Below are 144,179 nucleotides of genomic sequence, written 5' to 3' on the forward strand. Positions count from 1 at the left end.
ATAGATACTGCCTACAGGAAAATTAAAGAGACCTTTGGAGAAAAGAGAACAACTTGCATGAATATCAAGAGCTCAGATGGAAACCCAGTTCTAAGCAAAGAAGGGAAAGCAAAAGTTGGAAGGAGTATATAGAGGGTCTATACAGGGGCGACGTTCTTTAGGACAATATTATGGAAATGGAAGAGGAGGTAGATGGAGATGAAATGGGAGATATGATACTGCGTGAAGAGTTTGACAGAGCACTGAAATACAAACGAGGCCCCGGGAATAGACAACATTCCATTAGAACTACTGACAGCCTTGGGAGAGCCAGTCATGACAAAACTCTACCATCTGGTGAGCAAAATGTATGAGACAGGCGAAATTCCCTCAGACTTCAAGAAGAATATAATAATTCCAATCCCAAAGAACGCAGGTGTTGACAGATGTGAAAATTACCGAGCTATCAGTTTAATAAGTCACAGCTGCAAAATACTAACGAGAATTCTTTACAGACAAATGAAAAAACTGGTAGAAGCCGACCTCGGGGAAGACCAGTTTGGATTCCGTAGAAATGTTGGAACACGTGAGGCAATACTGACCCTACGACTTATCTTAGAAGAAAGATTAAGAAAAAGAAAGGCAAACCAACGTTTCTAGTATTTGTAGACTTAGAGAAAGCTTTTGACATTGTTGACTGGAATACTCTCTTTCAAATTCTGAATGTGGCAGGGGTAAAATACAGGGAGCGAAAGGCTATTTTTAATTTGTACAGAAACCAGATGGCAGTTATAAGAGTCGAGGGACATGAAAGGGAAGCAGTGGTTGGGAAGGGAGTGAGACAGGGTTGTAGCCTCTCCGCGGTGCCATTCAATCTGTATATTGAGCAAGCAGTAAAGGAAACAAAAGAAAAGTTCGGAGTAGGTATTAAAATCCATGGAGAAGAAATAAAAACATTGAGGTTCGCCAATGACATTGTAATTCTGTCAGAGACAGCATTGGACTTGGAAGAGCAGTTGAACGGAATGGACAGTGTCTTGAAAGGAGGGTATAAATTGAACATCAATAAAAGCAAAACGGGGATAATGGAATGTAGTCGAATTAAGTCGGGTGATGCTGAGCGAATTAGATTAGAAAATGAGACACTTAAAATAGTAAAGGAGTTTTGCTATTTTGGGAGCAAAATAACTGATGATTTTCGAAGTAGAGCGGATATAAAATGTATACTGTCAATGGCAAGGAAAGAGTTTCTGAAGAAGAGAAATTTGTTAACATTGAGTATTGATTTAAGTATCATGAAGTCGTTTCTGAAAGTATTTGTATGGAGTGTAGCCATGTATGAAAGTGAAACATGGACGATAAATAGTTTAGACAAGAAGAGAATAGAAGCTTTCGAAATGTGGCGCTACAGAAGAATGCTGAAGATTAGATGGGTAGATCACATAACTAATGATGAGGTACTGAATAAAATCGGGGAGGAGTTTGTGGCACAACTTGACTAGAAGAAGAGAAGAAGGGCAGCGTGGAGGGTAAAAATCGTAGAGGGAGACCAAGAGATGAATACACTAAGCAGATTCAGAAGGATGTAGTTTGCAGTAGGTACTGGGAGATGAAGAAGCTTGCACAGGATAGAGTAGCATGGAGAGCTGATCAAACCAGTCTCAGGACTGAAGACCACAACAACAACAACAAAACGATTATGCATTGGGGTTCGATTGAATGGTCCAAAGAAGTCCACCCCAACGAAATTAAAATGTTCTGGTGCTTCTGACAATCTTTGTGACAATACCCGCTTCTGACTCAACTTGGCTCTTTGTGCACAATCCACACAGTTCTCGACGTATCAGTCCACACATCCCTTGGTTCCTTTCCACCAATACTTCTTTGCCACCTTTCGTCCTGGATCCACCAAGGCCAGAGAAAATTTGATCAGTATCTCACATCATGCTTCCAGTTTTAACTTGGCTAGCTCCACCTGCCATGGTCCTCATTTTGTCTCTCTGCACAACAATCCGTCAAGCATACCAAATTGCCACTGTTTGTTATACTGCCTGCAGTCCCCTTCAGTGTTCTGTGCTGCTCGACATTCTCTAAGATTGTGACCCAGTGTTTGTATTACAGCTACCTTTCTGCTTGGCCCGTCCGCATTTCTGTGTTTCCTTCCCAGCTTGTGGGTTACTTCATACTCAAATTCACAGAGTTTCAACGCCCATCACATTAATCTACTACACGGGTCATTAAAGCCTAGTGACCACTTTAAACCTGCATGGACCTTTACTACCTTAAACTTCCTCTCATACAAATAACATTGAAAGTACATTATTCCGTATATCAGATTAAGCATTTCGCTCTCCGTTTTAAGCAATTTCTTTCCACTGTGTTCAAGCATCTTGATGCAAACGCAACAGAATGTCAAGACCATCTACCTCTGGCTGAACGCGCAGCCAAGGGTGCAGTTTGACACATCACATGGCAATATGTATTCTTTATGAAAGTTTGCAAACAACAAAATTAGATGGATGACAACACATCCTTCAATTCGTCAAATGCTGCCTGACATTCTTCCAACCACACGAACTTAACCACTTTCTTCAACCTCTTATAATAATTTGCAAAACCAAGAAAGATTATAACCCCCCAGTAGTTCGTGGTACTGGAAAATCTTGCACTGCTTGCTTCAGTCTTGGGTTACACCAGCTTTACTTATGATAGGGCCCAAATACTTAACTTTCTACAGCACGAAGCTACATTTCTCAGTCTTAAGTGTGAGACGCACTTCCCATAATCTGCTGAATACTTCTTTTAGACCTTGTCCATGTTCCTGCATATCCTCTGAATGGACGATTATGTTATCAAGATATACTAAACATTGGCGTAGTTTCAGTCATCTGAGTACTTCGTCCAGCAACCGTTAGAATATCGCCGGTGCATTTTTCAACCGAAAAGGCGCCTTCCTTTATTGGTTGTGTCCCCCACCTGCTGAAAAAGCCGTTTTTGGTCTATCTTCAGGAGCCACTTCTAACTGATGGTATCTGCTCTTTAAGTCCAACGTCGAGAAATATTTGCTTTTGCCTAGGTTATCTATGGTCTCCGTGACATTCAGAATAGGGTATTCAACTCTTCCAAAGCTGGTTTCAACGACTGTGGCATGCTATACGGTCTTCAGTATACCGGCGCTTCATTTCCTGTTGGAATCCTGTGTTGTGTTACTGGCGCGGCAGGCAACAGCCCTCTCGGAAGAAACAGATCCTGGAATTGTAGCAACAAGTCCTCCAACTGTGCTTTTTCTTCTCCTCTCTGAACTTATTCCTACTTGTAACTCCTGTCGACAGTCCTGGGGCGCCCTTCTAAGTGTAATGTATTCCTGGACTACCTCTAACATTATCCCTATAACCTTGCCAGTAACCAAAACCACCTCTACTGCCATATGTACCAAACTGTTGGAGACCCCTGTTACTCCATTTGTGCTGTGGATTCCATAATGGGTAACAGTGTCTTTGTCATGTCCCATTCGACTGCAATTAAAACACTTAATACTCGATGTAAATTCCTGTTTCCCGTCTCTTACCCCTGTCGACCTATCGATTTCTTCGTATTACAAAACTAACCTAATCCCCTCTTGAAGATCCTTAGACACACCCGTGGGCACTCTGATAGACATTTCCGGTGTTAAACCCCTTAAAATAGCATCGAGCGCTCGTTTGTCGACCTCCTGCAGCACCATTTTACTTACCTTCTCGTTTAATGAGAGCGCGTACATGTTAACGCTCATTTTCCTAATTCCATCCGCAAAGTCCTCTAGAGCCTCATTACGTCTCCTAGATACGATGTCTAAGTATTCGCGAAAAAAGTGCGCTATTATGCTTCCTGCGTCATTGTTTTAACACCTGTCTCTATTGGTTAAACGTTTCTGCATTTCGAAATGCTTCTGTGCACATGATGGGTAATTTTGCTTCTCCTAACAAACGTAAACTTGCGGTCTGCAACAACTGTATATGTGACCAACCTCCTATATCAGCTGATGACATAAGATCCTCTATACGTGCCAACATGTCCTCAGACACTCTGCCAGAGGAAGGGGAAATAAGATTCGCTACTGTCGTATCCACTCCTAGAGTCAGCGGCTTCAACACGCCTATCTCACGATACTTTCCTGCTAGTTCATTAAACATAACCACATTATCCGCTCTCAACTGAGGCACCTTATTCACTAATGACTGCACTGCTCCTTCACTGGTGACGCCTCGTGACTCTAATTATGCCTCTGTGTCCATTACTGGCGGTAAAAATTACACTATAAGGGAACAGTAGTCACAGAACAGCTAATCCCGAAGTGTTCTCTCCAGCCACCTGGTCTCTCTACGTTGCCTAGCCGTGTGCCCGAAACAGTTATGAGTAAACCAGTTCCGCTACTGACGCAGCTCAGGGTGCAGAACATTCGAGTTAATTACACTGAGTGAAACATACAGGTACTAACCATTCATCTTTACTGTGCAGGGGCTGATAAAAGCATCATAAGCGGCCCATAAATCAAACATAATCATCATCATCATCATCGAGAAACTGGAATGCAACATGTCACTCAGAATCCACTTATTCACACACACATCGACGTCTTCCCTGAAGACTGTGTGATGAACGTGGTGAGACAGTTGTCTTGTGACAGCCAGAGCGACAGCACCAGCAGCAGCGAGTACTGTTTGTATAAAGCGTTTATTTTGCATTTTGTTTACGACCTTCCACTAAGGAAGGGATTCTATTTGTGTTTATCTGCTCTGCATAGTAACTAACAGTTCTTGATAAAACTTTACGTAGTTTTCGTGTTAGATTTCTTAGTGTTTTCTTGATCGTTTAGAACAGAAAGCGCCCTAAAACCGTCTTTTGTTTGTTTCGCGGCCGTTAGCCACTAGTCACCTGAATCAGCAGTTGTCTTGTGACAGCCAGAGCGACAGCACCAGCAGCAGCGAGTACTGTTTGTATAAAGCGTTTTTGTACTTATTTGCTGCGCTTAGCTTTTAAATAGTTTTTCTGGGAAAACCTAGCGTAGTTTTCGCGTCTCGTATTTCAGTGAGTGTTTCTTGATTATCAGAGTAGCTCATCAGAAGATTATCTTGGGAATTTGTCACCTTATAGAGTAGGGTAAACATAGTCATGTGTAGGGACTGTGGTTGTTGTGAGCGGACGCAAGGAGAATTGGCCACTCTTCGGGGGCAGGTGGAGGCTTTGTCTGTTAGGCTCATCGAGCTCGAGGCGCAGGCGTCGGCTCGTAGTGGCGTTGGGGCAACTGTGGTGAGACCTATGCCTACTTCGGTGGCCTTGGAATCACATGGAACCCCTGATGTCGCTGCGTCTTCCGGCAGTGAGCATCTTACCGGTCAGCCATCACTCCAGGGTGAATGGCGGACAGTGGTGGGCTCGCGCGTGCCTGGCCGAAAGGCGAAGGTGGGATCTGGCCGCGTGGCAGTTGCCTTACCCCTTTCCAACAGGTACGGGGTGCTTCCTAGTGGTGATGACATCGTTTCCGAGCCACCACAGGGTGCCTCGCCTGTTGGGCCAGTGGCCGATTCTCCGGCAAGGTCCCGACAGTCACAGAGGGCGGGCCTATTAGTTATAGGGAGCTCCAACGTTAGGCGGGTTATGGAGCCCCTCAGGAAAATAGCGGGTAGGTCGGGGAAGAATGCCAGTGTGCACTCGGTGTGCTTGCCGGGGGGTCTCGTCCGTAATGTGGAGGAGGCCCTTCCGGCAGCTATTGAACGCACTGGGTGTGACCGGCTGCAGATAGTAGCACATGTCGGAACGAATGACGCCTGCCGCTTGGGTTCTGAGGCCATCCTTGGTTCCTTCCGGCGGCTGGCTGATTTGGTGAAGACAACCAGCATCGCACGCGGAGTGCAAGCTGAGCTTAATATCTGCAGCATAGTGCCCAGAGTCGATCGCGGTCCTCTGGTTTGGAGCCGTGTGGAGGGTCTAAACCAGAGGCTCAGACGACTCTGCGACTATAATGGTTGCAAATTCATCGACCTCCGTTATTGGGTGGAGAACTGTAGGGCCCCCCTAGACAGGTCAGGCGTGCACTACACACCGGAAGCAGCTACTAGGGTAGCAGAGTACGTGTGGCGTGCACACGGGGGTTTTTTAGGTTAGAGGGACCCCCCCTTGGGCGAAACGATAAAATACCTGACGGCTTACCAGAGAGGACATTATCATCGTTTATAAAGAATGTCCGTCCTCGGAGACCAAAAACAGGAAAAGTTAACGTAATATTGGTAAACTGCAGGAGTATCCAGGGCAAGGTTCCTGAATTAGTATCTCTTATTGAAGGAAATAGTGCGCATATAGTATTAGGAACGGAAAGTTGGTTAAAACCGGAAGTGAACAGTAACGAAATCCTAGACACAGAATGGAATATATACCGCAAGGATAGGATAAACGCCAATGGTGGAGGAGTATTTATAGCAGTAAAGAATTCAATAATATCCAGTGAAGTTATTAGCGAATGCGAATGTGAAATAATCTGGGTTAAGTTAAGTATCAAAGGTGGGTCAGATATGATAGTCGGATGCTTCTATAGACCACCTGCATCAGCAACCGTAGTAGTTGAGCGCCTCAGAGAGAACCTGCAGAACGTCGTGAAGAAGTTTCGTGATCATACTATTGTAATAGGGGGAGACTTCAATCTACCAGGTATAGAATGGGATAGTCACACAATCAGAACTGGAGCCAGGGACAGAGACTCTTGTGACATTATCCTGACTGCCTTGTCCGAGAATTACTTCGAGCAGATAGTTAGAGAACCAACTCGTGAAGCTAACGTTTTAGACCTCATAGCAACAAATAGACCGGAACTTTTCGACTCCGTGAATGTAGAAGAGGGTATCAGTGATCATAAGTCAGTGGTTGCATCAATGACTACAAGTGTAATAAGAAATGCCAAGAAAGGAAGGAAAATATATTTGCTTAACAAGAGTGATAGGGCACAAATCGCAGAATATCTGAGTGACCACCATCAAACGTTCATTTCTGAGGAAGAGGATGTGGAACATAAATGGAAAAAATTCAGAAACATCGTCCAGTACGCCTTAGATAAGTTCGTACCGACTAAGGTCCAAAGCGAGGGGAAAGATCCACCGTGGTATAACAATCATGTACGAAAGGTACTACGGAAACAAAGAAAGCTTCATCATAGGTTTAAGAGTAGTCGAATCATAGCTGATAAGGAAAAGCTGAACGAAGCGAAAAAGAGCGTAAAGAGAGCAATGAGAGAAGCATTCAACGAATTCGAACATAAAACATTGGCAAACAATCTAAACAAGAACCCTAAAAAGTTTTGGTCATATGTAAAATCGGTAAGCGGATCTAAATCCCCTATTCAGTCACTCGTTGACCACGATGGCACCGAAACAGAGGACGACCGAAGAAAGGCAGAAATACTGAATTCAGTGTTCCGAAACTGTTTCACTGCGGAAAATCGTAACACGGTCCCTGACTTCAGCCGTCGCACGGACGCCAAAATGGAAAATATTGAAATAAACGATATCGGAATTGAAAAACAACTGCTATCACTTAGTAGCGGAAAAGCATCCGGACCAGACGAGATACCCTTAAGATTCTACAGTGATTATGCTAAAGAACTTGCCCCCTTTCTATCAGCAATTTATCGTAGATCGCTGGAAGAACGTAAAGTACCTAGCGACTGGAAGAAAGCGCAGGTCGTTCCCATTTTCAAGAAGGGTCATAAATCAGATGCGAATAATTATAGGCCTATTTCGCTTACGTCAATCTGTTGTAGAATAATGGAACATGTTTTGTGTTCTCGTATTATGACGTTCTTAGATAATACAAATCTCCTTCATCACAACCAACATGGATTCCGCAAACAGAGATCATGTGAAACTCAGCTCGCCCTATTTGCCCAAGAAATTCACAGTGCCGTAGACACTGGCGAGCAGATTGATGCCGTATTCCTGGACTTCAGGAAGGCATTTGATACGGTTCCGCACTTACGTTTAGTGAAAAAAATACGAGCCTACGGAATATCGGACCAGGTTTGTGACTGGATTCAGGATTTCCTAGAAGAAAGAACACAACATGTCATTCTTAACGGTTCAAAATCTGCAGATGTAGAGGTAATTTCGGGAGTACCGCAGGGAAGCGTGATAGGACCTTTATTGTTTACAATATACATAAATGACTTAGTTGACAACATCGGTAGCTCCGTGAGGCTATTTGCAGATGACACGGTTGTCTACAAGAAAGTAGCAACATCAGAAGACTCGTACGTACTCCAGGAGGACCTGCAGAGGATTAATGCATGGTGCGACAGCTGGCAGCTTTCCCTAAACGTAGATAAATGTAATATAATGCGCATACATAGGGGCAGAAATCCATTCCAGTACGATTATGCCATAGGTGGTAAATCATTGGAAGCGGTAACGACCGTAAAATACTTAGGAGTTACTATCCGGAGCGATCTGAAGTGGAATGATCACATAAAACAAATAGTGGGAAAAGCAGGCGCCAGGTTGAGATTCATAGGAAGAATTCTAAGAAAATGTGACTCATCGACGAAAGAAGTAGCTTACAAAACGCTTGTTCGTCCGATTCTTGAGTATTGCTCATCAGTATGGGACCCTTACCAGGTTGGATTAATAGAAGAGATAGACATGATCCAGCGAAAAGCAGCGCGATTCGTCATAGGGACATTTAGTCAGCGCGAGAGCGTTACGGAGATGCTGAACAAGCTCCAGTGGCGGACACTTCAAGAAAGGCGTTACGCAATACGGAGAGGTTTATTATCGAAATTACGAGAGAGCACATTCCGGGAAGAGATGGGCAACATATTACTACCGCCCACATATATCTCGCGTAATGATCACAACGAAAAGATCCGAGAAATTAGAGCAAATACGGAGACTTACAAGCAGTCGTTCTTTCCACGCACAATTCGTGAATGGAACAGGGAAGGGGGGATCAGATAGTGGTACAATAAGTACCCTCCGCCACACACCGTAAGGTGGCTCGCGGAGTATAGATGTAGATGTAGATGTAGAGGTTTCACATAGAAATCTCCGTAATGGGACATGGATACCAAGGATGACTCAGTGTTTCAATGTTGACAGCTTTCTGCTGGACTTTGCAGGAAGAGTCACATCTTTCCTAACAGAGACAGGCGAAGAGAAAATGGTGCAGTAGGTGAGAGAGCTGTTAATAGTGTACCTTTAACTGAACTACACTGACTGTACTTAGACTAAATCACTTTGATTTACTTTTCCATGTGATTTGCGAATAGGGTAGACTTTACGATTTGGATTGCTCGTATATTTCGGTAACATAGCCTACAAAATATCCAGAAAACTAGAGCCTCTCTGACAAAAATGATGTGTTATATGGATTCAGCACACCTTAAACTGCAGAGATCAATTTAGACATTCTTGTCATTATCAACAATTTTAAGCAGAATGAGTAAAATATATGTATGAGTAGTTCAGTAAAAATATAAACTTCAGCAACCTGTATCTAAAAAACTAGAGCAATTCTAGAAAAACGGACTCCATACTTCAGATGAATGCATCAAATTAACCCCAAAATGACTGCCAAATGTTAGACTATGGCCCTTTGTAATATGTGAACAGCCTAAAAGTTTCAGTGACTTCGAAATCCGAACTATTTGTGATTCATAATTGTCATTTTCAACCTAGAACATTTAAATCCTCATAAATAAACTATTTTTGGCCTTTGTAAAAAAAAGGTAAAGTTTGCTGTCTACCGTTTATTCTGTCGATGCATATGAACCCCAGAAGACGTGACATAACTGGTGTTGGACGTTGTTTCCTGTAACGAGTTTGCCTTTAACTGTACCCACATGCTCTCCTTAAAAAATCAATGTTCCATACAACGCCACACCAGTGTCTCAGAGACGAATCTTGTTTATCAATTACACGTTTAGTAACTTTCCTAGTAAGACAATAAAGAAAGTTTCTGATACAGCTTGTGCTTCTGCTTCTACATTTTTAGTCTGTCTTTGCCGTTCCATTCGCTAATGGAGAGCGATAAACCACTGTCGGTAAGCCTCCGAATGAGCTCGAATTTCTCTGACTTTCTCGCAGTAGCGAAATATTTGTCTGACGAAGAAATATCTGTAACAACTGATCTAGGAAAGTACGCTCTGAGAAAATTAACAGTCAACTTCTCTCTGATACAAAACACACATTATGTAGTTTCCAATTTATGCACAATATTACGATACCGACTCAGCCGTCTTCTTCACGTGCTGCAACTTTTGCTGTTATGAATACTGACTGGCTGCACTCAAACCAGTCTGGTTGGATTCCAGGCAGTGAGTGCACGTAACACCTAAACACGCAGCACCTGAGAAAAGAATGACTGGGTCTTGCGTAGAATGGAAAGAACTTAGCAGAACACCCGTAAGCCTGCTATTAATCGATGTGTTGATTTCACTATACACGTAAATCACAACTCTACCGGAAAAGTATCAGAAGTTGTTTAGCTCCCTTTGAGAATGTCGGTATGCGCTAATTACAGTCTCCGGCGGTCTTTTGCAGAGTTCTTGCTTTTCGTTTGGTTTCTGGCATACTAGGCTTTGAGTCTTTATTGCACTCAAAATAGTGCACAACAGCATAAATGTCGACGGCATGCGCTTTGTGTCTCGTTCGCATTTGCTCACAATAGATAGCGTTGATAACTGTAACGCCCTTTTTAACTTGTTGCCCTTCAGATTGTATTCAATACTACTGCGTTATGCCCATGATTTTGTTTTCGGGAAGTGCTAGTTGTGCGTAAACAGCGATACAAGGCGATAATATGGGCAGGTTTGCTGCTGAAGAGTTAGTCGATGTGCACCTTGTGTGTTGGTTCACTGGATGCAATGGAAGAGCGGCACACGACGGTGTGGTCAGCTGTCCTCGCAGCGACGCACATCACAGTACAGTGTTTCGTCCCGAGTTTGCTACATTCAAATCAAATGGCTCTGAGCACTATGGGACTTAACATCTGAGGTTATCAGTCCCCTAGGCTTAGAACTACTTAAACCTAACTAACCTAAGGACATCACACACATCCATGCCCGGGGCAGGATTCGAACCTGCGACCGTAGCAGCAACACGTTTCCGGACTGAAGCGCCAGGAACCGCTCGGCCGTAGAGGTCAGCCCTTTGCTGCATTACTCTATGTGATGTGTTGAAGGTTTTTGGTACTGCGTATTATAGGCTTCTTCACTGTTTTGCAGGTGTTTTTACAGAAACAAGATTGACTGCGGCAAGAAACTGAGTAAATCATAATCACATCATTACTCTGTAAGTGGCCGTCGGAGACCATGGGTCTCTTATACAAAATATTTACAAGATATCCCTGAAACACTGAAAGTTCTCGGTGGAATTCCGGTTCACCCTGTAGATGTCTGGTTAAAGATGGTTACGTGGGAAGAACCGTTTCTCGCCATTTGATTCACTAATTACTTGTTTTTGCGACTCAGTTTTCACGTTATTACCCCATTGTCTACCTCTGCTGAATACTGTTGTACGTTATGATACAAACATAAACAACAGATAATTTACAATTATCTACGAAATCTATGTTTGTTATTATTGTTGTGGTCTCTAGTCAGAAGACCGATTTGATGCACCTCTCCATGGTACTCTACCCCGTGCAGAGTTTTTCATCTCCGAATAACTACTGCAGCATTTGAACCTGCTTGCTGTATTCAGCCCTTGGACCGCCTCTAAGACTATTACCCCCACACTTCCCTCCAATGCTAAACTGGATGATCCCTTGACGACTCAGAATATGTCCTATCAACCGATCCCTTCTTTTAGTCAAGATATACCACAAATTTATTGTGTCCTCAATTCTATTAAGTACTTTCTCATTCGTTACGTGGTCTACCCATGTAAGTTCACCATTCTTCTCTGGCACACCATTCCAGATGCTTCTATTCTCTTTTTGTCTAAACTGTTTATCGGCCAGGCTTCATTTACATACTCCCTACGCATACTTTCATAAAAGTCTTCCTGACACTTAAATCTGAATTCAGAGTACCAAATCCCCCTTCTTCAGAAACGCTTTCTATGCCATCCCCAGTCTGCATTTTACATCCTTTCTACTTCGGACTCCGTCAGCTATTTTGCTGCCCAAATAGCAAAATTCATCTACTGCTTTAGGTGTCTCGTTTCCTAATCTAATTCTGTCATCATCACCTGCTTCAATTCTACTACAGTTCATTATCCTTGTTTTGCTTCTGTGAATGTTCACCTTATATCCTCCTTGCAAGACAGTGTATAATTCCGTTCAACTTCTCTTCCAAGTCCTTTGCTGTCTCTGACAGAATGACAGTGTCATCAAGAAAACTCGAAGCCTTTACTTCTTCTCCCTGAACTTTAATCTCTACTCCAATTTTTTTTTATTTCCTTTGCTTTACTGCTTGCTCATTGTACAGATCGAATAACATCAGAAGCAGGCCACAACCTTCTCTTACTGTCTTGTCAACCACTTCTTACCACCGCCGTCTGGTTTCTGTACAAGTTGTAAATAGCCTTTCACTGCCTGCATTATACCGCTGCTACCTGTAAATAATAGTATTACTAAATTAAAACCCACTGCAGCGTTTTTCTGCTTGTATACAAGAGAAACTGATCTCAAGTGCTATCGTAGGAATTTAGATACGATTTTCAGCAATACTGACTCGCGTGAAAGGCTTGTGTATCTGATTTATTTCAGCTACGCTATCCAAGTCTTTTGGCTGTAGATATTTAGTTCTACCCGTGGGAAGTCGTGGAAGGTCGCTAGTTTATTATTAATACTAAATAGACAAAGTAATACATTCAAAATCGTAGAACACTAAAGGATAAATAAGTGGCAAATCCATTCACGGTGTTTCACAACTTAACAAAACTCGATTTGGGAAACTGATAGGTTTGGCAATATCAAGAAGCGACGGTAAATGAACTCTCTCTTTTTCTTCGAAAACGTTGCTTATTTAGGTATATAGTCTACTAACAAGAGCTAATAAACGTCATCTTTCTGCCAATCGTCTGGGTGACTGTTGGTGCATATAGTCAGTGAACCACTATGCCACAAAGACAGCAGGAAAATCATTCTTTCAGCCAAAACAGTGAACAAAATTGGAGCCTGTTAGATCAGTTGCAAAGCGTGTGGCTCATACTGCATCGTAGGAAAAGTAATAGATCGTTCTGAACAACTCTTAAAAAAAGCTAGAATCTAGATGACAGAAAGTAGACCACTGCGCACCACACTTAGAGAAAGATAGAAGATACGGTAAACAGATTCCACCTTTGTGCAGCATTGTGTGGAAACCGAGCATTTTTAAGTAATAGATGTAGAAACGCTGCACTCTGCATAGAGAGGAAAGCCAACCACCTTTAGTTACTCAGTACCTCTTGATACTACCAAGCCTGACTGACGGCCCGATACAGTTTTAAACATTTTTGGAAGGTGGCTACTACAGCCGTCAAGTAATGTTTGATTGACCATCAGCTGCTTATATATATATATATATATATATATATATATATATATATATATATATATATATATATATATATAAGCTGATGTTTCTTCCACTTGTTACGGTTTTCTATATTTGACAGTTTTCTTCTATCATACTAGTTTATATGGGAGGGTGTTGCAGTATCTGTAAACAGCTACACAAATGCTAAGCAACAACTCACACTTGCTAAGGAACAACTGCCAACTGCTACAGAACAATCTACAATTGGTACGGAACGCCTCACCAGCGTTAGTCAAAGGAATATAGAGGGTGGGGCGTGTTAACTGCAGCGAAGCCTGTACACGAACGCTCGTATGCATCCGACAGTTCATGCAGTGCGTTGTTTGAAAAAGATTGATGTGGAACCGTTTAGTGCAACGTTCCATTTAGTACAGCAACATGTCTGCAAGACATCATTTGAGTACTTATGATCGCGGGTGAGCAGTTCGACGATTAGAATTCAGTGTCTCTACTAGGGCCGCAGTAATGGGTGTGTACAAAAGTGTCATCTCACGTTCTAAAAGGCCACTGAAGATTTAAATGCTACGCGAAAGCATGCCGGACATTGTAGACGTACCACCACACGGCAAAGGGATTGATACGAAACCCTAGTGGTGGAAAGCAACAATCATCTCACTCTTTAATCACCATCGTGCGGTGGTTAAATCGGGATGGTTTGCATGCTCGGAAGTCTATTAAACGCATTCCGCTTCAACCACTCTTTCTTCGAGAAAGAGTTCGTTGGTGTAGAGAACACGTTACTTGGCGTCAGCAACGGTCGTCCGGAGTAATGTTCGCCGATGGATCCAGCTTCACTGAGGCAAATGATTCCTGCCACCAGATACTGTAAAGGGAGAGGGGAACACGTTACACACCACAGAACGTTCATGAATATCGTTGGTGGGGCATAGGCCTTATAGCGTGGTCTGGCATTGTACCCAGTTCCAGGGAGATTATTTTAGATCATGTCCGTCTGTTTGGGTACAGTAAATTTCGACTTTCTTATAATGGACGACACTGCCCGTCCACACAGGACCGCTAGGGTGTCGGACACACTAGAAAGTTAAGGATATCTAGCTTTATGCTGGCAGTCTGATCTATGTCAAACATGAACGTTATTTATATCTGCAGACAACCAACCATGTAGGTAGGGCAACCACAGACAGTGAGTAGTCATCTTGGTTATTAATAAACCGCTTCAGCCGTATTTAGTCCTCTATTATCGGATCACTACCGGTTTTTTGGCACTAAAAGCACATCTTCAGGTGGACATTAAACTTAAGTACCTAACATTCGTTGTCCGTCAGAATAAAACACCGCTCAGAGGTAGCACGTCATAGAATAAAACAGCCGGATTCCAATTCAGTGGATGGGTTACTCCGATCTACACGTAGTGGAGAAGAGGGGATGCGGCCGCGTGTTGTGTCATATTGAAAATTCACCTGAAGATGTGCTTTTAGTGTAACGAGACCGGTAGTGATCCAGTAATAAATGACTACGTACAGCTGAAGTAGATAGATGTGTGACTAGGGCCTCCCGTCTGGTAGACCGGTCGCCGGGTGCAAGTCTTTCGATTTGACGCCATTTCGGCGACTTGCGCTTCGATGGGGAGGAAATGATGATGATTAGGACAACGCAACAGCCAGTCCCTGAGCGGAGAAAATCTCCGACCCAGCCGGGAATCGAACCCGGCCCTTCGGATTGACATTCTGTCGCGCTGACCACTCCGCTACCGGAGGCGGACACAGCTGAAGTGATTTATTAACACCAAAGATGATTATTTATATCTGCTATCCTGCTTTCCCAAGTGGTGAAATCTGTACCATTTTTCGGTATAATATTCCAGCACCCCTCCTCTATTACGCATGTTACTGTGTTTGATGTCGTCCACCACTGCCTGTGATTGTGCTTGTCCATAAATGTCTCTGTTCCTTAGCAATTGGCAAGTAGTATACAGACACTGAGAAGCAAATTTCGTTGCTATTTGACTCAAAGCAAATAAAAAACACAATGAAGATGTACATTCAACGAAACATGTATGGGAAAAAATAAAAGAAAAAAAATAGTATTCGCTCAAGGTGAACCTATCCTAAAACAAATTTTGTAGATAAAATTTTCTTCCGGCAAATAACAAATCTTCCCTTCAATATATGAGCAATTCGTTACATTTATTTATGTTCAAGGGCGAACTGCAAGATTCTGCATCAATTGTGGATTCTCTGCAGGTCATCCTGTATTGTGGTAACATTTTCTTGCGTTGTAAGTTTGCTGTGTAGAATACCGTAAATTGCGAACAGTCTCAGGGAGGTTTCTGCGTCATTCACCTGGTCATTTATATAAACAGTAAGGCCTCTATAACAGTCCTCCACGGCGTTCCCGAAATCACTTTTAAATTTGACGATTCCGCGTTTTAAATACGATGTCTGTTTTGGTGTGTAGCTAGTCCAGATGAGTCACTGAAGTCCGAAAACGCACTACATAAACGCAAGTGTACTTCTCACAAATAGCGTGTGCTACACGTCTAATTAAGACAGCCATTTCGTCAAAATTAAATATTTTAATGAGTGTTCATGTGAAATTATTGCCTCGCTTTTGTATTAACAAAACAGAGAGAGGGAGGGAGAACGCCTGACGAACAGAGGGACTCTGGCGCTATTGTGTTGCGTGGTAACGAGCTTAGCTCGTAATAAAGGTCTATCCATATTATAAATTTATTCCGGGAAAATCCTATTACCGAACTGACACAATACCATATTCAGGCGGCCTTTACAGTATTCGTAATTAGCTAAAGATATTCACGACGTCATAGGTCCCGTCTTTGTGCAAGGATCCCCTAATTGCCTTAGTTAAGGAGTTGTATGTCACGGCTGGCGGCGGCACACAGCAAAGTCACGCATTTTAAGGGTAAAAAAGCCGTAAATCACAATCCAATTAAGCAACGTTGAATTGATGCGCCGTGTTTAAATAAATACGTCCTCTGCGTGCTATTGTGTGATAGGCCATTAATTCTAGGAAGCCGAGTGCCATTGCGATGACATTAGAGCTCATTAACTGTGATACAAGCCGCGCCACGTGTTGGCTCATTTGTTGCAAAATGCGATTACCTAATTATCGTTGCTCTGTACAGCGAGTCTGACTGCCTGCGGAAAGGCAGCGTCATAAAACCCGGCGAGTTCCCGCTGGAAACCATGAGGTTACAACTAGCCACTCTAATTACGTTCCTGTCTATGGCAATACTTATATTACAACTTTTTTCTTGAACATATCGTTCCCTGTAATTGACTGCTAGACAACACTGCTCCTGGGGTTCACTACAACTTACGATCGCAAACTATCTTTATAATTCTGCCGCACCTGGGGATATTTTCATGAAGCAAAGACGGTCCGAGAAGAAATCGTCTGCAAATTCTTTTCGATGTAATGGCTGTTTCTGCTACCTCTTTCCTGTATATATTTTAAAATTATTTTCAATAACTGCTGAAAATTGAACAGAAAGTAAATTGGAAAATTTGAAGTTTACAAAAAATGTGCAAAGTGAATCATTAACTAAATATACTTTTAAGAACGGCCTACTATGTAATGAAATATAAAACCACTAAAACAATATACAGAGAAACAAAATACCATCATTTTTATGTGAAATACGTGAAAGCTGTTGCTGTGTCTGCGTAAAACGTAAAATCTAAGAACTGTTATGCCGTTCGGAACTATTCTCCACGCAGTTAACATGATACGTGGTTGAAACTTCCGAAAGCTTATATTAGTATTATGCCGTAAGTTCCCGATATTTTTTCCCTTGCTATCAGAACTACTACAACTGACAATATAGAAAGCATTCACACGTATCTCAATTTTTCGTGTATGAAAGCAAGTTAATATGTACAAATCTCATACAAGCAATTCTCTCTCAGTTAAAACATTGTACGTAGAACGATCGCGTTATGAAATAGTAGCATTAGTGCGTTTGGTAAATAATATAAACAATATAAGAAATTATATGACTTTTATCTGAATAATATGAATATTTATATGTGTTTGGGGAGAGAGAGATTGATTTTCATTGAGACTTTACTTTAAGTCGTTCCTGGTACCTGAATTTTGGTTGCTGCCCCCATAAATGATCAGATTCTGCACCAGTTGCTGACGTATTATAATTTGGAGGATGTTATTGCTCTGTAAGATTTAAATCACGACTCGTTTGGTTACTTGGCCGTATTGCGGATAGCTTTGAGCCCAAGTTTTCGTAGCTTATCATACCTAAGGGACCACTGTTGTAAGTAAATAAGATTTAACAGCAATCTACTTTTCGTGAGAAAAGGAGATTGCTTAGCACACAAACTTCCTTCGAACTACGTCCTGCTACATCAATATTGGTCAGTGGAGTTCAGCACCATACTGTTGTACAAGATCATAATCCAATTACTGTAATTAAGATATTATGAGAGGTTGTTATGTATTGAATGAAAACTATAGAGAATGCATTTCCCTTCCTGTATTTTAGTGAACTTTGTACACTTACAATTCTGTCGATTGATAGCCGGTGACGACAATGAAGTTCACCTCCTTTTCCAAAACAACATACACTCCTGGAAATTGATATAAGAACACCGTGAATTCATTGTCCCAGGAAGGGGAAACTTTATTGACACATTCCTGGGGTCAGATACATCACATGATCACACTGGCAGAACCACAGGCACATAGACACAGGCAACAGAGCATGCACAATGTCGGCACTAGTACAGTGTATATCCACCTTTCGCAGCAATGCAGGCTGCTATTCTCCCATGGAGACGATCGTAGAGATGCTGGATGTAGTCCTGTGGAACGGCTTGCCATGCCATTTCCACCTGGCGCCTCAGTTGGACCAGCGTTCGTGCTGGACGTGCAGACCGCGTGAGACGACGCTTCATCCAGTCCCAAACATGCTCAATGGGGGACAGATCCGGAGCTCTTGCTGGCCAGGGTTGTTGACTTACACCTTCTAGAGCACGTTGGGTGGCACGGGATACATGCGGACGTGCATTGTCCTGTTGGAACAGCAAGTTCCCTTGCCGGTCTAGGAATGGTAGAACGATGGGTTCGATGACGGTTTGGATGTACCGTGCACTATTCAGTGTCCCCTCGACGATCACCAGTGGTGTACGGCCAGGGTAGGAGATCGCTCCCCACACCATGATGCCGGGTGTTGGCCCTGTGTGCCTCGGTCGTATGCAGTCCTGAATGTGGCGCTCACCTGCACGGCGCCAAACACGCATACGACCATCATTGGCACCAAGGCAGAAACGACTCTCATCGCTGAAGACGACACGTCTCCATTCGTCCCTCCATTCACGCCTGTCGCGACACCACTGGAGGCGGGCTGCACGATGTTGGGGCGTGAGCGGAAGACGGCCTAACGGTGTGCGGGACCGTAGCCCAGCTTCATGGAGACGGTTGCGAATGGTCCTCGCCAATACCCCAAGAGCAACAGTGTCCCTAATTTGCTGGGAAGTGGCGGTGCGGTCCCCTACGGCACTGCGTAGGATCCTACGGTCTTGGCGTGCATCCGTGCGTCGCTGCGGTCCGGTCCCAGGTCGACGGGCACGTGCACCTTCCGCCGACCACTGGCGACAACATCGATGTACTGTGGAGACCTCACGCCCCACGTGTTGAGCAATTCGGCGGTACGTCCACCCGGCCTCCCGCATGCCCACTATACGCCCTCGCTCAAAGTCTGTCAACTGCACATACGGTTCACGTCCACGCTGTCGCGGCATGCTACCAGTGTTAAAGACTGCGATGGAGCTCCGTATGCCACGGCAAACTGGCTGACACTGACGGCGGCGGTGCACAAATGCTGCGCAGCTAGCGCCATTCGACGGCCAACACCGCGGTTAATGGTGTGTCCGCTGTGCCGTTAGTGTGATCATTGCTTGTACAGCCCTCTCGCAGTGTCCGGAGCAAGTATGGTGGGTCTGACACACCGGTGTCAATGTGTTCTTTTTTCCATTTCCAGGAGTGTATTTCTATTCTTCACTCCCACAAAATATGTAAACATAATTGTTTGGCAGCTCTTACACATACTTTACTCAGTTTATCACTACAATAGCAATTTTCATTACATGTAACAACACGTTCTGAGCGACGGCCTAATAACGCGTCCCCTTTCCACAAGATATATATTAACAGTCCTCTTTTTTTTAATAAATCAATTTTTTTTAGAGCCCATACTCACAAATTCACAACTGCTATCGTTGCGAGGATTGCACGCTAAAGAGTTTCTTGCTGTCCAGCTGCGCTTCACTTCACTTCAAGTACTTTTTGAATCAAATTTACATTTACGCTATTTACATACATTACTGAGCTTCTCAGAATAAAATCAGGCACAAATTAGTTAAAAAACGGGCAGTGAGGCTCACATAACATTACAAAATGATGAGCAGAAATTTTTAGTAGCTTTATATTTTGTACGAAACTATGTTTCAGTCCCTTCACACACTATTTACTGGGAACTTTCTTGCCACGTTTGATTGCCCACTCATTACCACATATGAAACACACATGACAACAACGCACAACTGATTTTACAGAACTTATAAAAAAGTATTGCTTCCTTTTTCTGTTTTTTTAGTCGCTGACGTATTATGCCCACAACCCTTCTCATGAGCGTATTCTAAAGTCCGTCCAGCTACAATTCTTCAGGTACGTTCACCTGAGCCATGTTATTGTGTTCTTCATTCTTAAGACAGGTTTGATGCACCTGTCCACGCTACTCTACCCTATGCAATATTCTTCACCACTGTATATCCATTGTAGACTATATCTATTTGAACCTGCTAACTGTCATCGAACTTTGGTCTCCTCCCACAACTTTTACTCCACCTAATTTCCTCCGTTACCAAACTGACGATTCCTTCAATCCTCAAGATGTGTCATAACAGCCGATCCCTTCTTTCTGTCACACATGTCTTATTTGCCCACTGTCGGCCCCGTTAGCTGAATGGTGAGCTCGCGCCTACCATGTAGTGAATGCAGGTTCGATTCCTGGCCGGGCCAGAGATTCTCACCGCTCGGGGACTGGGTGTTGTCGTGTCCTCATCATCACTTGATCGTCATCGATACGCATTTCGCCCAACGTTTTGTCATCTCAAAAGACTTTCAACTCGGCGGCCGAATTTCGCCAGGTGTGGAGTCCTGGTTATCAATGCCATACGATCATCATTTTTCCCTATTTTGATCTACTGCCTCTTGATAAGTTACTCTCTCTGCCCATTTAATCATCAGCGTTCGTCTGTATCACCTCATTTCAATAGCTTTCTATTCTTATCTTTTCTGAACTACTTATAGTCCGTGATTCACTTCTGTGCAAGGCTATGTTCCGGACAAATATTTTACTGCCCAAATAGCAAAACCCGTTTACTACTTTTAGTGTCGCATTTTATTAGCTAATTGTCTCACCATGGACTGATTTCATTCGACTACGTTCCATTACCTTTCTTTTGCTTTTGTCGATGTTCTCCTCATAATCGTTTTTCAAGATAACATCCACTTCGTTGAACTGTTCTTTCAAGTCCCTTGCTGTTTCTGACAAATTAAATGTCATCAGCAAAACTCTCCAATTTTTTATATGTTCTTGAAACTAAATAATCTTTCTACACTTCTCCTTAGTTTCCTTTACTGCCTGCTTATGATGCATACTCACTTCATCCCCATCGACGCGTGAGTCGCCGAAGTGGCGTCAAATCGAAAGACTTGCACCCGGTGAACGGTCTACCCTACAGGAGGCCCTAGACACACGACATTTACATTTTATGATGCATACTGAATAACATCGGCAATAGACTACAACCGTGTCGGGTCTAGTGAAGCATGGGATACACCCCGTCGGCTTTGGCCAATCACGTCATACATTACTCATAGATAGAAAAGTCTTCACTTCGAGCCATAGATAATAAAACAGTTCTGTGTTCCGGATAAGAGCTATCATTGTACATTAAAATAATTGAATGTGGTTTTAAAAGAGATCGCTGCATATTGCTGAAAATATTCTTAGTGTGCATTTATTAAATTAATTGGTTGTTTCTAATTCATTCGGTACTTAATAACATTCCTAATGATATTGAGGTAATCTGGACTATTTATTAGTATCTTATTTTAGAACAATTTTTAGTATCTCTCTTTCGTTTGTAGGTATGGATTTATCTGTTGCGATTAATCTTGATGATTTACGAGAGGCTATGGGCGAAGACATATTGGCCACGATTTGTTTTTTGCAAATGTGTGGTCTTATTGCTGAGTATGTTCGATGTCGATGCGGCGAAGATATGCGCCTCACTAGTGTGTCTCGTCGCCGTACTCACGACTTATTCTTATGGCGTTGCAGCAGAGGTAGGTTGTGGCTATCCATTAGAAGAGGGATGTGGTTCGAAGAATCTAAGCTCGTCTTGAGAGACATTATGAAAATCACTTACTGTTGTTGTTTGAGATGTCCTGTCTGGCCGTGTGCGCATGAATGTCGTGTGAGTAAGCGTACAGTTGTGGATTGGTATTCTTTTTGTAGAGAAGTGTATGGGGAGTACACGAAATATAGGTGGCCGTTGAGGGGGGGGGGGGGGGGGTGTTATGGTCGAAATCGATGAATCACATTTTGGCAAAAGGAAGTACAACGGGGGGGGGGGGGGGGGGAACCCCCGTAGGATTATGGGTTTCGGGGGTAGTAGTTTCAGGTCAAGAGTGTGACGATGTAGTGTTCAAAGTAGTACCTAATCGAAGGAAGGAAGTTTTGGTCAGCTTAATTGAAGATCACGTTGCAGAGGTTCCATTGTAATTTCAGAGAGTTTTCTTCATACAGGGATTTAGGGGAAAGGGATCATCATCATCTCGTAGTAAATTACAAATGGTTCAAATCGCTCTGAGCACTATGAGACTTAACTTCTAAGGTCATCAGTCCCCTAGAACTTAGAACTACTGAAACCTAACTAACCTAAGAACATCACACACATCCACGCCCGAGTCAGGATTCGAGCCTGCGACCGTAGCGGTCGCACGGTTCCAGACTGTAGCGCCTAGAACAGTAAATTTCAATACTGAGTTCAGATCATTATCCACAGGCACAGGCACCAATAGCATAGAGGGTTATTGGCCAGCTGCGAAATCTCTTGTAGGGAAAGGGAAACCCCAGATTTTCACACTTCAAAGTCACCTAGGCGAATACGGTATTCATGGAGACATAGTATTCCCCAAACACACTGCCCGTTTAAATGTTTTATTAAACATGTTGGTCAAATTTACCGTCCGAAATATGTTAGCTAATTTCACATTAGGATGGCGGGTGGGGGTAAATGTGCGTTCGTGTGTGTGTGTGTGTGTATGTGTGTGTGTGTGTGTGTGTGTGTGTGGGTATGTGATTTTTGTTGATGTCTTTCTAGGCGAGCTTCGGTTCTTTTAGGAAATTCCCGTCTGGTAATTTCACTTTTCCATTTTCTTCTTTTACTGTATTTGACTACTTTGACGTATTTCATTGTTGCATTGCACCAATACGTATGTTTTCGTGTACTCCAGTACTGTACGTAATAGAAATTTCGCAGCTGTCGTTCTTCTTTCGTTTCCGATTTCAGTACGATTTTTTCAAAATGGCTCTGAGCACTATGGGACTCAACTGCTGAGGTCATTAGTCCCCTAGAACTTAGAACTGGTTAAACCTAACTAACCTAAGGACGTCACAAACATCCATGCCCGAGGCAGGATTCGAACCTGCGACCGTAGCGGTCTTGCGGTTCCAGACTGCAGCGCCTTTAACCGCACGGCCACTTCGGCCGGCGATTTTTTCAAATTGGTACTAGCAATATTGAAGGCGAAGCGGCCGACACAACTGAAATTTGTATCCCGTCCTTCAGTTGACCTTTACACCGACACTACGTATTCGAAAAGAACGGCATATGTAACATTCATGACATTTACCAATATATGGAACCTCGAGAGCAGGATACAAAATTAATGTTGTGTATAGCTATGTAGCTCAGGTACAGAATGGGATACTATTAGCATCGAAGGCGAAAAAAAAAAAAAAAAACTGTACCCCATAGTGAAGTACGGGATACAAATTGTATATGTGTCGTCTTCTTGCCTCTTCGCGTAGTTCAACTGAGGTACAGGTTGCAAATGTAACGTACGTCCATTTCCACGTTTTCGTTAGCAGTGTACAAATATAGAGGTCAGAGGAAATATGGGATACAAATATTATGTACGTTGCCCGTTCTGCCATCGTTAGTACTAATATCTACGTAAGAACAGACAGTTAGTGACAGCGGAGGCGAAATAAACAACACATGTATAATTTGTATCCCGTGCTTCATTTAGGATTTAGTGAACCAAGGGATACATAGTTCAACTGAACAACAGGCCGCTAATGCTAGTGAAAACTAGGAAATGGACGTACGCCGCTCTTGTATCCCGTACTGCACTTAAACAATACAGTTCGAATGAGGTTCGAGATACAACTCATATATATGTGACGTGATGTATTCTATGCTACCAATATTTTCCATCCATTTTCCAGAGAAATAATACGATACAAACACGCGATATCCTAAATGTGAAAATACTACTGGCCTTTATAAATGTCAACTATATTTTTCGTCCCTCGTGTTCCTTTGTTTCTGAACATTCTTGTCAGTTCCTTCATCTGTGTAATAAATGGTCTCTGGCCAATTCTCACGTCACTAGTCAAAGCCGACGGGTTGTATCCCCTGCTTCACTAGAACCACCATGTCTGACTTCCTTCTCAATTACTGCTTCTCTTTCCTGTCCTTCGACTCATAATAGCAGTTTCGTTTGTCTACAAGTTGCGAACAACTTTTTCCATCCTGTATTTTCTCCCTGATATTATCAGCATTTCCAAGATTGTAATCTTGTCAACAATGTCAATAGTTTTCTGTGATTACAAACGGAATAAACGTATGTTTGCCCTTCCTCAACTTACCTTCTAAGATAATTCATTGTTCAGTAATGTCTCGCTTGTCCCTACATTTATCCTGAATCCAAACTGATCTTCGCCGAGATCGGCTTCTACCTGAATGACAGGTTTTCTGTAAATAGCCATGACTTGTTAAATTAATTAATTAAATTAATAATTCGAAAATATCGAGAGAACCATTGAGATTGCATATTGCCAACAATATGGTCCGCTAACGTTGCCCGGTAAATGACTACTACCAGCTTCTGTTGCCCGGTAACGTTCCCGGCAATACATTTCCGAATCAGAAGTGTTCATTAGGGCTGCGATATTGCCACGACATGGACCAGAGCGAATTGTTGAACGTGGTCACATATCGCCTTCTGTTCCATTCTATACGGAAAATAAGCCTGCAAGAAAAATAGATATCACGCTGTCAGTAAGCAGTCTTTTTTATGTAAGTGAAGTGGTTCTGAAACATTAAGTAGTGAACTGACACCAGATTCTTGTTTTTAATTTGACCATAATGTCTAAATACGGTTTTGAGTATGTCAAAACAGCACCTTCTTCGAGGATTATTGAGACCAATACTGACATGATGGACTATGTACCACTAATAACTAGATCCGCGATCACCCTTCGATTCTGGATACTGGTCATTCATGAAGAAGTGTGATGTACTTGTTTAAAATTCTCTGTTCGTCGATGTGCTTTTTCGTACCAGAAGTCTGCCGGTATTGGTATCGATGTGCTCCTTGGTACCGGAAGTTTGCCAGTATTGGTAGAAGGATTCAAGGAATTCAAAAGGTAGGTTTGAAACATCAATCAAATGTTTATGTTAATATTTTATTGTGGTTTCGTAGTACATTGAGAGAATTATGAATTTCATAAATGTGATACATCTGCGAGTTATGAGGCGTAGGAAGAAGGGTGTACAAATGCAACAATCTTTCTGCGAAAGTTACAATGTTATTGTAAGCTTCATTTAGTGCGATCCTGTGCTCATCGGCAAGAACTTGTGAACTCTGCAAGTTCATATTTAGTATATTACGAATTCCAGGTTTCTCACTACTCCATTTCATTCCCGGAGACAACTAACAATATACCGCATATTAAGAATGCTGGGTTTCTCACTTGTCCATTCTATTCACGGAGACAGCTAAATCATTGAGTGCGTCTGCGCTTTTGCCACAACCTCCTCTTTAATTTTAATGGGCTTGTAGTCCGGGGTGATAAATCTGACTGAAGCGAGGTAGTTATTGTTTCACAGCAGTACTGCAACTGCGAGAAAGAGGAAGCACAGGTGAAAGAAAGGGGAAATCATTTACAGAGTAGAGGCAGATATGGTCCGTCTATACGAAATGCTCTTCATCCCAGGTCGACAACACCAGTCACATCTCAGCTACCTACAGCAGCCTCATTCATCGTCAATACTGCCGTGCTACACGCAAATATTGCCGTGTACTGCACCCTTGTTGTAGAAATACTGAAGACAACACTACTGGGGCCACACATTACAATATAGCCTACGTAAATTCTCCTTAAAAAATCAATATAGAATTTTACTGTGTTTATGTCCTCACTTGTGGCAAATACTTTATCTTGCAAAGTGAGTTTAAGCTACCAAAAGAAAAATTGAGAACTGAATAGGGTTAATTGGGTTAGATGTGACAGTTATCAGGTTGAGCTAACCTTCCGCTATTTTTGGGTCAGATAACAAGAGCTTGTAAGATGTGCCCCTTTATGTACCCTATTTTGTCCTCCAAATTTTTTCCACTTACTACGGAAACCTCAACGACACACTGCAATTTTCGTCCATCTGTCAGAAATTCCTAGTACTGGTATCTAAAACAAATCAAAGGAAAAAAGACAGTTCTTGCATTATGTACTTCTTTTGTAGAAATGTTTCGATTTTCCCTCGCTGTATTTGCTGCTAGGGTGTCCGTGACCGTACTATAAAAGTTAAATTTTAGGGGACCAGCGATGATAGATTCGGTAGTTCTATAGAGGAAACAGTGTCCTCGGAAGAGGGTAGTGCCTGAGGTGCAAGTAGGCAGTACGGGTACTAACGGAGAGCACATTGTACAGGACAAGAGCTATTTTTAAACTCCAGCACCAGTGGCAGCACCTGTCATGCCAATGGAATGTGAATTAAAGAGGAACACGACCACTCACGTGAGAGCGAACAAGAACAGCAGTGGTATTACAACACGTTATCCGTTTCTAATGAGCATATCGGTACACGAACTTAACTTTTGGAATGTTGTATATTGTTTCTTAGTAGGTAAAATTACATTTTATTGTATATTTAGATACAACGTATATTATTCTCTATATTATAGATTGAACTTACGATTTTACAAAAGTGTCGTTATTCTAGAAACATTTTCAAACAGTGGCTCACCTGAGTTAAAAAAAAAAAAACAATGATTATACTTAAAGTATCTTATTTTTGAGAATTTATTGAAATGTTACTGTTCAGTTTCTGAAAACAACCATCTTGCCCCTCACCGTTCTGTACAGCTCAGGTCTTCAATGAACTCCATGTCTTTGGAATCGTGATCTCTGCACTGATCCGCAGGGCAGATCGAAACCGCTAATCGTTAATTAAAGATACTGTGATCCAGACGGTGTTTGTTCATTCATCAATCTGTTTTAGTTTCTGACACCTCCAATATCTTTCTTTTAACGTCACATCGTGAGTTCGAATTCACTACTTCTACCATAGTTTTATTGGTAGTTAATTTTGTTTAGGGCATACAAAAACTGCATGATATTGCCATTTCACTATGTCGAAGTGTACGTGTGTATCATCTCCCTGGGATTCGCAGTCACAGAGAAATGCAATTATCACTCTAAACACCATTTACGGTAACGAACATGTTCCTGCAGAATTGTTCTCAAAATGTCACATATTTCTACAACACGGTCTCCAGTTTAAAGTAACACGCTACTAGTTCATAAGTAAAGAATACTCATCTATGACGAATTATTAAGACCATTTGGACTTTGAAGGAAATCAATCATTTCGAAATTGAGATTGTCAACAGATATGTGCATGTAAGATACTGGTATATTCATTAGCGTCATCTGTATTTTCCATAACGTTTGTAAATAAATTAAAAACGTAATCTACTCCCATTAACTCATCATACTCTACTTTCACTTTATTTGACCTCTAAATCTTGAATTCGTTTAAAAAATTAAGTTTGGTTTCGCATCTGCTGACAAATTGAGTTCATATTTGTATACATAAAATAAATAACACCCCACACCCCATTTATAACAAAGAACATCTTGAAGCAGCTGCAAAGAAGCTCCCTTCTATAACCATTATCGTACATAAAACATGCTTTAATTTACAAATACTTGCTTTTGAATTAATAAACGCAATATTTTAGTTGACATTTGTAATACCTGCGAGTGTAAGAAAACTCCGGAAACTATTGCTCCCTCTTACTTTTGTTGCTGTTTGCGGTGGTTTTCATGCTATAATCATTATATCACTACTCGAAACAAGCACTGCTAAAATTTTAGTCTGCACACATTGGATTCACAATAATATTTTCCGTGTTCTGGGCCGGTATTTCTAAACGTGTATGACAATATTGTTGACACGAGTGTGTGTGTGTGTGTGAGAGAGAGAGAGATAAATTACAGTTGTTGTTTTTTTTTTTTTTTTTTTTTTTTTTTTTTTTTGCTATGTTCTGGCAGCTTCTTTGTAGAAGAGAACAGAGTCGATTGCAGTGAGCTAAGTTGAAGCTTAGTGTTTTCTGTTATGGCTTCAATGACTCGTTTGTTCTCAGTGATTAATATGAGTGGAGGTCTTTAGCCTATTGAAGAATTTTACTTTCCCATCGAGTTTTGATGGTCTTTGGTCACTGTACATGAGGCATGCCAATGTTAATTAAGAGTTATCACATTTACAATCCTAATATATTTTGTATATGTACAGTGCCAAAAAATCCTGAGTAACAGCCAAATACATTTTGTCTTGCAGTTTTAGCGAGTAAATTAATAAACACGAGATGTATAGTGATTCTTTGGATGGTGTTTTCTAGCCTCTTTTGCATTGAGTTTGCGGGTTTGTACTTCTGTTTCAACGTTGTTTTTTGAGTATATTACTAACCCTAAGAGCTGTTCTATTGTTGTAGCTATAAGTACATATCATTTATTTTTGGTGTGACCGATTCGTGTTCAGGCGTGTTTAGTACGTTTGTATTTGCCCGTTCATGATCACGTCTTTTGTGTGCTATGCGCTCCATTCATTTTAATTTTAATTTGGTCTACATTTGATTTTTCATACTAATTTTGAGCAGCAGTTTGATTGTTTGTACCTCAATACTGTATTCATAAAATAGAGTTTTTTTCCATCTGTGTAGCATATACAGGAAACAACTTCGTTACATGTTACAAGATAGATCGAGGTTCTTGCTTTTTTCATTTTTTGCGGCTATTCGCAAGTGGTGTGCTTTTCGTAGGTAAATGACAATTTTTACTTTTTCCCTGCATAATGTGAGAACGAAGAAATTTGGCGTCTTGTCACTTCCTGCTTCCATGATGAGTTGTATCGTTAGGCGCTCCTTGTTTATGTCACTCTGCAGTTGTATGCAATATCTAGAAGACTAATACCCCTTGCTACTTAATTACAACAATTTATTCTTCCATATTGCTTTGGTTGAACTATCCGTTTATTTTCAACATAGTTTCAAAGGGAATCCACTGGTCTTTGATCTCATATGGATCCTTCCTTTTGTGAATAGAATTTGTCTTGAAATGTGAAGTCGAGTTTTTCATCAGTTTTAAGATATTTATTATTTTCTTGCATGTGTGTTTCTGGAATATCCTTCCACTCACGTAAGAGCATTTTAATAAAGTTGATACTAGGATGTTGGTTTTCAAGTATGTCATGCTGAATGATATCCGTTGCTGATGAATTGTTTCAGTTCTTTGGTATTACCCAGACTCATGACGTACGCAGTGTACAGTGTTCTCATAATATGTTTGTAACTAGAATATGGGTAGCTGCACATTTAAAACCGACAACTCGCCTGATTGATATATCAGATTATGCGCCTTGAGTTCCTGTGGATCTCTTTTTCTTCGTTAATGTGATATATTGTAAATGTTGTTTGCTATTTTCTGCACTTTCCTGAGTACTTCGCTGTCATTTTTGAGTTAAATTACGTTCACTATGTGGTTGTTCTCTAAAAACAACGAGGAAATGTGCTGATAAGGTTCTGCAGAAACTGCAATTGAAATTGATAAGCATAATTACATCTGAAAACATTTTTTGTCCGATATTATTTAGCTTTTTTGGTATGTTAAAGAAGATTGCTGTTAGCCTAACAGGACTGAAAGATGTATGGGAAATAGTGAATGATTTACCGCTCCTGCCGGACCCTCCGTACCAAAACAAGACCCTTTAGCTTTCCTTAAAAGCCCTGAACGGTAATAGTTCTCTAGGCATTGGTGGTCACTGAAATCGATTTCTATCATTTTTGGGCCCAACCACAAACACAGTCACAGAAGAACGGATCTTTTCTTCTTCCTTCGTATTTTTAAGGTTGAAAATTTTTATGATTACTAACAAGACTATCAGATTCTACAGATCTACGTAATCGAATGAAACGGAAAAAACATGAGCAAAGATGTTACTGACACGAAATTACTATCACTGACTTAGGTCCTCCCCTGGAGTAGTGATATTCAAAAAAGAAAAATGTATTTTGCTGAAGGAGATCCCTCAAAAAAATTACTGTTTAAGTAAGTACGGAAGTTAAACTGAGTTTTTTGAGAAACACTATGAGGATAAATTCGTAAATTTATATTTATCTTTGTGTTAATTCCTATTGCTACTGATATCATTGGTATTTTAGTTGTCAGTTTTACTTTCATTCTGGTCTTTCATAGTTTCGTCTTCCATTAGCCTGGTAACCTTTTATTTTATTTGGTACTGCATATACGCGATCTAGTGTGACTTACACGAAATTCCAATTAAGTACTTTAATGAAATAAGTGATAAGGTGATCTTATTTTGAATCTGGAAGACGGCAAACGGCGTAACAGGTCTAGTGGGACCACTATGAACGAAGAAATGCCATACTGAACAACACAGGCTTTTCCTTTCTGTTGTGTTTCAGTAAAATGTAATTCACGATCTAGGTTTGTCCGTCCACGTCTGCATTCACATACATATCATCGAGACAATCCAATATGCATGGAGTCACTATTTGGCACACGTCGTTCTATTCCATTCGCCAATGGAGAAAACAAAAAAACTTAAATTGCTTCAGTTTCTGACGGCATATATACTTGATAATGCCTCTTAACATTGGGGCAATACTATACACGGTGATTTTGCTAAATGGGAACAACCTGCACGAAAAGGTCCCTGAGTGGATAAGGAGTGCAGTAGGTCACATGAGCATATCGCCGGAAATGGGTTCCAAGGTAGGAGGTAAGTACACCTTAACTTAAACGAGGAGATAAAGCATCTTTAATAGTGTAGGTTTCAGTGACTGAAAGCACATGTGAGAAAACACCAGGCAAGCAGGAACGAGTGCCCTCTGCACCACACTAGTACTTGGAGACTCGTAGCTATGACACCATCAATGGCACTTAACTGTGGGAGCCACACCATTGTTGATATTGATAGCTGAACTCTGTTTCTTGCTGCATAGTTTGTAATGAGTCCTTGCACACTTGAAGAGAAACAAATTAACTAAATCTTGTGTTTGGTTTGTTGCCTTGTTTACTAATCATTTCTGCTCCTGTCCAGCTTTTCTACATGACAGATGCTGCACCTCTCTGTAGCCTACCTCTCCTTGCCATTGTGCATGATGTCGTACTCAAAATATCCTTGTCTAAAAAGAGCATAATGTTCAGATCCCAGTGAAAATACTGTCTAAACTGTGTTGTATTCCTTTAGAATCATACAGAAGCGATTTTATCCTCTAGGAAACAGCTATGGAACCGATATCAAACCATAACCATCGACACTTTATTCATGAGTAGTATTCTAAGAAGAATATATTATAAAAGTTCGAAAGAGAAATCTCGATACTCACCTTCGACAAAAATATTTAAGTAGGCATACTCTGTCAGCTGCAACTTCTCCACCTCAGTTTTCAAAATCTGTAACAGAGAGAAATAGTCGATTCTGAAAGGTTTTAAACAGAATAGCACAAACGTGAAATCAGGCAATGATTTTATTTTCATTGCAGATTACAATTTTTACAATTTGGAACTTGAAACACGAAATTACAGAATTTATTGTTAGTAAAAGAGTTGAATAGCACCCAATAGTAGCTAACTTAGATCTTAACTAAACTTCTCATACTTCTTTTGCACAGTCAGTCAGATACATTATTTTATACAGTTGTTTCATGGATATATGTTACATGACTTTAATTATGTGCTGCCTGCATTTGAAAATAAACGCTTTGGGACACTGGTGTTACTGGAATTGTCATTTACTTGTTGGCTGGCTTACATAACTACCTGAAAAAAACTTTCATGTCTTCCCATTCCTCTAAGGTATGAGAGAGCAACCCGCAGCCCGTGGGCCGCTCCCGGCTCATGGCTGGTGTCAATCCGGCCTGCGGAAGACATTACAGATGAACATAAAGTGAATGTACTCTCAAAAACACATGTTTTCATGCAGAATTTTCTGGCCTCACATGTCAGGAAAGGGATTCCATTAATAGCGGAGTGTTATCCCCTAAACTTTACGCTACGTATGCTGTGGTTTAGACTTCATAGGCTAGGAGCGTTGCTGTCGCGTAGTGGCAAGGCAGGCCGCGAGCTTAACTTAGTATGTAAATCAGGCCCGCGTGTCACCATAGGTTGTCCATGCATGTGCAGAAGGATTAGCCCACGGTGGCGACAGGTGTTACGAAATAAAGGTTTATTCCACTTTTTTGATCAGCTAAGACAATATCGCATTTTTCTTTCGTTTGTCTTGTAGATACCGCCATAGGACAAACTTTGTAATCCTTAAAAAGCTTTTTTGGAGACCTGGGACAACGAAGCTGGTTATTGTAGCCAAATGATTCTCCCCAGTTTGACCAAGTCTGTGTGCTATTCGCCAGTTTAATTAATCAAATGGTTCAAATGGTTCAAATGGCTCTGAGTACCTAGAACTACTTAAACCTAACTAACCTAAGGACATCACACACATCCGTGCCCGAGGCAGGATTTGAACCTGCGACCGTAGTGGTCGCGCGGTTCCAGACTGTAGCGCCTAGAACCGCTCGGCCATCTCGGCCGGCTTTAATTAATCCTTTAGTGTTTCTATTGTCAGTGTTTACTTAAGTCGTTTATGTGTGCTTTATAAGCAGCTGACTATTGATGCAACTTTTCTTACAGTCATAACTCTCTAACGGCATTTGCTAGTGACTTGAAAATATTAATCAACGTTCTAATGTTCTGCATTTCCAAAGGGGGGAGAGTAGGTGATGCTTTTGTGTTTAACATCAAAATTTGGTATGCAAGGCGTGTCCAGAGTACTCAGTCACTTAAAAATTTAAAAGGCAGTGTGTTTGTGAAACGTTTTCAAATTCAGAGTTCTAAAACACTATTTTTCAACATAGAAGCATCCGTCATCAACTCAATTTGTGAGCTGGGGAATGAGCTGTCTAATACCTTTGTCAGAAGTATCCCACTGCCTCTTTGGCCAATTATTTGACGGCGCTCTGGACTTCTTCGTCGGTAGGAAACCTTTTTCCATCGGTAAATGGCTTCTGAGAGCAGGAGGGGTGAAAATCTGAGGGTACCAGATCAGGGCTAAAAGTGAGGTGGTTGACAATGTCCCAACCATATGAAACAAGGAGATGCTTCGAGGTGTTGGTTAAACAAGGTATCGAAGGATTAGGTGATAGCGTTTTGAAAGCTATTGAAGAAAACAGAGAGGTTGAAAAACAAATGGTTCCATATCGTAATCATGGAGATTTTGGAGATTTATCACCAATTAGACAATTATGTGATTGGTCTGGTGATTGATATTCTGGGAAAATATGTCTATACATCAAGTGAATCAGTAATTCAAAATGCATTGAACAGTATGATGAAGAGAGAATAAATATAGTTGAATCTCAAGGTTCTGTTAAAAAAGATAATGATGCTAAAAAGACAAATGTTAGTGAAAGAATGTTACAGTTCATTGAAAATACTGAAGACAAAGTTTTTGTATTGAAACCTGTTGGAACTTTTAAATATGTTGGCAAATATGCAGTAACATTTGATGGAGATAAATTAATAATTGGTGAAATGACATATGAAGGAAATGATTGATTAATTAGTCTTTTAACTGAAAAATAGATTATTATGGATGATATGGGTGAAAAGTTTGATGGTGTAGATTTATCAGATTATGCAGATATATTATTCAGTTCAGGAGCACTGTATTCTGATAGCAACCCAAATAAAATAACATCGAGTAGAGGTAGAAAATACAAATATTTAATAAAACCAATTGTTGATGACTATTTCCAAAAATTAAGAAGGTCAACTATAGATTCTTCAGATTATTCACAAATACGTTTACCTGAGAAAGAAGTAAAGGCTTGGTAAAGAAATAGACTGATAAACCATTTCAGTATATTTGAATGAATGATAGAAATTTAATCGATAGATTAGCCTAATTCATGGGGAAGGATTACCTGGCAATAAAAACTCACACAACGAAAATGTTGGAATAACATAAATGTTAACAAATAAATTGAGTTATTTCATAATCAACAGTCGAAAAGGAATTCCTTATCTAATCAGATTTTTAAATATTCTTCCTCACACATTTTGGAAAAGTGATAAATGTGGAAAAGGATTAGTCAATTTGGCTTTAAATAATTTACCAATGACAGAGATGCGTTTACCAGGCCACTCATACTACGGACCTTTCACTAAACTTGAAGAAAGACTAGCATGTGGTGATTCACGAATTAATCCACTAGACGAGGCTTGTAAAAAACGTGATATTGCCTACTGTGATCATAAAGATTTAGAAAAGAGACATGAGGCTGATAAATAACTTCAGCTAGCTGGAGAAGAAAGAATGCATGCAACTGATGCTCCAATTGGTGAAAAAAATAGCTGTAGCTGCAGTTAGAGGAATAATATAAGGAAAGAGAAAATCAGGTATGGGATGCAGTCTGCAGCCTGGCGACTGCCAAACCTATCTTCAGACTGTGTCTGGGATTTTAATCTATATGCACGAAAAAGAAAGAAGGAGAAAGTGACAGCTAAAGCTGTCTTAGGAGAGCACACAAAAACTGGTGCTAATTTACTTACAAACTAGATATTCCTGTTGTGAAAAAGATTATTGAATATCTAACAAAAAAGAAAGAAGGAACATGACTAAACACGAAAGTGGATTTTTGCCATTACTTTTGGCTGCATTACCATATCTAGCAACTACTGGTCCACTTGCTGGTGGATCTTCAGCAATTGAAAATGCAGTAATAACCAAGAAAAAATCTGATATAGAGCTAGTAGAACAAAAAAGGCGCAGTTTGTAAATGTAAAAGATAGCTGGTTCTGCTCCAGCTGGAGCCAGCTTAGACTGGCGGTCTGGACTGAACAAAGCCGGCCAAAGTGGCAGTGCTGTTAGAGGCGCTGCAGTCTGGAACCGCAAGACCGCTACGGTCGAAGGTTCGAATCCTGCCTCGGGCATGGATGTTTGTGATGTCCTTTTAGTTAGGTTTAACTAGTTCTAAGTTCTAGGGGACTAATGACCTCAGCAGTTGAGTCCCATAGTGCTCAGAGCCATTTTAATCATTTTTGACTGAACAAAAAAAATTAAAAAATTAACAGTCCATTCTCTAATTTTGACATAGAAAAACCAGTTAATCAATTAGAAATTAATCGTTTTCGAGGCGTTTTTATGATTGATGAAATGCCAAATGAAGTGAAAAGTTTAGAAAGTGGAATACTAAATGTAGATACTTCTGATCATGTTAAAACTCACTGGATTTGCTACTATAAAAATAAGGATAAAAAATTTGTTTTTGATTCTTATGGAGGAAATATTCCCAAACAGCTCGTTAACTATTTGGAAAAAAATTATCTGTAGTACAATTGCGAGAGAATACAAAACCTTAACGAAATAATTTGTGGTCATCATGTTTGTTTTTTAATTGTTGTGTAAAACTTATAAGTTTATTGATATGTTAGATTTCTGAAGGTGGCAGGGGTAAAATACAAGGAGCAAAAGGCTATTTACAATTTTTACAGAAACCAGATGGCAGTTATAAGAGTCAAGGAGCATGAAAGGGAAGCAGTGGTTGCGAAGGGAATGAGACAGGGTTGTAGCCTCTCCCTGATGTTATTCAATCTGTATATTGAGCAATCAGTAAAGGAAACAAAAGAAAAATTCGGAGTAGGTATTAAAATCCATGGAGAAGAAATAAAAACTTTGAGGTTCGCCGATGACATTGTAATTCTGTCAGAGACAGCAAAGGACTTGGAAGAGCAGTTGAATGGAATGGATAGTGTCTTGAAGGGAGGATATAAGATGAACATCAACAAAAGCAAAACGAAGATAATGGAATGTAGTCGAAGTAAGTCGGGCAATGCTGAGGGAATTAGATTAGGAAATGAGACACTTAAAGTAGTAAAGGAGTTTTGCTACTTGGGGAGCAAAATAACTGATGATGGACCAAGTAGAGAGGATATAAAATGTAGACTGGCAATGGCAAGGAAAGCGTTTCTGAAGAAGAGAAATTTGTTAACATCGAGTATAGATTTAAGTGTCAGCAGGTCGTTTCTGAGAGTATTTGTATGGAATGTAGCCATGTATGGAAGTGAAACATGGACTATAAACAGTTTAGACAAGAAGAGAATAGAAGTTTCGAAATGTGGTGCTACAGAAGAATGCTGAAGATTAGATGGGTAGCTCACATAGCTAATGAGGAGGTGTTGAATAGGATTGGGGAGAAGAGGAGTTTGTGGCACAAGTTGACCAGAAGAAGGGATCGGTTGGCAGGACATGTTCTGAGGAATCAAGGGATCGCCAATTTAGTATTGGAGGTCAGCATGGAGGGTAAAAATCGTAGAGGGAGACCAAGAGATGAATACACCAAGCAGATTCAGAAGGATGTAGGTTGCAGTAGGTACTGGTAGATGAAGAGGCTTGCACAGGATACAGTAGCATGGAGAGCTGCATCATACCAGTCTCAGGACTGAAGGCCACAACAACAATAAATGGACATTTTTGGAAACAAAGTGCTTCAGAATATTCAGTCGTCAGAACCAAAATCTGAAGATTTTCAATCAAAAATCAAAGAATTTAAATCAGAAATAGATCCAAAAATTATAATGTAATCATACAATTTCAGAAAGAATTAAAAAACCTTTTTAAAGGAACTAAAGGTTACATTGATTTTAAAGGCAGAAGTTTTGTAGATATAATGGAACTGGTAAATGGTTATGATACAGTTACCAAACAATACAGAGAAAAAGAATATGTTACAAACCAAGAATACACAAGTATTTTAACACAGTTCAATAACTATGTCACTGCTCCACAACTTAATGAAAAAATTGATCAGATTCATCAAGGAACTATAACACTATAACAAATTACTTTACAAAGAAGGAGGTAGAAAAAACTTTTACACATTATTTTTCAAACACAAATTTAACTCCATATCTAAGTCAAATAAGTGACCTTCAGAAAAGATTGTGTGACAAACATAAACTGAAATTTCATTTTAATTCTGGTACAGAAATACTGAAATACACATTTTTATATGATGTGAAAATCAAGAGAATTATTTTATGTAGAGCCAATGTAAATCGTGACCTGTCACCTATTGATTTTAAAACAGAGATAAAAAGATTCAATGTTTATTAATTACAAATTTTATATCCAACAAAATTCAATAATCCATCACTTGAAGTGAAAAAGGAAGAAAAATATTTATATCTCTAAATGTATCTGTTAAAACTGTACTTGTTTCAGGTGAATTAATCATATTTGGTGAATTACTTTTAGAATATGATGATGGCAGAATGGAAGCCTAATAAATTATATTATTATAATTTTTTAATCTATATAAATGGAGAATCCTGCTTCACACTTGGTCCTTCAGGACACTCACAATCAATCCAAGCTCGTCCTTAAGGACAACACATCTCTTGTTTGAAGTGTTAAAAATTTACTGAGACTCATATTCCTCACAGAGTAACAACTAAAGATGGCAGACAAAGAATTGAAGGTTTTTGTTTAATTTGTAAAACTAAAAACAGTAAATTTGTTAAAAAAGTTTGTAGGCAAACATAGTTCTGATGCAGTTCTGAGAGTGCTTCAGCTGTTACTGCTTCAGCAGTTGGCAAAGATCTATATAATATTCGTGAAGAAATCACAAAAACTGATGAGAAAACATTTCAGACAAAGAAATTTTATATCTCTCAGTATTGACGACCTATGGCAAGCCAATTCAGTCGAAATGGATTCCAGCAAATTGAAAGGAATTTTGAAGAACAATTGAAGATATAAACTTTTATTAACTGTTATCGACATATTTTCTAAATTTGCTTGGACTATTCCCAGTAATGATCAAACAGTTAAGAATGCTGTTGATGCTTTTGAAACAATATTCAGGACCAGCTGGAGCAGTTTGGACCTGCAGTAAAATCAAGACTACCAAAAAATTTACACACAGATAATGGTAAAGAATTCTATAACAAAGATTTGCAAGAATTGCTGAAGAAATATAACATTAATCACTATTCAACTTTTACAGAATTCAAAGCATCTGTTGTTGAACTATTCAACAGAACACTTAAATAAAAGATGTGCACGGAATTTAGTCTTGAGAGAAATTAAAAATGAGTCGATCTAGTCTCGAAATTTGTTGATGACTACAATAACACAAAACAATCAACTATAGAAATGAAGCCAGTAGAAGATAATGAAAAGAACTATGAGATAGACATCATTGTGCCTAATGATAAACCCAATTTAAAATTGGTGATAAAGTGAGAATTAGCAAACTTAAACAACTTTTTTAGAAAGGATATACTGGCAATCAACACAAATTTTCGAAACTGAATCTGTTATTCATTCCAATCCAATAACATATAAATTAAAAGCTTTAGATGGTGAAGAAGTAAAAGAAAATTTTTATAAATATGAACTACAGAAAACGAAATATCCAGTTGCGTATGTCACTGAAAAAGTGTTGGGAAAGAAAGGAGACGAAGTGTATGTAAAATGGTTGGAATTTGATAATTCACACAACAGTTGGGTAAATAAAAATAATGTTATTTTATAAATGGTAAGCGGCGTTTAATTCAGGTCTTCCCAGGGAATAATCACATTCCTCTAGAGGGGGAATTTCCCACTCTATAATTCCATAAAAAAAGTTAAAATTTTTAGTGGTGCTGCTCTACACCTCTGAAATACCATAATTATTTAATGCTCAATTTAAATATCCATTATTCCGCTTATAAGAATATCTTCCTTCTAATTTGTATCAAACTGGTTTCCTTGAGAAATTATTGGTAGTCTTTCTTTCATTATATAGATTTATTGAGTTTGGATTCCTGATTCTCAAAAATATTTCCATTTCTGGATAATTTGCTTGTAATTCATTCAATCTATAATTTACAGAATAATTTTGAGTTATTATAACATAATATGGATATTCCCACATATGATTTTTCTTTATTAAAATGAATTCACTATGTTTATCTCAATTAATGGTTGGAGAAGTGGCATGACTGTCAATAATATCATTTTTCGCTTGAATTATATCTCCAGGAATGTTTAACATAATTCTATTATTATTTTTCATACTTTCAACTTGATTTTCTAAATCTTCAACTTTATTTTCTAAATAATTAATTTTATTTTGGAGTTTATATTCTCTATGTTTTCGAATTCCAGGTAAAACTTCTTCATAAACCCAATCTTGAAAATCTGCAAAATGCTTTGTAGATTTCATAACTAAAGAATTTTGTTTATATTTTGGTAGCGCCATTTCACCACTACCAAAATCCTCATAAATTTTACAATATTTTTGTTTAATATGGTCTTTAATTGCATCCCTATATCCTAGAGATCAGCAACATGATTGGGATACAACCAAGGATTATTCTTCTTATCAATAATCATGAACACTTGCTCATTGTTGTATGTAAGCTTGTTGCTGATGAGGTCTACAATCGACCCATTTACTAGAAATAATTTTGATAGTAGAAAATATTTAAAATTTTAGAAATACGTCTGTATAGAGCTGATTAGGCGACTGGCGGCTGGCGACTGCCAAAGCAGTCTTCAGACTGCATCTTCCAAAGCAGCCTATAGCTGCTGCTGCAGCTAATTTTTCGTTACCAGCAAAATGAAGCAAACAAATATCACAAATAAATATTGGTTGTCTGTGTTTAGTAATTTGACTCAAAACAAGTCTAGATTAAATTTTTATGCAACAATAGTGTGAAATACTTCCTTCCTTAAAGTAAAGGAGAGTTGCATGTTTCTCTCTCTTATTTTTTCGTAATTTTTAATGGATACACTTGATAGTTTTCATCAAGCGAATAAGCATAATAGATACATTAATTCTACTCTTTATTTTTGGAATATGATCAACCATTACAGGAAATTCAAAATAAAAGATATATGAAATTAAGATATAAAGGAATGAAGAAACTTAAAAATAAGTATAATGAATTTCATAATCTGGAATTCAGTATGGGAAATTCTTTCCTAATATATTTTATATTCTTTAAATGGACAGCACCAAGTCACAGCTAAGGCAGTGCAGTGAATTTGTGATTTTTAAAAAAAATTTTGAAGAATCTCATAAAGATACATATCGAAAAGATGGATATCGAAATATTTGTACAGAATTGTATGTAATTAGCGGACAATTAGAGTTACATGTGAATGTGGTAAAACTGTAAACAAACCTTATTTAAAAAGACATTTACAAACTGCTCTTCATAAAAATCTTATGGCTGCTCAAGAAGAAACAAAATAATAGCGATCACCTAGGGAAATGAGTCATTTACTTTTGTTCACCAATTCATTTTATTTATTTTCTTATAATCAACTTTCATAAAATTTATATTAAATTTATTTTCTTACTTTCACCTTTTATATGCAATAATTATTTTAGAATGAGTTAGACCCGAAAATGTGATTATAGTAGGTCAGTTCTGGGGGTATCGACTAACTTCTGGCGAAATAGCTCACGAACATAGAGAATGAGCTAGTGAGCCCAAGGTGAGTCGATACCCCCAGAATTGATCTACTTTCAGGCTATGACGCCGCATTAATTGTTTCCCCTTGGAACAAAAGTTCAATGAGCAGAATACCTTATGGTCCCAAAAGGTGGAGGCCATATTTTTTCGAACAGCAAGAACGGTTTTGAATTTTGTCGCTGATGGTGAGGTGGGATGCCCGCGCTGGCATTTCGTCTCAGGGATGCAGTCGGACACCTGCGATTCGTCGACAGGCACAACAGAGTCAAGGAAGCATATACACTACTGGCCATTAAAATTGCTACACCAAGAGGAAATGCAGATGATAAAAGGGTATTCATTTGACAAATATATTATACTAGAACTGACATGTGATTATATATCACGCTATTTCGGTGCATAGATCCGGAGAAACCAGTACCCAGAACAACCACCTCTGTCCGTAATAACGGCCTTGATACGCCTGGGCATTGAGTCAGACAGAGTTTGGATGGCGTGTACAGGTACAGCTGCTCATGCAGCTTCAACACGATACCACAGTTCAGCAAGATTAGCGACTGGCGTATTGTGACGAGCCAGTTGCTTGGTCACCATTGACCAGACGTTTTCAATTGGTGAGAGATCTGGAGAATGTGGTGGCCAGGGCAGCAGTCGTACGTTTTCTGTACCCAGAAAGGCCTGTACGGGACCTGCAACGTGGAGTCGTGCATTATCCTGCTGAAATGTAGGGTTTCGCAGGGATCGAATGAAGGGTAGAGCCACGGGTCGTAACACATCTGAAATGTAACGTCCACTGTTCAATCTGTCGTCAATGCGAACAAGAGGTGACCGAGACGTGTTACCGATGGCACCCCATACCATCACGCCGGGTGATACACCAGTATGGAGATGACGAATACACGCTTCCAATGTGCGTTCAACGCGATGTCACCAAACGCGGATGCGACCACTATGATGCTGTAAAGAGAACCTGGATTCATCCGAAAAAATGACGTTTTGCCATTCGTGCACGCAGGTTCGTCGTTGAGTACACCATCGCAGGCGCTCCTGTCTGTGATGCAGCGTCAAGGGTAACCGCAGTCGTGGTCTCCGAGCTGATAGCCAATGCCGCTGCATGCGTAGTCGAACTGTTCGTGCAGATGGTTGTTGTCTTGCAAACGTCCCCATCCTTTGACTCAGGGATCGAGACGTGGCTGCACAATCCGTTACAGCCATGCGGATAAGATGCCTGTGATCTCGACTGCTAGTGATATGAGGCCATTGGGAACCAGCACGGCGTTCCGTATTACCCTCCTGAACCCACCGATTCCATATTCTGCTAACAGTCATTGGCTCACGACCAACGCGAGCAGCAATGTTGCGATACGATTAACCGCATTCGCCATAGGCTACAATCGAACCTTTATCAAAGTCGGAAACGTGATGGTACGCATTTTTCCTCCTTACACGATTCATCACAACAACGTTTCACCAGGCAACGCCGGTCAACTGCTGTTTGTGTATGAGAAATCGGTTGGATACTTTCCTCATGTCAGCACGTTGTAGGTGTCGCCACCGGCGCCGACCTTGTGTGAATTGCTCTGAAAAGCTAATTATTTGCATATCACAGCATCTTCTTCCTGTACGTTAAATTTCGCATCTGTAGCAAGTCATCTTCGTGTTGTAGCAATTTTAATGGCGAGCAGGGTGCTTTCCAATTAGAAGTACTCGAGAAATTCAGGTGAAGATGCAATTCAGTTGACTTTGTGTTGATCTGTTAGGTGTTTCTGGTATCCACTTCGCCCGCGAAAATCAAGTTCATTTATGATTCCATAGAGAAGAGATGTTGAAATTTCTAGAAATGTTGCGTTCATCTCCTTTAACATCAATCAACGGTCATCACGAATCATTTCTTCGCTCTTAGTCACCATCTCACCAGTCATATTTGTGGGACGGCCACCCTTTTGGACATAATGAACATTCGCTCTGCTATCGTTAAATTCTCGATTGGAGTTTTACAAGTTAGAATCGTTCATTGCACCATCCCTACAAACAATTTTGATATCGTTAAAGTTCTGGAACGACAAGTTTCCCCTTGCAAGAATAAACCTAACTGGATCATGCCCCACATTTATCAGCTGGCGGGATTGGAAATAGAGAATATTGTTTCAACAAAGCACTGCAGTAAAACTTTTCAGCCGACTGAGATAAGCGAGCTCGCATTTTGCTGCCAACGCCTTCTCCTTGAATGTAGTCTTCCCAGTTTTGTCGAAAAACAATTCCTTCGAGTGTCAGAATCTCATTGTTCTTACTGTTTGGACATGTCATGTACAATACGACTCAGGTGAAGTGGCCAAATTTTGTGACATTAATAAAATTGTACTAAACCATTAAGAGAATTATTCGATCGATACGCACTATGTAAACTATTGATATGAGGAAAAATATCGGTTTCAATATATCGAGTACTAAATTATCTGTCCCGAGATGAAAGTACTCGACTTCAAAAGGTATAGTAACTTTTTCCGTGTCCCTAGCAACAGTTTCTGCAGCATAAAACTGAGGTACTTGCTGACCCCTCTAAAACGTCAGTTACTTGTATTAAGAATATTAGCGATCGCATTACGCTGCCATGCGGTCACCAGCCTCGTACCCACAAAGTAGGAAGTTGGTTGTCCGCCTATGAGCAAGCTGTAACGTCCAACCCACTTGTCCGCAAGCCCGGGGGGTCAGGAGGCTTGCGGCAATCACTGCAGCCTCCAATTACGGCTAATTAAGCGAGCTGGCCAGGGCTCGGCCGGCGGCTGCAAACATCCGCCCCCAGGCGCCTTCTGACCTTCCGGCTATCTTGTGGCCGCAGAGGACAGACACTGGCCGGCTAGCGTTTCCTGGGAGGGCCCCGTGTAGCGTACAGCAAACACCAATTACCGCCGCTTGCACGGAGAAGCCACACGGATGCGGAAACACCACGAAGCATGTACATGGATGAATCGCGGTTAATTGCAAGTTTTACTAACGTAGATTAGTAACTGTCGGAATTTCGCGTACAGTTATTTTGCAGAGATTTACTTTAAGAACCTGCTGAAGACAGGAAAGTGTCAACCGAAAACGCTTGGCTCCCGAAGCTAGAAATAGACTAAATAAATCTGTTTGTCTGCCATGAACCCATACTGAGTAGATCTTCGTAAAGCTCTACCATGTCAGAAAACCATAGTATAGCAAACTCGCCTTACTTTAGAATAATCTCCTCAGACGTAATGTTTTGTCAGATGTTTGACAACAGCGAACACAAGACTCCCTAGAAATTGCACAATTTCTGAATTTTCTATGGCAAACAACGAGTCATAAACGGACAAATGGGCTATTAAATTGACCAATTTGAGATAGATCTAGTTTTGGAAAAATAATAACTTCACTGCTCGCGAGTAGTAAATGAAGTGTCAAACAAATTCACCTCTTCAAGGCCTAGCTACTTTGCTCATAAAAAAGTACATTGGTGTAGAAATCATGTAATGCTGTCTTTTATGTTGAAAGAAAAATAAATAACAAACTACAGCAGCAACTGAATCTTCTCTGCTGTCTCTTGATCTGTACAGCCTTAATAAAAACAGAATATCGATCGATATTTAAATATATTTTATATAATATTTTGTACTTTCTGAAAAAGTCCTAAAAATAAAAAAGTCCTAAAAATAAAAAAATTTTGGAAACAGGTCAAACGTTTTGTGACATGATTTGTCTAAAAGCAAGACATAAAACAGAGAAACATTTGGAGTGCCTCATTTTCTGTACTTGATTTAGGGAAGTGGTCATCACACTATCGTCCGCTGGCCGCATGCGGTCCGAATCACGTATTGGTGCAGCCCGCGGTTCTCATCCGTATTTTATAGCTAATAAATGTATCAAGCAACTAACAGTCGAATCCTAAAACCTCAAGCGACGTTAAGAGCTTCTTAACAGTGTATTTTTATTGCTCAGTAACAAACAAAAATATTTAAAGTGGCGGTAATATTTTAAAATGTGCTTAATTTTAATTGACATTGGTAAATTACGCCATGAGCTAAGTAAATTTTGCCGCATACGTCACTGGTGGAGCAATGTGTGGCGCTGCCACTGCAGTTTTAATAGATGTGAGAGAAGAAATATTTTATTGTTTCAATCTCTGTTGGTCCGTCATGGACAGGGGACATCGACTGATTAAGTAATTGTCAATCTCAACGAAATTCCCAAACAGCCGTGTAACTTAAGATGTTATTTTATTTTATTTTATTTTGAAGGCCACCAGTTCAGCATTTTACTACGCCATCTTCTGGCCCCATATGCATCTCTCTAGTGTAACTACTGAATTCACAACATCCAGAGATTAATGGCTCTATATGATATTTTCATTTATTTCGTGAGATGCATATGGGGCCTGAAGATGGCGTAGTGAAATGCTGAACTGGTGGCCTTCAAAACAAAATAAAAAAATATCTTAAGTTACATGGATTTGGTGAATTTCATCGACATTGACAATTATTTTATTGTTCGTCTTCAAATGCTGACAACTCAAGAACGTGCGCCATTACCACCGATCAGAATCTGTGGTATAAATGTCAAGCGGAAGTAACAGGGATTCGTGAAAGTGCATCGTAGGAACGGTCGTGGTACGTATTTGCAGAAAGTTATATGCAGTCAAATTAAAGCTGTTATGATACAATGCAATGAGTAAAACAAAAAATCTCATTCCAAACATCTGAGGTATTGTCTCTTACTGCAATTACTGTTATTAATTAATACAACATACTAATTTATTGAGACTGCCAGTTAACAGTAAGGTAAATAGAGGAAGGTTTAGTAAAGTGGTTAGGATGGGAAAAGTAGCCACTACATATTTTTTGGCTTGAACAGCGCTGCTGCCTGTCTAGAACTTGCCGGACAAATTCTGTATACATCATCGTTGTCGTCAGTGACATTCTCAGAGGAAGCTGGTCCCGTTACTTTCTAGTGAACACCTTTTTGTTTTTGAGTCGTCTGCTGTCAGATAAGTCATTTACTTTTTTCTTATTACCTCACTTGTTTGGAAAGTAGTATTTTTTTTACCATACCAATGTAAGGTCCTTTGGCCTACAGATGTATTTCCTTGTTATTTACTTCAGTTTGATAATTTCGTCTGCGAATCACTAATGCCGACATGGCGTCCGATCTGGGGAAGTGGCAATACTACGCGTCGAGAAAAGTGTTCAAGGGGTGCACCACAATAAGTATTAGTTACTTCCAGAAAACAAGCATAATACACAGATAAAACTGCCTGCCAAACCATTTTTTTCTATAAAGCTAGCACCTGTCTTTCTATGCCTTTGTGGCAATTCCGAATTAACTAATTTATATTATTCAAAATCGTCTTTGTTCTACTTGGACCAATACAAAAAGCCGATAGTTAGCGGTCTGCTTCAGCCGCTTGGTATTCTTTCAAGTACTATGGAGTGAAGACGACCACAAAACGTGCCCTGAAATCAGAAAAACAAACACTGGATTCTGCTGCAATGGCACCGGACACAGTACCCGCTTAGGTACGAAAAATGGGTCGCTACATAAGCCTTATGCAAAATTTGTAAGTAGTAAGCAATCAATAACCGTGGTTTGATAAAAATTTAATTTCTCTTTGAGTCGTCACTTACCCACTCCCCTACGCCTCCTCCTTTCCAATGCTGCACGAGCTGTCGCCCTGCATCAGTACTGGCCCTTAAGCAACAAAGTTTGACCACCACTGACTTAGAGAATCATTCAAAGGCGCGTCAAATGTTTCTCTTATCTATTTCATTTGACAAAACATTCGTACATCTTTTTAAATATTATTATACTTATACTGATGCTAATTGGAAGGGTTCATGAAAGATTTTCACAAAATGAAGAATTGTTTTCATTTCCAAAGTAATACAATAACATGTACTTACGAATCACATCAATTTATTCCAGGGCAATTGTAGACGAACAATGTTAAATAAGATAAATATTAGGATGGTTACTTATGCAGTTTGTTCTCCTTCTTTCGGTTTAATCAACTGAATACCATGTTAATGCGGACAATCTTCGTTTCTTGTATTTATTCTCCTCCAATATTCTTTCATTCTCATACTTTGGGATATCTTCTGTCCACTATGTATTTGTCCTGCGTGTAATTCTGTCCTGGAAATATATGAAATCTTATTTGTTTTTATTTGAAAGCCATCTTGATGTAAACCTCTGATTCTAGTGTTCCCGTATCTTCATGACGGCACTGTACCTTCTGCATACAGTGTACTTCAGTTTTCTTGTTCATGAGATAGTATTTTATGTTATGTGCAACCTTCCCTGGTCCATTCTAAGGACGTGTCCAGAGAACATGGTTCTTCTTTACTTGACTGTATCCGCGATTCTTTCTGTCTAGAAATACAGTTCTTGTTTCGCTGGTCTTCTACCTTAACCGTTTCCTGTTCATCGAGGATCCAATACTCCCTCGTAACTCCTTCCTTCCAAAAGCTGTAGTCTCTTAACTAATTCCGACCTTACGAAGTTCAGACATCACGCTGCTCTGTTCTTGCGAGGTTCAGATTTTCTGCCTTGTATAAGACTTCATTTTGGATCGCTATCTTATAATCTCTTAATCCTACATTCATCAAAACATTCTCCTTATTGCAGATGTTCATAGTAAGTTTATATGCTAAATGGATCTTGTTTATTCGTGCTCTCATGGCTTCTTTTTCTGTCAGAACATTTTCTATTCATTCTCTTAGGTATTTAAATCTCTCAACCTTCCCAATTATCTCGCCTGTTAATGTCGTCAAACAAGCAAGCTGTTTTTATGTTCGTCATATACTGTGTCTACTCTGTCAAGCAATTTCATATCCGTGGGACGTCAAACACTAATCTTCACTCCTTCCTTTGTTTCAGACACTTTTATCCGTAGGTTTTTTTCTTTTTTTTCTGAGTCGCCTCTTTCAGTGATTCAGATAATATCACAGTAACATCTGAAATGCCAGAAAATCTTGACATATCCCAACTTTCATTTCACTTGCGTCCCATTCAGTCCTTTCATTTGTCGTTGCTGTGTACTTTACTGCACTTCGTTGAAGTGGGATCTTACAAAACACACACTGTATGATTCCTTTATATTAATAATTTATGTTTATTCACGTATTGTTTCTGCTAAGATATTCGTCGATGGAGGAGAAGATATTGACCACTAGTAAATTCTCCTACATTAGCAGCTGTATCTTCATTCTTGGTTGCTGGCAAATTATTGAAAATGCTTGTCCCTTTGTTGAAGAAACGTAAGTGTCCTGATTCATTTATATAGAGTATTCTATTTCGTAGTGTTGATTTAGGGAACTAAGCCGTTAGTTGAGAAAAACGGACATTTACAAGAAACTCCTTTAAGGGAAAGCAAGCATTAGTATATTGAATTTATTCACCAGCTCTCTGTGGCATATTCGGTTCGCAGTGCGTTTGATTCATATTGCACCTTCTTCAAGTCTGGAAACGATGTCTTGCATTGAAAAGATACGTCGAAATAAAGTATAATTGACTTTTAGAATGAAAGTAACGGAGATATCCCGTCATGTCACTTTTTATGTTACGTATGTGCCTAACAAGAACACAGAAAGAATTAGTTGTTTTAGCGTCAGAGAAGTCCATCATCCAACTGTATTTATTAAAACGTTGCAAACTCAACAATTTAAGCGGATCAACCTCTTCTGTCTGTAGTATTTGTGTACGTTGGTGGAAGGATCTCACAGGTGCCGAGTTGCACATACTCCACGCAGACCTTAAGAAGTATTGAAGCCTGTCAGAATCTCTGCCATAGCCCTAAGACATTTCTGTTTTTATGTATTCAGGATGTCTGAACCGCTAATATTGATGTCTGTACATTAGTTACAGAAGGGAAAACACTAACAAAACGGAAATCTTAGTTTCATGGTAGCCACAATGATTGCAGTACTGAGAGAATGAAAACAATGGGAAACGTAACAGTACAAGTCCATCTACTGTATATTCAATATTATGTTCTGGTCTTCCGAGCGAAGACTGGTTTGCTGCAGCTCTCAATGCTGATCTATCCTGTACAAGTTTGTTCATTTGTGCATCGCTACAATAGCGTACATCAGCCTAAAAATGTTTACCCTAGTCATGCCTTGACCTGCCTCTATAATTTTTACACCCCACACGTCGATTACCAATTTGCGTTTCCTTAATACCTCAGGATGTATTATCTCAACATATCCCTTCTTTTAGTCACGTTTAACCATAAATTTATTTTCTTCTTTTTCACATTATTAATCTCTTCATTAGTTGCGCGATACGCCCGTCTGCTGTTTACTATTTTTCTGTGACATCTCATTTCAAAATCATTAATTCTCTTGTTAACTGTGTTCCTCCAAATACCAGAAAATTGCTTTCAGACAAGACTTCGCAACAAGTGACGCTAGAAAATAAAGACCGTTTTGGCCTAACTAAATAAAGACGGAGAATATCAGCGCAAAACTTTATTTACTAAGTTCCAGTAGCTTACTCTACTTTTTCAATGTAGTCGCCATAGCTTCAAGGCACTTATTGTGACGGTGAAACCAATTTTTCCAGTCCAACGTTACGTTGTAGTCTTCTCCCGCTAAATATTGTTGGCCTCATCACCATTTCGTTCTTATCATCGGGCGCAAGCCGCCCAATGTGGCGCCGACTGAAATAAGACATGCACTTGGCGGTCGAACATGACTGGGACCTCCCTGCCAACAATGCCATACGATCATTTCATATTTCGTACCGTCAAAGATTTGGACCAGGATGTCACTGCCTGTTTGAAGTCTTCAACGTCAGTGAACTGTTTTCTAAAAATTTTTTTGCTCTCTTCGTAACGATACATGAGGTCGCGAACTGTTATGAATCAAAAACATCTTTGCTGACAACATTCCACCAATTCTTCTCAAAAGAGTAAGAATGACACGACAATACTATTGGATGGGAAGTCCTACAGCTGTTTCAATCGCTAATGATATCAAACAATTGGAACTCACTGGATGGTTCATGGTGAAAATGGAGTGAAACTATTCATCAGATAAATAATCGGTTATTACGTGCACATCGAAAGGCAAATTCCCAACCATAATTCACTTCAGTGGTTCGCTTTCTGATATGTGTGCTCGGTTGTGACCCACTGTGTTGTGCCCTAAAATCTGTAAATAAATGATAAGCCGCCCTAACGGACAATCAATGACTAAATATTAAACAAACCACATGTGAATTATTAAACAGGAGAAAGGGAATAGATATCTTCCTTTAGGACAAAAATGCACCTGATCACGGAATTAAGATTCACGTTCACTTTATCGTCTGTCTTCGCGAAGCAAGTTATTAAGAATGATGTCCGTACATAGGCGAATACTAGCTACAGTGAAACACATACGCTTTTAAAACTGTTCCAGCACAACAAGTAGGTGTACGCAGGCAAGATTAAATACTACCAAACACATTATGCAGTGCGCAAACCGGTAATCTGAACAAATTCCTAACCTCTAAACAATTCAGTCAACACTATTCGCAATGTGTCATCTTTTAAATTACAGTTCAGCAAAAGATGTCTGTACTACCACTCTGTGATTACACACTTTCAAGGTACCTTACTAATACCTTGGCAACACAATAGCATATCGAACGTACCCGACCAGCTACAAACAACAAACTGACTGCAAGACAGACTCCGCTTGCTAATATCTCAGCTCTGTCACGTGACCAACAGCCCTAGCCGAAAGAGTATCTAGTGCCTGGCCGTAATTCGTTTGCACACACAATTTACATTACTAAATATTCCAAGTATATTAAGTGTATATATTTGTACAAAAGCACTAGAATACCTTTTCATTTCATTTACGTATTATCATATAGCCAATGTTTCACTACTTTTTGAACATCGCACAAACAGAAATGGCAATCGCTATCAAACTATTTCTTTATTCTCTCTTTCCGGTTTCACACTACGTTACTCAAATGTCTTCTCTAGAAATTTTAATGTACAAATTTCTCATTAAATAATCCTAAGCAATTAAAACCATTAGTATAAGTAATTCATGCACAGGCAAATCTTTTCCTGTGACTGTGGAGAGGATTTTGTTTCGGCACACAGTTATAATTGTAACATATATTTTTACATATAATAAATAGATGGTCGGTTTATCAGTATGATAGGCTGCTAGTCTTATATCTGATCTCAAGCGCTAACGGATGATATATAGTGCACATTTGTAGCGTATCCGTAGCTTTTGTTACTGTTCTCATAAACAATTTCACATACAAATACAGGGTGCCTCACGAAAGAGGCCCGGTAGGAACCCGCGGGCACGCGGCGCGTTTGTCGGCTGTTGCCGCTCCGTCTGCCGGTCCTCGCTACGCGTAGTTCTCGGACACCGATACTTTGCGCGTCGCCCCTACACTGTGCGGCTGAGTGTACTTGTGTTTCTTTTGAGATTTTTTGTCATGTTTAATTGCTTCAAATGTTGTTGGAACTGCACGAGTCCGGGGCTTTGTCTGGGCGTATACCGCTTGGCCCGTTCCTCAAACATAAACACAGTGCGCGTGTGTTCTACACTGTGCGACTGAGTCTTCGGGTATTTTGTTTTGAGTTTTCCATCGAGCTTCCATTTGGTAAAGTGTACGCGAAGGATCAACGAGTGTTTCTTGCGTTGAACTATGCAAAAACATAATCGTACGTGGAATGTCGGCTTGAATTTATGCGAAAATTTTCCGGTGTGCAATGACCCCACGATACGCAGATTCGTGAAGACATTTCAAGAGGCTGTACCTGTGTTACAAAAACGAAGGCCTAGAGAACCTACTGTTTTAAACGAAAATAAATTTGAGGAGATAGGGGAGGCCTTGGAAAGAAGTCCGAGAAAATCTCTGTACCGTTTGGCCCCTCAGACTGATTGTCAAGGGCATCTGCTCACAGAGCTGTGCACAAACTAAAATTGAAATCAAACAAAATAACGGTAGTGCTTCAACTGAGCAACTCAGACACTGTTTCTCGGCGTCGTTATTTCAACTGGCTTTTACAGTCTGTGCACGATAGGGAAGTTGATCCTTAGATGCTTCTTTTTGTCTAATGAACCAAGGCTGCATTTGTCATGGTACGTAAATTCTCAGAACAGTCGACGTTGAAACCCCGAAAATCCTCATGAAATATATCATGAACCACTGCATGATATGAAAACAGGAGTGTGCAATTAGAGCAAGTGGAATTGATGGAGCAATATTTTTCCACGAAACAATACATTGTGACAGTATGTGAACAATATATTGCATTCTTATTTCATGCAAGACCAAGCAAGATCGCACACCGCAAATGCTTCAATTATAACAATACAAAGTGTTTTTGTTGATAGGATAGTTGACGGGCCTCCTCGTTCTCCACATCTAAATCTGTGTGATTTTTCTTCACGGAATGTTAAACGACAAGCTGTGGACAACCAATCAGCACACGCTCGAAGAGCTGGAAGACAGGATTCGGATAGTCATTTCCAAGACTTAGGCAACCGAAATTCGTCGAGTGTTTGGTAGTGTGTTCAGGAGATGTCAGGCTGCTCTTACCACAGAGGGACATCATTCTGAGAACCTAATGCAAAGCCGGCCGGTGAGGCCGAGCGGTTCTAGGCGCTTCTGTCTGGAACCGCGCGACCGGATGTGTGTGATTTCCTTAGGTTAGTTAGGGGACTGATGACCTCAGATGTTAAGTCCCATAGTGCTCAGAGCCATTTGAACCATTCTTGAACCTAATGCAAATAAAGGCAAGCATAAGTTAATCACTTGGAAACGTTGTTCATGTAACTCAAGAAAAGAGCGCGTACAGATGACTATAGCCGATCCACGAACGATGGCGGTTTGCCATTTTGAGGGACGGACGAGGATTGCATTCTTGACGATTCCAAGCGACAGTTGCGGTACCCGCGTGCGCGTGCTTTCCCCTGCAAGTTATGTCTGTCCCGTACTTATACGGAATGTATCACTTACCATCACCACCACCAGCGATGACAACTCGTAATAAATGGAATAAAAATGCACTAAACAACTCGCTACCATCACGTTTAACACTCGAATTAGCTTCGACATTCAGAGCAGAACGCTCGGAACACTACTGTACCCTGACTGACTGTCGGAAAATGCGTGACGTGGCGGGCAGAACAAGCGTAAACTCGACTGCCATCGTTCGTGAATCCAACTATGACAACAGATTAGTATCCAAGAATCGGGCGCGGCAGCGGCCGGCGGATGCGGTGAGGGCGGCCAACTGGGGCGCTTTTCATGAGACAACCTGTATAATAACTTAACTTCTAAAGCTGGTAGAAACGTACGGATGACTTCATACTCTTTCTACGTATCCATTGTATCTTTCAGCATCGTATCTTTGGTTAGCACTTGCTTCCCAATTAATGATCATAAATCTGATTTAAGGCTTCGTTCTTCGTTTCTTTCCGTAGTACAAGCTTACTGATATTCATGCCGCTGTCTCAAGGTGTCAGTGGAAGGACGAATGGACGGAGGTGATGCACAATAAACTGTGGCGAACCATACGGACAGTCAGACATGGTGAACGTTAGGGCAGCCACGCTTGTGGAAAGATGTGATACTCACCAGCTGAAAATGAAACACTTTCCATTTCCTCCGGCGAAATAAGTAAAGCTTGTTGAACACCACTTTCGGTTCAATACATTTTAGCCAAGTTATATGTGTGTCATTTACTGACATAAAAACAAGCTTCAGCTTCGCTGAAGACCTTGCAAGAAGACTCCACTTGTACTAAATCTCCAGAATTGTCTCAGTTTAACCAGTGAATCCGGAAATGTTGGTATAAGAGGCGTACAGTATCACTGCGTATGCTTCTCCAACCGGGTTTTGCCTAGTTTAAGACAATCTTTCCTTGGAGTGTCCTAATTTGTCATCGTGTAGAATTCTTTCTAACTATTGTGCCACGAAGCTATTGAAGTTTGTGTCCCTTGCAAAAGCAGTATCTGCGTCGTCAGATTCTCTGTAAAGTGCAGTTCTACTTCCTGTGACCCTAAATGATGAAGTGGGAAGCTATATTATGGGAATGACGTTCAGTAGGGATGATATTATGAGGTATTTACTGAACACTATCAAGTGATAACATCGACACAGTTAATAATGATTAACTGGTAACTGACAGCTTCCCGACAGCACGCTCTTACGACAGAACTAGACAGGAGGGCATCTTATCGGCTACTGGCGACTATGGCGCGCAGTCTGTACCTCGTACTTACACTCGTGATACTTCGTAGCTCTTCGTACATTTTCGTTAGCTTAAACATTATTCATTTATTTATTGACATCTTTTTCTGGCGTTGTAATATTGTTGTAAGAAAGTACTTATGACCTGTAGGCTTTTATTAGAGAACATTTGATAGCCAAGATTACTTGCTTCTGGCCAGAATAACTGTGCTTTCCCTAAGCAACTCACTGTTGAACTAACAGGATTTAATTTGCCTATCGATAACTCCTCACACCACCGTCCACTGGCTACACCACATGGTGAACCGACTCCATCAGCCATCGTGGGAACTGAAATCTTACTCCCCACTGTGTGTCCTCTACAGTACCGCTTCACTCACTGAACGGTACATATCTGCTGCCGCGATACAAAATCGTAAAACGGGAAAATAAGGAAAAAAAGGTGGTTTGAACGGAAGGGATACCTCACAACCTGTACACTGGACCACGGCATTGTGTAACAAACTTTCTAGGTGAAGTGTTGGAGAAAGGTTGTCAATGAGGTCTCTGCGGATGGAAGCGCCCCCTTTTTTTTTACTAAGGAATCAACCATTCACCCGTCACAGGCACTTTTGGCTTTTTTAGTCAGCTGATTCCGTTCCATTAAGTAACATCTTCGTCCAGTATTAGTATAGTTTCCTTCAAAAACAAATATGTGAATGTAAGTGGAGAGACTAACAACCCATCCAACGTAGAAAAAGCGAGCTAAATATTTTCACTGTCGCAGTTAAGTGTGTCGTAACGATTGACCTTTTCCCAAATCATTAGCTGATTTTAATACATGACGAGGTAATTGACAAATTTGATTTTGTCACTGACGAACCACTCATTCGTGTCGACGTAGCTAAACATTCTAAACAAATTTGTTAATGCATGTTCCTGTGTATGTTGGTTTCTAGTAAGGGCGCTCATCACCGTGCCGTGGAGCATCAGAAATCCAACTCCGCCGTCACCATCTTATCTTTCCTCCAAAGCCTTCTTCAGTTTTCCTATTCAAGGCACTTTAGCATACTGAAATAAGTATTTTAATGTTGACGCTGCCCTCCACGGCGACGGATAATATGCTAAATTCTAAACACCAGTCCAGGTTTCTGTAGGTCACCTTCGGCCTTGCAAATTAATGCCGTGATGCTTAGATCGTAGTTCATCCTCAAATGTTGAGATCCAGTTCCATACTGAATTACCGAAGTACGTTACCTATATTTTAGCTATGCTCTATCGTGTACACAAAAAAACTCCGTATTTTGCAACTGAGTCCTCTGTTTTTGTCTGCCGCACATATTTCGGCTGTCCATGCTAGGCATCGTCAGTGGTCACTAATACAAAGAAAATTATTTAATTACACATAATTTGATAAGAGATATTTAGTGACTCTTGGCAGCTCATTTAAGTTACGTAACTATTAACGATCATATCGTTCAGTTTTTTACTGTTACGTTTATTTTATTTCTATTTCATGTACTCATGTGTTCCTCTCCATCCACTACGTCCACATACTATAGATTTTCAATTGAAAGGTCACGTTTAAAGCTTTCACTGCAAATACATAAATAATAAAATATCGCTACTTTATTTTTTGTGACCGTTCAAAGGCATTTGGTTGTGGTGATAACGTCACTTTCTTAAACGTTTTGCAGAGCTAACGGCTCTTCACACAAGTGGGTTGAATCATACATAAAATATGCAAAAAAATGTTATGAATAATTCAGACAATGTTGAAAGGAGAGAAAATTTTAGTCACTGGGAAGAAACCACGAATTAGTTCCCACAACGTTTAGTTTAGGGTCAAGTCCTATTCCCTATATGTATGAATGACCTTCTGCTTAGCAGTCACCAAGCAGAATTGGTACTGACAATACTAGTGTTATAATAATAAATCCCGTTAGAGAGAAAGTAACTGATGACATTGTTAATGATGTTTTCCAGAGAAAAATTAAGTGGTTCTCAGTAAATGGTCCCTCCCTTAATTTTGAGAAAACACATTTAGTTTCGTACAATAAAAAGTCGTACCAACAATTCATACATCACATAAACTGGAGTCGGTAAACAGGGAGAACTCTCCAGTTTTTTAAATGCAAATACTAATTACAACTTGAAATGGAAGAAGCACGTTACTGAGCCGCTGAAACAAATAAGTTCGAGTGCTTTCTCTCTTTGTCCAATTGCTAGTGTTGGGGACAATCACCGGCCTGATAAATTTTGCGAATTACCACTCAATAAAATCTTAAGGAACTATTTTCTGTGGAAACGCATGATTTAGGAAAAAAGTGTGTGATGTTTATCTATAGTCGCCATGTAGGCACCTCTTCAAGGAATTAGCAGTTATAACTGCACCATCAGAATATATTCATTATACATATTTGCTAATGAAATTCGTCGTAAATAATCCATGACAATCTGAGATGAATAGTGATGTCCCTACCGACAACAGTACAGGAAATAATGACCTTTATTACCCGTTAATAAAGCTGACAGCGGTTTACAAAGGAGTTCCACACGCAACATGCAAAATTTTTGATCATTTGGCCAATAACATAAAATGTCTGCCAGGTAGAAAACCAGGTTTTAATTTTAACCTAATAGCATTTCTCCTGGATAAATCCTTGTATTCTACAAATGAAATTGCGTTTACCTGGTAGCCCACAAAGAAAATAACACGTACACATATCCTGTAAACTGACTTGTTCCACATCATTTCCATAACAGAATGTTTCAAATTACCTATGGAGAACTTAAATAAATAAATAACTACAATTTCCTGTTGCATGCAGTACAGTATCTTGCTCACATAGTGTGAGGCTGACTGCTCATGGTAGGACTAGAAGGTGATAATAATGTCATATGGGATTATTTTTTGGGGTAATTCATCACGCCAAGTTAAAGTTTTCCAGGCACAAAAACGTGCAGTAAGAGTCATATGTGGTGTGAACTCAAGAACATCCTGCAGACGCCTGTTTGGGGAACTAGGGATACTAACTACTGCTTCCCAATATATTTACTCCTTAATGAAATTTGTCATTAAAAATATATCACTTTTTCAAACCAACAGCTATATTCATGGAATCAATACTAGAAATAAGAATAATCTTCACAAGGATTTAAAGTCACTTAGTCTTGTGCAAAAAGATGTGCATTATTCAGGAACACATATTTTCAATAACTTGCCATCAGCCATGAAAAGCTTAACAACCAATGAAATTCAGTTTAAGAGAAGTCGAAAGGATTTATTGGTGGCTAACTCCTTCTACTCCATTGATGAATTTCTCAGTAAAATCAACTGATCCTTATATATATATATATATATATATATATATATATATATATATATATATATATATATATTCTGCACAATTTCAGTGCAGTAATGTGTAGTTGTATTACACTTTTATTACCTTATAAATAAATAAAAAACCTTTTTTATATTAAATTCAGTGCATTAGTATTTGTAAAATGGCTCTTTCATATAGTGTTCATAAAAAAATCATGATCATTCTACTTGGGACCTGTGGAATGTTACATTAGCTTATTTGTTTTAGTTGTAAATATTTGTCATGTATTGTTGCTTTTCTGACAGGTTCTACATCCTGGAGGACCTCCTCACTACAGATAAATTGCAATAAAAGTAAATCTAATCTATTGCGGGATGTGGGGATGGGTGTAGAAGTTGAGTGGATGGTGTGGCACTTTGTGTGTGTGTTTTGTCTGTTTTTTGTGGTAATTTATGAATTTTCTCCTGCTACAGACGTTTTTGCTGTTTAGCATACTTTTATTTTTATATATGGCCCTCTGTATAAATATTGTTCTTTCTGTTGAATGAGCATTCAGTTGTTTTGTTGTTATAACATAAGACTGCCATGTCAGTTTCTATTCAAGCATATTGGTGATTTTATTTTATTAAATTTTCTACATATTTTGAGTGGGAGTACCTGGTATTAAAATTTCTTGCCAGTACCCCCATATCTTAAAAGTAGCTGCTATTACATGTTAGTTCACATATTCCTGAACTGTTGTAACAGATTTACCTTTCCCTTCTATCACAGTTTTTAATTTCTTTCGTTTTGTGCTATTTGTCTTGAAGGGTATATTTTATGTTTTGTGAAGTTCTTAATTAACTTACGTGTTAGTCGCCTGTGGTACCTCTACAGCTCTCCCATCAAAATGTGCTCAGTTAGATAATTTTCTTTGTATTATAGACCACTGATGGTGCCTAGCATGTATAAGCGAAACATGTTTAGTAAAAAAGAAAATAAATCATACAGCTGAAAAACACAGAATTTTTTCCTTATGTACGTGATAAAGCATGATCGAAGTAGCAACTGAGGAAAACTGTGTGCAGATATTAACAATATTTCAATATTTTGTTAGCACAGGGTGTTTCTCATGTTGGCGTCTGGAGTGAATGGTTTTAGAGCGTAGTTTTTATGGAAGTGGGAACACCCCAATCCGCTGTATAGCTTAGTTCCAAAGGCTAGATTAACATATCTGGAAACAGGTAACCAGCATCAGTGCTAGCATGCCCATTCTCCATGGTGAGAGCTTGTAATTGACCGGTAATACTGGTGCCGATGAGGCTACTGGCTGCCAGATTTTCTCTACCTACCACCGCGACATGAAACGCTGAGATATCTTGTATGGAGCTAAGTGACTGTTGTCCTACAACAGGTTATTAATCATATGATTACTTCAGCTTTTGTTTTTCTGTTATTTATTTATTTTGTCTTCCTGTCATTTCAACAATATGTCATTAACTCTTCAGTTGCAAAATGGTTCCAACGTTTATAAAAACGCCTTCTTCAGAAAGATGAAAAGATACGCTGAAAAATAGCCAAAATGCATCAGTAAAATATAAAATTTCACCTTCATAATATTAAAACATGCTCAACATGGTGGGGTTGGGTTGGGTTGTTTGGGGAAGGAGACCAGACAGCGAGGTCATCAGTCTCATCAGATTAGGGAAGGATGGGGGAGGAAGTCGACCATGTCCTTTCAAAGGAACAATTCCGGCATTTGGCTGGAGTGATTTACGGAAATCACAGAAAACCTAAATCAGGATGGCCGGACGCGGGATTGAACCGTCGTCCTCCCGAATGCGAGTCCAGTGTCCAACATGGTGGGCATCAGTGAATAATACTTCACCAATGTACAGCTCATACACCAGTGTCGAGTACATAACGCTTGGCCTGAGGAAAACGTCTGGCGAGAGAGGGCACTAGTAGTAAGTGCGGCGATCGTGTACGTTAGCTAATGAATATTATTATTCTAAATGTGCTTTAAACGTTGGAATAAAAACTGTGACGATAAAACCCAAATCAATTAAGCTATGGACATATGTAAAATTAATAAAATGGTAACAAATAATAAGTTACCATCAGGAAAAGCTTATTGTAGTAAAAACAAATTATGTAAACTTTGATATGGTGTAAATACCATACAATGCAATAAGACCACAAACCATTCTCTATTATGGAGATACTATTTTCCACTAAAATCTCAAAATCGAGAATGATCCTACCCATAAATTACAAAAAGAAATTGGGAATACTTTAGTTACAACTAAAAATCTCATGAAAGAAATTCAAAAGAAAATGTTAATTAATATAAAACCTAAAGCACCTATTTTGAGAAGCCAGTTTGGGAAGCACAAAGAAAACCACCTCATTCGCCCAATTGTTAATGGGATAAATAGTTCACATTAAAAAATAGCGAGATTTTTGCACACTATCATCAAAGGAGCCTTTGTATTTGGAAACAATTTTTCCATTAAAGAAGATGCTGATTTAATAAATAAGTTGAAAATTATAGAGTATCTCTCTTTCTCTCAGTTGATTTCTTTTGACATAAGTTTGTATACTAATGTTCTAGTAGACTTCACTCTCAAAATTGTTGAAAATAACATTTAGCAACATAAACAAGTAACAGAACATAAATACTTAACAGAGCTACAAGCATCAGAACCAATGACTTCGTTACAGTCGGTACTGGATTACAAATACTTTCATTTTAGAGGAAAATTGTATGGGAAGTCATTTGATGTAGCTATGGGATGTCCATTAGCTGGAATTATAGCAGATATTTTTGAAATTCTATTAGAAGAAAATTTTTACAGAAGTACTTTCGTTTGGAAAGAATGATTCCTTTCTATGCTAATTACATTGACGATGTACCCGTAGTAAATATGTAAAACTGCAACCAGTCACTTTCTAAATAGTTATTTATTATTCCATCAATCTGTTTTCGAACCTTTTCAGGCTCATCTTCAGATCGTTTTCCGGAAGTTTCTGCAGCCTGGTAAGGTTCAAAAACCGGCTCATTGAATAACAAATAACGATCTGAAAAAATTACTGGTTGCTGATTTATGTATTTACGTTGAACAAACAGTTACAGGCTCTAAAACATGGATAAGCTTATTACTCATAGAGTTTAATGACAGTGACCAGGATCTACAGCACGTGTTCCATGCTTTTAACAACTATCATGATAAAGTTAATTTTACAAAAGAAATACTAGACGATAATAGAGAACTAATTTCGTATATTTGAAACTAAGGTTACTCAATAAGAAAATCAACTTTTACTCTTGTAAATCTACTTTTGCTAATAACATAACCCCAGCTGAATCATGTCATCCACAAACCCACAAAACCGCTTTTTTCCTCTCTGCAATTGATCGCTAGTGCGCACTTCCTTGGAACAGCACCGTTTTCAAAAAGAAATGTCCGTGATAAAATCTACTGCAATTATCAATGCATATGGCCGTAGCTTCGTTGATTATATCGTGAAGAAAAAAAGTAGTTTTTGAGTGTTTAAATTTGTGTATCAGCAGCGTGAAGACAGGAAGTGACATTAATAAGTTCATTTCTGTACCATTTCTTGGAAACGTATGACATTGGGTAAGTAGACTTGTAAATAAGAAATATGACAGCAGAGTTGCTTTCTCTGTAAACAGAAGCCTAAAACAAAACTTAACCCATACTATCAGAACACAAGAAGATCGTTTCACTAACTATGCTACTTATAAAATTACATGTAATGACTGTCCTAACTATTATGTAGGACAGAGAGGGAGGCCTTTCAAAGTAAGATATAAAGAGCACGTGCCAAGTAAATGTGGGCTAAATCTTTCGCTGAATATCTGCTTCTTCACCAACACACACTACGAAGAATAGAAGACAGAACTTTTACATAAAGGAAGTATAGGTTACAGGCTTGACTTCTTAGATGATTTGGAAATTTTTAACCATTTTGTTCACAAAGATGCGTCAGTCTTAAACGAACAGGTGCAGCTCGAAAATAGAAACTTTCTAGATAGTTTCAGACCCCTATGCAGCAGAGAAGTGGCTCGATCTTCCAGATGAAAATTGGACACATCATTTTCCTTGTCTGTAAATGCTGATGTTACTCTGTTTCTTCTTGGTTTATGACACTGCATTTCTTGACCTTTTGATGCTACCAGTTTCTCAGAAATGATGCTTTTTTTTATTTATTCACGTTTTTACCATCTCGCCTCCCCCTCTTTCCATCCAATTTTTTTCTCACCTTCCCTTCCCCCCCCCCCCCCCTTCCTAGCCGTCCCCCCTTCCCTCCTCCCCGCCGGCTTATTACAGTGTACAGTATGTACAATACTGCAAGCTTTTCTTGACGATAACTTATTTTTTATTGCCATTTCATTACTTTTATGTATGTACATATCGAAATATGGTCTGGTTTTAAAGGTCATAATTTTAATTTCAACATTTTAAGAAAATTTAGCATAATGGTGTTCATTTACTATAGCATATCACCCTGGCGCATACAACTCGCGTCGTCTCTCGCCAGCATCTTTCCTTAGACTATCGATTTCCAACCTGTGGTTCGCGAACCCCCAGGGGGTTCACAAAATATTCAAGGTGCTCATCAAAAGTCTTTCGAGATTAGGCCTGTTACTGTTTCTTAGTCATAATAATAATAATAATAATAGTTTTTATGATTATTATTATTATTTTAAAATTAGATTAACCCTGTAATGCCCCTTGTTGCGTATGTATGACATCGGGAATTTTTCACGTTATTTCCACAATAAATTAATATTTTCCGCGAATTTCTGACTTACAGTTATGTAACAACGATAGACATGAGTCAGGAAGAATCAATCAGAAAGAAAAGATACCATCTCCATATATAGTTCAGGCTAACCAGCCATGACCTTCTTCTTGTGTGCGGATGAACACGCATTGTCCGAACTCTTACGGGACTCGGTAAGATTGTCTGCCGCGAGTAATGAGTGTAATGGGCAGGTTCAAAATGGTTCAAATGGCTCTGAGCACTATGGGACTTAACTGCTGAGGTCATCAGTCCCCTAGAACTTAGAACTACTTAAACCTAACTAACCTAAGGACATCACACACACCCATGCCCGAGGTAGGATTCGAACCTGCGACCGTAGCGGTCACGCGGTTCCAGACTGACGCGCCTAGAACCGCACGGCCACATCGGTAGTGGGCAGGGGCACTACGGATGTAGTGTGTGGAGATTAAGTTGGGAATGTGGGACTCACGGGGAGCGTGCAAGGGATAAATCCCTGCAGTCGCACTATCCTCTGTACCCTCGGTGGCTCAGCTGGATAGAGCGCCTGCCATGTAAGCAGAAGATCCTGGGTTCGAGTCCCGGTCGGGGCACACATTTTCAACTGTCCACGTTGACGAATGTCAACGCCTGTCGACAGCGTAGGGTCTTGATTTCATTATTGTTACCTCAGGAGTCTGTTGGCTTGGATGAGGACAGTCGTCTCTCAGCCGTGTGGCGAAGCGGACGTGCACAGGGCTGTGTACGGTCTCCTCGAACAGGCCGTTGTTTACTCGCGTGGATAGTAATACTATTGTGTAAATAGATCACCTCGAACGACGATGGCCCTTTCGTACAGAAAGGCCACAATAAAATTAACCTTCCATGACCAGTACGCACGACCTAAGGGATATGGAGTAGATGGTTTCCTTCGTGAAGCCGAACCACAGGAACTCCTCGGTATACATCATTCGATCGTCTCCAGTACAGTTTACCTGAAATTTGTCGATGAAGCAGCGTGCGAACGGCTTATTCGCCGTTCCACCTCATCGATATCGTTTTCACCACTCGCACGGCGATGTAGGTGTAGTGACTGTCGACCATGCGGGTCTCGGCGTTCGTAACGAATCTTCGAGCTGCCGTTTGAAGTTCCAGCCACGCTTGTTGTGGACGCGCTACGGCCTTACGTGGAAGTACTAAGTCACTTGGAAGGAAAGTGGCACATATTCGAGACATACCCTGTTCTGGACGGAGTGCGTAAGGTTTGATTTCAACTGCGCACTGTCTTACGTGGCCGTTGATGGCTGTCGAGCTATCGTCATTTACGACGGTCAACAGTGGTCTTGTTTGTGGTGGGGTCAGGAAGAGCATATTCACTCTGAATGCCTGCAGAGACGGCTCGTGCAGAAAACGACGTGCAGACACGACGCCTACATCACAACCGACGACGCTGCCTATTACATACGTTGAGGCAGCGAGGACCATAACGGACGAGTACGTTGTTTTGTTCCAATTACCGACACACGCGGACCCGGGTTCCTGGCCCAAAACGCCGCGGCCAGCATCAGAATCGCCAACGTGCTCGAGAGCAGCGACCGCGTGCGAGGAAGGAGAGCACCAGAAGATCAATTCGAGTTCGCACAAGGAGATGTGAGAGGTGCCTCCTGTTCTTCGTGATCACGGGACGCGAACACTCGTTCCCGCAAGGAGAAGTCGCCCAAACCACGAAACAGGAAGAGGCTGTCTGCGGGTAATGCTTCGCGAGATGGTGCACATTGCAGGAGAATTACTGTGCGGCCTAGATTGTGGACCCCAGTCCAACAGTTCCTGGTTCGCTGCTGGCAACGTCCGTCCAATGTCAAAGACAGGTTGACGATGCTCAATCCACTGACGTGCCCCTGGCGGTTTTGCAGCTAAGACACCAGATGAACATCATCCGTCGCCTAACGTAACACACTTCCGGCTTGGTGATTGGGCATCCGAGATGGGGATGGAAAGAATGATGTCAGACTCGAGCGATCACCTGGTGTTCTCGGCTGGCGGGTCGTTGGAAATACATCTTGTCCCTGTCAATCAGTAACATATATGTTGCGGGTAAGGGGGATGGTCAGTTGGGTGACGTGGTGCTTACTAGCTTAAAAAACTTCAGATACGTCATCGTACTATCCAGTGACGCAGATGTATCGGTTACGTTCAGTCAATGTCAATGGCATTAGTTCCACGATCAAAACCCAGCGGTTAAAGGACATGATTTGGGCGGCGGACATTAATATAGTGTTTCTTCAAGAGGTACAGCTTGATCTTCTGTATGTTTATGGATACACGTGCTACGTCGTCCCAACTAACGACGGTGGTGGTGGTGGTACGGCCATACTACTACGCGATGGCATAGAACCAACGGGTATTCAGTATTTGCCATCAGCGCGAGACGTTGCGCTCACCATCGGCACAGTTCGCCTTCTGTATGACCCGTCTGGTACTGCGAAATGTCGAGAGCGAATCCTCTATTACTTTACTGAGGTGGCTCCGATGTTTCAAGGCGCTATAGAACACTTCGTGGTCGGCAGGGACTTTAACAGCGTCTTACACCCTGAGGATCAGATCCCTCATCATGTCCCATGTCTGGCTCTTTATGCTTTGGTCAGAGACCTCGCTTTGCGTTATACACTAATCCACGGTGACCGGCGCGGATATACACACTTCACCAGCCAGGATTTATATTTCCCGAGCTGTGGCCCACTGCATTCATCGACCATCAGGCCTTCATCTGTGCTGTGACTATGCCACGGCAACAGACGAGCTGTAGCAGAGGACTTTGGACCTTTACTGTCAACATTCTTCGGGAAGAGGCTTGCCGTGTAGCCGTTATTGGTACCTGGCACAAATGCGAGCGACGTCATACCTATGGTTCTGCGACACGGTCGTAGATACACTGCGTCAAACCAGTTATTTGCCGCAGGCTCATGGCGTATGGACGAGATAGGGCGATTTTCCAACGACCAACATCTGAGTTTTACTACACGGTCTTGAGAGAACTACCGCCGCAACAACTTTCGCCAGAGCGCCAAGTGACCCTTCCACTGAACATGGGCACGGCTTGTGCAGATCACGGCTGACAGATTGGACGGCACGCGTTTCGAGCGAGACTGCAAGATTCCATCCCAGAGAAATGTACATCTCTTTATCACATCGTCAGAGAACGGAGACATCGCAAGAGGTGACTAAGCACTGCAATTATTTCGGCGGATGGGCAACCTACAGAGGCACACGCTGCCATCTCCCGTGTTCTCACCGATTATTACGGCACTCTCTCTCTGGCAGGTCATCGACCTGACAATAACATTGAGGACGTCCTGCACGACCTACCATACCGCCTTCGAGTAGGACGCAAGGCTACGCCACATTCTCGGAGGCCGCAAGCTGGAAGAAATGCGCATGGCACTGTTGCGGGGCGCGAGACACAAATCCCCTGGACTTGATGGTCTTCGGGTTGAATTTTGTAGTACATTTTCTGACCTGATGGGGGCAGTTAGATTGCAGACGTGCTGCGATCTCCTGGAACCAGACTTTCGTGTCCTCCCCCCCCCCCCTCCGCCCCCCCCTCCTAAAATTTTTGGAGGGCATGATCATCCCTGTGGCAAAACGAAACGGGAGATGCAGACCGCAAGACATTAGGCCGATGACATTAGTGAATTTGGATTACAAGCTGATCGCACGCATACTTCGTGCTCAGCTCCTCGCTATTGTCAAAGAGGCCATTTATGCCGATCAAACATGTCTGGGAGGTGGCAGTAATATACACACTGCGTTAAGCTCTTATAGAAATGTGGTGGCGCTCATGTCGGCATGCTGCTGAGAAGGCGCCCTTGTGGTAGCTGACTTAGACCACGCTTTTGACCGAGTTGAGCACAATTTCTTGCAAGCTGTCTTTGACAAGATGGGCTTGTCCCCAATATCGGCAGGTGTTGTTCTCCGTATCATCCACGGGTCCCGTTCTACTGTCCTGGTCAATGGATACCGCTCGCCGCTGTCCACTACTGAGCGATAAGTGCGACAAGGTTGCCCTCTGTCAGCCTTTATCTTCTTCGTCGCCCTGGAGAGTAGTCAGTGGGCGGATTGAGTGCACTTGCAGATTATTTACCAACATTTTTTCATTTTATTATAAACGGATAGGTTGAGCATACTAGCCACTTACTGACATTTTTATAAACGTATCACTTGAGTGTGCAAACGAACACACTCAAAAGTCACACAACGAATTCCAGATCATGAAATTCGTTATCATTGTTTTTAAGCCTCTTCATTCCTTTATATCTTAGCTTAATGTTATCCTCTTCAAAATATTGAAAGTCCCAACCACTAATTAATGTGTTGTATCTGTTTGGTAAAATAACTTTGAATTTTCCATCGAATTTCATACAAGTTTTCTCCCCATATCTAGTTTTTAAATATTGACAGCCCTTAATGTAATACAATTCATTTACTTCTAGCTCGCTAATCTTTTTAAACAAGCTATAATTGCTTACATTACTGAGCTTCTTCAGTAGAGTGTCCATTTATGTAGAACAGAATTTTAATAAGCTTTTAAATTTTTAATCTTTACAAATATGACTAATCTGTGGGTGAATTTAAATTTGACATCTATGTCGAGGGAAGCAACAATCCAAGAGAGAAACAAGTTGAATGTAATTCTTGCAAAGAATATTTTAAACCATCATTAATTATAGAACACTTGAGAAGTCTGAATCATACTGAAGGCGTTAGTGTATTAAAGAGAATTTATGGAGAAGAATGCGAAAAGAACATTGATAGCTATGAGGAAACTGATACAGAAATATGGGAGGAAATAGAAAACTCCGATTCTCTCTTTTTTATAACTGTGAAGCAAATAGTGGATTCTAATTTACCAATTAATATTTTCCCTACAAAATTACAAAAATGTTTGAAGGATTATTCATTGTTTTTAAAAGTTTCTCACTCTATAACCGAAAAGTTAGATATCACAGAATACAACAACTAAATACTTTATACTATTTGTGTAAAGAATGTGGTATGAATTTTATTTTTTCATTAGAAGAGATTCAATAGCCATAAGGCACTGAACCAAAATTTTCTAGAACAACTCTTTTGTCGCACTGAGATGTGAATTCTTTCTTAACCTGTTTGTTGACAAAGATTTTTAGTATCAACATCTCTGGTTATCTGTTTGTACTCTAGCTGTATCTTTTCTTTCACTTCACTTTCGATTAACCTTATCATCGATTCGCCATTCAAATTTTGAATGTTATTGTAGTTTAGAGTGAAGCCCTTTCCCTTCATTTCTGTCTTTTTATCATTTTTCTCGTAATAATAACTTTTCAGGCCGTCCAAGCCCAATCTGTAATCCAGTTATTTCCCAATTCATCAGTCCATTCGAATAACATAAAGCCTGTTTCCACAGTATTTTTACCATCATCAATATATATTACAGAATCGGTAACAAAACATATAACAGAGTCTCCTAGTTTGTGTAACATATAAGATAATCTGAGTCTTGCATTTGATGTAGGGAATGCAGCAATGAAAATATTTGTGGCTGTACTATTTTCCACATAATAAACCTTGAAATTATATCTCATCTGAACCATATGCTCTGTAATAAAATTTATACCTAAATTGTTAGTCGGTCATCCACTAGTATCTCATAGAAGTGATGTAAATTTGTTATATATTCTGTTTGACTCATATTTTGTCTTTACCCAAATTTTCCTGATAACGAAATAAGACATATCTTAGCAGCAGTCCATTTTCCTGGATTTTCCTTTATTCAGTCATGATCTAAGTCAATATCCATTTTCTCTTTAACTGTTTTGATGTACTCTTCATCATTTTCAAAATTATGTACACTGGACTCTAATTTTATCATCAGAAAATCTTTCACATAATTTTTAAGCAGCATATTGCTTTTATTTTTAAATCCTAAACTTCATACACATTTAAAGTTTTGTATACTTTTTCTACAGCTTTCTTCACTTCATCAGACGTCCATGTTCCAATAAAACTCCTTTCCTCATCACTGTGATTGCACTTATCTATCTTTTCTTGAGCACATTTGACACATAAAGGAAACAACAGTTTTTCATTTTTATCGATTTGCATGCATACAGGCAAAACAGGTCGACACAATCCTCTAGGACCCAATACTTCACATTTTATTAAACCATATCAATATTTAGAATAATATTTCGGTCTATATATTTTTCTCAAGTGTTGTTCAGGACAAAAGTCATGAAATTGCACAGTCGGATATAGACTACATACTTCAATATATTTTAATTTTGAGCTAACACAATTTGCTTCAACTCTTAACTTTATTGCATTTGCGCTGCCACCATAAAAAGCATCTCTTGGATTCAGCGGTTCAACAATTTCAGGCAACTGCTTTAATTTCTTAAGCCTCTGCTGAGTTCAGCCAATCCCATCTCTACCAGATTGTATCCAGAATTTCGTATTTATGCACTTCTTCTCAAAGTCTTTTGATAAAGGTCATACACCGTCTCCTTATTTTTATTGTTAATTGTGTCACTTTTGAAACATTTATACATCCATGCCGATAACAGTCATGGTATTGATAAAGAGTATTAGTTTCTTCATCAAATCCATCTACTTTTCCACCAGCTATTCTTACTTCGCTACAATTAAGAGCATGTTGAATTTTGTTACTGTTTAACCAAGCTATGGATACTTTACCATAATTCTCTTTCTGTTCTTTATCCAATACAGCGATTGTGTTTTTTGGTAAATATTTAAACCTGTAAATAGCCATGCAAACTCCAGCGATGGTTAAATAACAGAATGGATCAATGTTAGCTATCTCTAGAAATAGTTTTCTTAGTTCCAAGCAGACTCTTCTCAATATATCTACATCAGAATTACAATATTCGTTAATTTCTTTCTTCATATTGAACACATAACTTTCTTTGACTCTGGAGCTAAGCTATTTGAGAAATGCTTCTCTATCTTTTGGCTTATTAGTGTTAACACAGTAATACTCAGTATCAGGAATAGGTCCTATGTAATTTTCGTTTTCTGGCGTATTTAATAAATGTGGAAAGCAGCCTTTCTTCAATTCTTTCAAATCAAAAGTTTTTGGAAAGCTACTGAGTGGTCCTCGGATAAAGTTACTGCTGTCTATAATTTTTATGCCTAACTGTCGATCTCCAATAACATCAGTTTAGTTCCTGTGTAGATGGTATATTGCCTTATTGTATTTTCAACACAGTACTTCAAAATGAATTGGTGATCGTAACCTTTTGCATGGTGAGCTATGAATATGTGATAACTGTTCTTTTGAGATATCATCCAACTACAGAATTCATAATTTGTCTTAAATTTATAAACAGTGTCAACTTTAAAATTGTGAACAATTACGAGATTTGGAATGTGTATTATAGTTTCTTGAGTTGATTCATAATCAAACCACATGAATCTCTCAGTATAGGTACAATTCAGTTACCTAGGGAAGCCTTTTTCACAGAATTTAAACTTTTTACCTGTGACTACGTTATTATATTCGAAGCACTGGTAAATACAAAAATCTTTGAATTCTCCATTAACATAGCAACCTTCTTTACCATAATTTGGGTAACCTTGCACTATAAAATCCTCACCAAATCTTCTTTCACAGATACCACCTTCTTGCAATACATGTTGCAGATAACATTTATGATTTCCAATTTACACTACTTGTTTACAATTCCTCCAAAGTTCAAAGCGACATTTATATTCTGTAGACCTCTGACAAATAATTTTGCATCCTTCACACTTGTAGGCTGTATCACAAACTTCTTGGTGATTGTTCAAGCATTCTTCCTTATAACCGGATCTATTGCATGTCTCACAATAAATCTTATTTTCTTCACTTTCATGTTCTGGACTTTTGCATAATACACACACTTTCCTCTCTTCTTTACATCTGTGAGCATTCTTGTTGTGATAAGGTTTCTTGCATTAATCACAGGAATATGAAGATCCCAAGAAAGCAGCCATACTACTAATTACATAGAAATGATTGTGATCTTTGTACAGATAAAACTTTATTTCTTACTCAGGACCGCTATAGATACCGGAACTGAAATATTCTGCACATACAACATTTATTTGGATATCCAACAATTCTTCAACATTTTTAATGTCATCTAAAGTAAACCCTTCTTCATTGTGTTCACCCAAATGATTACATAATATATCGGTTACTATTTCTGCAATTTGTATTTGCCTCCTGCTCTGATTTTCTTTATTCCATTATCAGTGGGTTCTCATCCCAAAATATTATTTGTGTGATATGTGAAAACCAGAGTTATGGCTCTAGTACAGCACAGATTATCATCATTTTTAATTCCTGTGATACTTGTTTAAGCTTCTTGTCATCAGCCAGATTTATTACTTTTTTTTACCATTACCACCTGAGCCTCTAGGAATTGGCGTATCTGCTATACCAACAGTCTCATCAGATGTTAAGATATCTCTTATTTTGTTGCACAAGACTTGAACAGACCCTTGTGTGTTATTCGATGCATTATAACCTGTAGAAATAAGACAAAACTTTTTTGGGTTGTTGATTGTTATATTAAACCTATCTCCTTTCCTGAAGTCTGTTCTCTTTTTAACTGCATCTACCCTAGAGTTGAGTGCTTTCGTTATGTAATCTGTTTTATCACTAACAGTGTCGAGTTTGGCAATACTAGCATCGTTCAAGACAATTTTATAGTCAACAGACCATGCTTTAAATTTTTCATTAAATCTCGATTTAATTTCCTTAATCTCAAATAAATGCTTTTTAGATGGCTCAGCCTCCTTTTCTTGTTCAAATATTTTGCTACCAAATGGGTAAATTTAATCTAGAGTCACTATGTTTTATTCTCTCAGTGGGTGAGGTTTATCAATAATATCATAAAATCTGTAAAAATAATTTATATTGGGTACACGCTTTGCTTGTGATCTAGTATTTTGGAATACTTCTGGATGAAATGTAAACTCTTGTAATTCAATAGTGTTAATTAACTCTGATTTCTTTAATGTACTGTTTCCTCTAATGCCAAGACTTTTAACTCTCATTTTAAGCTCCTCCACTCTCAAATTGTCAATAGTTCTTGTGGGAGGTGAAAAATTATTTGAAATGATCAAGTTAATTAAATCACCTTTTCGAAATCTGCTATATACTCGTAAATTATTCCTCCTGCAATAATGACAAAGTTGAGCGACTGTGAACTCTCTAAAAGCTTCAGACATTTATTAAGGATACATTTTTAATAGTTTTACGAAACTGGAGGTCAGTGGCAAAGATTGTTGGATAAATTTCGATGCTTGTTCGAAAGGCTATGTATTCTAAAACTGCACTTATTTACTTCATTTCCACATACACACATCGCTTTACTTTTTCTGTCTTCAAGTACACAACATATACATGTGCCTGCATGTCTGTCCTTCATAGATGGATGTGCATAAAAAACAGTAGATTTCTTTAATTTCTTGACATCTGTTGCACTTTTTTGATATTCGATCAGTTTTCATGGATGACATTAGTCCTTTGTTGACAAAATACTTATTTCTAGTGTACCTTATTGCACGTTCTTTACATATGTTACTATGTTTATCTTTTTTAATCATTTACAAATGATATCCACTTTGTGGCTTCTCCTCTCCACACTCCACGCATTTATTAATAGTCTCACCTACACTGATATGTAGGTGGATGATATCTGAAAAGAACAGTTGTCAGACATTCATAGCCCACTGTGCAAAAGGTTACAATTACCAATTCATCTTGAAGTACTATGTTGAAAATACAATAAGGCCATACACCATCTACACAGGAACTAAACTGATGTTATTGGAAACCAAACAGTTAGGCATAAAAGTTATAGACAGCAATAACTTTGTCCAAGGACCACCCAGCAGCTTTCAAAAAACTTTTGATTTGAAAGAATTGAAGAAAAGCTACTTCCCACATTTATTCTATACGCCAGAAAATAAACATTACGTAGAACCAATTCCTGATACTGAATATTACTGTGACACTATGAATCCAAAAGATAGAGAAGCATTTATCAAATGGCATAGCTCCAGAGTCGATTCCCGGCTGGGTCGGAGATTTTCTCCGCCCGAGGACTAGGTGTTGTTTTGTCCTCATCGTCTTCATCACCAACACACAAATCATCCAATGTAGCGTCACCTGAAATAAGGCTTGCAATCTGGCTGCCGAACTTCCCTGGATGTGGCCTCCCAGCCAACAATGATAAATGATCATTTCATTTCATTATTTCAGAATGGATCAAATATCGTGTCTACTATAAACAGGTTATATATTTAAACAAGAATGTTGGCTCACATAATTCTTATTGACATATGTGGAACAAACCAACTCAGATCATCTATGGATGGCTCACTCAGAGCATTACTTTAAATAATCAGGGCATATCAAACGTAATGAGAAGAATATCACAGTGAAACTAGCATACACATACTTTTGCTGGCATGATCAGTAGATGCAAAGGGTTACTCACTCCAGGACGCGAAGCCCACGCTCTGTTAAATTAAGGAATATACGTTTATGAACTGTTAATGATATGAAAGAAACTAAGGTCATTCTCATTTCTTGTTCTGTCTCAGCTGCACGTGTTTATATGTTTCGTTCACTCTGTATCATTGTCTGATCTAAGACAAGTAAGGCAAAGTATGTACCATTTAGTATTTGATAATAAGTAGAAAAGACAAGAATTTTACATAAATGTGCCGCGCGGGATTAGCCGTGCGTTCTTAGGCGCTGCAGTCAGGGACTGTGTGGCTGGTCCTGGCGGAGGTTTGTGTTCTCCCTCGGACACGGATGTGTGTGTTTGTCCTTAGTATAATGTAGGTTAAGTAGTGTGTAAGCTTAGGAAATGATTACCTTAGCAGTTAAGTCCCATAAGATTTCACACGCATTTTTTTTTTTTTTACATAAATGTGGAATTTACCTAAGTAGTAGTGTCAGCAACCCATCATGTTTACTCAAATCACATATCAGAGTACTGTGTTTTATAAATGTAGTCAGTGTTTTAAATAAATATGTGCTGAAGACAAAGTGGGGGGGGGGGGGGGAGGGAGAGTTGTAACGCGAAATTGAGTTAGGCTGATTAGGGGCAGGGGAAAGGAAACACGGAGGGGGTGGTGGGAATGTCATGAGTTTAACAGGAGAGGTCGTGCTAAAATTATAGAACGTATAGTTACGAAAAATTATCATCGAAACACTGGTAGTGTTGTGTTCTTAATAACCTTGGTTGCCGAACGTAGTTTCAATTTTATAATTTATTGTTTTGTATTTTCTTACGTCTTTATACTTTCAATGCTCTTTTCTTTTTTGAAAAAAATTCTTTCTATGCCTTCAACATAATCCTTCTCCCGTAATTTTACAATCTTTCTGTCTCTCACTATTTATACATCCATTGTAGTAGGCCTATACTTTTCATATTTAAAGAAAAAAATTTTTATACTATGTAATTTTTATGCTTTCAGAGTAAGAACTTGATGGCACTATACTTTCAAAGTTTCACACTTTATCTTCAGATACTAATTAAGTTTTCACTTCTTTACTTCTACGTCTGTAATTTACTATTTTATCCCTTATTACGGTATTACGCATGCATTCTGGTATCTTGACGGAAGACTTTTAACTCTACTGACTTTTTTGAAATTTTAGTACAAGGCCCTCTTTTGTTAAACCGATAGCCCCCCTGCCACTATCGCTCCTTCCCCTCTTCCCTTTCCTTCTTTGCCCGCTCTCAGTCCCCCTTCGCTCCACTTTATAATTTCACTATTTTAAGTTGTTTACATTTACACAACCATTGCTCTACACTGTTAATGCTTCAATGAGAATTTTTACAGAATTGTAGGTTCTATAAATTTACGACCACCCATTTCCTGCTTCCTTTCCCCTACCCCCAATCAGACCCACTCTATCCGCCCCCCTCTCCCGCCACCCCCGCCTACCTCAAACACATACCACCTATTTAAAATATCGACCACTGTTGCAAAACACAGTACTCTGCTATGTTGTTCTGAGTGGACAAGACAGGTTGCTGGCGCAACTATTTAGGTCTATTCTACGTTTATCTACAATTTTTGTCTTTTCTACTTATTGCAAAGTATTAAATTATGCGTTTTTGTTTTACCTTGTTTCTGATCTGAAGATAATTAAGAGTGAGCGAAACATGTAATATAATTAAAAATATGCAACTGAGATGGAACAATGAATGAGAATTATGTTAATTGTCTAAACAGCTGCTCATATTCTGAAGATGAGTACGTCGGCTAAGCGAAAAAAAAAAAAAAAAAACTTTGGTGGGACTATACGTTTCACAGTCAGAGTTATTCATAGATTTGAAATTTTGTTAACAGAGGTGTCACATTGAACTTTACATCACGACAGTAAGTCTAGTGTAAAATTCCTACTACATGTGTTAATTTGTAGAGCATAGTCTAGATGGGCATGTCCAGGGAGTAGAATGCATTCCCTTCCAAATGTTGTTGCAAAACCGTTCATCGATACGATAAATCCAAATGATACTGCAGTTACTTTCAACCTGTGCAACCGCTGCGACAGACAGAAGTCATTGTTGGGATGAATACGCTTAATGCTACTGCACAGTTTTACGGTACCACATCAAAGACTTTTACAGACGTCCAACTATTTTTTTACTGATATTATAATGTGCATTCGAAAGTGTGAGAATTTTATCATAAAACTGTCTTTGAGAAAATACTAAAATCAATTTTAAATTTTGCCAATACTGTTTGCCATTTAAATAAATACATAAAACCAACTTATTACACACCATACAAAAGTGTGTTGAGACTGGAACATTGCCAGCACTACGCAAGATCTGTGCATCATACTGTAATCCCATCTGCCCTTTACTACGAGGGTGAACGATGTGGGAAAAATAAACATATGCCTTTCACATTAGACTGTGGAGTACCATAATCTGCATTGCTAAAAATCCGACTTGGTTCAGTGCCACCTCTTTTCATTTTGACTTTTAAGGCTTTGACTCAACGCCACTGCACGGCCGGTGATAGCATGGTATTTGCTTTCTAAACGCTGAGGTCCGTTTGCCGCTTTGACTTCCATCGTGGCCGACCTCACAGTGTGGCCTAACATTTCCCTGTGGCTCAGCGGGGGGAAAAAAATTAATATACGGCAGCTACCTGTTTCACGATCCGCTTGCTCCGAAACTGAGGTAAACACGCAACGCTACTAATTTTCCTTCCCCTTTCACGTCTCGATAGTCACACTGGGAAATCATACACTGAGTATTTGTCACCACACTGCGTCGTACAGGTTTATTCAGAGGGTTAAATTTCGCTTCTTTTGTTCCAGGCACCGCACAAGTTTACCAGCTATAAGGGACCCCAAGTTAAATAACGCTATGAAATCTGCACATTTCAACCCACGCGAAAAAAAAAGGTTTTTCGGTTTTTTTGTTTTAGGAAGCTAGAGCTCGCCTCCGCTGAAAAGTTTGTTAACTAAACATCGGCCGCGGCGTGCAACGCTCGGCGACTCTGGTAACGTCGTATTAGCTAAGGGCGAGAACGTTCAACAGACGCCCGGCGTTTTAAGTGTATTAAAATATTAAACAAGCGCGCGCCGCGTACGCGGCGGTGTTTAACCGCGGCAATCAAATTGGAATAACGCGCGAGCCGCCGGGACAAAGGGAACAAAAGTGTGGCGCGGTTGCCACAACAATTGCTTAATAACGCGGCCGGTGCCGGAGCCGTGGTAATATTTGCGATGCCGCGGGCGGCGCGGCCCTGGCAGGTCATTCAGGGCGTAGTCCGGCGCCAGCCGCATGTGTTCTTGCAGTACACAGCCGGCCGCTGCCACGCGTTAAATATACAGCAGCGGCGGCGGCGGCCTCTTTGCCACTGTGCCTTGTTACCAGCTGCCCTTTGCCCGCAGGTAGCGCTGCCCGCTTGCGCCTCGTTACGTCTGACGGCGGCGCTTTCCGGCCCGCGTAATGACGTCAGCAGGCCGGCGCTGCGGTACTGACACTACGCTACCGAGGCATTGCAGTCGCTTTTATTTCGCGATTCCAGCACGCGTGCTGGAGCACAGGCGTCCTTATGTGTTGGCAAGAGGTGGCACTTGTCCCATCTTGAAATCTGGTTTCTTGTTGTTGAAGTTCAAGCGGTACTGTTAATACGCTCCACATAAACCATTTGCTTGCCAGTGGTACTAACAAGGGAACCTCCCAATCGCACACCCTCAGATTTAGTTATAAGTTGGCACAGTGGATAGGCCTTGAATAACTGAACACAGATCATTCGAGAAAACAAGAAGAAGTTGTGTGGAACTATGAAAAAAATAAGCAAAATATACAAACTGAGTAGTCCATGCCGAAGAAGCAACATCAAGGAAACTTTCAGCTCAAGAGCGCCGTTGTCTCGTGGTTAGTGTGAGCAGCTGCGGAACGAGAGGTCCTTGGTTCAAGTCTTCCCTCGAGTGAAAAGTTCAATTTTTGTATTTTCAGACAATTATTTTGCGAAGCTGCACAGTGTAACAACCCTACCACAACAAAGGTCAGCATTTCATAACGATTTTGGTGTTGCTCACGCTGCTAAATACTGGATTTTCGGGCAACAACAGTCATATTATGTTGAAGGTGTCATTAGAGCACACTTAATAGTCATTTCATGTAATAACGAAAAAACTAGGCACTCATCTTTTTGTGTTTCCCAACCTGGTCTCGTCGCATAATCATGGTTGAATCGTTGAAAATCTAGGTGATTATGATTCCAAGCTCGGATGCTAGGTTTTACTCTGCTATATTCAAAAGTTTTGTAGATGCGCTTCACAAAACATTCCTCAAGATTAAACCTTTCAAAGTTAGCACAATGGTGATGTCAAAAAATAATCAGCACTCCGAAATTAAGTTACACTTCCTTTTAATTGCTTTTATTGCAATATCAGGTAACACATAAAACATCACTTCACAATACAAAACATACTTGAAAACATCTTCCTTACATTTTATAAGACAACTACAATATGCATCTTTCCAATATGACGTCCAACACTTGACTTTTTCAAGGTCCGACTCTCTAACAACTCAACAACTAACTAACTATCGCTTACGCGCCCAAAAATCAGAGTTACAAGTACGTCAGAAATCATAGTCACAAAAGAAAAAATACACATAAGAATAATATCATTGCAATATAAACATATCGATGCATCAAAAGTGAAATCAAATCTGAATGTTGTCTCAGAAATATGTTAAGTAGTTAACAGAAATACAGTAGAATATTACTGGTATCGAGAGGTTCAGGTGAGGTATCATAATGGTTACGTAATTCAAGTACCATTACAACAGGTACACAGAGCAGTATTGTTTACGCGATCGTGTTTCAATCATCAAAGTTCAGGCACTCACACATAATCAACTTCGCTCTCCAAAATTCCAGGACATGTTCAGATTTGCTTGGACAGATGCAGGATTTGACGGTCTACATACGGAAAAAATTGTAAACGTTAAAAACATATGTTTTGACAGAGCACAGGGAAAACTGTGCAACTGTGAAACTGTTGCATTCATTTGTTGCAGTTTATGTGACAAACTCTTTTGTTTTCATCACTTTTTTGGGAATGATTATCACATCCACAAGAAAACCTAAATCGGGCAAGGTAGAAGAATCTTTTTACCCATGGGCCAAGTGTACAAGTTAGGTGGGTCGACAACATATTCCTGTCATGTGACGCACATGCCGTCACCAGTGTCGTATAGAATATATCAAACGTGTTTTCCTGTCTAGCAATCGCACGGTTTTGCGGTGCGGTCGCAAAACACAGACACTAAATTTATTACAGTGAACAGAGACGTCAATGAACGAATGGGCAGATCATAACTTTGCGAAAATAAAGAAAGTAAACTTTTTACTCGAGGGAAGGCTTCGAACCAAGGACCTCTCGTTCCACAGGAGCTCACGCTAACCACGGGACCACGGCACTCCTATGCTCACCCTCCCCTTGTTGTTGCCTGTTCTGCGCATGGACTACTCAGTTTGTGTATTTTGCTTATTTTTCCATAGTTCCACACAACTTCTTTCTGTTTTCTCGATTGATCTGTGTTCAGTTTTTCAAGGCCTATCCACTGTGCCAACTTATAACTAAATCTGAGGGGGGTGCGATGGGGAGGTTCCCTTGTAAGCTGCGAGCAGACTGTTGGTCGTGGTATTTTGTGACATAATATTGTTTGCTTTATTGTTGTCAGCGGGTACAATTCGCCTTTCTTCAGCAACATGAGTGAATGATATTAAAAAGATAGAAGCTGGATGTGGCAGTTGACAAAAATAAACGTTTTGTACAGTAAAAACACAGATCGTCAGTTGCAAAAGTTGATATATAAAAGGTTGATTTGGTGATTAAAATATAGATAGAGATGAGTGGAAAATGAGTGTCGCACTCGAAGATATAACAACAGATAGGCTGTTGGGTAAGGTAAAACAGAAAGGTCGATGTGCTGACTGATTAAAGTGGATACATAGTTGACTGAAGAGAGGGGTGGATGTAGACTGCCAGGGATAAGGGTATCATGTGAACGTAGCATTTAAAGGTAGTGCGTAGGAGGGGTGGCATGTGTGGGTGGATGTTTGGGAAGACTTGAAAGTGCAAGGAGAGGATTGGAGCGGAGTGTAGTCCCGACAAGGAGAGGGTGGTATGTATCTCACAGATCTGGTAGGACCATGATTGTGTATGTGATGGCGATTAAAGTTTCTTTGGGAGAGGATGTGGAGACGTGGAGGTGTAGCGTAGGATCTGTTACATAACAAGAATTTTTCTGTTTTAATACACAGGAAATATGGCATTTGAACATGAAAATGGACCCGTGTTTTATTTTAATGTGTCGCACTTCCCGTTTCCTATCTACATCCACCCATGAGTGTGCGATTGCATGAAGTTTGAGTGATGAGGTATAGAAAGCTGCGCCGGCCGGTGTGGCCTAGCGGTTCTAGGAGCTACAATCTGGAACGGCGCGACCGCTACGGTCGCAGGTTCGAATCCTGCCTCGGGCATGGATGTGTGTGGTGTCCTTAGGTTAGTTAGGTTTAAGTAGTTCTAAGTTCTAGGGGACTGATGACCTCAGAAGTTAAGTCCCACAGTGCTCAGAGCCATTTTTATAGAAAGCTCCGGCTCTGGCCTAAGATAGATAGAGTTGGTTGATGTAGAGAGGGGGGGGGGGGGGAACAATACAGCTAGGTCATCGATCTCATCGGATTAGGGAAGTATTGGGAAGGAAGTCGGCCGTGCCATCAAGGCATTTGCCTGAAGCGATTTAGGGAAATCAAGGAAAACCTAAACCAGGATGGCCGGCCGCGGTTGGAACTGTCATCCTCCCGAATGTGAGTCCAGTATGCTAACCATTGAGCCACGATAGATAAGAGAATAATGGGCATTCTGAAAGTATAACCTGTAGAAAAGCTAAGAAAAAAGATTGCCTGAAGGCTAGAGAAGTGATAGACACAGTCGAGGATGTCAGGTGGTTACAGCCCGCTGTCCGCAGAAGTCCGCCAGGCTTGGCCACTGTTAAGACAGCTGACCTGAAGTTCGGACACTGTTGGGGAGTTCTTGCTGATAGGGCAAATAAAAGGTACAAAAATGAGTTCGTTCGTAATGTGTCGCTTAGGGCGTCCATTTTCCGCATGGTTTTTAGACAACATGATTCTGAAGTTCAAATTAACTGCTCCTGACAAAGGCCAGCGGACAATTACACCACAAATTGTTGAAGAAATTACTGTTGCCATGCATGACAATGCTGGACGTAATGTGCAGTGCACGAGCTGTGTCGCTACGGCTGAACACTCCATTTGCACCGTTCGACAAGTCTGCGAACAACTGTGAAATGGTATCAAGACAAACCTCCAGATTTTCGTTGATCTACATGGCCGTCACGTTGAGCAACGTTTGTAACCTGGAACGTAAACATGGTGCGCAGTTAACAAATGCTACTCATTCATTTGATTATTAAAATATGCTTCTTTTAACCGTTTATTCGTTATTTCTCTTCCAAATGTTCTTACAAATGTTTTCGCTGTGTTTCATTGTCCTACGATCACTCGCTTCTCATGGAGGTCCACTCAAGTAGTGAAAGTTTAATTATAACCAACCTATGTACCAGGCATGGGCAACCTTTCGTGACCCGCGGGCCTGATTCACATAGGGTAAGGTTAATCACGTCGTACGCCTTAAGGAAGAATTACTGTATCTGGCAGGGTAATTTAAGTAACACAATTAGTTTTGGGTACACTGAATCTTTATTTCTTAAGCTATCAGACAGCTTCCACACAAAAATGGGTTTTAACCTTTTCCAAATCTGAATCTTCTGTGCGATTAAGGCACCTGGTTTCTTAATTCGTATCACCTATAGTCTAAGTCGTACTTATGATACCAAGTCTGCGACTACATAATTAATCCACGGAATAGAACAAAATTTTTCAATAACAAATTACGAACTATAAACGTAACGTTACTTCCATAGTTTTACGCAACAAAATAACACGTAGGAATAAAAATAAAAATTTTAACAAATTAAGGCGCTTAAATTGGCGTGTCGAAGATCAATTGGTTTGAATTCCAGATATCACAGAATTATTTCTTAGTTTTATTTTCCACTCCAGCGCTTAGGTCATGTAATCAGTCTTTACATTTCACACATTGAATCATGTCTTCTTCTCGATCTTCCATATATAGCTAACATAACTAATCCATTCTATCCTTTGTTTTTGAAATTCTTGTTAAAGTTTTCATCTACCTGTCTCTTTTTTATAGCTTTATGCACAGACTTCTTCATTTTATATTTATTTTCTTTGATTTCTATTTCCTTTCCGTGAGGACTTAATGTTAATTCCATTGTTGGTTTAGGTTGTTTCGTATTTTTCATGACAACTGTTTACACAGACGGTGTAGAATAAATTATTCAAGTAAGGCTTTATTTGTTAACTGATAATCTCAGCAAGTCTTGCAATACTGTTTTCAGGTCCACTTCCTTGGGACACTGTAGAAAGCACAGACTGATCACTGAGTGGTGTTGCAACGTTAGGCAAACTTCCAGATTTTAGTGTTGTTGCTTCAATTTCGTCAGCCGATTGTTAGTCTGACTGATCAACAATATGTGCAGTAGTAGCTACAAAGGCCTACTCTTTGACATTTGGATCATATGACCTAAGCCTGTTACTTTAAAAGATGTCACTAATATGTCCATACAAACTGATCTGGGCTACACATTATCTGAAGTTCTGCTGTGTAATATTGTTTTATGGCAGTGCAAGGATTTGAACATAGCCACGAAGATGCCGCTTCATTGTAGCTGTTTTATATCTTTTTAAAGAATGAACTGTCCAAAGGCTATAAACGATGAGACGTGTGAGCAGGAAATGATACTATGATTATATTATAATCTCGTCCCAACTGAACTGCCTCTAAATCTTTGGTGCGTGTGCTATGGCCATCTAATAAAAGCAAAATATGTTTCCGGTCCCTTTTTTCTACTTGTGTATATTTGATGAAATATTGCAGCTATCGGAAAAATAGTTCTGATGTTATCCATCCATTTGTCGAGCATCCAAATGCTGTGTTTGGTGGAGCTCCCTTTTTCAAAGATGTCAGTAATTCTGCTGCGCTTAAATATTAACATCGGAGGTATGAATTCGCATGCTGCATTCATTGCACATACATACGTCGTCGAAATACCCCTTTCTCCTCTTGTTACTGCTCCGTCTTCGTGTTTGCCTTTTCAGACAATTATCTTAGTCGGTTCGGGAACTATAGATAATGTGGCAGATTCACCTATATATTTGGTCAGCAGTAAACTTACATTCATCTAGCATTTCCTCATGTTTATCTTTAACACGCTCTTTATTAAACCCCTCTCTTCGTGTCATTGGTATTGCTTCGGGAACTCACTAGGGTGAAGGAGGATGAACTTTCATAATCCTGTAATACTATTTTTTACTGGTTATTTTTTTTCATGATTACAGCGATGCGGTAGATGATATTTCTCAGTAAGTTGTTAGGTAAGTTTCCTTAATTCAGTAACAGTTAATGCGAAGAAATTAAACTCTAAATTAATTACATGCTGTGCTAATTCATCTTCCATGTCTGCTCTCATATTGTTAGGTCTCCCAAATTTTGTTGTTTTATTTAAACCCTTCAAATGATGATACAGTGTAGGCTGTGACATAACTTATTTTTTACAAGTTTCATTATATCCAGTTTTACCATTCCGATGTTTTAGTAAAACTTCGTCCGGATCTTCCTACTTCCACTTACTGCTTGCTCTCTTCTTCACATTAATAAGATGAAACAAACAATTTTAAGTTGGTGTATGATTTCCGTCAACGCCTAAGCCGTACTGGTACGATTAACAAATTCTACACAGGTACGACTTAGGCATTGAGACTTCTACCATTTCAAACCAAATTACAGGCATACCCTCGAAGTCATCTGTCGTTTGATATTGCTTAAACAAATGGCATAGAACAACGAAAAGAGGCATGATACAAAACAATTACCTTACTGTCATATTATTTTCTGAAATCGATTACAAATAAGCGAGAGAATGTAATAAAAACAGACAAACAAATTTACTTGTTAATTACATTTTTCTGTCAGGACAGCCAGCGGTGTGCTCACTTGTTACTTCTTACACGCACGCCTGTTTAGTTCAGTTTTAGATCACTTGGTACCGTATTTTATAAACGTGGCATAAAATAGTGCAGAAGTACGACTTAGACTGTGGTACGACTAACGCCACTTTATCCAACCAGTATTTTTCCTAAAAGTACTTACTTAACACTACGAGCCGCCTCATCATGTGACGTGATAACAGGGCTCCAAGCGTTTAAAGTTAAAACTATAGCTTCCGGGAAGTTAGTTTTTATGGGGTAACACGCCAATGTGAGTGGCATCTCTTTCCCGACAGGCCAAGCCAGCAAATTGTACCTCAATACAAGCGGTTTTGAGAGTACGTTAATTTTATATTCACCACTTCTTTAGACGTTTGCATTTGATTAGGGGTAGTGGACATCTTTTCTTTACTTACAATGCTTTACAATAGCAGCCTTAAAAAATTCCGTGCAAAATTCTACAACGCCGTTAGTACGGGAACAATGTTTATGAACCGTAAATAAACGTAAATGTTATGAAGATGGCTTGTGAAGCTTCTTCAAATATCAATGTGGAACAATAAACACCTATAAGAGCAAGAGGTTGGAGCGAATTCTTTATAAATTACCTTCGGTTTCAACGTTTGCAGTGTTCTAACACATCCACAACAGAAAACAATTATTTATTAATGTTAACACGAGAAAGAATAGGAAAACAAAATGCGGCAGTCACATAACGTATTTTACGGACTATAAGACGCACTTTTTCATCGAAAACTTGCCTCTAAAATTCAGGTGCGACTTATACTCGAAATTAATATAAAAATCTCCAGCGCTTTATTTAAAATTCCCGCCAGTCTTAAAAATGGCCACATATTCGATGGCGGGGGAAACCTATCTCTATCGGAATATATTGGATTCAACTGGCAGCAGCAGTGGTCGGATGCGACGAACATGAGTTGCGGTTATTCACAAGCTAGTTAACAATGACTCCCTCCCATCCCGCCATCACGATCACAGAACACTGTCCAGCCTATGATGCGTCATTGCAGTTTACGGTGCCAGCGAACTTGAATTGAAAGTGATTTGTATTGCCGGTAACAATACAATATTTTTGATAGTAGGTATTCATATGATCTGGGCTATAAATTAAAAGGAACAGCATATGAAGGATAACATGGAAACACAGTATCTCAGTGGCGTTTGGGCCCTCCACCAACAGAAAGAACCATTCGCGAATGGCGGGCTAGTAAGGAAGAACGGAAAAAATGAGGAAGACTAAATGTGCAAACAGAGGACTGAATGCAAAATGGCCAAAACTGGAAGCTGACTTATTGAAATGGATACAAGGACACCGTCAAAATATCGAAAGAAAACCAGTGTGGAACTAAGCCAAATAGCGAATATGGACGAAGCTCCTCTGACATTTGACGTGCCGAGTAACAAAACTATTGCCATGAATGGTGCTAAAACTGTAACTATAGAAACAAGTGGAAGTGAAAAAATGCAGAACACTGTTTAGTCCAGTAATGGTGTTACAAAAAAGGCCCTTTACTTGCATATAGTTAAGACTATGTTGAACCCAAGTTTTGACCTCCAAAACTCTCGGGAAAACTTTCTGATTTGCCTACTCGGTGATGCCGCCCGATAACGATCCAGATGGGTTTCATAGGATGAATATGGTCGCCGAGACATCAACGTGAGTTCACTATAATGCTCCTCAAACACCACTGTAGTACAGCCCTGTCTCTGAGACATGGTCAATTATACTGCTGCAAGATGACATCGCCGTTGTGCAAGACATCAAGCACGAAAGGATGCATTTGGTTCGTAGCTGTCAGCGTGTCTTCGATTACTACCACAGGTTCCATGCAAGTGCAAGGGAATGTCTCCCATAGCGTAATACAGCTACCAACAGCCTGCGTCGGTGGCGCGTTGCACGTTTCGAGCTGCTACACATCGATGACGGCGTTTGTGGAGACGACCATCCACCTAGTGTAGCAAAAATGCGATTTACTCGGAGAGCCCACACGTTTCCATTGATCGGCGATCGAATCCTGATGGTCCCGCGCCCATTGCAATTGTAACTGACGATGTCGTTGGGCCAACATGTGAACACGTAATGGTAATCTCAAGGCAGAGCTCCATGTTCAACGATGTACGATGAACGGTGTGCTCGGAAACACTTGTGCGTGCACAAGCATTGTGCTCTTTCGACAGATATGGCACTGACCACCACCCATCATCCTACTGTACAGAGCAGACAAGCCTCCGAACCCCACGTTCTGTGAGGAGCCGTGGACGTCCAACCATTTAGTGTCTAGTGACAGTTTTACTGGGATTTCTACGTTTTTCCGTAGATGATCACAACTGTTGCATGTGAACATGAAAGGCATATACACAGGATAAAATTCTATAAGATAATTTTATATTGTTCCAGAGATTGTCAAAAGTAGCATAGATTGTGTAGTACCGTCAACTGCTCAACAGAGATCGCTGGTTCAAGATGTGATGGATAATGTGTTAAAGTAACTTTAGATAGAGAGATGTATGGAGGACTCTCAAGTGTAAAGACGTGTTGTATCTTAATGTGTGCTGAATATACACTTACTCGATGCGGACAGTAATGATTTCTTATATGCAAGATACTGTACTGGAAACAACTTAAATAAAGTTGTTTTGTTACCAATGCAATCCACGTGTTCATAAGTGATGGTGGAGACAATGTGTAGCATTCACATCCAATGAGTTTGTAAAACTAATTGTTAATGTATTATCAGTTTATTGTGTGTTAATTGTGAGCATTATTAATTTTCAAAGAATGAAAATACAAGTTTTAAAGTTAGTGCCATATTTTTACTTACCACAAGTCAATACCAATACCGAGATCCATGTCGTTTTTGATTAACTGTTTTGCAAAAAGGAATACAAAAGTCTCAAAAATGACATCGATAGGAAATGCAAAATAGCTAAGGAGAGGCATATATCACTAGGGGGTAAGATAGATATTGCCTACAGGAAAATTAGAGAGACCTCTGGAGAACGGAGAACCACTTGTATGAATATCAAGAGCTGAGCTACAAAACCAGTTCTAAGCAAATAAGGGAAAGCAGAAAGGTGGAAGAAGTATATAGAGGGTCTATACAAATGCGCTGTACTTGAGGGCAGTGTTATGGAAATGGAAGAGGACGTAGATGAAGATGAAATGGGAAATATGATACTGTGTGAAGAATTTGACAGACCACTGAAAGGCCTAAGTCTAAACATGGCCCCAGGAGGATACAACATTCCATTACAACTATTGATAGCCTTGGGAGAGCCAGCCCTGTTAATACTCTATCGTTTGGTGAGCAAGATATATGAGACGGGCGAAATACCTTCAGACTTCAAGAAGAGAATAATAATTTTAAAACTCAAAGAAAGCAGGTGTTGACAGGTGAGACAAAAACCGAACTATCAGTTTAATAAGTCACGGCTGCAAAATACTAACACGAATTCATTACAGACGAATGGAAAAGCTGGTAGAAGCCAACCTCAGGGAAGACCAGTTTGGATTCCGTAGAAATGTTGGAACTTGTGAGGCAATACTGACCCTGTGACTACTCTTATAAGATAGATTAAGGAAAGGCAACCCTATGGTTCCAGCATTTGTAGACTTAGAGAAAGCTTTTGACAATGTTGACTGGAATACTCTCTATCAAACAGGGGTTAAACATAAGGAGGGAAAGGCTATTTACAATTTGTATAGAACCAGATGGCAGTTATAAGAGTTGAGGAGCATGAAGGGAAGCAGTGGTTGGGAAGGGAGTGAGACAGATTTGTAGCCTATCCCCGGTGTTATTCAATCTATATATTGAGCAAGCAGTAAATGAAAAATCCATGGAAAAGAAATTAAAAAAATAGGTTTGCCGATGACATTCTAATTCGGTCAGGACCTGGAAGAGCAGTTGAACAGAATGCACAGTGTCTTCAAAGATGAATGGACAGTGTCTTCAAATATGATATGTGATGAACATCGACAAAAGCAAAACGAGGATAATGGACTGTAGTCGAATTAAATCAGTTGATGTGTAGGGAATTAAATTAGGAAATAAGACACTTAAAGTAGTAAATGAGTTTTGCTATTTGGGAAGCAAAATAACTGAAGATGGTCGAAGTAGATAGGATATAAAATGCAGACTGCATTGGCTTGAAGAGTGTTCTGAAGAAGAGGAATTTGTTAACATCGAGTATAGATTTAAGTATAAGGGAGTCTTTTCTAAAAGTATTTATATGGATTTTAGCCATGTATGGATGTGAAACATGGACGATAAATACAGGGCTATTACAAATGTTTGAAGCGATTTCATAAATTCACTGTAGCTCCATTCATTGACATATGGTCACGACACACTACAGATACGTAGAGAAACTCATAAAGTTTTGTTCGGCTGAAGCCGCACTTCAGGTTTCTGCCGCCAGAGCGCTCGAGAGCGCAGTGAGAGAAAATGGCGACAGGAGCCGAGAAAGCGTATGTCGTGCTTGAAATGCACTCACATCAGTCAGTCATAACAGTGCAACGACACTTCAGGACGAATTTCAACAAAGATCTACCTAACTGCCAACTCCATTCGGCGATGGTATGCGCAGTTTAAAGCTTCTGGATGCCTCTGTAAGGGGAAATCAACGGGTCGGCCTGCAGTGAGCGAAGAAACGGTTGAACGCGTGCGGGCAAGTTTCACGCGTAGCCCGCGGAAGTCGACGAATAAAGCAAGCAGGGAGCTAAACCTACCACAGCCGACGGTTTGGAAAATCTTACGGAAAAGGCTAAACCAGAAGCCTTACCGTTTACAATTGCTACAAGCCCTGACACCCGATGACAAAGTCAAACAAACGCTTTGAATTTTCGGCGCGGTTGCAACAGCTCATGGAAGAGGATGCGTTCAGTGAGAAACTTGTTTTCAGTGATGAAGCAACATTTTTTCTTAATGGTGAAGTGAACAGACACAATGTGCGAATCTGAGCGGTAGAGAATCCTCACACATTCGTGCAGCAAATTCGCAATTCACCAAAAGTTAACGTGTTTTGTGCAATCTCACGGTTTAAAGTTTACGGCCCCTTTTTCTTCTGTGAAAAAAACGTTACAGGACACGTGTATCTGGACATGCTGGAAAATTGGCTCATGCCACAACTGGAGACCGACAGCGCCGACATCATCTTTGAACAGGATGGTGCTCCACCGCACTTCCATCATGATGTTCGGCATTTCTTAAACAGGAGATTGGAAAACCGATGGATCGGTCGTGGTGGAGATCATGATCAGCAGTTCATGTCATGGCCTCCACGCTCTCCCGACTTAACCCCATGCGATTTCTTTCTGTGGGGTTATGTGAAAGATTCAGTGTTTAAACCTCCTCTACCAAGAAACGCGCCAGAACTGCGAGCTCGCATCAACGATGCTTTCGAACTCATCGATGGGGACATGCTGCGCCGAGTGTGGGAGGAACTTGATTATCGGCTTGATGTCTGCCGAATCACTAAAGGGGCACATATCGAACATTTGTGAATGCCTAAAAAAACTTTTTGAGTTTTTGTATGTGTGTGCAAAGCATTGTGAAAATATCTCAAATAATAAAGTTATTGTAGAGCTGTGAAACCGGTTCAATCATTTGTAATAACCCTGTAGTTTAGACAAGAAGAAAATAGAAGCTTTCGAAATATGGTGCTACAGAAAAATGTTGAAGATTAGATGAGTAGATCACGTAACTAACGAGGAGGTACTGAATTGAATTGTCGAGGAGTTTCTGGCACAACTTGACTAGAAGAAGGGATCGGTTAGTACGACATGTTCTGAAGCATCAAGGGATCACCAATTTAGTATTGGAGGGCAACGTGGAGGGTAAAAATCATAGAGGGAGACCAAGAGATGAATACACTAAGCAGATTCAGAAGGATGTAGGGTGCAGTAGTTACTTGGAGATGAAGAAGTTTGCACAGGATAGAATAGCATGGAGAGGTGCAACAAACCAGTATCTGGACTGAGGACCACAACAACAACAATATTTTACTCAAGAAGCTGTTGCCTAGGTGATATTCGATTTAATTAAAATGTATGCTATGCAACAGCCTTGCACAATAGTTGTTCGCTAAGTGTACAATTTAGAGTACTAACAGAGAGTAGTGTGAAGAGCGTTACCATTGTGCAGATAAAGGTAAGAAATCTTAATATTTCAGGGATAACATTCATTAAGCATAAGGAACATTATTTTCAAATTGATCAAGTTTTGTTTTATTACCAGGGCCAATTTCAAATCAATAGTGTTGCATCAGATTCAGTTTTTGTGTAACGTAAATTCTTGCAGTTTTGATTTGGTTTAAGGCTATCGACAGATTCATTTCTCGCAGACAGAAAAATTCAGTACAGGTCAAAGCGTATAGGCGACGAGATAAAATACACGTTCACGTGCCACTCGCATCCTAACAGATGTGCTGAAGGCTACTGTCAGTTACGCTGCTTCAAACGTACAAGCTTGAGAGCTGATCACTAGCTCTGCGTAATAACAATCTGACCTTTGTCGAAGTCGCTTATCTCAATGGATTTCCCTATATGCAGCTCATATCTTCACTAAAGTACTCCCCAGTCCTTATCTGCTCCGCTTACATACTTTTGTTACCACGTCCCTCGCACAACTGAAGGACCCGGTGCGGCTAACGACGGAAACAAAAGGCCTCCGCTGCTTACCACACGTCAGACGAGGGAGATCTATAGATACCTCTACACCTGAAGGTGAGACAAATTTATGTCTTACTATTCGAAAATTCATTTCATTGAATAAAAATGAAATTACTTTGGCCTTCAAGTGTATGAACGCTTAATAGTGACTGAAACTGAAAAACTAGATGTTATGTAACTTGAAATTTCATGCTCTAGAATTCTGATAACTTGACATTTTTGATTTGATGTAGCCGTTTTTGAGTTACAGGCATTGGAACCGACTTTTCAACCAAGTTGGTAAAAATGAACGAACTTTCATAACTTATTACGTCCAAACGGCTACACCGATTTTGATTTCTGAGTAGTTAATTCGACGCAAAATTTAATTCTCTTTCATTTCAGTACGATGCACAATTTCCGAAAAAAATGTTCAAATATGTGTGAAATCTAATGGGACTTAACTGCTAAGATCATCAGTCCCTAAGCTTACACACTACTTAACCTAAATTATTCTAAGGACAAACACCCATGCCCGAGGGAGGACTCGAACCTCCGCCGGGATCAGCCGCGCAGTCCGTGACTGCAGCGCCTTTGACCGACAGTTTCCGAATAATAGGCGAAAACCTGAAAAAGTACCAACATTTTGTGGTTTTTGTTTTTTTTTTGGCCACAAAAAGTTGTCCCTAGGGCTTTTGGGGGGCGAAAACTTGGATTCAACATATTTTCAATATATACACAAGATAAAAAAATAAAATCTTCTACCTCGTTTTTCGCAAGCAAAAGTGTACCTCGGTGCTGGACTAGTTGTCCTTTTATGTTCTGCTGATGGTGCTAAACTTACCCAATGATCATTTTCAAGCGCAAAAGACGGCCAAAACCTTCTGAAATACCGCTAGGTGTTGTTGTTCACACACATCACCAGGAGGATGGACGAGACTGGTTTGAAATTATGGATTAACAGAGTGTGGGATAGCCGGCCGCGATGGTCGAGCGGTTCTAGGCGCTTCAGTCCGGAACCGCGCGACTGCTACGGTCGCAGGTTCGAATCCTGCCTCGGGTGTGTATGTGTGTGATGTTCTTAGGTTAGTTAGATTTAAGTAGTTCTAAGTTCTAGGGGACTGATGACCTCGTTCTAGGGGACTGATGACCTCAGATGTTAAGTCCCATAGTGCTCAGAGTCATTTGAACCAGAGTGTGGGATGTAGGAGAGAAGGGAATGTACTTTATAGAAGAAACTAGATCAAGTTAGGAGTCATTCGAATAATTCTGTGAAACAGAAATGGAGACAGGGCTGGCTCTGAGCACTAAGGGACTTAACTTCTAAGGTCATCAGTTCCCTAGAACTTAGAACTACTTAAACCTGACTAACCTAAGGACATCACACACATCCATGCTCGAGGCAGGATTCGAACCTGCGACCGTAGCGGTCGCGCGGTTCCAGACTGAAGCGCCTAGAACCGCTCGGCCACCCTGGCCGGCTGGAGACAGGGAAATAAATAGCTTGCTGTTATTCTGGGAGGATCTACCTGTCAACTGCAAACGTTTGATGTGTCAGCAAATAAAACATTTAAAGTGTTTATGAGTGAGGAATGGAATAAATGGATTTTGGGTGAAAACCAACATGAATCCACACTGTAGGGAGCTTTAAAACCATCTACAATCAATCAAGTGTATCAGTGGACAAAACAGTGGTGGTGTTGAGTGAGAGTAGACATTATTATTAAATCGTTCGAGAAGTATGGCATAAATAACGCTCTCGATGGCAGTGAAGACGATCTTATACATGAAGAGGACAACGATGATGACGAAGAGGAAGAAGAAGAAAAGAAAGAAGAAAGGTTCAGAGTCAGTTCAATTTTATAAACAAAGATTTTTTTTAGTTGGCCCTGCAATCTAATAATAAAAATTGTAAAAATCTTACTTTTTTAAAAAATGTTTAAAAAGTAAGGTACATCTTATAGTCCGTAGCATCGTAGAGTCTGCAAAATACAGTAGGCTGTTCCAGTCGACAATCAGTTAGGAGTAACTTGGCGATTTTTGGCCTCAGGAAGGTCATTCGAGAGTTTGAAATTTAGTGCGCTAATATCCAGAAACACTACTAGCAACTAGTTTTTAAACATTTGTTCAAAAATTCTTTTGCTGATTGGTCTCGGAAATATCCGAACATGCGTCTCGGATGAAGCACAAACCTAGCGCTTCGCCCTTTCAAGAATATCTCCAGCGTGCTGTATTGAAACCAATCGCGGACCGAATCCTGCCCGCGGACCGCCCGATGCTCTCCTGTGTTGTATACAGTGGATGGCCAAATGACGCTATCCAAAACCAGCGCCGAGGCAGCTGTTGTGCACCATGGACTATAAATAGTAGGGGTGAACGACGGCTGAGGAGATGTGTACTAGCGAACAGAAGAACAACTGCTGACTGGTCGCACAAATGAACTAAGGAGCTGCCAAAAGGATCTCCTCAACCACTGTTCAGCGAACGTTGCTGCCTATGATCCCCTCAGCAGGCGCCTGGTTAATGCTGGTGCCGACTGCTGTCCATCGGCAACGAAGGCTGGTTGGGGTAGGTTAGATTAGGTTGCTCACCAATACGCCCGCCACTGGACGTCCACTGGATCGGCTTATGGCCGTTGGCGTGTACGGGGTAAAAGGTCTGAAAACAAATACCTTGCAACAATCGACGGAGGATCCCAGGCCGGAGGACGGAACATTATAGTGTGGGGAATGTTTTCGTGGCATTCCCTAAGTGCTCTCGTCATTCTGGAAGGCTTAATGGATCAACACAATTATGCATCTGTCCTTGGGGACGTCCACGTCCACATGCAGTTTGTTTCTCAACGGCGGGGTGGCCTCTATCAACAGGATAATGTAACGTATCGTACAGGTTTTTCAGTGTACGTCCGTGTTCGAAAGAGCGCTAGCATGAGTCTACCGCACTCTCCAAAAAATGTTTCAAATGGCTCTGAGCACTATGGGACTTAACTTCTGAGGTGATCAAATGGTTCTAATGGCTCTGAGCACTATGCGACTTAACTTCTGAGGTCATCAGTCGCCTATAACTTAGAACTAATTAAACCTAACTAACCTAAGGACATCACACACATCAATGCCCGAGGCAGGATTCGAACCTGCGACCGGAGCGGTCGCGCGCTTCCATACTGTAGCGCCTAGAACCGCACGGCCACTCCGGCCGGCTGAGGTCATCAGTCCCCTAACTAACCTAAGGACATCATACACATCCATGCCCGAGGCAGGAATGGAACCTGCGACCGTAGCGGTCGCGCGGTTCCAGACTGTAGCGCCTATATTATCACCTAGATCATTTATGTAATTCAGGAACCCCCAGAGGGCCTATGACACTACCTTGTGGAACGCCAGACATCACTTCTGTTCTACTCGATGATTTACCGTCTATCACTACGAACTGTGACCTCTCTGAGAGGAAATCACGAATACAGTCACACAACTGAGACGGTACTCCATATGCACGCAATTTGATTAATAGTCGCTTGTGCGGAAGGGTATCAAAAGAATGGTGTAAGATAGTTTACTGAATGTAGTTTCCTTCGGCAGCTACAACCTTTTCCACTGTTAGAGTAACAAATTTATTACGGGATAAAAGAAATTTAGTTTCTTTTAAGAAGATACATTCAGTGATCAAATTTTCGAGATCTTTAAAAATGTGTTCATCACATGCTGCTCACACCGAAACAAACGGTAATCGGAAGGCGGAATATGTGGTACAGTCACCACGGCTGCCTGTTCTCTCGAATGTTGCCCCTCCTCACCTTAGGCGATAACTACATACGGCTCAAGCGTGTAACAAGATCGGCCTTTACCGGTCTACAAAGTTCTGCCAATAAACAGTAAAAGCGTTCATTACCGCATAATAGGCTTAGATCTCGGATATCTGTGTGGATCTACATTCCACCCGCCCATGACTTGAAAGAACAATGCAGATCAGAACGGTAATTCTTTGAGAATCACTATACTGATACTAAAATGTAAACTTTCACGGCCGGAAATATCATGTCCATTATAATTATCCGGGCTGTTATGCCGTGGTCGGTTGATGAATTCTGTGGTGATTCCCAACGTTTCGTCTCCGACTACGGGAGACATCTTCAAGAGCGTCCGTAGCTTGATGGAAGGTCCAACACACACACTGGCTCGCTACTGACTGCCGCTAAATTCCGTGTCCGCGCGCCCCCGCGCCGTGGCGTGACGTCACGTGTTTTGGAAACGTCAGTGCAATTGGCCGCTGTCCGTCGCCGTCGATCGCCGTTGCCATCACCCAGTAGTGGACGAGTGGTACACATCTTCTTTAACACCGGCATCCATATACCGTTTAATTTGACGCCCTCCTCCTTTCGGTTGAAATTATTTGGGTGTTTAGCGATTTCGATTGCCTCCCTGTATAGCCTTTCGTAGTATCCGCTCGTGGCCGCTAGTACTTGCGTCTCCTCGAAACGAATATTGTGGTTCCCTGGCTGGAAAGCATGCTCCGCAACAGCTGATCGTTCCGTTTCTCCTCTTCTACGATTTCCCTTGTGCTCTTCCAAACGTTTAGAAACAGTTCTTTTGGTGGTACCCACATAAACATCACCACAGCTGCATGGGATCCTATACACTCCAGATTTTTCCAATGGTTTGCGAGCGTCCTTGACAGGCCTAAGGTATTCCTGTATTCCTGGTGGGCTTGCAAATTACGGTAATATTCCGCTTTGTCAAGATCCTCCCTATTCTTTCCGTTACATTTTTAACAAACGGCAGGAAAACCTTAGATTTTGCAGTAGCCTGTACGTCAGTATGATTTCTGCGTGGCTGCCTCAACGCACGTTTTATTTCGGCGGACGAATATCCGTTCTTCGTTAGTGCATTGTGGAGATATTCCATCTCAGCGTCGAGCAACTCAGGTTCACAAATATTTCTAGCTCTGTCCGCTAACGTCTTGATAACACCCCGCTTCTGTTGTGGGTGGTGGTTCGAATCCCGGTGCAAATAACGGCCCGTGTGCGTGGGTTTGCGGTACACTGAGTGGCCCAAACTACCATTTTCGTTTCTAAACACAAGCACATCGAGGAAATGTAGTTTGCCGTCTACCTCCTCCTCCATTGTAAACTGAATTCTTGAGTTTATACTGTTCAGATGTTCGTGGAACCGGCTTAGTTCCCCCCTACCATGTCTCCACAACACAAACGTGTCATCCACGTATCGGAACCATACATTTGGTTTCTTGCTGGCAGTAGCTAAGGCTTGTTCTTCGAATTTCTCCATAAAGAAGTTTGCAATTACGGGACTTAGGGGGCTTCCCATAGCCACGCCATCCGTTTGCTCATAAAACTGTTCATTCCACTTGAAGTATGTGGTCGTCAAACAACACTTAAACAGCTCTAAAATATCGGCAGGAAAAATTCGATCCAGGTGTTCCAATACATCATTAAGTGGAACCATGGTAAACAGCGATACCACATCGAAGCTGACCAATATGTCCTCCGGCTGGATCACTATGCCATTCAATCTGCTGATGAAATGTGTCGAATTCTTTATATACGAGTCCGAACGGCCCACATGTGGTTTTAACAGCGTAGTCAAAAACTTGGCTAACGAGTAGGTGGGCGAAACAATGGCACTTAGTATCGGTCTTAACGGAACCGAACTGCAGAGACCTTTCTGTACACTCTCTTCAATGGAGGACTTTTTTATTAACCGCGACACAGTTCTGAGAACGTTGTTAGTGGGGTCCTTATTCAGCTTCCTATATGCTTGCGAATCCAGTAGATCCGTAATTTTTCTCTGATAGTCGGCCACATCCATAACCACCGTTGCGCTTCCTTTGTCAGCTGGGAGAACCAAAATACTATCGTCGTCATTCAGGAGTTTTAAAGCTCTTCTCTCACCCACAGTTATATTACTTTTCGGCGCTTTTGCGTTGGCTAATATTCCCACTGTTTCTATACGGATTTCTTCAGCTGTTACAGAATCTACACTGCGAATTCCTGCTTCTACATTGGCTATAATTTCTTCCGTGGGCACAAAATGGGGACTAACAGCAAAATTTCCTCCCTTGGCAAGCACAGATGTCTCATCGTCAGATAACGAACGTTTGGACAAATTGATAACGGTCCGGGAAACGTCTAAATGCCGAACAGTCTGATTAGGTACCAAATTATCAAACTTCTTCTTCTGTCTACTAGACGTCGTCAACATACGCTTCCCCATGGTATCATGCAGTAGTCTATCAATTTTACCCCAGTCACCGCTGCACAGTTTATTACTGATCGTAATATGGAGAGACATTAACTTACAGTTTGTGCTTGCCAAGTCCCGTCGGGTCTGCTGAATGCACTCTCGTAGTAAGGCCTCCTCAGTCCGTTTGAAAATGCGTTGTGCCTTTCCCGAATAGAACAGTCGCTTCATCTTCAGAAACTTCGGTATAACGCCGACGGCTCTGCAACGAGACAGGAATGTGAGGGAACACAAAACCTGCACTCTCTTCTTCTGGAGTCCTTCCAGGCGTCGCACTGCTCTTGACTTCTTTATGGAGAAATTCGAAGAACAGGCCATAGGTACTGCCAGCAAGAAACCAAATGTATGGTTCCGATACGTGGATGACACGTTTGTGTTGTGGAGACATGGTAGGGAGGAACTAAGCCGGTTCCACGAACATCTGAACAGTATAAACTCAAGAATTCAGTTTACAATGGAGGAGGAGGTAGACGGCAAACTACAATTCCTCGATGTGCTTGTGTTTAGAAACGAAAATGGTAGTTTGGGCCATTCAGTGTACCGCAAACCCACGCACACGGACCGTTATTTGCACCGGGATTCGAACCACCACCCACAACAGAAGCGGGGTGTTATCAAGACGTTAGCGGACAGAGCTAGAAATATTTGTGAACCTGAGTTGCTCGACGCTGAGATGGAACATCTCCACAATGCACTAACGAAGAACGGATATTCGTCCGCCGAAATAAAACGTGCGTTGAGGCAGCCACGCAGAAATCATACTGACGTACAGGCTACTGCAAAATCTAAGGTTTTCCTGCCGTTTGTTAAAAATGTAACGGAAAGAATATGGAGGATCTTGACAAAGCGGAATATTACCGTAATTTACAAGCCCACCAGGAAGATACAGGAATACCTTAGGCCTGTCAAGGACGCTCGCAAACCATTGGAAAAATCTGGAGTGTATAGGATCCCATGCAGCTGTGGTGATGTTTATGTGGGTACCACCAAAAGAACTGTTTCTAAACGTTTGGAAGAGCACAAGGGAAATTGTAGAAGAGGAGAAACGGAACGATCAGCTGTTGCGGAGCATGCTTTCCAGCCAGGGAACCACAATATTCGTTTCGAGGAGACGCAAGTACTAGCGGCCACGAGCGGATACTACGAAAGGCTCTACAGGGAGCCAATCGAAATCGCTAAACACCCAAATAATTTCAACCGAAAGGAGGAGGGCGTCAAATTAAACGGTATATGGATGCCGGTGTTAAAGAAGATGTGTACCACTCGTCCACTACTGGGTGATGCCAACGGCGATCGACGGCGACGGACAGCGGCCAATTGCACTGACGTTTTCAAAACACGTGACGTCACGCCGCGGCGCGGGGGCTCGCGGACACGAAATTTAGCGGCAGTCAGTAGCGAGCCAGTTTGTGTGTTGGACCTTCCATCAAGCTACGGACCCCCTTGAAGATGTCTCCCGCAGTCGGAGACGAAACGTTGGGAATCACCACAGAATTCATCAACCGACTACGGCATAACAGCCCGGATAATTATAATGGACATAATCACTATACTTCCAAGAATGATTTGCGTCGGAAATCATGGAGACGCCTGAATACAATCAGAACAGCGAATGCCATAACGAAAACTATGCTCAGTAAGTAGAAAATGGCAGAAAATCGACTATGCGACTGTGCGCTCCAGAACAAGCAGTACAGCTCATAGTACTGGAGTGTCCACATAGGAATTTCCGAAGGGTTTGGCACAATCTGCTAGCGGCAGCAACTGATGCAACTGAATGGCTGAACTCACTGGAACAGGCTCACACTGGAAAATGCCGTGCTATTTGAAAAGTAGATTTTGATTAATGTTTAAATGACGTAATCACGAGTAAACATTCAGTATCTTTTAAATTTATTTATACACGTCCTTTTTTGCCAATTCTATATAATTCCTACTACATGGACGTTTTGTATTTGAATTTATGGCACTGATTACTTCTATTGCACTCCGTCTTCAGGTCACAAGTGGCCCATTGGGGCCATCCGACCGCTGTGTCACCCTCAGCTGAGGACGCGGATAGGAGGGGCGTGTGGTCAGCACACCGCTCTCCCGGTCGTTATGATGGCTTTCTGTGACCGGATCCGCTACTATTTGGTCGAGTAGCTCCTCAATTGGATTCACGAGGCTGACTGCACCCCGAAAAATGGCAACAGCACATGGCAGCCCAGATGGCCACCCATCCATATGCCGGCCACGCCCAACAGCGCTTAACTTTGGCGATCTGACGGGAACCGGTGTATCCACTGCTGCAAGGCCATTGTCGATTACCTCTATAATATGATAAAAAAATTAAATAGGGGGTGGTGACAGGACATCCCATCAATCTCCCTCCGAGGATTTCTATACTCGGATTGCAACATGTGATTTGGCACTGTCATGAAGAAGAATGATATCGTCATGTCTCTGAGCATATTGCTGGCGTTTGTCATTAAGTGCGGGCTCAAATTGTGCAGATGTGCTGCACAGCGTTCAGCATTCACAAATTGTGCGGTTTGCAGCAGCTGATGGTACGTCACACCGACCAGGACGCATTTTGTTGCTCACTTCAAAATCGTTGTCTTTCAATGGCCGAAACCAGTCTCTGCACGTTGCTTCCGACAGAGCAGGTTCTCCTCACGCTTGCTCTAATACAAGGATGACTTTCCGCAGCAGATTTCTTGAGATGAAAGCAGGAAAGTAACACTTCCCGCAAATTCTATTTTATAGGTACATAGCCCGAGATGTTCAAGGCACTAAAGGTCTTTTCACTCCACTCGAAAGTCACGCACAAATCTGAAAGCATAATGTTTCCACTGTTAAAAGTGTCTAGTGTCTCTTGTTGCTGCTTACTACGCTGAACTGTAGTCTGTTCATCGTTAAGAACAATCCTGATATAAACATTGCGTTAGGTATTCTTCCGCTTTTGCTATTACCGCGTTGGATTACGTCTCCCGTGGAGCTACAGCTGTGTATAGTCGGGTACAAAAATATCCCAACGCTCGCAGCTCCTGGTCTCGCGGTAGCGTTTTCGCTTCCCGAGCAAGGGGTCCAGAGTTCGATTCCAGTTGGGGTCAGGGATTTTCACCTGCTTCGAGATGACTGGGTGTTGTGTCGTCTTCATCATCACCATTCATCCCCATTATGGTCGGAGGAAGGCAATGGCAAACCACCTCCACTAGGACGGCGGTGAGGGTTTCCCGCATCGTTCCCCTACGCTCTGTCAAGGGGTATGGGACTTCATCATCATTATGTGGCAGCGTATATCGTCCGCGCTACTCAGGGAGGAAGTATTAGTTTTTCACCACTTTTCAACGGTGTTCCTCTTCTATCTTTCGCAAAGGATCCAGACACAGTTTCCGTCATTTTCACCGTCCACATGTGAAACGCGAACGAGTGAGAAGCACCACAATGACTGTCCGCGTGATTTTGAGAAGCGACATGTTTCTCAAATTTATTAAAAGGAAGGTAAAAACAAGCGTTTCGGCATTTCATGTTCAAATCAGAAATTGGAAGAGTATTTACAAACCAAAGCGACATGTACTAATCAGAACTAGCCATAGGGTCGTGCACAGAATCGTTGAGAGAAAGCGACTGTTCACTGAGATTTAAAATAAGGAATACACGGCCTAAGAATTTAGCGTACCGATCAGCAAAACTACTGCTGCCTGTTAATGATTTAAACATCTTAAGGTTTCATTAGCGGTAGCATAACACAAAATATCTACTACATGATCAGGTTCTACTACCAGTGGCGTAACAACACCAGTGAATATTTGCTAAAACCTCTGACCAATCGCCGCGCACGTGTTTGTTTACATCAAGATCGATCCTACAATGAATAGAGCTTAGTACAACTATAGGCGTCTATTCGTTAACAGCGAGAATTAATTCAAGCTCCCAATACAACATTCTAGGGTAAGATTGCATCAATGGACCAGTTAACTTTTGTCTCGAATTGAAGGAAATCCAATGTTTCAAATGCTGTGAAACAATATCAGAATCATTCAGGTAACGTGTATTGCTGTGTATAACGATTATTGCTGCTTTTAACATCATCAGGAAAAAATGCTGAATTATTTTCCGTAAAGGTCCGTTAATAGAGTATACAACGGCTGTGTGAACTTGAATGTGGCCGTACAGTATAATTAAAAAAATAAAAGAATGATTAAGTGGAAATTAAATTTAATATGGGGCGAAGAATGTTGATTCTGAAAATAAAAGGAATTAAATCAGACCAACATTGACGTGCGGTACAATTCTAAACTGACATTATTTCGAAACAAAGTGAAATTTAAGCTACTCTATAATATAATTGCCATTGCGTATAGTTGTGGACTAAGGATGAGACAGTGCAGCCGGCCGGTGTGGCCGTGCGGTTCTAGGCGCTTCAGTCTGGAACCTCGTGACCGCTACAGTCGCAGGTTCGAATCCTGCCTCGGGCATGGATGTGTGTGATGTCCTTATGTTAGTTAGGTTTAAGTGGTTCTAAGTTCTAGGGGACTGATGACCTCAGAAGTTAAGTCCCATAGTGCTCAGAGCCATTTGAACCATTTTTTTGAGACAATGCAATCACCTTTCCGTAACAAAGGGATACAGTCTGTCACCAATTAAAACGAAATATCTTTTAATAATCTTCCTAACTCCGGCGCAGTTTTCGTGCTCCCACTTCCTACATGCCAACACTGACTCATGGATGAAATTTCTATACGCTGTGAATTAAAAAAAAAAAAAGTTTCTGTAGCTATTAACTAGAAAGGATACTTCTAGGTTCAAGCATGATATTTTAATTTATTCAAGACAGGAGGAAGAACATCATCGGCCGTAGCTTTGCAATCTGTTTATTGCAGATTGATTTTACCTACGGTATAGCTATCTTCAGTTCAATTACGAGGGCAGTTCAATAAGTAATGCAACACATTTTTTTTCTCGGCCAATTTTGGTTGAAAACACCGGAAATTTCTTGTGGAATATTTTCAAACATTCCCGCTTCGTCTCGTACAGTTTCATTGACTTCCAACAGGTGGCAGCGCTGTACGTAGCTGTTAAAATGGCGTCTGTAACGGATGTGCGTTGCAAACAACGGGCAGTGATCGAGTTTCTTTTGGCGGAAAACCAGGGCATCTCAGATATTCATAGGCGCTTGCAGAATGTCTACGGTGATCTGGCAGTGGACAAAAGCACGGTGAGTCGTTGGGCAAAGCGTGTGTCATCATCGCCGCAAGGTCAAGCAAGACTGTCTGATCTCCCGCGTGCGGGCCGGCCGTGCACAGCTGTGACTCCTGCAATGGCGGAGCGTGCGAACACACTCGTTCGAGATGATCGACGGATCACCACCAAACAACTCAGTGCTCAACTTGACATCTCTGTTGGCAGTGCTGTCACAACTGTTCACCAGTTGGGATATTCAAAGGTTTGTTCCCGCTGGGTCCCTCGTTGTCTAACCGAACACCATAAAGAGCAAAGGAGAACCATCTGTGCGGAATTGCTTGCTCGTCATGTGGCTGAGGGTGACAACTTCTTGTCAAAGATTGTTACAGGCGATGAAACATGGGTTCATCACTTCGAACCTGAAACAAAACGGCAATCAATTGAGTGGCGCCACACCCACTCCCCTACCGAGAAAAAGTTTAAAGCCATACCCTCAGCCGGTAAAGTCATGCTTACAGTCTTCTGGGACGCTGAAGAGGTTATTCTGTTCGATGTCCTTCCCCGTGGTCAAACGATCAACTCTGAAGTGTATTGTGCTACTCTTCAGAAATTGAAGAAACGACTTCAGTGTGTTCGTAGGCACAAAAATCTGAACGAACTTCTCCTTCTTCGTGGCAACGCAAGACCTCACACAAGTCTTCGCACCCGAGAGGAGCTCACAAAACTTCAGTGGACTGTTCTTCCTCATGCACCCTACAGCCCCGATCTCGCACCGTCGGATTTCCATATGTTTGGCCCAATGAAGGACGCAATCCGTGGGAGGCACTATGCGGATGATGAAGAAGTTATTGATGCAGTACGACGTTGGCTCCGACATCGACCAGTGGAATGGTACCGTGCAGGCATACAGGCCCTCATTTCAAGGTGGCGTAAGGCCGTAGCATTGAATGGAGATTACGTTGAAAAATAGTGTTGTGTAGCTAAAAGATTGGGGAATAACCTGGTGTATTTCAATGCTGAATAAAACAACCCCTGTTTCAGAAAAAAAATGTGTTGCATTACTTATTGAACTGCCCTCGTATATCCAAGTCTTGATGGCTCATCGTAAATAAAATCGCACATGGTACCACATTGACATTACAGATAACAGTTAAACTTGACAGTTCAAGTGTTTCGGTAATGTCAATGTGGCTGATGAGTCGTCATGGCTTGGGTGTAATTCCACTGAAGATAGCTATAAATTAGTTGGCATCGATCTGTAATAAACAGATTGAAAATTTACGAACGATGCTGCTTTCCTCCTACCTTGGATCTCATAAAAGCGGTCGCGGAGCACGCTGTTCCAAATGGAAACGCACCTGATTTCATTTTATGCCTTAGTCATTGCTCAGAATTTAATTCTGTACCAAGAGCTTTTGGATAACTTTAACCTTAAAAATTATTATGAATTCGTAACATGTTCATCATGACCTCCAAAAAGAAAAAGGAAAAATCTAATTGTTGTTTATACAACTGAAAGTTCAGTCTCTTCATCCAGTCCTCTAATTAAGAATAATTACTTGAGGGAAGGCGAATTTCTTCAATTACCGGTTTCCATCTTCATATCTCGATTAAAGGTTATTACACGTCTGCTATGCGAGCTGTACAATTAGTGTTTCTAAAATATTTCCAGGAATGTAAGCGACGAAGGCAGTGGCTGCAACGGAGTACACAGTACTGTTGGTATGCTTCAAGAGATTTTGGCGTAATTGTGGTGTATCGTTCATCTCGTCCCTCACATACCTGGCAATGATTTAGAAAGAGTACTTGTACAGTCGTATAGGTGACATATAATAATATTTTATCGAGATCGAAAGTTGGTAACCAAGCTTACCGAAATCGATAATCGACAATAAAGGTTGTTTTCAAGTGATCTTGGGTATGAAGTTCACCTTCTCTCAAGTAAGTATCAGTTTATGTTAGAATGTGGAGTACACACCTATTTACTGAAAACAGTTTCTGGAGAATATTATTTCATATAACGGCCAAGTGGACGAACTTAGCATGTCTTATCTAATATAACAAAAAATGCAGTTCCGTTTTTCATTATTTTTGTCTGAAATAAATACTGTTAATACTTTAAGACTTCACTTAATAACAGCCGCAGTGGTAACATTGCATGAACTCTATTCTTCTCTATCAGGTCACTTACTGATTCATCTTCAGTCTACTAATATTATTTTTAAGAGTTTCTACTCCAAGTGGATATTATCAAAAGCTATATAAGTTGTTGGTAGCGTTTAGCGAAATATTTTTATGAGCGTTAGACAAAATACTCAGAAATATATTTTACAGAGAGAGTGCTCAATGTACACTAAGGTTCCGGCAATTACATTTCTAATTTTCCTCTGTAAGTCACTAAACTTCTCATACACATTTGGACTGTTACTTCATGGCCGCATTGCACATCCTGAATATGTAATTCATAATATGACAAGAAGTCATTTAAAATGTAATGGCCGCTTTGCATATCCTGAATATGTAATTCATAATATGACAAGAAATCATTTAAAATGTAACTGCAAGCGCTTCTCCTGTTTTGCCTGAAGCTACAGAAACTTGGGAACATGTTTTTCCTAACCAAGCCTTTGAATTTTCCAAAATTCACATTTCCGTGCATTTATTCTTTAATGCGTGACTGATATGCAGAGTGAAATCAAGAATTACGAAAAATATTGTGTCATTGTCACAATTGTCTCTTGTCAAGACACATACAAGTGTATTTTGGACAGTATGACTCAATCAATAAGGCGTCACTTTTATTCTTTACTGTGACTTTGTGATTTTACTGACATTCCATGAGTTAATGAGGTCAAATATACACTCCTGGAAATTGAAATAAGAACACCGTGAATTCATTCTCCCAGGAAGGGGAAACTTTATTGACACATTCCTGGGGTCGGATACATCACATGATCACACTGACAGAACCACAGGCACATAGACACAGGCAACAGAGCATGCACAATGTCGGCACTAGTACAGTGTATATCCACCTTTCGCAGCAATGCAGGCTGCTATTCTCCCATGGAGACGATCGTAGAGATGCTGGATGTAGTCCAGTGGAACGGCTTGCCAAGCCATTTCCACCTGGCGCCTCAGTTGGACCAGCGTTCGTGCTGGACGTGCAGACCGCGTGAGACGACGCTTCATCCAGTCCCAAACATGCTCAATGGGGGACAGATCCGGAGATCTTGCTGGCCAGGGTAGTTGACTTACACCTTCTAGAGCACGTTGCGTGGCACGGGATACATGCGGACGTGCATTGTCCTGTTGGAACAGCAAGTTCCCTTGCCGGTCTAGGAATGGTAGAACGATGGGTTCGATGACGATTTGGATGTACCGTGCACTATTCAGTGTCCCCTCGACGATCACCAGTGGTGTACGGCCAGTGTAGGAGATCGCTCCCCACACCATGATGCCGGGTGTTGGCCCTGTGTACCTCGGTCGTATGCAGTCCTGATTGTGGCGCTCACCTGCACGGCGCCAAACACACATACGACCATCATTGGCACCAAGGCAGAAGCGACTCTCATCGCTGAAGACGACACGTCTCCATTCGTCCCTCCATTCACGCCTGTCGCGAGACCACTGGAGGCGGGCTGCACGATGTTGGGGCGTGAGCGGAAGACGGCCTAACGGTGTGCGGGACCGTAGCCCAGCTTCATGGAGACGGTTGCGAATGGTCCTCGCCGATACCCCTGGAGCAACAGTGTCCCTAATTTGCTGGGAAGTGGCGGTGCGGTCCCCTACGGCACTGCGTAGGATCCTACGGTCTTGGCGTGCATCCGTGCGTCGCTGCGGTCCGGTCCCAGGTCGACGGGCACGTGCACCTTCCGCCGACCACTGGCGACAACATCGATGTACTGTGGAGACCTCACGCGCCACGTGTTGAGCAATTCGGCGGTACGTCCACCCGGCCTCCCGCATGCCCACTATACGCCCTCGCTCAAAGTCCGTCAACTGCACATGCGGTTCACGTCCACGCTGTCGCGGCATGCTACCAGTGTTAAAGACTGCGATGGAGCTCCGTATGCCACGGCAAACTGGCTGACACTGACGGCGGCGGTGCACAAATGCTGCGCAGCTAGCGCCATTCGACGGCCAACACCGCGGTTCCTGGTGTGTCCGCTGTGCCGTGCGCGTGATCATTGCTTGTACAGCCCTCTCGCAGTGTCCAGAGCAAGTATGGTGGGTCTGACACACCGGTGTCAATGTGTTCTTTTTTCCATTTCCAGGAGTGTAGATAGACGTCTACAGCTTTCGAGAAATTCCCATCGTTTTCTTACGATAATACATCACTGTCACCTTTATAGGCTAAATACTGTCCTGCAAGAAAATATACCATTGCAGCTCTCCTAAATCAAGTGTCTCAATGTCCCTAGGATAGTTTTTAGTTCGTATCACTTTCTGTTGTGCTCCATACGTTATAAGCTTCCTTTCTGCAACTGCAAATGAGCAAGTACAGGTTCATCAAATTGAAAATCCATGGCTTTGTGTCAGTTTGTTTGATTGTAAGGTAAACGATTTCCAACGAAAAGAGAGCACGCTACAACACAGTGAAGACTTAAGATCGTTGTATCTTCTGAGGTGGAGAATAGCAGTCCATGGTCACCTGTAAGAATTCTGGTTTTTCTGGTTCCTTCTGAATTAACAGCTCTAATAATCGATTATTAGACGTCAGTGAGCTACAAAAATGATCACCGAAATCATATCCAACACGGTCACTTAACAGAAGGTCCTCAATACAACTTCATGAAGTTTACGAATCCCTTTGTCAGGATTTATAATTTCCTATTTCATCGTTACAACCAGAATTCAACTCTGAATTGATTTATGTGGATTTCATAATGACTAAATGGTCACATTACAAACATTTGAATATCACTTTTATAAGTTTTCCTTTTCCCTGTCACTTTCATTCTCTCTCGAATTAAGGTGATACTTTGTACATACGCATGTCAGCAGCTACTCTGATTCTATAATAACAACTTGTTTTCATCCAGCTCGTACAACAATAAACTCAGATTCAAATTAAGTTTTAAATTATTCATATATCTCTTTCCTGTTTGCCAACATGGCGCTAGTACCATACCTTTTATCCTAAAACAAGTAATTTGACAATGGCGTTTCAGTGTGGATGTTAACAATAGCATATAAACAAAATTGTCTATAAACATACCAAATTAAGTGTTATGGTGCTACACACGTACCGCTTCTATGTCACAATCAATTTTGGACCTCGTCTGTGTGACAGTAAGTGTTGGGGTTCATTCCAGTGCAGGACCCTTTGAGATGGAAATAACTGGACCATTTCAAACATATCCTCTAGTCAACAGCTGAACTGCATTTCCTGCAATCGTACACATGAATTTCTGTAGCTGTTTCTCTAATTTTTATGAACAAAAAGCAGAATTTTAACAATGTTGCCCTTATGGAAATGGGTGTAAACAGCACACAGGTATTTACAGTTCCAATAATAAAGAGTAAGTAAACAGTATGTAGGGCATCTGTGACGAGGAAAACAAGCAACGAATGAATGCATAGAAGAAGAAGCTTACATTAAATCCTAATTCTTATATGCCAATGGTAAAACATGAAGAATCGAACAACTGTGTAAATATTATCGTCGATTTTATTGTCAGTAGTGAACTTCTTCATGATGGAGCCAGCAAGAATTCTCTACGCAGTTCCAGTTGTCACTCACACAAACACATATACCACGTCCATTCAACGCAAGAATAGTGAATCTTAACTGACTCAAAAGTGAATGAAGCACAAATAAAATTATTAGAGAATGACCTCACGAAGAAAAAATTTACGGTTGTAAACATTAGAGAAGTAAGTATATAAGCAGAATGCAATTGTGGCATAAGGAGAATAATCCAAAATAATTTGATACATACGTGACTGATCAGAGAATTTTTAGTAAAACACTCATTTTATCCAAGAATAGTAAATCTCAACTATCACAAAAATGAATGAAGCAGAATCAGAATTATTATGGAATTAGTTTAAAAATAAATTATTTACTGATATAAGTTTTACATATAGAAATAATTATGTAAACAGAATATAGTTATAGCATAACAAGAACAAAGCAAATTCCTGATATAAATACACGGCTGATCAGGAAATTGTTGATAAATCAAGTTATGGCTTCATGATACAAGAAAACTCCCGGAAAGAAATTTTAGGGTAACAAAAAGCACTAATAATTAAATTAGCAAAGAGAAATTTACATAAAAGGGAGCTGCAGCTACAAAGTCAGATAAAAGTAACTTTGCAACACCTATAAATAAACAGGAGGTTCCTCCTTTATTAATACCGCCAACATGCAGCTGAACAATGAAACTCAAAGCGTAAAACATACCGTTAGGTTGAATACTTTCAGTTCAGCCATCGCCCCACCCAATAGCACAGAATTACACTCGTCTTTCCCCTTCAGAAAGCGTATCTCTTTAGACACTGTCTGAAACTGTAATTCGCATCTAGGTGTAACACGGGTTACCAAAACCAGTTTATCCAGTCCTAAAAATGCAAAACGGTACTTTCGCCACGATTGTTACAATTCGTTCCACCGACACCCCACTTTGACCAAACAAGTTCCTACGCTATGCTCCCACCGCTTATGAAATAATTCGCAACATATCAATAATTCTCCAAGATCACCATACTTACCTACAAATTATCTTTGTAACCTCATCAGACTTTCATCTGAATGTTAAAGCCACTCACTTACAAATCAATTCCGGTTCCACTTAAGGTGCTTTGACAGTATTCCGTCCTCAGTTCCAAATGTAGTGCCTTTTGTATTCCATCCTTCCCGAAAACACGCAGCTCCCTTCTCACGCTGCTCATGCCATGCCAAAAACGTACCCTCGACGGAAAACACTATACAAAACGCGTTTCCAAGTCCCAAAGACCCAGACCAGTTATTATCGAAGTCATTCACACTCGGCGCTGGACCACTACGCACCCCATAAAGCGCAAAAATGTAATTAATATCATCGTCAACTGTCCACAAAATCAGTCGGACATTTCCACTGTATTATGTTATTGCCTTATTTGCTGGGATATGCACAAGTTCTAATTTAGTAAATATTGGGTGGTGTAACTGCCTGAAACACAAAGTGTAACACGCTTTAATATTTCTTGCAGAATATTTCAGTTTTCTTGGCCTTGTTACCAGTCTCATGGTGGCATAGCCGGGCCATTGCTTCAATAAAGCAATCCAACGCAAACTTGGGAAGTAAAGAGAAACGTGTTCGTAAGTTCAGCATATACTGCAGGCCTCTTGTACTGCAATTAACTTAACTTAACGACCGACACCCAATCTAAACCTATTATTTTTGATTGGTACTTACAGAATACGTCAAACAGTCGATTTTGTGCCTGATTTTTTTTTTTTTTTTTTTTTTTTTTTTTTTTTTTTTTTTTTTTTTTTTTTTTTTTTTTTGCCGACGACGAATATAATCAGGTCTCTTCCTCACTGTAACCATTATGAATGATTGTAGACAACTGGTTTAGTATATTTCAGTATTTTACCACCGTAGTGTTGTGGTCTGTAATGACTTGTTATCAGTCATGTGTGCAGCGGGATGCCTAGCTTTGGCAAACACTCACTCATCATAGGAACACAGATATTCATGATTCCTCTTTCACGAAAGTGGATCCAGTTACATCTGTCGACTCACCAACAAATATGCCAGTAGACTGGTTTCCTGGAAAGCTTTGGAGATATCAATCATCAGGTATCCGCACATGATACCATCATCTCACGCTCATTGTTTCATGAATGTGTTCCTTACCATTAGGTTCAAAATTATACAGTCTGTAGACAATATTAAGTTAAGTACTTTAAGTTCAGGAAACAGTTCTCGTAAACGAAAACTTCAGACTAGTCTGGTATGTAAATCAGTGACGGATGTAGCGTCGTGTTTGTAATCTCCTTGTGTCTCGTAGCAAACAACTGTCTTCTACTCCGACGTTGGTGGCGCTGCCCTAAAAAACAACACACTGTTGTCCACGGTGAAGTTCTCTACTGTTAACAGCTAATGACTGCATGTCCAAGATGGAGCGTTAGTGATTACAGAAACTTACAGACAAGCAATAATGTATGGCGCGTTAGTATACCGTTCCTGGAAATTTTGAACAAATAAACAGAGAAAAACTTCACAAAATACTACGTCCTAAATTAAAGTCCTTTATCTCCGCTCTTAGTAACTCACGAGAAACGGTTGTGAGCGTATTGTCGTTCCATCGCAAGCTTTTGAATTTGTGGGCTCGCACTATGGAGGGCAGTTGGACCCTTCTGCTGAATTTTTAGCTTTCTCACCAACTATGTGTCAGTAGCCCGTGCCTGAGCGAGTAGGCGAACAAGTCTTGTGGATGAATAGGCGCGATTTACAAGCACCATGGCGCTTGCTTTTCAGTGCAAAGTTTGCTCTTAACACGGTGCTAGTGGTATAAAAACAATTGACTTGTTATAAATCAGTGGATAATCGTAAGATCTGGTGAACAGAAAACGACTACTTATAGGAGAAACATTGGCACGAGCTGTGCCGCATGCACTGTGGCATAATGGTTAACGTCACTGGCTGACGTTTTGTGAGTCGCGAAATGTTGTCTTCAGTCTGGCCTGAAATTTGTCACAGCTGTCGAGCTTCTCTTCGTTGTTCTCGAATTACAGCTGAACTGTGCCATCCGAATGAAAGTATACATTTACTAAACATATCAGGCCGTCCCATTTGTATTTGGCGATTCTGTCGAACCATTTCAGTCATTTCGTCTGATTCTGAGCAGCATCTCTGTAAAACAGTGAGGGATGCTTGATGTGAAGTTGACTTACTGCTCTTTTGGAATCCATTGTCTTCCTCGGGAACGGTCTATTGTTTGTACTCCGTTTCCTCTCCGCATAGGTGACGACTTTTACTCTGCGTAAGTAGAGTCACGGTGATGTACACGTTTCGAAGTTATGAAGCTACAGCTGAGCCTTCGACATACCACTATGGATGTCAGAGAGACCTGCACTGGGTGACCTCATCGATAAACAGATTATTCCGCACAGGGTCACATGAATTTAATTATATGCGTCAGGCAACGGATAACTTAATCAATTGAATTTAATTAGAGAGATATGTTCCTAGTATGCATGAAACGTGGGTGCTGATAAAAATAAGGAGTTCATCAAACTACGTCATTATGAAACCCTATTTATTTCAATTCGCTGTACACTTCCAGTTAAACACAAGTGCACATAGACAGGAAATCATTACGTTCATTAACATAGGGTACACTGGAATTAAAACATCGGTATCTTGGCAAAGATCGGGTAATGCGTTTGAGGTGAATACATTAAAGTCTACACAACATTTGGAGAAACAACTAGTGTCGCGGGGGTCGCACAGCGATTGCGAAATGTTATTCAGAGAGGAAAGAAAGAAAACAGAAAGAATCATGAATGCATCAACTATCTTGACAGAGCACATGTTGATCTCCGGATTGCTAATAAACTTTCTTGAATTATTTAATGTGCAAGCTCGCACGTTAGTCTGAAATCTTCCTGTACATCCTAGAACGCGGTTTGCGAACGCTGCAGTTGCTCATCATGCTTAGCATTACCGGTGTCCGTGGATGACGGGTGTGCTCCCCAAAACTTCTATGCCATCTGGCGCGCACCGAAGGCTGCACTCCCTCAGAGTCTGGAATCGAAGTCCCTCTCTTCACTCACCCGTTCTCTGGCACGTCCCGCAAGGACGAAGTTGTACAGAGCATTCCCAGCAAGAAGCAGAATTTTTCACTCAATGTTTTTGAGTCCGACCCTGTTTCACGATATTGCTCGCCAATGATACTGATTCTTCCAAGTCACGACTTATCACTTCTGTTCTGACAGTGCAACAAGCTTCATTCCATATTCAGTGTTAACATAATTAACCACCAAAGGGGGCTTTGGTACTATAATTGAGGAAGAGGTTGCGTCTGATTTCCGCCATCTCTCCTATTTTGCGTTTCCGCCAAACGGGCCTTCTCCATGAACTCACAAACGAGTTTCGTTCTCCCACTCCAGAATTTACAATGACGAAAAAAATTCGCAACACAAAAAGTAAATTATATACAGTAATGAAATTTCATGAATATGTTTGTCTAGGTAACACATTCAAGTGGTTAAAATTCCAAGATCACAGGTTACTGTAGCTATTCCGAATGTGAAATTCTGGTACGTAATAACCGGTGTAACCGCCAGAATGTTGAATGCAGGCATGCAGACGCGCATTCATTATGTTGCCGAGTAACCGGATGTCACTTTGTGGGATGGCGTTCCATGGCGGCTGCACTTACAAGGGGAGGCCGCCAATTGTGAAATTGAGATTCGATTCATACTGCGCATAATAAAAGCTCATGGCCAGAGGTGTAATGTGGCAAAGCACCAAGATGCACTTCTCAGCCGTTGTCGAGAAAATCTACAGTTAAAAGAAACCGTTGCGGTGAAATACTTTCTACGATTAATAATTTTCCACAGCGTCGTGGCGCAGCGGTAAGCGCTCGGGTTTGTAATCCGAAGGTCGCGGATCGAATCTCGCACCATGCAAGTTTTTTTTTTAGTATTTGTTTTTTGTAATTCAAATAAGTTGCAACAATTATGCATATAATAAGTTGTTGAAAGTCGTTTGTCGTGGAAAAACTGGCGACTTCGAACATCATTATGTTTTCCGCAAACCAAGTTGTATTTCACAAATGTTATTAATTGTCTTCATAATGTTAACCACGTATAGTTAACGGAAGACGTAGAAACGATATTCCGAAACGAATACGTATAGCGTAAGTCAAACGTTCGAATTTGAATAGAGACCCCACGAACACAAATTTGCTGTGGCAGGTATGAAATATAAACTCCGTTACTCGCTCGTTACACTTGTAGGACAGATGTTGAATGGGCCGAAACGAGCCGCCGCATAACAGCGTAGTTGCCTGCTAACTTCGAAAGAAGGTAGATGCGGTCCCTAGCGCAACTTATAACATCGTCGAAAATCAGTGCGGACCGGAGACCTTTGGTACACCCTGTTAAAAAAACGGAAAAATGGAGGCGGTACAATTGGAGAGCGATCCGCCTTCACCAACATGCAGCGCCACGACGCTATAGAACACTATAAATCGTATAGAGTATTTCACCGCAACGGTGTCTTTTAACGATCTATTTTCTCGACAGCGGTTGAGAAGTGCATCTTGGTGCTTTGCCACATTACACCTCTGGCCATGAGCTTTTATTATGCGCAGTATGAGTCGAATCTGAATTTCACAACTGGCGGCCTCCCCTTGTTAGTGGGTTAATATGAGGATGGTTAGTGCGGTTCGTGTACGATTCAGGAGTTGCTGTCCGATGACGACCGATATGTGCTCGATTGGAAACAGATCTCGTGTACGAGCAGCCCGAGGCAACATTTCGACACGCTGTAGGGCATGTTGGGTTTCAACATCGATATGTGGACGAGGTTTATCCTCTTGGAAAACACCTGTAGAATGGTATTTATGAATGGGGGCACAACAGCTCGAATCACCGGACTGACGTACGACTTTGTTGCAGTCCGAGTGCACGGGATAAACACGAGAGTGCTGCTGCTATCGTACGAAATCGTATCCCATACGACAACACCAGGTGTAGGTCCAGCGTATCTAGCATGGAGACAGGTTGGTTGCAGGTCCTCAACTAGCTATCTTCTAACCAATACATGGCTATCATTGGTACAGAAGCGGAACCAACTTTAAGCAGAAAACACAACAGTCCTACACCCCGCCCTCCAGTGAGCTGACGCTTTACACTCTGAAGTCGTAAATGGCGGTGGCTTTGGGGTCGGTTGACTGCACGCCTCTGGCTCGGAGCTGTCCATGAAGTAACCGATTTGTAACAGTTCGTTGTGTCACTGTGGTGTCATCTGCTGCTCAAATCGCTGCTGCAGATGCAGTACGATGCGCTAGAGCCATAACTCGAACACAATGATGGTCTTCCCTCTCTGTAGGTACAGAAAGCTGGCTTAAGCCAGAAATAAATTCTGCCGAAATTTTTACAAAGGTACAGACGGTGTTTAGAAAGGATAGATTGCATGCAACCGGTGGTGGAGTGTTCATCGCTGTTAGTAGTAGTTTATCCTGTAGTGAAGTAGAAGTGGATAGTTCCTGTGAATTATTATGGGTGGAGGTTACACTAAACAACCGAACTAGGTTAATAATTGGCTCCTTTTACCGACCTCCCGACTCAGCAGCATTAGTGGCAGAACAACTGAGAGAAAATTTGGAATACATTTCACATAAATTTTCTCAGCATGTTATAGTCTTAGGTGGAGATTTCAATTTACCAGATATAGACTGGGACACTCAGATGTTTAGGACGGGTGGTAGGGACAGAGCGTCGAGTGACATTATACTGAGTGCACTATCCGAAAATTACCTCGAGCAATTAAACAGAGAACCGACTCGTGGAGATAACATATTGGACCTACTGATAACAAACAGACCCGAACTTTTCGAATCTGTATGTACAGAACAGGGAATCAGTGATCATAAGGCCGTTGCAGCATCCCTGAATATGGAAGTTAATAGGAATATAAAAAAAGGGAGGAAGGTTTATCTGTTTAGCAAGAGTAATAGAAGGCAGATTTCAGACTACCTAACAGATCAAAACGAAAATTTCTGTTCCGACACTGACAATGTTGAGTGTTTATGGAAAAAGTTCAAGGCAATCGTAAAATGCGTTTTAGACAGGTACGTGCCGAGTAAAACTGTGAGGGACGGGAAAAACCCACCGTGGTACAACAACAAAGTTAGGAAACTACTGCGAAAGCAAAGAGAGCTCCACTCCAAGTTTAAACGCAGCCAAAACCTCTCAGACAAACAGAAGCTAAACGATGTCAAAGTTACCGTAAGGAGGGCTATGCGTGAAGCGTTCATTGAATTCGAAAGTAAAATTCTATGTACCGACTTGACAGAAAATCCTAGGAAGTTCTGGTCTTACGTTAAATCAGTAAGTGGCTCGAAACAGCATATCCAGACACTACGGGATGATGATGGCATTGAAACAGAGGATGACACGCGTAAAGCTGAAATACTAAACACCTTTTTCCAAAGCTGTTTCACAGAGGAAGACCGCACTGCAGTTCCTTCTCTAAATCCTCGCACAAACGAAAAAATGGCTGACATCGAAATAAGTGTCCAAGGAATAGAAAAGCAACTGGAATCACTCAATAGAGGAAAGTCCACTGGACCTGACGGGATACCAATTCGATTCTACACAGAATACGCGAAAGAACTTGCCCCCCTTCTAACAGCCGTGTACCGCAAGTCTCTAGAGGAACGGAGGGTTCCAAATGATTGGAAAAGAGCACAGATAGTCCCAGTCTTCAAGAAGGGTCGTCGAGCAGATGCGCAAAACTATAGACCTATATCTCTTACGTCGATCTCTTGTAGAATTTTAGAACATGTTTTTTGCTCGCGTATCATGTCATTTCTGGAAACCCAGAATCTACTATGTAGGAATCAACATGGATTCCGGAAACAGCGATCGTGTGAGACCCAACTCGCCTTATTTGTTCATGAGACCGAGAAAATATTAGATACAGGCTCCCAGGTAGATGCTATTTTTCTTGACTTCCGGAAGGCGTTCGATACAGTTCCGCACTGTCGCCTGATAAACAAAGTAAGAGCCTACGGAATATCAGACCAGCTGTGTGGCTGGATTGAAGAGTTTTTAGCAAACAGAACACAGCATGTTGTTATCAATGGAGAGACGTCTACAGACGTTAAAGTAACCTCTGGCGTGCCACAGGGGAGTGTTATGGGACCATTGCTTTTCACAATATATATAAATGACTTAGTAGATAGTGTCGGAAGTTCCATGCGGCTTTTCGCGGATGATGCTGTAGTATACAGAGAAGTTGCTGCATTAGAAAATTGTAGCGAAATACAGGAAGATCTGCAGCGGATAGGCACTTGGTGCAGGGAGTGGCAATTGACCCTTAACATAGACAAATGTAATGTACTGCGAATACATAGAAAGAAGGATCCTTTATTGTATGGTTATATGATAGCGGAACAAACACTGGTAGCAGTTACTTCTGTAAAATATCTGGGAGTATGCGTACGGAACGATTTGAAGTGGAATGATCATATAAAATTAATTGTTGGTAAGGCGGGTACCAGGTTGAGATTCATTGGGAGAGTGCTTAGAAAATGTAGTCCATCAACAAAGGAGGTGGCTTACAAAACACTCGTTCGACCTATACTTGAGTATTGCTCATCAGTGTGGGATCCGTACCAGGTCGGGTTGACGGAGGAGATAGAGAAGATCCAAAGAAGAGCGGCGCGTTTCGTCACTGGGTTATTTGGTAACCGTGATAGCGTTACGGAGATGTTTAATAAACTCAAGTGGCAGACTCTGCAAGAGAGGCGCTCTGCATCGCGGTGTAGCTTGCTCGCCAGGTTTCGAGAGGGTGCGTTTCTGGATGAGGTATCGAATATATTGCTTCCCCCTACTTATACTTCCCGAGGAGATCACGAATGTAAAATTAGAGAGATTAGAGCGCGCACGGAGGCTTTCAGACAGTCGTTCTTCCCGCGAACCATACGCGACTGGAACAGGAAAGGGAGGTAATGACAGTGGCACGTAAAGTGCCCTCCGCCACACACCGTTGGGTGGCTTGCGGAGTATCAATGTAGATGTAGATGTAGATGTAGTGCCACGTAGCCGTCCGTAGGCCGGCCGGAGTGGCTGCGCGGTTCTTGGCGCTACAGTCTGGGACAGCGAGACCGCTTCGGTCGCAGGTTCGAATCCTGTCTCGAGCATGGATGTGTGTGATGGTTCAAATGGCTCTGAGCACTATGGGACTCAACTGCTGAGGTCATTAGTCCCCTAGAACCTAGAACTAGTTAAACCTAACTAACCTAAGGACATCACAAACATCCATGTCCGAGGCAGGATTCGAACCTGCGACCGTAGCTGTGTGTGATGTCCTTATGTCAGTTAGGTTTAAGTAGTTGTAAGTTAAGTCCCATGGTGCTCAGAGCCATTTTTTTCCGTCATTATATTTACAACACGGAATGATAGCTGTTCTTGCGGTTTCTTAGCAAAGTCAACAACAACGCAGTTAACTTGGTGCCAGCATAATGGCTACAGGTGCCGTGTTCTTAAGCACCAAAGAGCCGGCTGGCCTCTTCTGCAATTTCGTGGGCCTAGCAGTTCCCAGAATACAGGCATCCTGCAGGACACAGGGCACTCCGATACTTCACTCCGTATCAGTTCGGTTGGGTTGTTTTGGGGGAGGAGACCAAACAGCGAGGTCATCGGTCTCATCGGATTAGGTAAGGAGGGGAAAGAAAGTCGGCCGTGCCCTTTCGAAGGAACCAACCCGGCATTTGCCTGGAGCGACTTAAGGCAATCACGGGAAACCTAAATCAGGATGGCCGGCGGTTGGGTTGTTTTGGGGGAGGAGACCAAACAGCGAGGTCATCGGTCTCATCGGATTAGGTAAGGAGGGGAAAGAAAGTCGGCCGTGCCCTTTCGAAGGAACCAACCCGGCATTTGCCTGGAGCGACTTAAGGCAATCACGGGAAACCTAAATCAGGATGGCCGGACGCGGGGTTGAACCGTCGTCCTCCCGAATGCGAGTCCAGTGTGCTAACCACTGCGCCACCTCGCTGGGTCCATATCAGTGTTAGCTTGCGACGGGTGACCTTGGCGCCAGCCGACTCTCCACATTAAAAACGGTTCACAATAGCTTTCCATGTCCAAACGGATGGCGCCCCCTCCAGCGGAGCTTCGCTCGCGCACTACTTCCACCTGGCTTCTTGAACCCTTGTCCTAGAGGCGGTGCCGGACCTCTGAAGAGGACTGTAGGCCCCGCAGTGGCCAGAGACTGACTCTCTCTCCCCCGTTCGGCTGGCCTCTGCTCAACATGCAGTCAATAGGATTCTCAACCACTCATTTAAACAGTACTCCCGAATAAGAAATTAAAGTGAAAATTTGGTAGATGATTGTGGCAGTCGCTGATGGCAACATTAATCATATTTGTAATTTCATTTCTAGCTAGGGATTAATTTATATGGGCTGGGTTTATTACTTTAATTGAATTTCATTATGGTGCGTGGCAGATATGACATAAAAGGACGTATAAGAAAGTACCCGGTGTCTCCACCAAACAATATCACACCAGAATCAAGTGCAAATCAGAAAGCGAAGTGGTCACGGAATTATAACATTTACTACTGAAAGCACGTTTGTTACAAACACCAACGTACAGCCAGAGAAACCTCTCCTCCCGCATGGAGAGTGCTACTATTTACAAGAACATCGATTATTCCAGGACACACTAACGTTCTAAACGTAAGAAATTTCGAAAACCTTCCAGGAACGATAAACACTAAATAACAAGTATCTGCTGGTGGTCATATTTAGTATTTGCTGGTGATAAGGTTTAAACTGTCGACTCGCAGCATGCCAGCCAGTGACGCTAACAACTACACAACACTGGACACAGCACTGCTTGCGCTATAACGTCAAGCACTGGCCAGTGTGATACAGCCCGGAGATGGTTCGAAGCCATCCGGTGTAGCCGAGCGGTTCTAGGCGCTTCAGTCTGGAACCGCGTGACTGCTACGGTCGCAGGTTCGAATCCTGCCTCGGGCACGGATGTGTGTGATGTGCTTAGGTTACTTAGGTTTAAGTAGTTCTACGTTCTAGGGGACTGGTGACCTCAGATGTTAAGTCCCATAGTGCTCAGAGCCATTTTTGATGGTTCAAATGGCTCTAAGCACTATGGGACTTAACATCTGAGGTCATCAGTCCCCTAGACGTAGAACTACGTGAACCTAGCTAACTTAAGGACATCACACACATCCAGACCCGAGGCAGGATTCGAACCTGCGACCGTAGCAGCAGCGCGGTTCCGGACTGAAGCGCCTAGAACCGCTCGGCCACAACGGCTGGCATCCCGGAAGACCTGGTGTGGCCTTTCACGTCTGTGTTGGAAATGGGACTGTTGGAAAAGTTACTAAGGTGGTACTTTGGGCCATATTGTATCCTCCGTCGCTTGTCGGACATCATATACGAAGTCAAGGACTGTGACTCTTCATGAACAAGACAAAAGCGCAAAGACGTCGTCTATGTCCTCCTTATGAAGTCCTACTACAGTCTTGAGGCACAGGTAGACGATGGAGACTTCACATTCAAGCATAGCGAGGACGCGCTCGACGATCGTCAAGTTTCGACTCAAAAGGCACCTCGGATGCTCGTCACAGTGGCGAAGATGTGATAGTGCTGCCAGAACTTGAGGATCCGTCAGCGTTGCCATACAGAGGACCATTGACAAATTCTAGTTCCAGGACGATGCTGTCAGCTGCAATGAGAACTTCGAAAACAGCAGGACACTATTGCTCCAGGAGAGGGAGCGATGTCACGGGCTGCACTGCACACAGTGTGGCGTAGTGACTAGAGTGGCTGGCAAACATGCAACGAGTTGTCAGTTCAAACCCCACCACTAGCAATTATTCGGTATTCAGTATTTATCATTATTGGGAGGTTCACGGTGTTTCTTATGTTTGTATATTCTCTAATATTCGATCTTTGTTTAAATAGCAACACTCTCCGTCCAGGAGTTGGGTTCTGTTCTGCTTGTATGATCGTGTTCGTAATAAACATTCATTCAGTGCTAAATGTCGTATTTCATTGACAACCTGCTTTCTGATTTGGACGTGCTTCTGGTTACGATGTGACGATATGCGCGGTGTAACGGATATAAGTGCGGATACATGTACACACATCAGTATGTTGTTTGTTTTTTCTCTGCGTCCATCAGTCTTCCCTCCAACGTTTCACAAACTTTAGGCCCAATGTTTTGTGCATTGTCGTAAATGTACTACTACGTGGACTACGACTGTCTATATAGATTAACCGTTTTGCGTCCGCAAGCCACACTTCAACACCTGAAAAAATAAGCATTAATGACACATGCAACATGTACTTCGATTTACGAGGCCTATTCAGAAAGTAAGGTCCTGTCGGTAGCAAATGGAAACTACTGTGAAAATCAAAAATGTATTATTTGCAACAGTTAGCCACACCTTTCAGATACTTCTCTACATAATCGCCGCTCCGATGCCACATGTACTTCGATTTACGAGGTCTATTTGGAAGTAAGGTCCTGTCGATCGCAAAAATGGAAACCGTTGTGAAATTCAAAAATGTTTTATTTTCAACAGTTAGCTACACCTTCCAGCTACTTCTCTACACAGTCGCCGCTCCGATTTAGACATCTGTCGAAGCGTTGTACCAAATTTCCAATACCCTCGTCATGGAAGGCAGCCGCCTGTGCTTCCTGCCAAATCTCTACGCTAGTCTGCATCTCGTTGTCTGTGCCAGAACATTGTCTTCATAGGCAGCGGCTCATGTGAGCAGCGATAAAACTCAGAGAAAGTCAATTGTGGGCTCTATTGTGGGTGATCAAACACTTCCCATCGAAAACACTGCAGCACCATCTTCATTGCCCTGCAGAGTGCGGCCTAGAATTTTCATGCAGAAGGAAACTCATGACAGCTATATTATACAGGGTGTTACAAAAAGGTACGGCCAATTTTCAGGAAACATTCCTCACACACAAAGAAAGAAAATATGTTATGTGGACATGTGTCCGGAAACGCTTACTTTCCATGTTAGAGCTCATTTTATTACTTCTCTTCCAATCACATTAATCATGGAATGGAAACACACAGCAACAGAACGTACCAGCTTGACTTCAAACACTTTGTTACAGGAAATGTTCAAAATGTCCTCCGTTAGCGAAGATACATGCATCCACCCTCCGTCGCATGGAATCCCTGATGCGCTGATGGCAGCCCTGGAGAATGGCGTATTGTATCACAGCCGTCCACAATACGAGCACGAAGAGTCTCTGCATTTGGTACCGGGGTTGCGTAGACAAGAGCTTTCAAATGCCCCCACAAATGAAAGTCAAGAGGGTTGAGGTCAGAAAAGCGTGGAGGCCATGGAATTGGTCCGCCTCTACCAATCCATCGGTCACCGAATCTGTTGTTGAGAAGCGTGCGAACACTTCGACTGGAGCTCCATTGTGCATGAACCACATGTTGTGTCGTACTTGTAAAGGCACATAATCTAGCAGCAGAGGTAGAGTATCCCGTATGAAATCATGATAACGCGCTCCATTGAGCGTAGGTGGAAGAACGTGGGGCCAAATCAAGACATCACCAACAATGTCTGCCCAAACGTTCACAGAAAATCTGTGTTGATGACATGATTGCACAATTGCGTGCGGATTCTCGTCAGCCCACACATGTTGATTGTGAAAATTTACAATTTGATCACGTTGGAATGAAGCCTAATCCGGAAAGAGAACATTTGCACTGAAATGAGGATTGACACATAGTTGGATTAACCATTCCCAAAAGTGTACCCGTGGAAGCCAATCAGCTGCTGATAGTGCGTACACACGCTGTACATGGTACGGAAACAACTGGTTCTCCCGTAGCACTCTCCATACAGTGACGTGGTCAACGTTACCTTGTACAGCAGCAGCTTCTCTGACGCTGACATTAGGGTTATCGTCAACTGCACGAAGAATTGCCTCGTTCATTGCAGGTGTCCTCGTCGTTCTAGGTCTTCCCTAGTCGCAAGTCATAGGCTGGAATGTTCCGTGCTCCCTAACACGCCGATCAATTGCTTCGAACGTCTTCCTGTCGGGACACCTTCGTTATGGAAATATGTCTCGATACAAACGTACCGTGCCACGGCTATTGCCCCGTGTTAATCCATACATCAAATGGGCATCTGCCAACTCCGCATTTGTAAACATTGCACTGACTGCAAAACCACGTTCGTGATGAACACTAACCTGTTCATGCTACGTACTGATGTGCTTGATGCTAGAACTGTAGAGCAATGAGTCGCATGTCACCACAAGCACCGAAGTCAACATTACCTTCCTTAAATTGGGCCAACTGGCGGTGAATCGAGGAAGTACAGTACATACTGACGAAACTAAAATGAGCTCTAACATGGAAATTAAGCGTTCCCGGACACATGTCCACATAACATCTTTTCTTTTTTGTGTGTGAGGAATGTTTCCTGAAAGTTTGGCCGTACCTTTTTGTAACACCCTGTATAGCCTGCATGAGAGCGACGTGACGCGATTGACGGGCATACTAGAGGCACTGCTCAAGGCATCTGTGGGAGGCTTAGTCGGATTTTCACTGTGGTTTCCATTTCGCATCCAGTCGGACGTTACTTTCCGAATAGCCCGCGTACTAACCAACTGAAAACGCTACTGCTACTAATAGCTATAATAAATTGTTAGTATGCCGACGAAGTAAATACTGACGCAATGTTGTTCAGTATGCTGTCCTCAGTAGCCAGCGGACATACACGCACCAAAAAAAGTTTTGCATCACCCCGGTTCCCAGAACTCCTATAGATAGACATTGACTGTGGATATTGTATCACAGACACAGTCCCTTTGACTGTTCAGAGATGTCACTAAACCTGCTCAAAGATGTAAACAATCATGAATGAGCATCGCCTATTAGACAGAGGGGGTCTGACAGTCGATTAGTTCCAGTCATTCCACCAGGAAGGAGGTACACGGCTAGAGTTTGTAGTTCAACCATGCCTAGACGGTCAATACCACGGTTCGATCGCGTCCGCATTGTTACTTGTGCCAGGAAGGGCTCTCAAGAAGGGAAGTGTACAGGCGTCTCGGAGTCAACCAAAGCCATATTGTTCAAATATGGAGGAGATACAGAGATACAGGGCCTGTGGATAACATGATAACATGCCTCGCTCAGGCCGCCCAAGGGCAACTACTGCAGTGGATGACCGCTACCTACAGATTATGGGTCGGACGAGGCCTGACAGCAACGCCACCAGGTTGAATAATGCTTGTCGAGGAGCCACAGGACGTCGTGTTAGGACTCAAGCTGTGCGCAATAGCAGCATGATGCGCAATTTCACTCGCGTCGACCATGGCGAGGTCCATCTTTGCAGCCACGACACCATGCAGCATGGTACAGATGGACTCAACAACATGCTCTCTTCACCGATGAGTGTCACATATGCCTTCAACCAGACAATCGTCGGAGACGTGTTTGGAGGCAACCAGGTCAGGCTGAACGCCTTAGGCACACTGTCCAGGGAGTGCAGTAAGGTGAAGGTTTCCTGCTGTTTTTTTGTTTTTTTTTGTTTTTTTTTTGGGTTTGCATTATGTGGGGCCGACGTACGCAGCTGGTGGTCATTGAAGGCGCCGTAAAGGCTGTATGATACGTGAATGCCATCCTCCGACCGATAGTGCAACAACATCATAGCATATTGGCGAGGCACTCGTCTTCATGGACAATTCGCTCCCCCATCGTGGACATCTTGTGAATGACTTCCTTCAGGATATCGACTAGAGTGGCCAGCATGTTCTCCAGACATGAATCCTATCGAACATGCCTGGGGTAGATTGAAAATGGCTATTTATGGACGACGTGACCCACCATCCACTCTGAGGGATCTACGCCGAATCTCCGTTAAGGAATTGGACAATCTGGACCAATATTGCCTTGATGAACCTATGGATAGTATGCCACGACGAATGTAGGCAAGCATCAATGCAAGAGGACTTGCTACTGCGTATTAGAGGGACCGGTGTGTACAGCAGTCTGGACCACCACCTCTGAAGGTCTCGCTGTACGGTGGTACAACATGCAATGTGTGGATTTCATGAGTAATAAAAGGGCGGAAATGATGTTTATGTTGATCTCTATTCCAATTTTCTGTACAGGTTCCGGAATTCACGAAACCAGGGTCATGCAATACTTTTTTTGATGTGTTTGTATACACTCACACCGATTACACCCAGTATGAGGGCTGATGAGTTACTGCCAAGCCACCAGCAGGACGGAATCTGAAATATTTCCATAATTTTTCCACGAAAACAAAGAATATGTGTATTCAACTCCAGTGTGACTTCGGCAATCACAAAAGGAATCTCGTAGAACATACGGGACTAATATTAAGTCAACAGCTTTGCTTCTGCCTTTTCGCAACAGATGGGAGTAGGGGCAAGTGGTGGTGCAAATTGTAGGTCGTAAACATCATACAATAAGCTTATGCGTTTGTAAACATAATTATTAGTCGACTATTGATTGCACCACAAAGTTATTCTCAATCAAATATATCAACTTACGAGCCCAATTTTCACCATTTGCGGGAGGTTATAGTTTTCCGCTTTAACATGTAGAAGTCTGCCGCTGAGGCTCATAAAATGCTGAGTACGATCTATGGTGAGGGAAGCGTTAGTGAAAGAACGCGCAGAAAATGATTTCAGTGTTTCTAGAACTGTGGTTTTGACGTCAAAGGCCAGAATGTGTGTGGGAGAAAGAAGGTTTTCGAAGTTACTAACATCGACGAAAACAATCGCAGGAGATCGTTATCGAAAGCAATTAAGGCATTTGTGCCCTGCACGAAAAGAAAAACGGTCACAACACAGTGACAGACATGAAAAGGTTATTTTGTACCGTTATAGTGCTCGACCCTATGTCGCAAAACCCTTTAAAACATAACTGGGAACACTGAAATGGGAAGTCCTATACCACCCGCCGTATTCTTCAGATATTGCTCCCTCCTACTGTCACCTTTTTCGATTAATTGCACGCGAGCTGACTAACCAGCACTTCCAGTCATACGAACAAATGAAAAATTCGATCGATTCATCGATCTTTTCCAAAGACGTCGAGTTCTTCCACCGTGAGATTCGTATGCTTCCAGAAAGATGGGGAAAATAGTGGCCAGTGAAGGCCAGTAGTTGAATCGTGAAGTTTTTCACAAGAAAGCCTCAGATATTTAGAAAAACTGGCGAAAGGAAACTTGTAGACCTAATAATTCCAATAACAGACTGCTAACAGTCGATCTCTTCCAGTAGTAAATCAATTTATGTAGAGTCTGTGTTAAGTGCAACAGAGTAATTTGCACGAAATACATTTACAATTTATACAAAGTTACTTTTGACCTGTGGAAAATAATTCCGCACGCCTCCCACAAGTGTGGTATCGTGGAATGGCAGATACTATAGGAAATCAGCGTGGCGTATGATTGAACTGTGAAACAACGAGAAGGTTAGTTTCTTAAATGAGTCTGTACGCCCTTCAACTGTTGAATTCGTGGCAACTGTCGGTCCGACTTCAAAGAAAACAAGCGACGAAGTTGAAAGAGTCTGATGAACAATGTTCGAATGACATTCTCATTCCCCACATAAAATTATGTACACTAACACACTTTATTTATAAATCATATGCCTAACAACGGTTTACCGTTGTGGCAGAGGGGATATGAAACAATTAACTCTGCACACTTAGCTATAAAATGCGAAAACAGGGTCTCTGAAACAGCAGAGAGCTGCACCATTCTTGATTTATAACTTGGAATGTAGAATCTGAGGAGGTAGTGTTGGACCGTGTTGGGGACGATTCAACAATAAATCTCTGTCAATTTTCCGGTGAAACGCCTAGTCCGAAGAATAAAGTGTGACCAGTACTACTGGACTGATTGCTATTACACTCCTATCATAAACAACAAGTGCAAGCAATAAGACAAAATGATTTTGAACACAAGAGTTAACTTCTTTCAAGACATGTGTTGGGACTGGCGCTCTCGCACTAAACAATTACCATACGTTTAAGTTGTTGATATAAATACAAGTTACTTACATCAGTTAAAACTGGAATATTCATATTTGATTGTTAGTTAGGGGTGGGAGCCTTTCACAACGGTGACTTGAATACATTCCTTGAAATTCAGTAGACTGGAGGGATGAAATAAATGCAGTAAAAGGTTATTTGCAACTTGTACAGAAACCCGGCAGCAGTTATACGTGTTGAAGGACATCCAATGAAGCTAGGAATGAGAAAGGAGTGAGAAATGTTTGTAGCCTATCCCCGATGTTATTCAATCTATACATTGAGAAATCCATCTAGGATAACTATGGAGAAATACCGAAACTGAATTAAAGTTCTCGGAAAAGAAATAAAAGTTTTGAAATTTTACAATGACATATTTATTCTATCAGGCACAACAAAGAATCTGAAAGAGCAATGGAACGGAATGGATAGCTTCTTGAAAAGAGCTTAGAAGATGAACATGAACGAGAATAAAACAATTGTCATGGAATATAGTAGAATTAAATCAGGCTTTACTGAGGGATCTAGATTGAGAAATGAGACACTAGAAACGGTAGGTGAGTTTCGCAATGTGAACAGCAAAATAACTGATGATGACCGAAGTAGAAAGGATATAAAACTCAGGCTGGCTTTAACAAGAAACAGATTCCTGAAAAACAAGAATTTATTAACATTTAATATTAATTCAGGCATTAGGAAGTCTTTTCTAAGGCATTTTTCAGGTACACAGCTTTTACGTGAGTGAAGCATGGGTGACAAGCAGTTCAGAGATGAAGATAACAAAATGTTTTGAAATATGGTGCTACATAAGAATGCTGAACAAGATAACAGAATGTTTTGAAATATGGTGCTACATAAGAATGCTGAGCATTAGCCGGGTACATCGAGTAAGTAATAAGGATATACTGAATGGAGTTGGTGAAGAAAATTGTGGCACAACTGTGGTTATTCGGAAATGAAGTGGCTTGGTCAGGACGGAATAGCGTAGAGAGCTACATTAAACCAGTCTTCAGACTGATGAGAATAACAGCAGCTATGGGGGAAATCATAAAAAAATAGCGATCTTCGATGGTGATGTAGTGCGCATTTGAAGAGACACGGAAGGACACGTCACGTTTTGCTCGTCTGCCGAGACTACGGCTCCAGAAGGCGAACTGCAAAGTAGACCGGAGGCATCAACCGACCTCTCTCTTGCCCGTGCGCCTTTAAACAGCAGAGCGCAGAAGTTGCGGCGCCATACTAATGACCCGAAGGCCGGGGGCGGCTGGCGGTCTGGCACCCGGAGCTGTGGCGAGGGGCGGGGGCGGGGGGCGGTCGGTGGAGGCGGCGGGCGCGGGCGCCTGAAGCGACAGTAATAGCGCCAAAATGGTGTCGCTGATGAGCGCTGAATGGCGGAATTATCACAGCTGATTGTATGGGGCCGGGCCCCGGCTACATCAAATTAAAACGTGCCCTGCAAGCCAAGGCGGCCCAGGATTGATCTGCGGCGGTGGTGGCGGTGTGAGGGGTGGGGTGGGGGAGGGGGAGCGCGGCGGGCCTCCTTAACCACTGCAGGCTGCAGGTGGGGGCGGTCGGCGCTCTGCAGTAGCCTCTGGGTGGCGGACACCTGCCTTCCTCTCTTATCCTCACATGACCTTTGTGTAATCGTACTGTATTGTTTACTTCACGAAGGGAGGTAAATATTTGGAAAGGTGACAGAAACTGAAGGAAATAGGTCATACAAAATTATTCATGATTCTAAATGGTATCTGTGGTAGAATTTCTACATCTACATACGGTAGGTGATCGAAAGTATCCAGACATCTATTAGTGGCCGTTAATATGGGGTGTATGCAACTATCGCCTTTATGGCAGCTTGAGCTCCGCTGGGGACACTTTGAGTGAAGTTTCACACAGTCTGTGGAGGAAGCCGAATCCAAAGGAGCTAACTACACTACTGGCCATTAAAATTGCTACACCACGAAGATGACGTGCTACAGACGCGAAATTTACCTGTGATATGCAAATGATTAACTTTTCAGAGCATTCACACAAGGTTGGCGCGGGTGGCGATACCTACAACGTGCTGACATGAGGAAAGTTTCCATCCGATTTCTCATACACAAACAGCAGTTGACCGGGGTTGCCTGGTGAAACGTTGTTGTGATGCCTCGCGCAAGGAGGAGAAATGCGCACCATCACGTTTCCGACTTTGATAAAGGTCGGATAGTAGCCTATCGCGATTGCGGTTTATCGTATCGCGACATTGCTGCTCGCATTGGTCGAGATTCAATGACTGTTAGCAGAATATGGAATCGGTGAGTGCAGGTGGGTAATACGGAACGCCGTGCTGGATCCCAACGGCCTCGTATCACTAGCAGTCGAGATGATAGGCATATTATCCGCATGGCTGTAACGGATCGTGCAGCCACGTCTCGATCCCTGAGTCAACAGATGGGGACGTTTGCAAGACAACAACCATCTGCACGAACAGTTCGACGACGTTTGCAGCAGCATGAACTATCAGCTGCGGTTACCCTTGACGCTGCATCACAGACAGGAGCGCCTGCCATGGTGTACTCAACGACGATCTTGGGTGCACGAATGGAAAACGTCATTTTTTCGGATGAATCCAGGTTCTGTTTACAGCATCATGATGGTCGCATCCGTGTTTGGCGACAGCGCGGTGAATGCACATGGGAAGCGTGTATTCGTCATCGCCATACTGGCGTATCACCCGGCGTGATGGTATGGGATGCCATTGGTTACACGTCTCGGTCACCTCTTGCTCGCATTGACGGCACTTTGAACAGCGGACGTTACATTTCAGATGTGTTACGACCCGTTTCTCTACCCTTCATTCGATCCCTGCGAAACCCTACATTTCAGCAGGATATTGCACGACCACATGTTACAGGTCCTGTACGGGCGTTTCTGAATACAGAAAATGTTCGACTGCTGCCCTGGCCAGCACATTCTCCAGATCTCTCACCAACTGAAACCGTCTGGACAATGCTGGCCGAGCAACTGGCTCGTCACAATACGCCAGTCACTACTCTTGATGAACTGTGGTATCGTGTTGAAGCTGCATGGGCAGCTGTACCTGTACACGCCATCCAAGCTCTGTTTGACTCAATGCCCAGGCGTATCAAGGCCGTTATTACGACCAGAGGTTGTTGTTCTGGGTACTGATTTCTCAGGATCTATGCTCCCAAATTGCGAGAAAATGTAATCACATGTCAGTTCTAGTATAATATGTTTGTCCAATGAATACAAGTTTATCATCTGCATTTCTTCTTGGTGTACCAATTTTAACGGTCAGTAGTGGATTACGGCCGCTAGGGTCTAGAATGAAGTCTACTTTCTAACTTCTACAGAAGGTGTTGCATTGGGTTCAGGACGGTACTCTGAGCATGTCAGTCTATTTCACGAATGTTACCGTATACAAACTAGTATACAAACTAGTGCGTCGCAGATGTTGCTTTACGATAAGGCGCATTATCATGCTGATACAAGTTATCATCGTTTTCGAACTGTTCCTCTACTGCAAGCAGTACACAGTGCTTTAAAATCTGTTCATATACTTATTGTTCGCCTTTTCTTAAGCGCAGTAAGGAGACCACAGAGTAACCATGAAAAACACCAACACATTGTAATGCTGTCTTTTCCTTACTTTACTGTCCTAAAGACATTCACCAAAGCCAAATTCTTCCATCGGATTGCCACAGAGTACGGCGTGATAAACACTCCTGATCACTCGTTTCCAGTCATCCACTGTCCAGCAGAGTCGCTTACAGTCTGTTAAGTAAGAGCGAGCACGGCGTTACACTAAATTTCTAAAAGTTATCGCCATACTTCTTTCACAACCGAGCTGAGAGAACCTGTATCTTTTATGCAGGGTCCATAAAGCATTAGGTTACTTTGAATTCTTGACTGAGGTACACAAGAAAAGATACGAGTGCAGCTAACGCTTCGCGTTTATCAAAGATGTTTGATGCCGACTGGCAACGGCCTTGCCACAGTGGGTACACGGGTTCCCGTCAGATCGCCGAAGTTAAGCGCTGTCGAGCGTGGCTGGCACTTGGATGGCTGACCATCCGGGCCGCCATGCGCTGTTGCCATTTTTCGGGGTGCACTCAGCCTCGTGATGTCAATTGAGGAGCTACTGGACCGAATAGTAGCGGCTCAGGTCACACAAAGCCATCATGACGACTGGGAGAGCGGTGTGCTGACCACACGCCCCTCCTATCCCCATTCTCATCCGAGGATAACACGGCGGTCGGATGGCTCTATGTGCCACTTGAGGGGTGAAGACGGAGTGCCTTGAATTGCCTTGATGTCGATTGCCAAACAGTGGTTCATCGGCGAAAATGAAGACTGGATACTGTAAGAGAACAATGAAGAACTGCAGCAGGATTTGCAGCGACTGTAAACAGGAGAAAAGTTTGCCAGCACTGGATTGTCCCTCACAGTCGCCTGACGCTATTCCTTTTGAAAGTCTATGGTTTTATACTAAAAATAAGTAGCAAGGGAAAATGATCTCCGCTTTGAAACAGTTGTGAACGCAAATCGACGCATTTGGAGGTCTCTCCCACGTGGATACATGGGAACCTTGGATTCAAGTATGCCTCGAAGATGTCAAACAATTATCGGCACCGAAGGGACTGGACGTATCATTAATTGTAACTGCGTTTTTATGTCGTTCATACATTATGTATGTATATGTTTTAGCTCGTTATCAAATACGTTTTCTACTGATTAATTCTACCACGGTTTTAGTGAACAGACTGTACACCATTTCAAGCGTCGGTTTGCAATTACTACTAAATGTGGCTTACGACTATTATATACCATTCTTTTAACTTCCTGAACTGGTGGTAGCAGGTGAACCACAAGTGATTCTTTCCGCTTCTTTCATGAGATTTTTACAAGCACTCTCCGAAATAATCGAATATTCCTGTTCGTTATTACATGAGATCTGCCTAGTCTGGGTTTATACATGTGATTTTTCCTTCGCGTTTCCATCACAAGCACTCAACTTGGGTCGATACATCCCTTACGGATTCGTTACCCATGTGGAATCGAATGATTAGCCTATGTTCGAAGACTCTGAGCTCTCATGGCCGTCCCGCTATGCTGCCGCCATTTTGCTGACAGAATAGCACCCCCCGCCATCTTCTATACTGGCTGTTCGCCTCTCGTGACATCTAGTGGTTAATCGTGCCTTACACGAAGGTTTCCAGATACTTTTGATCAGGCAGCATACATCTACTCAGACGTAAAGTTTGTGCCACACCTTCAAGGATTGCGTTCAATGGCGCCGCGGTATGACATGAGCATACTCAGGTGTTGTAATGTTATTGATTCATTTCTCACGATCATTGGTGATTAAGATGGCGCTCAGGAGGGCTGTCTGTTCACCCTCTGTTTTAACTATTCAGGCACTAACTTCGCTGAGTTTAGAATTGAACAGTGTTTGCAACATTCATTCTATGATACAGCTATGCCCTACCGACGGGTAAGTTCTCTTGCTGAAGAGCTTCAGCCATTTGAACTGGTTCGCATTGTGTGCGTACAGCAAGCTGGATGGACATATATCGACATATCTTTATATATGTTTGCCACAATGTGTCTGTGGTGCGTCGGTGCTTTCAACAGTGATCTGTGGAACATTCCCACACCTGCAGAGTAGGTCCTGAACGTCCACATAGTACAAACACACGTCAAGATTGTTGCATTGCGTGATTAGCTGCGGCTTACCGAACTCATTTAGGGATGAAGTATGGGTGTATTTTTGCACCTGTACTTCATCAGGGACCAATGGAAACCGTCTGTTTGTAGCAGGATTAAGATAACGTGAGTCTCCGGCCAGGGAACCGCTGTCACTACGACACTGCAAAGCATAACCACTCTGGTTGTGAGGGTAAGAGATTTTCCAGATATCTGGTAGCGAAAGTTTAAGAATAAATAATTTCGTTGAGTGGATGTGAAATCTCACACTAATTTTGATTATAAATGAACAAGCTTTATTAGTAGAATTATATGCATTTTTTGTTATCGAGAATAATCGTTCGGAATATAAAGATGTAACTATTATGTAAGAATATTTATTAGGGGACAAGTCTTGTTTTGTGTATTTTATTATTTGCACGAAGTATTCCACCTGGTCTACATACCGTTCCAGGAGAGCTGAATACGTACTTGACGGGCAAAGTAGTCAAAGACGGCCAAGTGTCTTCTGCGTCAGCCAAGCTCTCAAGGAACACCAGTGACCAGAAGTTGTCCACCGCTGGTAGCTGACGCCGGCACGGTAGATCAGCGTGTTCGGTCTGAGGGCTACGTGCTCTCTGTAATAAAAAAAAAAAACTGAGCGAAGGAAACAACGATCAACTTGAACGGATGTCTTGTGACGTCCGCCCACACCAAAAAAAAGTTGTTAGCGAGACGGAATGTCATACCTAACGGCCTGAGTTCGATTCCCAGCTGCGTCGGAGATTTTCTCCGCTCACGGACTGGATGTTGTGTTGTCCTTATCATCATCACCATTTCATCCCCAACGACACGCAAGTCACCGCAGTGGCGTCAACTAGAAAGACTTGCACCAGGCGAACGGTCTGCCCGACGGCAGGCCCTAGACACACTGCATTTCCATTTTACCAGAAGTTTACATCAATAAAGCTCGTTATTCGTTACCCACATGGTCTTCTGTAGCAAGATACTTATCATCTAATACTTGTCGTATTATCATCTAATATGTGTTGCAATAAAAGCCTTAAAAGATCGAAGTTGCCAAGTCCTGGTTTCTAGTAAAAATTAAGTTATTCTACAGATAAGAAGAATATTTAGCAAGTCGGGGCTTCGCAGACTACTCCGAGGTAACTTAAAATATAAACGAACCCTTGAACGAGTCGTGCAGAAGACTCTTTGCCGCCTTTGACTACTTTGGTCGTCAGCACTACAAGTACGTCATCAACTCCCTTGTAACGGCACGGAGACCAAGGAGAATACTTCGTGCAAATAATAAAATACACAAAACAGGACTTGTCCCCTAATAAATCTTCTTACATAATAATTAAAACATTATATTCTGAACGATTATCCTGGATAACAAGAAATGCATATAATTCTACTAATTAAGCTTGTTGATTTATATTCAAAATTAGTACGAGATTTTACTTCCATTCATCGAAATTATTTATTTCCAAACTTTGGCTACCAAATACCTGAAAAATCTCGTACATTCATATGGCGTCCTGAAAGAGTTGACTGAAGGGTGGAATGGCGGTCAGTTGTCGTCAGTGATGAGGGTAGGTTCTGTCTGTATGCGAGTATTGTACGTAGACTTGTACGGCGCAGATGTGGTGAGCTGCTTACTCCAGAGCGCATTCTCCCGCGAGACACGGGTACAACCTCAGGCGCCGTGCTTTGGGTGGCCATCAACTACAACACGCGGTGACATCTGGTGTTTCTGCACGGTAAAGTAACCAGTCTCCACTACCTTGCACAGCCTGTTACACCGATACTACAGTCATTACTTCGAGGAACGTGATGCGCTTTTTCAGCAGGACACGGCTGATGCAATGCAACGTTGTCTTCACGGTGTACTAAAACTTCCCTAGCTAGGAAGATCACCAGATTTTTCGTCAACTGAACAGTTATACAACATGATGAAGGGGGAACTTACCCGTTCTGCAGGGCCTTAGAGAACCACCGCCGAAATGCAACAAAAGACACAAGATGCTTGGGACAGTCTACTGCGGGATGTCAGTCGGCATTTTTTGATTGTTTCCATGCGCGAATACATGCCTGCGTAGCCCCTTCAGGGGGACGGAGAGAGGAAGTTACACTGTAAAATGGAAATGAACGTATGTCATTGTTAGCCGGGAGACCTCGTGCAGGGAAATTCGGCCGCTAAGTGCAATTCAATTTTAGTCGACGCCACATTGGGCGACTTGCGCGCCGGTGATGACGATGAAATGATGATGAGGACAACACAACATCCAGTCCCCGAGGGGAGAAAATCTCCAACCCAGCAGGGAATCAAACACTGGCCCACTTTCGTGGGAAGCGAGGACGTTACTACCCAGCTAAGCTGGCGGACAGTTACATTGTGTATTTATGTGGCTGTTCCGACACCGTTCACTCTGACCTATCTGTCTCATTTGGTGTGAGTTTGTTATTATGAGGGTCACTCCAAAAGAAATGCACACTATTTTTAAATCGATCTTTTATTCTACATGTTTGAAAATTTACAGTGTGTATATACATCCTTCAGGAACAGTATTTTCATTTCTCCACATAATTTCCATCCCTCTCAACTGCCTTAAGCCATCTTGGAACCTGCGCATGTATACCCGCACGGTAAAATTCTGGACCAACCTGTTGGAGCCACTGATTGACAGCGTGCACAAGGGAGTTACCATCTTCAAACCCTGTTCCACGAAGAGAGTCTTTCGGTTTCCCAAAGAGATGATAGTCACATGGACCCAGGTCAGGACTGTAAGACGGGTGTTTCAGTGTTGTCCATCCGAGTTTTGTGATCGATTCCATGGTTTTTAGACTGACATGTGGCCGTGCATTGTCGTGCAACAGCAAAACATCCTGCTTTTGCCGATGTGGTCGAACACGACTCAGTCGAGCTTGAAGTTTCTTCAGTGTCGTCACATATGCATCAGAATTTATGGTGGTTCCACTTGGCATGATGTCCACAAGCAAGAGTCCTTCGGAATCGAAAAACACCATAATAATAACTTTTCCAGCAGAAGGTGTGGTTTTGAATTTTTTTTCTTGGGTGAATTTGCATGATGCCACTCCATTGATTGCCTCTTCGTCTCTGGTGAAAAATGAAGGAGCCACGTTTCTTCGCCTGTCACAATTCTTCCAAGAAATTCATCTCAACCATTCTCGTACTGTTCCAAAAGTTCGCTGCGTACCGTTTTTCTTGTTTCTTTGTGAGCCACTGTCAACATCCTGCGAACCCACCTGGCACGAACCTTTTTTAACGCCAACACTTTCAGAATTCTGCAAACACTTCCTTCCCCTATCCAAACGTTGCGTGACAATTCGTTCACTTTGATGCGTCTGTCAGCAGTCACCATTTCGTTAACTCTCTGCACATTGTCTGGAGTGCGTGCAGTACGAGGCCTGCCGCTGCGAGGACAATCTTCAATATTGCCGTGCCCGCTTTCATCAAGTAACCTGCTTGCCCACCGACTAACTGTACTGCGATCGACAGCAGCATCTCCATACACCTTTTTTAACTTTTTGTGGATGTTTCCCACTGTCTCGTTTTCACAGCACAGGAATTCTATGACAGCACGTTGCTTCTGACGACGTCAAGTGTAGCAGCCATCTTGAAGACGTGCTGTAACGGCGCCACTCACGGGAACAGGTTGAACTAAGTTTGAAAACAAGAGGAAAGGATGCATCTACACACTGTAAAACTTTCACACATGCAGAATGAAAACTGTATTTTTACAAAAATAGTGCGCATTTCTTTTGGATTGACCCTCGCACATATCCCAACACTGATGAACTACACGTCACCTTACTTGTCAATAAAGTAACTTCGTGCTTGAGGGTGTTGCAATTTCTTTTTCAGCAGCGTACATACATACTTTGCTAGCTAGCATATGATGCATAGCGGAGCTATGTATGCTTCCGTACGAGCCGTCTTAGCTTGACTTCGCGGTCCTTAGGTGAGATGTACGTTGGTGACAGTAGGATCATTATGCAGTCTGTTGCAAATATCGATTCCCTAGACTCTCTCAAAAGTGTTTCCCGAGAAGAACGTCTTCTTCCCTTCAGCGAAGATCATGAGGAATTTCTGTAATAGTCGCATGTTGATCGAACGTACCGGTAACAATATGTGTCTGAATTGCTTCAATATCTTCTTTTAGTACTAACTTGTGGGGGAGCCCAAACACTCGAACGACACACAAAAAGGGTAGACAAGTGTTCTGTACGTTATTAATCAACTACACTTTTCTTAAATTCTCTACAGAAACAGAAGTCGACCATTCTCCTTCCACACAACCGACGTTACGAGCTCGTTCCATTTTATGTCACTTTGGCAATGAAGACAAGGTTCTTGTTTCGAGCCGCAGTCCAGCACACAGATTTCATCTGTCAATAAATTTCAACACAGTTGGCACTTACCTAGTCCCCTATTCTGGATCGACAAGTTTTTGTTCTTTCTTCCAACACACATAAGAGTGCAGTAAATTGCCTAGCATTACATCCGAACATGGAGTTCAGTATTTTTGACTTCGTTCAGTGTAGCATCTAGCACGCGATTCCTTTTTCTGTGGGTGTCTGTTCCCCACAAACGCGTGCCTGGCAAACACTACATTACAAGAACTTTAGTCAAAAACACCCCAAAAGCGTGTGTGTCCTTTATAAGGAACAGGTGTCAACGTGAGTAACTTAGAAGTAGTTATCCTCGGTGCAACGAAGCAGCTTCAGGCACTTAAAAAAGGCAAGGTCTCCAGTCCACACTGCATACTACTCAGGTTCTTTTCAGAGTATACTGATACAATAGCTCCATACTTAGCTATCAGATCCACCCGTTGCTCGTCCAAAGATCCGTGCCAAAGACTGGAAAGTTGCACAAGGTATACCAATACCCAAGACTGAAAATAGGAATAAACTGCTGAATTACAGACACATATCGCTAATGTCGATTTGCAGTAGGATTTTGTAACATATATTGTGTTCAATCATTACAAGTTACCTCGCAGAAAACGATTTGTTGACAAACAGCCAACGAGGTTTCAGAAAATATCATTGTTGTGAAACACAACTAGCTCTTATTTCTCACGAAGTAATGAGTGTTATTGAAACGGAATGGCCAGCTGATTCCTTTATTTTTAGATTTCCAGAAGGCTAATGACACCGTTCCTCGCAAGCGACTTCTAATCAAATTGCGTTCCTGGGGAGTATCGCCTCAGTTGTGCGACTCGATTCCTGATTTCCTGTCAGAAAGGTCACAGTTCGTAATAACTGACGGGAATTCTTCAAGTAAAAGAGAACTAATATCCGCCATCCACAAGTAAGTGTTATAGGCCCTCTGCTATTCCTGATCTACATAAATTATTTTGGAGACAGTCTGAGCAGCACTCTTAGATTGTTTGCAGATGATTCTTTCATTTACTGTCTTATAAATTCATTTGATGATCAAAGCAAACTGCAAAACGATTTAGACTAGATATCTGTATGGTCCGAAGAGTGGCAATTGATTTTAAATAACGAAAATTGTCTGGTCATTCACATGAGTACTTAAAGGGCTCCGCTAAATTTCGGTTATACGGTACAGCACATACATTTAAAGACTGTAAATTCAACTAAATACTTAGGGATTAATATTATTAATAACTTAAACTGGAACGATCGTATAGATGATGCTGTTGGGAAAGCAAACCAAAGACTGAGAATTATTGGCAGAACACTTACAAAATGCAACAGGGCTGCTAAAGAGACTGCTTACACTACGCTTGACCGCCCTCTTCTGGAGTACTGCCGTGTAGTGTAGGATCCGCATCACGTGGGATCGACGGAGGATATCGAAAAAGTTCAAGGAAGGTCATCTCGTTTTTAAGTGGAGTGCAATCATAAAAACAAAGGCATTTGTTGTCACGGCAGGCTCTACTCGTGAAATTTCAATCACCAACTTTCTACTCAGAGGGTAAAAATATTTTATCCTAGCCAAGCTACAAAGGCAGAAATGATCATAATAACAAAGCAATAGATACCAGAGCTCGCGCAGAAAGATTTAAGTGTTCGTGTTTCCCGTGCGTTGTTCGAGATTGGAACTGTGGAGAAACAGCTTGTAGTTGTTTTGATGAATCGTCTACCAGATCCTTAATTTTGAATTGCACAGTGGACATGTAGATGTATATGTAGTTATGTTGAAAACAATGCTGCGCTGCTTCAATTCGTCACTTGTCAAAAATCATTAATGGTACCCTTCTTTCAGTACTATTTATTGACTAAGCCACGTTTACATTGATTGGTGTCAATAACACGCGCAATAATCATAAATGTCTGCACGACTCTTGCGCTGAAGTAAAAAGAAATATATTACAGAGTTGCTTCCATATGTCAACGTGTAACGGTGCATATCGATTCTGTTATCTTAATGGTAGGAATGACAATATACCATTACTTTTTGTTGCTGTCGGAAAATAGGGCAGATGAAGACCCAAGGAAGTTCCGTTTACCATGCAGAGGGCAACAATGCACCCCCAGCCTATTTGAGCAACTACAGATACAACCAAAAGCGTCAAATATCGTTTCAACCACAGGGAAAGACGGATTTTCGTAAGGATCGCCTTTCATAGATCTCAGAACTGCACCATGCCCGGCATGTCACTTGTTGATCCACAGGCAATCAGTCAAGAGTCGCCTGTGTCAGCGAGAGCCACTCATCTTTGTCGAGACAAGAAACTGCTAGTTTATCTTACTGCGAGCCCAAAGCTTCGATCGGAGCCGGCCTCTGAGAACGCTAGGCGGCAGAACTCGTTTCAGTTTCACCGTGCCTCACAACACAAAGGCTCGTGACTTATCTCGTCACATCTCTTGTCTCATCCTTTGTAGTGACCAACACGCAGTAGGAAGCACCACTGCAGACGTTTTGTCTTGTGTTGGATATGGACGCATTCGACCAGCTACCTCAGGTGTAATTGTGAGACCGCAGCAAGCAGCGAACATTTCAGTTTCGTTTTGTCATTGCTAACCACCATGATAACGTTCAAGTTAGGTAATGTCGCATCTTTTGTCGCGTTGTATTTTGCATGTGTGCGGTCTTTGCTCTCATTCTAAATCCCTTCAGAACACGTAGTGATCAAAATCTATCTTTGCGCTAGGCACCTTGTTCTCAAGCGATATGAAACGTGAATTATTCCGCAATTTTGAGATAAGTTCTTCTGAAGGAATATTAGATAGTCTGAATCGATGTTTCTTCAAAGCCACCATGGCTGAACAGCGTATCTAATTTGCTTGTAAATTATAGGCGTATTGGGTTTGTGACACATTTCGACTTCGCAGATTCCTTACCTCACAGATTTCTCTTGGAGTTTTTTCTTCCATGTCTGAATCTTTAAGTTTGCTTTCATGGGGCAACGTGTTTCTTACATTTACGTTGCTTTTGCTCGGGGTTACACTGCATATGAGTACCCCACTAGCTTTTTTTTTTTTTTTTTTTTTTTTTTTTTTTTTTGCAAATTTTCATCATCTACGTTATTTGACGCTAATGCTGTTCTCCGAGATACCCTATGACTGACACGACGTAACTGCAAATCATCGCATTCACCATACTAGCTCTATGTTTTCAGGTTATTAGGTAGACGAAAAAAAATTTGTCCATTACGATTGGGACCTTTAATGTGCGATTTACTACACTTACTATACTACGTGGTTGGCAGTTCATGCACACATTCAAAATTCAGTGGTGTTACTTCTGAGTAACATTCCCCCCACCCCCCACCCCCTCATCCCTCCGCCTTCCTCCTGCCCCCCTCCCCCCTTGCTGGTTGCGTTTTGCGTAACCTTTGCCCTCTCCTGTAGTTATTCAGAAGTCAGATTACGTTATCGATGGCTAATATTCTCTGTCTCCGGGTAGATTTCAGGGCGTATCTTGTATGACGCTCGAACGTAGTTTCGAAAGGATTTGAAGCCTACAACAATTTCTCTAATCGGTCGATTGGTCGTATTTTACCTTTTCATGGTCACAAAGATACGCAATCCGAGCATCGGTAGATCTTTATTTATAGTATTTGATGAAGACAGAAATGTACGGAAGAAGTTCATCATCGTCGTCATCATCAAAAAATGGTTCAAAAGGCTCTGAGCACTACGCGACTTAACTTCTGAGGTCAGCAGTCACCTAGAACTTAGAACTAATTAAACCTAACTAACCCAACGACACACATCCATGCCTGAGGCAGGATTCGAACCTGCGACCGTAGCGGTCGCTCGGCTTCAGACTGTAGCGCCTAGAATCGCACGGTCACTCCGGCCGGCTCGTCATCATCATCAGAAATTTAACACATATGGTTGAATGAACGCCTTAGCCAGAGCTCTTCGTGTCTTACAATCTTCAGCCACATGCATCGATATTGCTCCTACATGTTTTGCTGATGCCGTCTGTCCATCTTCATATATACATATATACTTCACAAGTGTTGCATCGAGAGTGACGTCTCATATCAATAACTGCGATTCTCTTTCCCATTCCATTAGATACGAATCGAAGCAAAACAGCCTTTTGTGTGTTTCTATATATGCTCCAGTCTCTCTGAACGTAGTCCCTGTACGATATCTATTGTTGAGGAGCAGAACTGTCGCACAAATATCCTTCGTAATCGTTTCTCTAAATTTATCCAAAAGGCTTTCGCGACAAAAAGTCGTCTTTCTTGCGGAGAACCTCATTTTGAAGTTCATTTAGTATATACGACACACTTTAGTATGGACTATACCGATCTACACTCATTTTCATGAATTAAGGATAACGCTGATACATGGTGAAACAACGCTCTGGTGGGCGGTTTGCGGGCTTAAATCACCTCGAGGTATGACCATGCGGTGCATTTGACCTGCGGTAGTCGCACGGCGGCGCTGGCAGCAGTGCACATACGCAGAGGTGTGTTGGTGCATGTCAGAGTACGGTACAGCGAGTAAGTGTACAGGCGTTTTCGGACGTGCTAATGGTGACTGTGTGTTCAAAATGGCTCAAAGAATACATATTGACGACGTTATGGTCAAACACAGCACGTCGTAGCACGGCCCCTATGTGTGCCACAAAGTGTGATCTCAAGATTAGTCCGCCCCCGGTAGCTGAGTGGTCAGCGCGACAGAATGTCAGTCCTAAGGTTCGATTCCCGACTGGGTCGCAGATTTTCTCTGCTCAGGGACTGGGTGTTGTGTTGTCCAAATCATCATCATTTCATCCCCATCGACGCGCAAGTCGCCGAGGTGGCGTCAGATCGAAAGACTTGCATCCAGCGTACGGTGTACCCGACGGGAGGTCCTAGTCACACGACATCTTTCATCTCAAGATTATGGCAAAGATTCCAGCAGACAGGAAACGTATCCAGGCACTACAGTACGGGATGTCCATAGTGTGCAACACCACAAGAAGACCAAGATCTCACCATCACTGCCCGCAGACGGCCACGGAGTACAGCAGGTAGCCTAGCTCGGGACCTTACCGCAGTCACTGGAACAGTTGTCTCCAGACACACAGTCTACAGACGACTGAACAGGCATGGTTTATTCGCCCGGAGACCTGCAAGTGCATTGCACTCACCCCTGGTCCGAGGAGAGCCCGTAAAGCCCGGTGTCAAGAACACAGTACATGGTCATTGGAACAGTGGTCCCAGATTATGTTCACGGACGAATCCAGGTATAGTCTGAAAAGTGATTCTCGCAGGGTTTTCATCTGGCGTGAACCAGGAACCAGATACCAACCCCTTAACGTCCTTGAAAGGGACCTGTATGGTGTGGGGTGGGATTATGATTGGTGAACGTACACACCTGAATGTCTTTGACAGAGGAACTGTAACAGGTCATGTGTATCAGGACGTTATTTATCACCAGGGGTGCAGTGCGTCCCACCTTCCTCCTGATGGATGATAACGCACAGCCCCACCGAGCTGCCATCGTGGAGGAGTACCTTGAAACAGAAGATATCAGGCGATTGGATTGGCAAGCCTGTTCTCCAGACCTAAACCCCATCGACTTATCACTGCACGTCTTCAAACCCCTACGACACTTTAGGAGCTCCGGTAGTCACTGGTGCAAGAATGGAAGGCTATACCCCAGCAGCTGCTCGGCCACCTGATCCAGAGTATGCTAACCCGTTGTGCGGGCTGTGTACGTGTGCATGGTGATCATATCCAATATTGATGTTGGGTTACATGTGGCGTTTTGTAGAACATTTGTTTTCGGACGGTTTTCTCAACTCGCCACCAATACCGTGGACTTAACAGATCTGTGTCGTGTGTGTACCCTATGTGCCTGTGCTATTAGCGCCAGTTTTGTATAGTGTCATGTTGTGTGGCACCACATTCTGCAATTATCCTTAATTTATGAGCATGAGTGTATTACTATCTTAACTGAAGTCTTTCTATTCTGTTGCCACGCCTATTCGAAAAGCACTCCAAATGCTGCAGCAGGTCTCTTGAACTGGTCACACTACAATACGAGCAAACCAAGGTCAATAACGCACAGGCCGCCTGCCGCGAAGGTTGGCCGGTAAGCGGCTACCAATTTCTGTATTGTAATATGAGAGACAAGGCACTCGTTGCCGTTTAGCTGTGCGGGCGCGGGGCGACGCCGTTGCCCGCGGAATAATCGACAATGACGCGGTCACTCGGTGGCGCGGTTGTCGACTTCGGGAATCTTGCACAGGAGACAAAACGCGTTGTCTAGTTTCACGCCTGACTTGTGCACGATCACGCGGTGATGGATTTTGACACAATGAAACTTATTTTCGAAGGGGGAAAATCGACCAGCCATCTGGAATATGAAAATGAACCAGTACAGTGATAGAATTTTTAAGTATAAATTGTGGGGAGAGAGACTAGACATGTTTGGAGGAAAACGATTGTCACAAGATGAAAATAAAAAGCTAGGTGAGTTGTTAGGCCTTTATTTTCATAATATCGTTTCAGTTAAAATTAAATGTCCAGCTGCAGTGTGCCACCTGTTTCTTTTGTTTTGTTTCCTGTCTCATATAATTCCCCATAATGCATGTCATGCATATCATTGACACTCGGTTTTTTAAAGAAAGATGGATACAGAAGGCTACTGGCAAAACGGAAAACTCTTCAAAGCCCGAGAATAATCGGGAATTGGGGAAGGAAATAGATCGTGAACCCTTCTACCTTCAGATTGGAGAGTGTTCTGAGGCGAACAAATGGAAGTGTTCCGGCTTGAAACTTCCCGGCAGATTAAAACTGTGTGCCAGACCGAGCAAGTGCTGTAACAACTGAGCTACTCAAGCACGACCTACGACCTGTCCTCACAGCTATAATTCCGCCAGTACCTCACTTCCTACCGAAACACCCCCTTAGAAAAATTGTACAAGACTGTGCTTAAACTGACACACAATATTTTTGGCGCAACGCAATCTGACTTTCAGTAATCCCTACAAAAGAGTGGTCCTGACTAACATTAACCTATATGTTTCACACATCACTTACCTCACAAAAATCTTCGTTACTCGAACTACTGCAATACAGCGAGCGCCACTACTGCCAGCTAAATAAAAGATTCAAACTACTGAAGGCACTTACTACTGATAGGCATAGTTAGCAAATGAAAGATTTTGATAGAGAACAAACAATGTATTTACCTCAATAGTGTTCAAAAATGAAAATATATATATACAGCAGTTCAAGACATCCATTCTTACAAATGTACTATTTGTGATGGACACACGTCCAGATCATCCGCTCTCAAAAATGCGCCTTCTCACTTCCCCACATCCACCACTGCTGGCAACTCACCTCCAACTGCGCAACGCTACGCACTGTTAACATCCAGCTGCCCAACACTACAATGGCAGACAACAACGCAAACTAGCCACAGACTGCACACAGCACAGCCAGTGATTTTCATACAGAGCATCTGTTGCGACTGTGCAGGTGCACAATCACCATCGAAGAGTCTTGTACTATATAACAAGTCCATAAACCATCACTTGTGCACTCACAAAGTTTTTGGAATTATCCTTAGAACCAGCAAAGCTGTTATCCAGTCCCTTGCTGAATTATTAACACACGTGCAAACACTATCAGTCCCTACTTCTCACATATTGTCCATATACTATGACCAACAGAAACGTGTGCAGTGAAATGATGTAACTTACAAGTTACTTAATTTGATGAACTGGTGACAATTACTATTTTATAACATAAGAATACAAATAGAAAGGTACAAAATACATCATTAAAGAACGTAACAATACAGATAACTTTTGTAGTAAAACAGGCTTTACAAAAGAATGGAAATAAACATATACATCAGTGTGACAGGAATTATGACATAAGTAAATACATAAAAGATCAGAATAACTTTTGAAACATCAACTTCACACATGAGCATTAAAACAAAACAGAATAAATAATGTCTAAACATCTTTACAAGGTAAATAACATATTATTAATGCCAATTATATTTGAGGATAACAGTATTCCTCATCATAGTGAATGTATTAAAAGAGAAAAAAATTCTATGAAACAGTACACAGAGACAGGAAGAAAACAAATACACAAGGGTACACAAACAAATAGTGGTATAACACAAAAGGAAAGGACCGGGTTTGTTTTCAGTGTAACATTTGGTACTGCAGTCCAACCCAAAACTTCATTCCATAGATCTTTCGTCTTATTTCAACATTTGTTTCCACCAAAAAAATCCTATTCAAGCATGCTTTCTGTATTTACATGTTCACATACACTCCTGGAAATTGAAATAAGAACACCGTGAATTCATTGTCCCAGGAAGGGGAAACTTTATTGACACATTCCTGGGGTCAGATACATCACATGATCACACTGACAGAACCACAGGCACATAGACACAGGCAACAGAGCATGCACAATGTCGGCACTAGTACAGTGTATATCCACCTTTCGCAGCAATGCTGGCTGCTATTCTCCCATGGAGACAATCGTAGAGATGCTGGATGTAGTCCTGTGGAACGGCTTGCCATGCCATTTCCACCTGGCGCCTCAGTTGGACCAGCGTTCGTGCTGGACGTGCAGACCGCGTGAGACGACGCTTCATCCAGTCCCAAACGTGCTCAATGGGGGACAGATCCGGAGATCTTGCTGGCCAGGGTAGTTGACTTACACCTTCTAGAGCACGTTGGGTGGCACGGGATGTGCATTGTCCTGTTGGAACAGCAAGTTCCCTTGCCGGTCTAGGAATGGTAGAACGATGGGTTCGATGACGGTTTGGATGTACCGTGCACTATTCAGTGTCCCCTCGACGATCACCAGTGGTGTACGGCCAGTGTAGGAGATCGCTCCCCACACCATGATGCCGGGTGTTGGCCCTGTGTGCCTCGGTCGTATGCAGTCCTGATTGTGGCGCTCACCTGCACGGCGCCAAACACGCATACGACCATCATTGGCACCAAGGCAGAAGCGACTCTCATCGCTGAAGAAGACACGTCTCCATTCGTCCCTCCATTCACGCCTGTCGCGACACCACTGGAGGCAGGCTGCACGATGTTGGGGCGTGAGCGGAAGACGGCCTAACGGTGTGCGGGACCGTAGCCCAGCTTCATGGAGACGGTTGCGAATGGTCCTCGCCGATACCCCAGGAGCAACAGTGTCCCTAATTTGCTGGGAAGTGGCGGTGCGGTCCTCTACGGCACTGCGTAGGATCCTACAGTCTTGGCGTGCATCCGTGCGTCGCTGCGGTCCAGTCCCTGGTCGACGGGCACATGCACCTTCCGCCGACCACTGGCGACAACATCGATGTACTTGGAGACCTCACACCCCACGTGTTGAGCAATTCGGCGGTACGTCCACCCGGCCTCCCGCATGCCCACTATACGCCCTCGCTCAAAGTCCGTCAACTGCACATACGGTTCACGTCCACGCTGTCGCGGCATGCTACCAGTGTTAAAGACTGCGATGGAGCTCCGTATGCCACGGCAAACTGGCTGACACTGACGGCGGCGGTGCACAAATGCTGC

At 41.7% G+C, this 144,179-nt stretch overlaps 1 non-coding gene across 1 annotated transcript; it reads left to right on the forward strand.

Annotated features, from left to right (window-relative positions):
* Positions 1-62,491: 62,491 nt before the first annotated feature.
* Trnat-ugu lies at positions 62,492-62,565 on the forward strand. Its single transcript has one exon. It is a non-coding gene; the product is annotated as a tRNA-Thr (tRNA).
* Positions 62,566-144,179: the final 81,614 nt, after the last annotated feature.

This window comes from Schistocerca americana, chromosome 5 (genome assembly GCF_021461395.2).
Source record: "Schistocerca americana isolate TAMUIC-IGC-003095 chromosome 5, iqSchAmer2.1, whole genome shotgun sequence".
In the NCBI taxonomy this organism is placed as follows: domain Eukaryota; kingdom Metazoa; phylum Arthropoda; class Insecta; order Orthoptera; family Acrididae; genus Schistocerca; species Schistocerca americana.